Source organism: Dasypus novemcinctus, chromosome 13, assembly GCF_030445035.2.
Source record: "Dasypus novemcinctus isolate mDasNov1 chromosome 13, mDasNov1.1.hap2, whole genome shotgun sequence".
Lineage (NCBI taxonomy): Eukaryota > Metazoa > Chordata > Mammalia > Cingulata > Dasypodidae > Dasypus > Dasypus novemcinctus.
The window spans coordinates 108378413-108522591 of NC_080685.1; the positions used below are offsets into that span (position 1 = coordinate 108378413).

Below are 144179 nucleotides of genomic sequence, written 5' to 3' on the forward strand. Positions count from 1 at the left end.
CTCCTAAATCAATTTGAAGATTTGAAAGAAAATATGACTAAAGAGATAAAGGATATTAAGAAGGCAATGGGTGAGCATAAAGAACAATTAGAAAGCCTGCAAAGAAAAGTAACAGAACTTATGGGAATGAAGAACATGAGGGATGAGATTAAAATTACATTAGAGGCACATAAGAGCAGATTTGAACTGCTTGAAGATAGAATTAGTGATTTCAAAGACAGAATATCTGAACTGGAAAAGACAGGAGAACAGAAAGAGAAGAGAATGGAAAAAATAATTGAACAGCATCTCAGGGAATTGAATGACAATGTGAAACAAACAAACATACACATTATCTGGGAAGAGAAGAGAATGGAAAAAGGGCAGAAAGAATATTTGAGGAAATAATGACCAAAAACTTTGCAACACTATAAAAGACATAAATATCAATATCCAAGGGCAACACTCCCAAACAGAATAAATCCAAACAGAAGTACCCTGAAACACATACTATTCAGAGTGAAAAATATTAGAGATAAAGAGAGGATACTGAAAGCAACAGAGAAAAGCAAAGCATCACATACAATGTGGGAAAATCAATAAGATTAAGCACTGACTTCTCATCAGAAACAATGGAGGTGGGAAGAAAGTGATGTGATGTATTTAAGGTACTGAAAGAGAAAAATTGCCAGCGTAGAATTCTGTATCCTGCAAACTGTCCTTCGAAAATGAGGGTGACTTCAAAGTCTTCACAGACAAACAAAAAGTGATAGAACATGTTACCAAAAGACGAGAATTACAAGAGATCTATGGGGAGTGCTGCAACCTGAAAGGAAAAAATAAGTGTGGGACACTTGGAGAAGAATATCGAATTGATGATTATTATTAAAGGGTAAAAAGACAGACAATAGTATGATATGATAACAGAAAGCCAAAGGACAAAGTGGATGATGTAAGTAATGTCTTTATGGTAATAACATTGCATGTTAATGGCTCGAACTCCCTAATCAAGAGACATAAAAAATATGGATTAAAAATAAAAAAATGGATTAAATAAAAAAATGGAAAAATAAAAAAATGGATTAAAAAATATCTTTCTACATGAGACCCAACTTTGATATAAGGACACAACCAGGTTAAAAGTGAAAGACTGGAAAAAGATATTCCATGCAAATGGTAACCAAAAACAGAACTGGAGTAGTGATAATAATATTAGACAAATAGATTTTAAATGCAAAACTGTTGTAAGGGATGAAGAAGGTCATTAAATATTAAATAAAAGAGGCAATTCACTAATAAGAAATAACTATACTAAATATTTATGCCCCTAACCTGAATGTCCCAAGATACATAAGGCACACACTGGCAAAGCTGAGGGAAGAAAAGATATCTATACAATAATTATTGGAGACTTCAGTACACCATTCTAAGAATTAGAGAAAGTATCTGAATAGATGATAAATAAAGAAACAGAGAGCTTGAATAATATGATAAATAAACTGGACCTAGCAGACATTTATAGAGCATTGTACCCTAAAACAGCAGGATACACACTCTTTTAAAGTGCTCATGGATCCTTTACTAAGAGAGGCCATATGTTGCATTACACTAGCCTCAATAAATTAAAAAGATTGAAATTACATGTAACACTTTCTTTGATCATACTGGAATCAAGCTAGAAATCAATAATGGATGAAAAAAGATAAAATTCATAGATATATGGAGATTAAACAACACACTTCTAAATAATCTGTTGTTCAAAGAAGAAATTGCAAGAGAATTCAGCAAATATCTAGAGACAAATGAAAATGAGAACAAAACATATCAAAACCTAAGGGGAACTGCAAAGGCACTGCTGAAAGGGAAATTTACAGCTCCCTACCATATGGAGGGTCCAGGCTTTGATGCCCAGGCCTCCTGGTGAAGGCAAGCTGGCCCGTGTGGTGAGCTGGCCCACGCAGAGTGCTGCCCCGCTGTGGGAAAGCCGCCCAGATTGGGAGTGCTGCCCCACACAGGAATCCTGCCCCAGCAGGAGTGCTGGTGGATGCAGAGAGCTAATGCAGCAAGATGACAAAACAAGAGACACAGAGGAGTGACAATGAGAAGAAGTAGCAGAACAAGGAGCTGAGGTGGCATAAGAGAAAGATCACCTCTCTCCCACTCCAGAGGTTTCCAGGATCAGTTCCTGGAGCCACCTGATGAGAATACAAGCAGACACAGGAAGAACACACAGTGAATCGAGACAGAGAGCAGACAACAGGAGGGGGGGGGAGAGAAATAAATTTTTAAAAATCTTTTTTAAAAAAAGGAAGAAAGCAAAAACTGAAGCTCTAACTGCACACATGGAGAAACTAGAAAAAGAAAAACAAACTAATCTCCAAGCAAGCTGAAGGAAAGAAATAATAAAGATCAGAGCAGAAATAAATGAAATTGAGACCAAAAATCTATAGAGACAATCAATAAAACCAAAGGTTGGTTCTTTGAGAAGATCAATAAAATCGACAAACCCTTAGTTAGACTGACAAAGAAAAGAAGAGAGAAGAGATACAAATAAAGTCAGAAGTGAGAGGTGGGGGGCATTACCACTGACCCTGCAGAAATAAGAGATCATAAGAGGATACTATGAACAACTGTATGCCAAAAAACTAGACAATGTAGACGAGATGGACGAATTTCTGAAAACACACAAACCACCTACACTGACTTTAGAAGCAATAGAAGACCTCAATAAACCAATCACAAGTGAAGACATTGAAACAGTCACCAAAACCTCCCAAAGATGAAAAACCCAGGACCAAATGGCTTCACAGGTGAATTCTACCAATCATTCAAAGATGAACTAATACCAATCTTTATTTTTTAAAGACTTATTTATTTACTTATTTCTCTCCCCTCCACCCCACCCCCGCAGTTGTCTGTTCTCTGTGTCCATTCACTGCGCATTCTTTGTCCGCTTCTGTTGTTGCAGCGGCACTAGAATCTGTGTTTCTTTTTGTTGTATCATCCTGTTGTGTCAACTCTCTGTGTGGGCGGCATCACTCCTGGGCAGGCTACACTTTCTTTCACACTGGGCGGCTCTCCTTACAGGGTGCACTCCCTGCGTGTGGGGCTCCTCCACGCAGGGACACCCCCGAGTGGCAGGGCACTCCTTGCACACATCAGCACTGCATGTGGGCCAGCTGCACACGGGTCAAGGAGGCCCAGGGCTTGAACCGTGGGGTAGATGGACACCCTAACCACTAGGCCAAGTCTGCCTCCCACTAATACCAATCTTGCTCAAGATCTTCCAATAAATTGAACAGGAAAGAATGCTACAATCTCATTCTATGAGAAACCAGACAAAGAAACCATGAAAAAAGAAAATTACAGTCCAATATATCTAAGGAATATAGATGCAAAAATCCTCAACAAACTACTTGTAAACCAAATCCAAAAGCAGTTAAAACAATTATACACCACAATCAAGTGGGTTTTATCCTGGGCAAGGGTAGTTCAATGCAAGAAAATAAATTAGTGCAATAAGCCACATTGATAAATTTAAGAAGAAAAATTACATGATCCTTTTGATTGATGCAGAAATGCCTATTTGACAAAATACAGCACACTTTCTTGATTAAAAAAATACTCCAAAAGATAGAAATAGAAGGAAACCTTCTCAATATATTAAAGTGCATATATGAAAAACCTACAGTTAGCATTGTACTCAATAGTAAAAGACTGAAAGCTTTCCTGCTGTGATCAGGAACAAGACAAGGATGCCCACTGCCACCATTATTATTCAATATTGTGTTAGAGGTTCCAGCTAGAGCAATTAGGGTAGATAAAGAAATAAAAGGCACCCAAATAGGAAAGGAAGAAGTAAAACTTTCACTATTGGCTGACGATATGATCCTATATCTACAAAGTCCTGAAAAATTCACACAAAATTAGTAGAATTAATAGACAAATTCAGCAAAGTGGCAGGATACAAGGTCAACATACAAAAATTAATAGTGTTTCTATACATTACTGATGTGCAATCTGAGAAGGCTATCAGAAAAAAAATTCAATTTATAATGGCGACTAAATCAAATATTTAGGAATAAACTTAATCAAGAACATAAAGGACTTGTATTCAGAAAACTACAGATCATTGCTAAAAGAAACTGAAGAAGACTCAAATAAATGGAAGGACATTAGACATTCCATGTTCACAGATTGGAAAACTAAACATCGTTAAGAAGTCAATTCTACCCAAAATGATTTACAGATTCAGCACAATCCCAAGAAAAATAGCCAACAGTCTGTTTTGCAGAAATTGAAAAGCCAATAACCAAATTTATTTGGAAGGGTAAGGGCTCCCAAATGGTCCAAAATGTCTTAAAAAAGAATGAAGTTGGAAGACTCTCAGTTCTGGACTTTAAAGGATATTTCTTAGCTGCAGTGGTAAAAACTGCATGATACTGGCATACAGACAGACAGATTGGCCATTGGAACTGAATGAAGAACTCAAAAATAGACCCTCACATCTACAAGCAAGTGATTTTTAATGAGGCTATTAAGGACCACCCAGCTGGTCCAGAACATTCTATTCAACAAACTATGCTGGGAGAACTGGATAGCCATAGTCAAAAGAAAGAAAGTGGACCCTATCGTACACCTTATACAAAAATTAACTTAAAATGGATCAAGGACCTAATATAAAAACAACAGCCATAAAATTCCTGGAAGAAGATGTAGCAGATCATCCTCAAGGTCTTGTGGTAGGCAGCAGTTTCTTAAACCTATACAAAAGCATGAGCAATGAAAGACAAAATAGATAAATGGGACCTCCTGGAAATTAAGCACTTTTGCACCACAAAGGATTTTTTCAAAAGGGTGAATAGGCAGCCTACTCAATGGGAGAAAATATTTGGCAATCACCTATCTGATAAAGGTTTACTATCCGTGATATATAAAGAGATCATACAACTCAATAATAAAAAGACAAACTATCTGACTGAAAAATGGGCAAAAGACTTGAAAAGACAATTGTCCAACAAAGAAATAGAAATGGCAAAGAAACACATGAAAGAATGTTCAACATCATTAGCAATTGGGGAAATGCAAATCAAAAATACAATGAGATATAATTTCACACCTGTCAGACTGGCCATTATTAAAAAGTCTGAAAACTGTAAGTGTTGGAGAGGATGTAGGGAGAGAGGAACACATATTCACCGTTGGTGGGAATGTAGAAGGGTGCAGCTGCTGTGGAGGACTGTTTAGTAGTTCCTAAAGAAGTTGAATATAGACTTGATATGTGACCCAGCAATATCATTGCTGTATATATACCCAGAAGAACTGAGAGCAGTGACAGAGAGATATCTGCACACCGATGTTCATAGTGGCATGAGTCACAATAGTCAAAAGTTGGAAACAATCCATGTGTCCATCAACTGATGAATGGATAAACAAACTGGTGTATACACATGATTAAATACTATGCAGCAGTAAGAAGAAATGAAGTAGTGAAGCATATGACAACATGGATGAACTTAGAGGATATTATGTTGAGTGAAGCAAGCCAGACACAAAAGGACAAATACTGAATGATTGCACCATTATGAACTCAATATATTATGCAAACTCATGGAATTAATAATTAGAATATAGGTCACCAGAAAATAGAATGAGGGGAGAGAATGGTGGTACATCTGAACAGAATTGGTTATAAGGTTGTAATCTTTGGAAATGAGTGGAAATGGTGAGAGCACTCAAGCTGCTTGTGACTAGCAGAGGTAATGTACGGTATGACGATGTTTCAAAGGGAAAACCTAAGGACATTTATATTACTAGAAGGAAAACTAAAAACTATAACATGGGACAGTATAACATAGTGCAATCTCATGTAAAATATGAATATGGGTGATATTGCATATATTTGACTGCTTTTGCAAAATATAAATACAAATAAGCTAGACAGAAGGAAACAGAAAAGCAGCTACACACAACAAGGGAAGCATGGAGTGAATGAGAGATGATGAGTTTTGTTTGTTTGTTTGGTTTTTGTTTTTTTAGTGTTATTATTAGTATTACTGGAATAATGAAGATGCTCTAAAAATGACTGACATGATGAATGTACATACAACTATATGATTATACCCAGTACCATTGATTATATGCTTTGGATGGATTTATGCTTTATTAATATATATCAGTAAAGTTGATTTGTTTTAAAAAAAAAGTATAGTTTTTGTATATATGCCTCTCCTATCAGTGAATGAAATATAATTCTGAATGGTAGTGCAACACAGCGATGTCTGCTACAATATTGAAGATAAATTAGGATTAAAAAACCAAATGAGTGTTCTCTTTAGCATGTGCCAATCTCCCCTGGAGCATGGAGGAGTCGTAGAAGCAAGAGTTGACAAGAAGACTTGGAGAGTAAGGTTGGACTTGACTGGGTTCTGGAGTTAATACAGAGGGCAATTGACAGCACATTCTCTGGGGAAAGCATGAATAATCGCATGGAGGAAAGAATAGGTGAGAGAATAAGTAAATCAGCCTGGACTGCCTTGTAGGATGTGTGATAAATTTGACGAGTTTGGAAAAGTAGGTTTAGATACCACTAGAGGGTGATTAATTGGTTCTTGGAGTGAAGACATGTACTCATTCATTAAATCAACAAATATTTCCTGATCTCCTTCTACATTCCATCTGTTGTGCTAGGCCTTAAGTTTACAATAATAAAGAAGATCAGTCCTTGTAGCCAGGCAGGCAGACAGTTTAACTAACAATCAAACTAATGCAATAATTTCAGAGAATGAGTGCTGTGAAGAAAATAAAACAATCATAGCTTGAGAGAATGTCTTTCTGTAGAAGGGACTTTTTTGGGCTGAGATCTGATTTTGCATATAATCTAAATGTACCTTAATAAAGAGTATACAATACCCCATACAAACAAACAAAGCGACAAATAAGAGCCTGCAAGGATGTACATCCTGTTATGAGGACTTTGATTTGGTGAGGAGAGAAATGGGAACATGCAGAGAGGGCAGGTGAGTGAATGCAAGCACCGCCCTTCTCTAAGGGGCTGTGCCCAGCACCCTGGGGCGCTGAGGGCCTCCTGCGTCCCTGATGCTACTCGCACTGGGCCACCAGCTGCTGCTCAGATCCAAGGGGTCTTTCCAGAGGATGTTCTAGAGGATTGCCCCCTGGGTCCCAGCTCCTTTCTGGAAGATGAGGCCCCTTCCATCATTTCATTTGTCTCCCAGCCCTGAAAGCAACATTCTTTGTACGGCCAATAGTCAGTAAATGCTTACTGAGTAGCTCTTGCTTGAGTACTTTACTGAAGTAAAACTACTTCTAGGGAGCCAAGAATTATTGGTCGTTTTCGAGTGACAGAATTTCTTGAGTAATCTGCCTAGCACCACCGTGACCTTGGACTAATCCCTGAGCCTCTCAGGACCTCGGTTTTCTCCTCTGTGAAACGTGGATGGTAACGACTGCCTCCCTGCGCAGGCTTTGGGGCTAGGCGAGAGGAGGAGCTAGAAAACAGCTCAGCGGCCTCCAACCTGTTGCACTCTGGCTAGGGCTTCCACATTGCAGAGAGGGGTGGGGGTGCCGGAGAGACCTGGGTGGGAAGGACAGGCAGGGAGGGCTCCCTGGGCTGGTGTCACCACTTCCTCCTTTGCCTCAGTCAGGGTCCAGGGATGGAGGGTGGGCGAGGGATGGGAGAAAGAACCGAGCACATTAGCAAGGGGTGGCTGCTAATTGTTTTTACCATGTGGTTATAAGTCCATGAGAGATTTGTCATTTTCATTAGTCTTCCCTCAGTCAGGGAGTGACGGCTGTTAAGTGCCGAGAGGGGCTGAAAAATTACCTGGGAACAAGCGTTGAGGATGAGTTGTCACTTCAGAGCACAGGGGTTCGCTGGGGATGGGGGTGCATGAAGGCCACACTGCAGGAAGGGAGGATCAGAGGTCAGAGCAGCAGAGGCTGAATCAGTCTCCTTCCCTGCTCCCCGCGTGTCCCTCACCCAGCCCCGTGGGAGCCGGGAAAGCAAGTGGAGGGTAATTCTGCGTAGATTATTTTACCCACTCTGGTGTGAGGATGCAGAAATAAGATGTGCAAAAGTGTTGGGGAGCTATTGACTTCAATGGCAAGAGCATGGGAAAACGGAGGAGAGAACTTTAATGTTTCTCTGTTTTAAAATTTGACAGAGAACATTTTGCCAATTGGATTCTCTTGCCTTGAATCCTGCTGTAGCACAAGAAAGCTCATTTCTTGCAGATGTCTCAGGGAAGATATTAAGGAGAAATGATTTCAAGCCCTCCCTGCCTGAAGCCCTGGCTGACCTTTCTGAAATCAGCTCTTCTTTCCTCCAGCTATGCCTGGACTGGTCGTTGCTCATGTCCTGCTCATGATCAGATTAGGCAGCAAAAGGACAATTTGCAGCACCTCTGGGTTGCTCATCCTGATTTTTCCACTTACTGGCTGTCTGTGAGGAAATCACTTGCCTCTATGAGCCTTGATTCCATATATACAATAAAAGCAAAATACCTATTCTACCGGCTTCAACAAATTATTTTTAGGATAAGATGGCATGTTCCAAACTGCAAAGCACAATAAAAGAATTAGGGATTATTATTAATGTTGTTGTTATAGTTATTATATTTACAGTAAAAAACAAACACCTCTTTCTTTGAATTTCATGGAAACTTTAAATTTGGAAAGGATCTAAAAGTCGAAATTGTCCTCCAATCTCAATCTCTTTGATCACTTCTCTATGGAAGTGATTACCCTTTTCTTAGAACTTTAGTGAGATTTACTGCCTTCCAAAGAAATCCATGACAGCTCTAAAATTTCGTAATCTAATTATCAAGTTGAATGGAAATCTTTAACTTCTACACTTTAGTACTAGTTTTGCTTCTAAAACCTCAGTCTCTTTTACAACAAGGCTGCATGTTTTAATAGCACTCTTACCTAGATCTTAATTCTTTTCTTCCTCCAGCTATAGAGCCTGAGCATATCCAAACATCCCTCAAGTTTTTTAGTTTCTTCATCATTCTAATTGATCTGCTCTAAATATTTCTGTTTTCCTTAAAATGTGACACCCTGAGCTGAATATCCAGGTGTGACCAGTGTGCCTGAAATCAGTCTGATGTCATGTCCCACCCAGATTTCAGATTTGGTTCCCTTTTTCCCAAGTCTTCATTGTGAAATGAAACGCCTTCTTAATTTTTTTTTCTTTGCCACCCACCTTCATTCTAAAGCCTGCTTCTTTAATAAAGTCTTATCTTAATTTTTTGACCCAATTCTATTTATTCTTGTCCTTCTATAGTCCTCAGAGACTCAGGACAGCGAGTACTCTGGGGAAAATGGCATTGGGAAGATGCCTGGGAAAGCTAGATGCTTCATCTCAAGGAGAGAAGACAGGGGCGTGGTTTCCACATGCATGAAAGGCCAACCCCTAGAAAGGAGGCTAAATTGGTCTGTACCAGCCTAAAGGGAAAACTGGGCCAACCAGCGCCACTCTTGCAAGGAGGAGCGACCTGTCACACTGGCTTTTAGTCGCTGTGACGAAGGCCCTGGGGATGGGAGTAGGAAGGATCTGGAAGAAGGCCTGACCCTGGGACTTCCAGGTTCGGTGGCCTTCAGCAATTTTCTGCATCTCTTCCTGGCCTCAGCCTCTCTCTCCAAAATGAGTGACATTCCCAGCCTCATAGGTCTGTGTTCAGGACTAAGTGAGCTAAAGCCCTTAGTTCACTGGTCAACCCATTGCAAGCGTTCATTTGGCCTGGTCCAGCCTCCTTGTCCGGGGCTCTTCCATTATACGCCTGACTTGTCCTGCCTCCATTCAATTTAAAATTGGTCACCAGAAAGGTTCTCTGCTGCAGGCTCAGACATATTCACTCCCTGCCCATAACTCCTCTGGGAAGAATGTAACGTCCTCCTCCGTCAGTGGGAAGCTTGGCCATGTGACTTGTTTGGGTCGGTGGAATGTTAGCAGCCCTGATGCATCAGGGCCTTGAAAAGCGTCTTCGTGTTTAGGCTTGTGATCTGCAATCTCTGCCACTGCCAGGAGAGGACTATGCCCAGGATGGACAGCTCTTCCCAGAAGGAGCTTGAACGTCATGCGGAGCAGAGCAGAAGCCCCCCGAGCCATCGCCACCCTAGATCAGCGGTCCCCCAGCTGACCCCAGGCTGCTGCAGCAGAAGCGAGCTCCAGTGAGACGAACGAAGCCACACATCCAAAGGCAGGCCTGGGAGCAAAATAAATGCATTTTGTATGCTCCTGAGATTTTTATGTTTGTTTTATATGCAGCATTTTTGTGGCCGTAGTTATCTGAAATAGTCAATAAACGAAGATATAAATGGCCGACAAGGCTTAACATTTCCTCCTCTGAAAGACATGGGAAGGCAATACTTTTATTTGTTCAATAAACATTTACACGAGTATGTCTGCCAGCTCTACTACAGTAGAATTTTCCGTTGTGCAAGGGGCTCTGCCCTGCTGAAGGCTCCTAAAAGCTGTGTGGAATTATGCTAGAGTCCACGTCCCGTGCCTCACAGTGATTGCACAAAGTGCACCACGCGATCTGCACTCATTTGCAGGTCCTGAGCTGGGCTCCTTAGCTTTGATCTCCCTGTGTCTCTCTGCTGTGTCGGCAGCGGGCATCACTTTGTTCCCAGGGCACCTGAGCCCCCTGGAAATTCCCTGTCATGTCAGGTGATGCGGTGGAATGTGATTGGGTGGAAGGCTTTCACATTCCCGTGTCAGCAAAGTGCTCACATTCTGCTCCCTAGTCTTTCTCACCCCCTTAGGCAATTGTTGCTGAGGTATCCTGAATGATACAACACACTGGATGGTGGAGACAAGGAAAGAAGCTAGGAAAGACCTTTCCTACCAGTGACTCCCTCCCGACAGGGTTAGTGGCAGGTCTTTGTGAGACCATCTCTCTGTTCTGTGCAGGCTGGCCCTGCAACTGCACAGAAGAGGGTGCTCTTGTGCAAAGCTGCAGCTGGCTTCCTGGGAGGCGGTGAAGTCTCCTCGTTCCTCACCGAGAGGATGATTTATTGTTCACAATATTTGGTAAATGTAGTCCGCATTTGTGCATATGTATTCTGCAAGAACAGATAAAACCCCCAAACTTCCAAAACGCTGGGAAGCTCATTTGTGTTGAGGCTGCACATCCATCGTCCTCCGCTGCTCGGATTTGACATAGCCAACTTTTATCTGCACCCTTCCCTCTTTATCCCGTCTGCCAGGGCCTGCCAAATGAAAATGATCAAGGAGTAAGGACAGAAATAGTTTCACCCTTTTTGGAGTTTTCAAATTGCTTTCACCGTTTGGGAAATGGCAACTCATCCATTAATTCATTTATCCTACAAATATTTATTGAGAGCTAGTTATTTACCTTTGTAATGCTTTGTAAGGAAAAAATTCTAGCTACTTCCCTACCCTTCCGGCCCCAAGCAGCCTGCTCCCTGCGTCTCTCTCCTCTCTAATCTTATGCTGTCTTCCTTTTTTTTTTGCCCACAGGATTTGCTCTTGCATTCCTTTTTACTGAAATTATTTTTTTCAGGCACTTTCTATGCCCACCCCTCCCAACTCCCACACCCCCCCACTCTCCAACCCTCCACTGCCATATTCACAGAGAGGTTTGCTGTAAACCCTCCTTCCCTAATGACCATCACGTTATCCTATTGTTTTTCTCCCCAGTTTACATACAATTTGTCTCTGTCTCTCATACTAGAATGTGAAGCCAGGGGAAGTGCCTGCTGTTTATCTTATTATCCACTGAGCCTAGAAGGGAGACAGGTTCCCAGAGAACGTTCAGCATAGGTTTTTTGAATACATAATATAATTGCACAGTGGAATAAACAATATTGGAAAGGAGACAAAAACAGAATGTTGTGCGAATGTCGAAGAGCAAACTCCTAGTTCCTCCTGGGAGTGCCAGGAAAGGCTTTGAGACGAGGAGGCATTTGAGCTGGGTCCCGCCCCAGGCGTGATTAGCGAACGACTGGACAGGTGAAGGCGGCTCTGGGGAAGCAAGATTTGCAGACCTGCCAGTGTTCTAAGGCGTGGGGCCTCCAGGGACGCACACATTCCAGAAATGGTCAGGAAATCGGGGTGTCCGGCCTGGAGGTGTTGGAGGTGCGAAGAGAGAGAGGGTGAGCAGGGAAGCCTGAAGAGGCTCTGAACCAGGAAGCTCGTGTGCACATCGCTGCAGGAGCGGGGCAGTCAGAGGAGGTGGAGAGGTTGAAGTCAGAGCAAACATACACTGACCCAGCAGAGGAGCTGATGATTTGGAGCCGGCCGAGCTGTGCCCAAGGAACCAGTTGGGAAGCAGTGACGACAAATCGGGTGAGGGAAGATAGAGGAGTAAACTGCAGCCAAGGCAAGGGGCGGGTCTGACTCCCTCCCGGGCAGGTGGCGCCCACTAGGCAGCCCTGGCTGTGGGACCGGGTGAGGGAGGAAGGCTCCGGGGACAGGACCTAAAGGAGCCGAGTGTCCCCATCCAGTGCGATGCGGTCTCGGGAAGCTAGAGGTGGAGATTTCGAGGCCATGGGATGGGGAGGTGGGCACAGGCATGACCCAGATTGGGAGCAGAGTTTCTGCCATGGGGGCAAGATGAGACCAGTGTCTCCACAGTGCAGAGGGTGGAGGGGCCCCTTGGGAGGAGGGGGTGCTGGACAGGAGCTGTTAAAGGCATCAACCAGGTTCCAGCAAAATATATAAGGGGAAGAGAAATTTCAGGACACTGCCGAGGTAGAATTTATAAGACGTGGTGATGAATCCAGCATGGGATGCAGGAGGGAACGACAAAAAAAAAAAAAGAATGATTTCTTTGGAAATTGGAAGGAGAGGAAGAGCAGGTTTGGGGGAAGCATCTGAGAGGGATTGTTTCCTTCAAGTGGAAATGCGGGATAGGCTACTTCACCTGGAGGTCCTGCCGTCAGCCTCTCCATCTTAGGCAGCAGGACTTCTCTTGAGAACACTATTTAGAAACGGTCCACGGGGAGGAAATACACTGCTCAGTCCCAACCTTTCATCAAGTTCCAGAACAAATGTCTTCTTTGCAATCAGCATCTTCACCACCATCTTCTACTTCATTATCAGCAGTTCCTATTTATTGAGCACTTACAGTAGCAATGACCATTATTTATTGAGCACTTGCTATTATAATGTAGAAGGATTATTCTAAACGCTCTACACATGTTAACTAAATGAAACCCCAGCGACACTTCAGTGAAATAAGCACATTAATATCCACTGACTACAGATTAAAGAACTGAGGCACAGCAAGTAAGTGACTTGTACAATAGGTGGAAGAATCAGGCAATGTTTAGTACTTTGTATGTATTGGTGTCTTTAACACCTGCCCCTTTCCCCCCCAACAGATTTGGAGCATTTCCTTTCTACAGGACCAAGGAACACATCGTGGGAGGAGGGGTTTTACATCAATTTCCCTAAGTCTTTATACTTTTCTAAACCGGATTTCAGAAAAGGAAGTTTCTGAGTTCTTCTGTCTTGCTGTGTTTAAAAACAAAGATGCAGTGGAAGAGATAACATTTTTTAAAATGCAGATAATGGTAGTGAACATTTACCTCTTGCACATGCAATGTGAAGTGTTTTACATATGTTGTCTCCTGCAAAGGGCATTACTATCCCTGTCGTACAGGTAAGGGCTTGAGACAAAGCAGTTTGTTCCAGGTCACATGGGAGATGGTAGAACCAGGATTCCAACCCAGGCCTGACTCTCTGAGTTATTCAAATACAGCAAAGTGACTCATCCTCTCTCCATCCTCTCTCCCTCCATAGGCCCCCAGCTCCCACTTTGCTTAAACCCAGATCCTTTCTTCTAACATCGCTCTCTCTGTCAAGTCTACATATATTATCAGGCCCAAAGATACCAACCATCTGGGCAGTAAACAGTTGCCTCTATCTATCTATCTATCTATCTATCTATCTATCTATCTATCTATCTATCTATCTATCTATCTATCTATCTATCTATCTATCATCTATCTATAAATCATCTATCAATCACTCTACCATCTACCTATCTGTCTATCATCTATCAATTCATCTATCATCTATCTCCAACATCTAATCTGAAAATCCTCATACACAGTAAGGCCCAGGTTACCAGACTTTTATCCAGCACTATGCAGGGATCACTGTCTTTGTGCTTTTGCTTTTCTTGTCTAAGCATAGCTTGAGAGGAGACTAGCTTCTTAAGGAATTAATCCAGAATGCAACCTCTCTCTATGTTAACTGTATATTTAGTCTTCTCTGCACATTCACTTTTTCTATGTGTAAAAGTACTATGAGAATCATCAATAAACAGTAAACCATTTTGATTTCATAGGCATCATCTCTGGTTTTCCCCATGTCACCACTCTATTAGGGCTGTTTATCCAGTTGATCAGGATGGGGCGACAATTTGCAGGGAGTTACTTTTTCAGCTCAGGCACTAAGCCCTGATTTAAGAACAAAACTGCTGTTCCCTTATGCTCTTAACCTCAGTCCTTTCCTTTTTGTGAACTCAATACATTTGGATTGGAGGGACTGAAATATTGAGCTGATTGGAGCTTTATGAAATGGGATGTAGAAATTGCTAGCCTCCTAATGAATTTTGCTATAAGTATGTTCGTTTCTATTTGCTGGGAAAGGAGCAAAGGGGAGAACAGCTATAATTTTATTTTTTTCATTTGACACTAGCAAGTGAAGGAGCTACTGAAGAACACTGGAGAACATACTTCTTGCCTTCCTTTCCATCTCACTTAACTTTCCCCTCTCACCCCCACAGGCCAACATGATGAATGGATGAGAAACTCATTGAAGCTCTCACTGGCTTCCTCAAGCTGTGGTTTTATAAATCTAGGGCTTTTAATAGTTGTGTCTTTATATCCAATATAGGGCAAGAGACTGCTCTCCCAGTAGTCACCAGAAGATCAGTCATGCCATGAGAAATTGTTATCTAATGTAGAGAAGAAGTGATGGATAAGCAGATTTCAGCAAAAAAGTCTTCTTAACAATGCTATGTCCAGCAGCTGATTTGGAAAACAGAATGTGAGGGTGAATCCAGAATGAAGTACCAATCCCAGTTCTCTCATCAGTAGGTCCCCAAAGAGATTTACCATGATTATTTAAAAAAAAAAAAAAAAGTCAGAGCCAATCTGCTTAGGATGCAAAACTAGTAAATTTAAATATCTGCAGTAAAATACAATTCTATCAGAATGACTTTTGTGGTAAAATAAAATCTAAAAATGCAAAGAGTAAATAAAGGACTTATAGGAGGAAAAAGCATTCATTGAAGAATTTGTACATATTCTTTGGTCAGAAGAACATATTTGAAAATATGTTTGGAATAACTACATAAAAAGAGTGCACATACATTCTTTTTTTGTTTGCTTTTATTTTACAGTTTTCTACCACTTGAATAATAAAGGTGTCTTAAGAGTCCCTTTATCTATCTTTATGTTTAATATGATTGAATTGCATCATTTCTCAACTGTCCAGATTTGACACTGTAGAGAATATTCAAATTTTTATATAAAATATGCCCTTTAAGAGAAAATGTCAGTTATAGAGCCTAACATCGGTCAACAACAATAAGGTATAAACACATTAGCTAGTATTATGATGGAAGAAGATTTACTTAATATCGTACTTTAATATTGGATCTTAGCCTTGAGAATGTATTATTTTGTATTTGTAAGAGAGAGAAGAGAATGTGTATAGGGTTAACAACTGGACAGATAGTTGGAAATGGTAAAATAAGTCTACTGAATGGAATAAGGCATCAATGGCTGGATCCATTTTCCTAGGTATACAAATCTTAAGGCTGGTGTTTAACTTTCTGCACATATTTTGGCAACTTTAAAATGGGGCCATAAACACTGTGTCTTCATGCCATAGATTGTCTAAAGCTGCATTATGCTAAAGTAAGTTTGAAAGTGTCATCTATAACAATTACAGATAATAATTAATATGAAAATGTATAAAATAAATAACAATGTGAAATTTTTCATGACACGTTGTATTTTAACCTCTTATTTGTACGTCACTATAGTAAAACCTTCTATTTAAAATCTGGTAAAACTAAACAAAACTGCCATAGCCATTTCTGAAGCCAGATCTTTATAAGTCCATGATATTATTTATCTTTCAAATAGAGGACACAATTCCCAAAATTCATGAATTGTGTTAAGCAAACCACACTTTCCCCTCGGAGGTGGGTTAAAGAGTATTTCTCAGAGATTTGAGAAACACAGGAATTCTGATAAATTTTGGCGAGAAGATAGATTTCAAGAAACCCACAGTATCTGCATGGTCATCTAGCCCAACCAATCTCTAGCTGATCCCAAGGTTGAAAGGGGTATCTTCTGCCCTGTGAGAAATGAGTGACTATAGAGGGGTTTCTGAGGAACTTTCCCTATGAAATTCCTCTTCATCTGGAAACCCAAGGAGTGAGAGGAACTGAACCCCCACCTCCCAGATTCCTTCTACCCAAAGAATTTTTTTTAGCTTGCAGTTACTGTGCAGCTTGAGAAGCCAGGTAATGTATCCTTTCCTCTATTCTCATGCACTGCCATTGGGGAAATCCTGACAACTTATGTTGCTTCTTTTACTATCAACTAACTCCTTTCCACTTTTCTTGCTACTCAAGACTTCTTTCTACTCCTAGCTTGTCTGCCCCATGGCTTCTTCTGAATACCTTCTCTGTGTCTATTTCTTCACCCCTGCTACAGAAATCTGTTTCTTTGTATGACTTATCAGCTCTCCAGGAGAGAAGCTTCTCGATTCAATGTATCAATCTCCTCTATAGAATCTCCACATTGGGATAAGTTTTACTCTGGTGCCATCATGGGCATCTGGCTAGACCTTAGATGGCAACCAGTGGAAGTGAGTCATGGGCTTCCAGTAGAATAATGGAAACCTGGGTAGGAAAAGTTTCCCAGAGAGCACTGAGGCATGGCAGTCATCCTGAGGCTTCTGTGCAGGGAACGCTGCAACTGACAGTCACCCTGGGGAGGCTGGTATCTTTAAGACAACTTTCCTTATCACAATATAATAGCCAAGCTTGCTCTGGACACTCACCATGATGAAGAACCTACCCTCCCTTGAGGAAGCCTGCACCTCCATAGGAACCTTAGACTATCAGGGAATTCTATAAATTGAGACAATCTATCCTCTCTTCCTCTAGCTTCCACCTGTTGCTTACTACTTCAACTCCTTTGCTACATAGGAAAAGATCAATTCTGCTTCTATTTGGCAGTCATTCACATCATTGAATAAAGTCTTCACACAACTTACAAATTCAGAGACGTGCTAATTTTTGTTGTTGTTGTCTAAATAAGCATCTGAACTGCTGGCCCTCCAACCTTAAAACTACCTCCAAACAAATTAATGAAGCGAGGGATCAGGGTCAAGAAAAAGGCTTTGGGATCAGCATGAACTGGAGTTTCAATCTCTGACCTTCACTTGACGAATTGCATGACTTGGATAAGTTACCTATCTGCCCTAGCCTTCGGTTTCCTAACCTGTAAATTAACATAAAAATATCAACCTCCTAGGGTACCTAAAAGGATTAAATAAATGAAATTCTTTCCGCTGTGCCTACCAAATGGTAAGTGAGTAATAAGAGGTAGCTACTATTACTCAGGAGACACGCTGACCAGATTTCATCAACTCCTGCTGCTGACAGTCCCTTGTCTCTAGCAATCAGAGTAAAGTGGATTGGGTTTTTCTTGAGTGAGTGCAGGGAGGAGAAAGGGTAGTCCTCACTGCCGTCATCCTTACCACCTCTCCCACCTCTGGACCCCAGCCCCCAGCTCCTTGCCTGGCTAATTCTTGAAGCCTCCTGCTAGGTGATAGCTCCTATGGGATGCTCTTGGTGGTCACTCTCACGCTGGGCTGGTGCCTCTTCTTGATGATTCTATAATGCCCTGAGCATAACACCATCGATATTTTACTCAACTATTTATAATTAGAACATTGTGGGCAGGGATTGGGATTTATTCATTTTCATATTCCTGTTATTAGTGTGTCTGGAACATGCCAAGCATGCCAAAACTTTTAGTTTAATGAATGAACGAATGCCCCAGCCATTTCTTTTAGTTCAAGCTGCACGTCCTTTTCAACACATTCTCTTTCTAAAATGAAGCAGTTTTTACCTCTGGCTCCTATGCCCCAGCCTAGAACCTTTGAGTTGCTCTGATGTGTTAGTATACATGCCCTCGTTCTTTATTGTGAGAACTAATCTCTTGCGTTTAAAAAAATCCAGCTCCAGGGATCTCGTTCTGACTTTGGACATTTGCTACCCATCCCCTCTCCCTGCTCCTTCCACCCTAAGTGATTTTTAGCATCTCTATGCAATTTCTGGATGCAATGTTCCGGTAAGCCCATTTGTACACTTAACATAAAAAACGTTGTTTGTTTATACAACTGGCTCAGTGAACAAGAATGAGAAATTGACTTATTTATTTGGTGACTCAGGCCTTGATTACTAAATTGGAATTTGCCTCTGTACCTTGAGGGAGTGGAGGAAAGAAATCTAATAGATGAAATGTGACTGTTGTGTGTCTCTGTGCCTCTGCCGGGAGCACTGTGCATGGGATAATTAAGTCCTAGGGAAAAGGAAAACTGGCTATGGATAAAAAATACAGCAGTCAAGTGCTGGACTCACCTAAATGTTCCATGCTAAGAAATGAATTTTTCCAATGCAGCAATTTCTAGTTACAAATATTCTCTCTCCCTCACACCCACCCTGGAATTACACACCCCTGTGATTATTTTGTGGTGCACATCTATCATTAGATATCCTTGTAGTATATGAGATCAGTTCGTGGTAGAAGTTTCATGAAATGCTATAACATGTTGGAAGGCAAAAGTGTTTCCATATTTTGGGAGGATGTGGAGGATGTTGTCCGATACAAATGAATCTCTGTAAATCTGGTTGATGGACAACAAATATGCATGTTACCATTCCAAATCCTGTCACTTCTATCAGAAGTAGTAACTGAAGTATGTGGGAAAGAGACAATCAATTTTCCATCCTGTCAACCTGTTTTAAGTGTACCCCTGTCCCTCTGCTTCAGGCCATGCCCAGGGAATCTGAAGACATTAGCAAGTACACAATGATATTCGATAAGTATTTACTCTCAATATTTGGGTGGCTAAACCTCTGTGGTTACTTAGCAAGGAGGTTCTGGACAGTGAAAACACCAAAGCAATGTGGACCATATCCCAATACATCTCATACTCATGCCCTCAGAAAGTTCAGAGGTGATCATTGAAATCTGTGTGGCATCTTGTTTTGGCAAAGCATCTCTCATTACCAATCTTTTCCTACCTCCCTAGTATTTAAAAAAAAAAAAGAATTGGTTTAAAACACTGATTAAACACCAAAGAGGTGCATCATATATCATTGCTTTCTTGCATCACCCTGTTTTTCTGGATGGTCAGTAACTAGCCGCTGAACTATATGTATATACATACATTTTTTTGTTCCCTAAGGGAAGGGTGATATCAAGTAGATTATTTATTCACCATTTTTTCATTAAAAGCACAAATATTTTGGGATGCCTACATGAGTCAAACAAGTTACACAACCCTGATTTTCTACATTGTAACAAATATTCCAAGTCCTCTCTTTCCTCTAGAAAAATGCTACCTTCTCCTTTTTCTGATGCCTCCGCCCCACACTGCCTTAGATTATTCAGAGAAGGAAGTTGAGGTTCCAATCCCAGATGGAATCTTCCTAGTTCCAGGCCCACAGACACCCCAAAAGCAGGCACCAGAGGGAGGGAGACCCTGCGGGGCCACCCTCCGAGGCTGTGCAGCACAGGTCTGCTGTGTCACCCCCCAGCAAATGGCCCTGCGTGGTTCCATGTCCTGCCCACCAGCTCTGCCTCTCAGGCTCCAGTCTCAACCTCATCATGTTTACGCTTTGAGAGACAATGACATATTTCTCATTTGCTCTCAGGCAGGCTTGAAAATATCTAATTTTCTTCTCCTCTAAATTCTACCCTAAAGATAAAACAAACCAAAAATCTGTCCAATGGAAACAGCCCGTGACTACATCCTTCGCAGTCTTACCAAACAGAGCACAGTGCTTCCCTGTCCAAGGTCACGGATTTAAAATTGTTCTCATTTGAATTTTCTCTCTTGAATTTTTCTTTTTATTTTTTATTTTTTTATTTTTATTTTTTAAATTTTTTTATTTTTTATTGACTTTGTAATAATATTACATTAAAAATATATATGTGAAGTCCCATTCAACCCCATCCCCCCACCCCCCCTCTCCCCCCCCCAACAACACTCGTTCCCATCATCATGACACATCCATTTGATTTGGTAAGTACATCTTTGGGCACCTCTGCACCTCATAGACAATGGTCCACATCATGGGCCATACTCTCCTCCATTCCATCCAGTGGGCCCTGTGAGGATTTACAATGTCCGGTGATTCCCTCTGAAGTACCATCCAGGGCAGCTCCATGTCCCAAAGACGCCTCCACCTCTCATCTCTCCCTGCCTTTCCCCATACCCTTCGTCCACTATGTCCACTTTTCCCATTCCAATGCCACCTCTTCTATGTGGACATTGGATTGGTTGTGTCCATTGCACCTCTATGTCAAGAGGAGGGTCAGATTCCACCTGGATGCTGGATGCAATCCTCCCATTTTCAGTTGTAATCACTCTAGGCTCCATGGTGTGGTGGTTGTCCTTCTTCAACTCCATCTTAGCTGAGTGTGGTAAGTCCAATAAATCAGATTGTAGGTGCTGGAGTCTGTTGAGGCTCAGGATCTGGCTATCACATTGTCAGTCCAGAGATTCAAATCCCCTAAATATATCTTAAACCCCAACATTAACTGCACCTCCAGCACATTGGCATGAAAGTCTTATGAAGGGAGATCCCATCTGAGTCCAGATTCATCACACATAAACACCATTTCCAAAGAGGGGCCATCTGCCCTGGTAGTTAACCCCATCGGCCATGACCATAACTCCCATGGGTCTCTTTAGCCCTCAAAGGAACCAATATCTGGGGGTTGTATCTGCTTTATCTGTCTCTCTGACTCTGCTCAGTTGTGCATGAGGGCAAACCTTCTGCCAGCCTCCAGACTCTTTTTTAGAAACTCGTAGCCATATAAACTCATTTCTCCTTTCCATTTCCCCCTTACTTTAGGTCAAACAGCATTTTAAAGTCATGGTATTTTATGTAGACATGGATATTCTGCTGATCCGCATTGAACCTTCCGTATAAGGTCATTTTCCAGTTGCATCATCAGTTGGTAGTTGATAGTGGTCCCTCGTTGCCAGGGAGGCTCATCCCCGGGTGTCATGTCCCACGCTGGGGGGAAGGCATTGCATTTACATGCTGAGTTTGGCTTCTAGACTGGCCACATTTGAGTAACATGAAGGCTGACAGGAGGAAATTCCCAGGCACAAAGTTGTTCTAGGCCTTGTTCTTATTTTGGGTTTATCAGCTCACAAGCATAGTCATTAGCATCAGGGGCTCACTGTTGAACCCTCACTCCCTCCCAGTCCCCGCCACTGTACCTGGGAGACTGTCGCTGCTCCCCTAGGGACCACGACAGAGCACCACTGGCCAGGAACCCAGTACCCCCCCCTACTGTGGTTTTTAATTGTTGCCACTATGAGTATATCCAAACATTACCATGCACCCTGGACATATGTTCTGTACAGCTCCCTGTCAGCCATATATCACCTGTCATTGGTACCCCATACCAGTATCCCTCCATTGCCATTGTTGAAACACTCTGTGATCCAGAACTCCCCGAAATTTGAAGCCCAATATAATTTCATGGTCCCTTACTAGGGAATGGCATATAGCGATGAGCTTAAAGGATAGATAAAGAACTTGGATAAAGTTAGATAAAGAACTTAGATAAAGAATGTTGACTTGAAAAAATTCCACATCCTATCTTTTTCTTTTTCTTTCCCCCCCCCCCCCCTAATTATTCAGCTTTTCTTCACAGGAGTCCTAGACCACAGCAATGTATATATATAATATACAGCACTCCCACACATCCACCAGAAAACCTTTTCCCTTCCACAGTGATACTCTTACGCCCTATTCATATCATATTTACTTAAAGTGATGTACAGAGTCTGAGACATTAGCTTTCTAACAAGGTGACATCTGTGCTTACATTGTGGTGCATACTTTAGGATGCACAGTTCTTTACATTTTTAGTTATCCTATGTTTTACATTATGGTTTACATTATCAGTCTGTCATCTCCTATATGTTATAGTGTAATATTACATGTTTTATATCCATCCTTGTGTACTCTCAAGAAACTCCTCTCTTACCCCCCATTTACTTTGGTTCCACACATTTAACGTCCATTTTCCCTTCCACCTTGGTGTCCTCAGTGATAGCCAACCTCCGTTTCCTGAGGAGCCACTTCCAGAGATAGATGGAATAGTGTTCAGGTCCTAACTTACTCAACTGCCCCAATGCCCTGGGAGCCACCCTTTCTCTCGAGGGATACAGTTCCCTCTATTTGATGGCATTAGTCCTCCCCAGGATGTGGGTCCACCCCCACTCTCACTACTTGGGTTTCTACCCCATGGTGTCACCCACTCTGGCAGAATGAGCATTTAGACATTCCCCAGGAGCCCGTCCTGCATCAGACCCTCCCCTCCGAGCATTCTAAACAGGTAACCCTCTTTATTATATTTTGATATGATTTTCTCGGCATTTTACTCTCCACCAACACCTGACCCTCTCCTGGTTCGTATGCTACCCCTCCCTCCCCCCACTTTTGGGCAACGTTACCCATCCGTCCCTCCCCAGCCACCCTCAAACCCGCAAAGCCCCAAGCAAAGGCAACCCCTTGCCCCCCTTTTATCTCTTCTTTGTGTTCATACTTACCACCATCTCGTCTTAAATTCGACCCCTGCAGACATCGGCTCATATCCTTCCTCCACCCTCCGATTTCCTATAAGCCTATCGTTCAGTCTCTTGCTATCTAGGGCAGCTTGTTTATTTCATATCATTGAGGTCATGTAGTATTTGTCCTTCAATGTCTGGGTTGCTTCACTCAACATAAGGTTCTCAAGATTCATCCATGTTATCACATGTGTTTGTAGTGTGTTTGTTCTTACAGCCGAGTAGTATTCCATTGTGTGTATATACCACATTTTATTGATCCACTCATCTGTTGATGGGCATTTGGGTTGATTCCAACTTTTGGCAATAGTGAACAATGCTGCTATGAACATTGGTGTACATATATCGGTTTGTGTTCTTGTTTTCAGTTCTGCTGGGTATATACCCAGCAGTGGTATTGCTGGGTCATATGGCAAATCTATGGCTAGTTTTTTGAGAAACCGCCATACTGTCCTCCAGAATGGTTGGATCCTTCTGCATTCCCACCAGCAGTGGATGAGTGTTCCCCTTCCTTCACATCCTCTCCAGCACTTGTATTCTTCTGTTTTTTTCATAGCTGCCAATCTTATGGGTGTAAGATGGTATCTCATTGTAGTTTTGATTTGCATTTCCCTGATAGCTAGAGATTTGGAACATTTTTTCATGTGCTTTTTTGCCATTTGTATTTCTTCTTCGGAGAAGTGTCTGTTTAAGTCTTTTTCCCATTTTTTAAATGGGTTGTTTATCTTTTTATTTTCAAGATATAGAAGTTCTTTATATATGCAAGTTATAAGTTTCTTATCAGATATATGGTTGCCAAATATTTTCTCCCACTGTGTGGGCTCCCTTTTTACTTTCTTGACAAACTCCTTTGAGGTGCAGAAGGCTTTAATTTTGAGGAAGTCCCATTTATCTATTAGTTCTTTTGCTGCTCGTGCTTTTGGTGAGATATTCATAAATCCATTTCCTATTACAAGGTCCTGTGGATGTTTCCCTACACTGCTTTCTAAGGTTTTTATGGTCTTGGCTCTTATATTTAGGTCTTTGATCCATCTTGAGTTGATCTTTGTATAGGGTGTGAGATGGTAATCCTCTTTCATTCTTCTACATATGGCTATCCAGTTCTTCAGACACCATTTGTTGAATAGGCCATTCTCTCCCAGTTGAGAGGGTTTGGTGGCTTTATCGAATATTATGTGGTTGTATATGTGAGGTTCTATATCAGAGCTTTCGATTCGATTCCATTGGTCTATGTGTCTCTCCTTATGCCAATACCATGCTGTTTTCACCACCGTGGCTTTATAGTATGTTTTGAAGTCAGGTAGTGTGATTCCTCCAATTTCGTTTTCTTTTTCAGTATGTCTTTGGCTATTCGGGGTCTCTTTCCTTTCCAAATAAATTTCATAGTTAGTTTTTCTAGTTCCTTAAAGAAGGCTGCATTGATTTTTATTGGGATTGCATTGAATGTGTAGATCAGTTTTGGTAGGATAGACATCTTAATAAAGTTCAGTCTTCCTATCCATGAACAAGGAATAGTCTTCCATTTATTTAGGTCTTCTTTGATTTCCTTGAACAATCTTGTATAGTTCTTGGTGTATAAGTTCTTTACCTCTTTAGTTAAATTTATTCCTAAGTATTTGATTTTTTTATTTACTATTGTGAATGGTATTTGTTTCTTGATTTCCTCCTGATCTTGCTCATTATTGGTGTACAGAAATGCTACTGATTTTTGCGCATTGATCTTATAACCTGCGACTTTACTAAACTCATTTATGAGTTCTAGAATCTTCGTTGTAGATCTCTCAGGGTTTTCTATGTATAGGATCATGTCATCTGCAAATAATGAAATTTTGACTACTTCCTTTCCAATTTGAATGCCTTTTATTTCTGGTTCTTGCCTCAGTGCTCGAGCAAGTACTTCTAAGACAATGTTAAATAGGAGCGGAGACAGTGGGCATCCTTGTCTTGTTCCTGAGTTTAGAGGGAAGGAGTCTAGGATTTCTCCATTGTAAACAATATTGGCTTTAGGTTTTTCATATATACTCTTTATCATGTTCAAAAAATTCCCTTGTATTCCAACCTTTTGGAGTGTTTTTATCAAGAAAGGGTGCTGTATTTTGTCAAATGCTTTTTCTGCATCAATAGATATAATCATGTGATTTTTTTCCTTCAATCTGTTTATATGGTGTATTACGTTGATTGATTTTCTTATGTTGAACCATCCTTGCATACCTGGGATGAATCCCACTTGGTCGTGGTGTATAATACGTTTAATGTGTTGTTGAATACGATTAGCAAGTATTTTGTTAAGTATTTTTGCGTCTAGGTTCATTAGAGAAATTGGTCTGTAATTTTCCTTTCTTGTGATGTCTTTGTTTGGCTTTGGTACTAGGGTAATGTTGGCATCATAGAAGGAGTTGGGTAACGTTCTTTCTCTTTCGATGTTTTGGAATAGTTTCAGCAGGATTGGTGTCAGTTCTTTCCGGAATGTTTTGTAGAATTCACCTGTGAAGCCATCTGGCCCTGGGCTCTTCTTAGTTGGGAGATTTTTAATAACTGATTCTATCTCTCTGCTTGTGATTGGTTTGTTAAGATCATCAATTTCTTCTTTTGTCAATATGGGCTGTTTATGTGTTTCTAGGAATTTGTCCATTTCCTCTAGATTGTCATTTTTGTTGGAATATAGTTTTTCAAAATATCCTCTTATGATAGTCTTTATTTCTGTGGGGTCAGTGGTGATATCGCCTTTCTCATTTCTTATTTTGTGTATTTGCATCTTCTCTCTTTTTTTCTTTGTTAGTGTTGCTAAAGGTTTGTCAATTTTGTTAATCTTCTCAAAAAACCAGCTCTTGGTCTTGTTTATCTGTTCAAGTGCTTTCTTATTTTCTATTTCATTTAGTTCTGCTCTTATCTTTGTTATTTCCTTCCTTCTTCTTCCTGTTGGGTTGCTTTGTTGTTGTTTTTCTAATTCCTTCAAATGTGCAGTTAGTTCTTCAATTTTTGCTCTTTCTTCTTTTTTGATATATGAATTTATGGCTATAAACTTCCCTCTCAGTACTGCTTTTGCTGCATCCCATAAATTTTGGTATGTTGTGTTATCATTATCATTTGTTTCAAGGTAGTCATTGATTTCTTTTGAGATTTCCTCTTTGACCCACTGTTTTTCTAAGAGTGTGCTGTTTAATTTCCAAATCGTGGTGTGAAATCTGGGCTTCTGTCCCTTGCAAATCTCCAGCTTGACTCCACTGTGGTCAGAGATAATGTTTTGTATGATTTCAATCTTTCTGAATTCGTTCAGCCTTTCTTTGTGGCCTAGCATATGATCTATCTTGGAGAATGATCCATGTGCGCTTGAGAAAAATGTATATCCTGCTGTGTTTGGGTGTAGCGATCTATATATGTCTATTAGATCGAGCTCCTCTAATATACTATTCAGATGTTTTGTTTCTTTGGTGATTCTCTTTTGAGATGTTCTGTCCAGAGTTGATAGTGGTGTATTAAAACCCCCCACTATAATTGTAGATGTATCTATTCTTTCACTTAGTTTTTCCAGCGTTTGCCTGACGTATTTAGAGGCACCCTTGTTAGGGGCATAGATATTTATGATTGTTCGATCTTCTTGACAGATTTTCCCTTGGACTAAAATGTAGTATCCTTCTTTGTCTCTCACAATTGTTTCACATTTAAAGTCTATTTTGTCTGATATTAATATAGCTACTCCTGCCTTTTTTTGGTTATTGTTAGCTTGTATGATTGTTTTCCAGCCTTTCACTTTCAATCTCCATGCGTCTCTGGGTCTAAGATGTGTCTCTTGTAGACAGCATATGGATGGGTCATATTTCCTTATCCAATGTCCCAGTCTGAATCTTTTGATAGGTGAGTTTAATCCGTTGACATTCAGTGTTATTACTATCAAGGAATTATTTGTGTTAGCCATACTTTGATTGGATTTGTGTTTGTCATATTTTGTTTGTATATTTTTTTTTGTCTTTTTTGTTGTTGTTGTTGGTCTTATACTCTCCTCCAACTTTGCCTTTCCTGTTTTTTCCTTTCTTCCTGCAGCACTCCCTTTAGAATTTCTTGAAGGGGAGGTTTCTTGTTGGTATACTCTTTCAGTTTCTGTTTGTCTGCGAATATTTTGAACTCTCCATCATATTTGAATGCTAGTTTAGCTGGATAAAGTATTCTTGGTTGGAAATTTCTTTCCTTTAGTACCTTGACTATATCATACCACTGTCTTCTTGCCTCCATGGTTTCAGAAGAGAAATCAGCACTTAATCTAATTGAGCTTCCCTTGTATGTGATGGTTTTCTTTTCTCTTGCTGCTTTTAGGATTTTCTCTTTGTCTTGAGCATTGGATAATTTGACAAGTATATGTCTTGGGGTGGGCCTGTTGGGGTTTATGACTTGTGGAGTGCGCTGTGCTTCTTGGATATGTACATCTGTCTCTTTCAGTATATTTGGGAAGTTTTCAGCCATTATTTCCTGCAACACTCTTTCTGACCCCTTTCCCTTCTCTTCACCTTCTGGAATGCCTATAATACGTATGTTTGAGCGTTTTGCATTGTCATTCAGGTCCCTAAATCCTAATTGGATTTTTTCTATCTTCTTATTGACCCCTTCTACTATCTGTTTGATTTCTGATGTACTGTCTTCCACATCACTAATTCTCTGCTCTGTCTCTTCTAGTCTGCTGATATTTGCTGCAAGTGTATTTTTGATTTCTTGAACTGTGGTGTTCATTCCCATCATATCTGTTATGTTTTTGCGTATGTCTGCAATTTCCCCTCCAAGTGATGTCTTCATGTTGTTAACCTCTTTCATTACTGCATCAAATTTGTCGGTGATAAATGTTCTGAGATCTTTCATTGCTTGTGCCAAGTTTTGCTCCCCTTCGTGATTATTGGTTTGTTGATTGGATTCAGCCATGTTTTCCTGATTATTGGTTTGGTTTGTAGATTTTTGTTGCTTTCTGGTCATCTCTTTATTTTGACGAATTTAATCAGTTCCTTAGCTTCTTTGTCTGCTCTTGGAGGTTAATTAGTTGTTATTTTTGCATAGGTGTTATATCTTCTCTTTGTCAGATTTTTCTTCTTATTCTAGTTACTTGTTGTTGGTTAAGTTCACTTTAGAGGAAAGTATTAGTGTTGGGGAAAGGCAATTGTGTAAGCAAGGGAAAAGTGTAAAGTTGTATTGGTGATGTATGTTAACAAAGCAAGAATATGAGATCTGGAAGGATGGAGGTTAGATTCATGTAGATTGTATAGAGTTATAGCTGTAGGTAGAGTACCTTTTATGAAGTAGATGACTGAATTTGGGAGGAATACGGTATGAACTACAAAGCTATTGTTTTCATGAGAGAGGGAGAAAGAAAGGAGAGGTAATAGTTTCAAGAGTGGATAATAGACAGAAAACAGAACAAAGGTATTAGAAATTAAGAGTTAGACACTTTGTGGATCAAAGAACGGGAGGTTGGGGGTGGAATATAGGAGAGACAGTAGATAATAGTGGATATCAAGATGCAGGGGAAGGGGGATAGTGTAGGTAGCCTAAATCAGTTCACACAGAAATGAGGCAGTGGAGGATGGGAAAACCCAGCAAATGTGAGGTGTTCCCTGTAGCACCTATTGTATACTTGAATTAAAATAAAAATAAGTGGAAGATGAGGGACAAGAGGGAAAGAGAAAACCGAAAAAAAAAACTAATTATAATAAAGAAAAAAGAAAGACAAGAAGAAAGGAAGAAAGAAAAAGAGGATGGGCAAACGGTGGGGAACGGATAGGGAGAAGAGAGATACAGGTATACACGTGTCACAATTGCAACACTATCTAAAACAACAACTTCCCCCCGCTTTGCCCTAAAACCCCCTGTCTGTCTGCCCAAATGGGTCTGCAAGCACCTCCCTTCCCACAAACCCCCAATAGGCCGCCCAGGGCCCACGAACTCCCCAGTACTGCAGATGCTCCAAAAATAAAATAAAATAAAATAAAATAAAGTAAAATAAATTAAAAAAAAAAAAAAAAAAAAGAACAGAAACCCCTCCGCAGGCCCGGCTCCGCCCGCTGCGGAGGCTTGGACCGGCTCTACCTGGCTCCTTACGCCGCCTCGGCCTGGCCTGGCTCCGCCCGGCTCCGCTCGCTACAGCGGCCCAGCCGGCTCCCGCGTCCACCTCCCGCCACCACCACGGCCTGGACCGGCCCCGCCCGGCTCCGTACCCGCGGCGGCCTGACCCGGCTCCGCCTGGCTCCGCTCGCTACAGCGGCCCGGCCCAGCTCCGGCGTCCGCCTCTCGCCACCACGGCCTGCACCGGCCCCGCCCGGCTCCGTATGCCGCCGCGGCCCGGCCCGCACACCACCGCGGCCCAGCTCGGCCCTGCTCAGCCCCGCCCGGCCCCGCCCGGCCCCGCTCGCCGCCGGCGCAGCCTGGCCTGGCTCCGGCGTCCGCCGCTGCGGCCCGACCTGGCTCAGCCCCACCGAGCGGGGCTAGATGCCTCGTTTCCGCCTACCCAAGGAGGGAATCCTCTACAGGTAGCTGGGATCTCCGTGTATCTTTCACAGACGAATCCTCTCTGTTACCTTCCCTCCAAATCGATGTCCAGACACCTCCGGACCAGCAAAAATCCCGAAACAATCCGGTCCCAAAGAGTCTCCAACGCCGCCCAGCCGATTCCCTGCAGAAGACCCTAACAGGGATGTTCACTCAGCCGCCATCTTGCCCTTCTCCCGAATTTTTCTTTTTAAACTACAGAAGCCATTTATGCTTTGGTGACTTTTGCGGCAAATTAAATAATGTAACAAAAACAAAAAATTCATTTTAGATGTTTGGTTTAGTCTTCTATACTTTTAAAAAATCTCATATCCATATGTACATTTATAGAGTCACAACCGTATGCAAATATACTTTAAAACACTTTTGCATCACAGACTTTTTCCAAATAAAATCATGTAAAAAACTTTTCTGAATTTTTGTTTACCTTAAATAAAAGCAAAGGAGGGAGGGGCACTAAAATGTTTTGAGGACCTACTATGTGTCAGTTACTGGGCTTAAGACATTACATTGTTTATTTCATTTTTTTTTTTTTTACTTTTTTTACTTTTTTAAAATTTATTCATTTTTTAAAAAATATTACATTCAAAAAATATGAGGTCCCCATTCACCCCCACCGCCCCCACCCCACCACTCCCCCCACAGCAACACTCTCCCCCATCATCATGACACATCCATTGCATCTGGTGAGTACATCTCTGGGCATCGCTGCACCCCATGGCCTGTGGTCCTCACCATAGCCCACACTCTCCCACGTTCCATCCAGTGGGCCATGGGAGGACATACAGTGTCTGGCAATTGTCCCTGCAGCACCACTCAGGACATCTCCAAGTCCCGAAATTCTTAAAATCATTAAGTGAGGCTGATGATATTGACCTCGATTTATGGATAATGACACAGAAACTAAAGGAGACGTAACTGACTCATCCAAAATCACCTGCTAGGTATAACCAGTGGAAGAGGAAAAAGGAAGTGTGTTATGTACCAGAGGACTGGCTGAGCCACTGCTGGAAGTGGCACTGAGCACCACCGCTTGGCCAGAACTCCATCACAGAACCACACCTACTCATGAGGCAGGATGGGAAAGGTATTCTAGCTGTGGCCCTGAGGGCAAGGCTTGTTAAGATCTAGGCAGTTTCTCACAGAGGCGTCAAGGAGAGATTTAAAGAGAGGATGTGCAGAGATGATGGAAGAGGTTGTCGATGTGGGAGGGGTGGGGTGGGTGAGATGGGGGGTATATGGAGACCTCATGTTTTGTTTTGTTTTTTTAAATTTATTTATTTATTTATTTTATTTATTCTGTAAAAATATTACATTAAAAAATATATATGAGAACCCATTCAACCCCACCCCCCCCCCCACCACTCCCCCCCCCCCCCCCCCAGCAACACTCATTCCCATCATCATGACATATCCATTGCATTTGGTAAGTACATCTCTGGGCACCTCTGCACCTCATGGTCAGTGGCCCACATCATGGCCCATACTCTCCCCCATTCCATCCAGTGAGCCCTGTGAGGATTTACAATGTCCGGTGATTGCCCCTGAAGCACCATCCAGGGCAGCTCCATGTCCCAAAGACGCCTCCACCTCTCATCTCTTTCTGCCTTTCCCCATACCCATCGTCCACCATGTCCACTTTTCCCACTCCAATGCCACCTCTTCTCTGTGGACATTGGATTGGTTGTGTCCATTGCACCTCTATGTCAAGAGGAGGCTCAGATTCCACATGGGTACTGGATGCAATCCTCCCGCTTTCAGTTGTAGGCACTCTAGGCTCCATGGTGTGAGACCTCATGTTTTTTGAATGTAACATTTTAAAAAAGGTAAAGAAGAAGAAGAAGAAGAAAAAAGAATGCAAGAAGAAAGCTGGAAAAAAAAAAATAAAAAGAGGCAGTATTTATTCTCTTCTCTCCAAAGTCTTCTTCAAATCCTGATATTCAACAAGACCACCAAGCCCACTCAACTGGGAGAGAGGGGCCTCGTCAACAAATGGTGCTTGGAGAACCGGATATCCACATGCAAAAGAAAGAAAGAGGATTACCATCTCACACCTTATACAAAAATCAACTCAAGATGGATCAAATCCTATGCTCTCTTATTCTGTAAGTCGCATTAGATTCACCTAATGTTTCACTCCAGACACTCGGAATTCTGCTCCCCCGAATGCCACATCATCTCAGCCACCAAGTCCATGTGAGTCCTCATTCACGTTACAAACATTGGAGGACTATCCACCATTTTGCCGGGTGCTATGGTAGGACTGGAGACATGATGAGAAAGAATCTGCTTTTAAGAAGCTGTCCAGGGAGAAAATGAGATATCATTCAGTGACAAAACAACTGGTAAAATAGTAAGAGAAAATACAGCCAAGGTTATCTTTTCAAAATGGAAATCAAATCATGCCGTTGTCCTCCTGTAGGAGAGTCATAATTTGATCTTTTGAAAATTTTATACTGTAACAGTATTTAGAATGAAATTCAGGGTTGCCACACTTTTCTCACTTTCTATGAGTGTTAGTCCCTAAAAAATTTAGGGCTTGTCCATCTCCCAAGCTCATCTCTTACCACTCTATCCTAGTTCACTGGCCTCTGGTTTACTCTCCCTTACTCCTTTCACAGAGATCTTATGGCTAATGCCTTTTGCTATTTAGGTTTCATCTCAAATATTACTTCCTTGGAGAGATCTTTTCCATCAGGCTCTATTGCACCACCGTGTTTTAATTTCTTCACAGATTTTAGGATTATCGGAAATTATCTTGTCTCTTGGATTTACTTCTTTTCATGTCCTTGTCTATTTTATTTTCTGTTATATTTCCAGTGCCTGGAAGATTGCCTAATGATAAATATTTTAAGTAAACAGTTTTTGGATGAAAGAATGAACAAACAAAAAGTAGAATGAAGGAAAGAATATGACAGGACATTATGGAAGCCTGAAGAAGTTTTCTTGACCTGTCTTGGAGTATGGTTGGCAAGTTTCTGAATCTGACCTTTCTTTCCTTCTTCAAGGGCTTCATCAAATATCTCCATTCTTAACCTAATCATTTTCTAACACATTTTCCCTCTCTAAGCCATCCCCTATTCAGGGATTCCGAAACCAGCTGCCATGTCTTAGGAGGTCCTGATTCAGTAATTCTGGGCTCATTCCCATTACCCTATGGCTTTCTTCATCTATATATTTTTTTTAGTTTTTTTGTAAATACTGTTTTACTTGCATTTATGTATTTTATTAAATTTACCTGTTTCCTGATTTGTCTCTTCCAGTAGACTTGGATCCCTGAGGACAGGAATTGGGTCTTATTTATCACTGTCTCCCCAGCACTGGTCAAAACACTGGACAAGGTAAAGTGTTGGATAAACATTCTGATAAAAAAAAACAACAGGAGAGTTTTTTTTTTTTCTTGGAACTTTGGAAAACGATTCGAATGTAAACAAGTAGAAAACAGGGAAAATGACATTCCTCCAATAATGAGCAGAGAGCCAGGGAAGACCCCAGGTGTGCGGGGGTGCTCACAGAGATGGCCAGGCGGGGAGGGGCCTGGGCTACTGCGGTTTCAGTGTGGGGCAAAAAGTCCTGACAGGGACAGGGTGACGCGAGGTTGAGAAGGAAGGCACAGGCGCGCAGGCGCTGCTCTATAAGGAGCTGTAGCTGAAGGGTTTAGATCTTTCCATTTGAATATTAGTCCTGTACTTCCACTGAGGAATAAATAAAAGAATCACATTGTAATTTTGGCCTTGTCAGCAGTAAGTGTTCCACAGCACTGCAGGTTTGATAAGAGCACTTGAAAAGACTTTGACTGTAAATATTGGCAAGAATAGTAATTGTTAGGACTCCTGCGACTGCTCTTATCAAGCTTTCAAGGGGAACTGCCCGGCTGTGCAGATAGTAAATGTGGGCGGAGTTGGGGGAGCAGGGCTTAGAGGGATGGGATCTCCTCAGGAATGGTTTAAATCAGTTTATGCCTGCATTTTCTACTACGTGCACTCCCTTTTTCAGCTTCTCCCCACGTTAAGATGTTCTCTTCTCACTTCTTGACACTTGACGTCCCAGGGCATCGCTGTCCCAAGGCTCTCAGGTGCTCTTGGGGCGTCTGCCTGCTGGGCTCTGGTGCATGCGCACTGGCGCCCAGATAGACTCCTGAGTGATTTAGACACGTCCACTGTTCACCCCACAGCAACCCGGTAGAGCGAGCATGTGAGGCTCCCCTGGGCTAAGTGACTCGGCGCGATCCCAGATTAGCATAGGAGCCTGAAGGATGAGGGACGGAATCCTACATAGTGGAATTCCAGGGGTACGAAATACCATATATTTTATCTAAGTTCCACCATTATTTTATATATCACTGAAGAGATGGGGGGTTGCCAATTAAACTATAACTCACCACTGTCTAATAGACACATTCTAAGATGTCAAAACTTTACCACAGAATGTTTATTTTAAAGTTGTTTTGAGCAGGGGCACTCTCTCAGCCCCTTTGGCTGCCACGAATGTGGGACAACTCCACTACCATTAGCATGGAGTAGAACAATACCTATAAAAAATATTCCAAAAGATGAGCATTTTTTTTTTTTTAGCTTTTAAAGTAACTGGGGCTTAGTATGAAGCTTTATGATACTGACATTTCAATTTTCGTGGGTTGAAAATTTTTTTTTCTCCTTCAAAATTTAGAATATTTGGAATTTGCAATTAAAAATAAAGCTAGAGATTTAGATCTGATTTCCCAAAGGTAGCATGTCAGCAAAATGCAGTTTATGTAAAAATCTGCATGAGGCAGAGTGTGTCTCTGCATCTTAAACTGGTTTCAGCTTAAATAACGGATTCGTGTAAATTCAATAAACTCTCCAAAATTGGTACTATGTGTTCTTATTACTATGGAATTAAATAGACATAAATACTAAATAGAAATTGACACCTCCATTTTATAACATTAAAATAACTCATGGGATAAAGGGAAAAATCAAAATATAAATTAGAAAATATCTGTAAGTGAAAACTATAATTATAGCATATCAAATTGTATGTGATGTAGCTAAAATATTACTTAGAGAAAAATTTAGAGCCTTTCAACTAAATTTAAAAGTAAAAAATTGAAAATTAATGAAAAGCTTTCCAAGTTAAGAACTTAAAAATAAAATAACAGAAATACAAAAGTAGAATGAAAGATATAATAATGTTAAGATTAGACTACTAAAACATATAAAGAAAAAAATAAAGAAAATAAATAAAACTAAAATCTGTTATTTGCAAATAATAAAATAAGCTTTGACAGTACAAAACAAGGAAAAAGGACAGAAGGCATAAATAAGTAATACAAGGAAATTTTCTAAAGAGACTTAACCAAGGATACAAGAGTTTTTATTAAAAATGAACACTATAAACAACATTATAAGAAATCTGAAATATTAAAGGAAACATACTTTTCTGAGATTTCTCAAAACATACTCAACAAAACTAGAAAAATCCAAAAAATCTTATAACCTTTAGATAAAGTAAACATTACATAAAATCAATTATCTTAAAAAGCAAGCAAGCAAACAAAAGAGCAACAAAAAAAAAACCTTCTGACTTTATAAGCAAGTTTAGCAAAACTTCAGAGAAAAGTATCTGAATCATCAACAACTTTTCCAGAAAATAGAAAAATTAGGAAAGCTTTCTAATATAGTTTATGAAGCAGGTATATTGCTTTTTTATTTTTATTTTTTTTAAGATACTTATATTACATAAAATGTCACATTAAAAAAAAAATTAGAGATTCCCATATGCCCCACTCCCTACATCTCCCACTTTTCACCTCATTAACAAATTCTTTCATTAGTGTGGTACAGTCATTGTAATTTATGAACACATTTTGAAGCATTGCCACTAGGCATGGATTAGAGTTTACATTGTAGTTTACACTTTCTCCCCCTCAATTCTGTAAGTTATGGTAGGATGTATAACGGCCTATATCTGTCTTTGCAATGTCATTCAGGACAATTCCAAGTCCTGAAAATGCCCCCACATTACACTTGTTTTTCCCTCTTCCTGCCTTCAGCACCTCCAGTGATCACTGTTTCCACATCAATGATATAATTTCTTCCATTGCTAGAATCACGGTAAGTCTATAGTAGAATACCAGTAAGTTCACTCTAGTCCATATTTTATTCCCCAATCCTGAGGATTCTGGGATGGTGATGCCCACTCCACCTCTAATTGCGAGAGGACTTTGATCCCATGTGACTGATGGATGGGACTTTCTTGCTTGCAGCTATAGACTCTTTTGGTTCCTTGGTGTAGTGGTTGCCCATTCTCACCTCCTTGTTAGTTATCCTGGGTGAGTCCAATGAACTGGAGAGTAGGTGTGGTGACTCCACTGAGCTTTAGGGCCCATCTGGCATATGGACAGCTCGGAGTCTCAAGTCTCTTAGACATATACCTACCAACTCCACCACCAACTATAGGTTTGAATAAAAGGAACAGAAGAGACATGTGTAGAGATGTTACATCTGAGTCAAACTCTATCATACTCAAGAGCAAAACTCCAAAGCAGGACTCACTGGCAATGCACCAAACCCTGGAACTATCTGCCATGACTGTAAGACCTGTGTGTCTCCAGAGCCCTCAGGAGACCCACCATTTGGGGTAGTATCTACTTTGGCAGTCTATGAGATCCTGATGAGACGTGCATAAGTGTTGCCTCTCTGATGACCTCCTGACTCACTTTGAAGCCTCTTAGCTATATAAACTCATTTGTCTTTACTTTTCCCTCCTTTTATTTAAGGTCTTTTTCCAGTTGCATCACTAGCTGGTGCTTGATAGTAATCCCTCAGTGCCAAGGGAGATTCATCCCTGGGAGTCATGTCCCACACAGAGGGGACAGTAATGCATTTACATGCTGCATTTGGCTTAGAGGGGGGTCACATTTGAGCAATGTGGAGGCTCTGAGGTAACTCTTAAGGCACCCTCCAACACTAGGCTAAGTTGCAATTTCAAGCACAAAAGCTCATAAGCATGGTCATCAATATCAAAGGTCCCATCAATGGACCATCCTTCTTCACCAGTCATTGCCTCTGTACTTGGGAGATTGTTGCTGTTCCATTAGAGAATGTGGCAGTGCTCCCCAAAAGGGGGAATCAATATTCTTTCAGTTGTGTGAATCTCTACCCACTGTGGCAATGCCACATGAAAATTAGAACATATTTATATACCTTAAATGTATGCCCAGCTGAACTTCCTCTCATGTATCCTCCATCACTGACACCCCACACCAATGATTCTCCCCTGCCATAGTTGTAACCCTTCTGTGATCCAAAACTTCTTAAAAATAAACCAAGAATATCACCAAATACAATGAATGAGAAAATGAAACAATAATGATAGGTTTAAACATAGGAAATAAAATACATAATGATTTAGAAAAATTAAAACTAAAATAAAAATTAAAAAATAATGAAAAATAATTAAATTTTTTTTTTTTACATTTTGCCTTTCATCACTGTAATATCTGTTGTTCCGTATGTCCAGTAATGTCTTCTTCCAAGTCCTCCCCAGTGTTTCAACTTGTTTTATTTTGACTTCACAGAAGTTTTAGGTCACAGTAAATTCACACACAGAATATAGGGGACTCCCATATACCCAACAGTGTCCCCCTTTTCCACCTTTCCATATTAATAACCTTTTTACATGTGGATGGTACTTTTGTTACAACTGATGTGCAAATATTGAAACACAGCTACTAACCATGGTCAATGGTTTACCTTATGGGTTACATTTTAGACCATACGCTTTTATAAATTTTTGATGAAATTTAACATGGCCTGTATCCATCCTAGCAAGTTGATGCAGAACACTTCCATTGTCCCCTAAATATCCCCTCTTCCATTCTGTTCTATTCCTCCCACTCCCTTCCACTGGGGCCCATGGCGACCATCAGGCTTCACTCCTTGAATGAAGGACAAGATTCATAGATACTTGCAACAATGCTGAAGCCTTGACACACTAGTCTGTCCTCCCCTATTAGGAACTGCGCATGCTCTCAAGAGACACCCTTCCCTCTGTTTGAGAATGTATCTGACCTCCAAAGGGTGAAAGTCAACTCCTTCCTGCTTATTAGGTGGATCTCCACCCTCTAATACAACATATGACAAAATGATCACTCACACATTCTCTAGAAGACTGCCCCAGGTGTGCCCTGTTCCAAATGCCCCCCATCCAACACCATAAACCACTAACCCTTCCTTGTCATATTGCCAAAAAAAAAAGCTTTCTCAACATTGTCGTTTCAACCATGTACCCACCAATCTCCAGTGTTCATCTGCTCTCTTCCCCAACCCTCCCCCCAGTTTCATGGACCATCTAACCTACCCTCCCCACCTTAGCCCCTGTCAAGTTTGCACTGCTGTGGTCAGTAGTATCCCTACATCCCTGTCATATCCCTTCACTGCACAAATACTCACTTCCACCTTATCATAGATTTCGCCCACATGGGTGTTGACTTACAATCTTCTTCTCCCTTTCTATTCCTGTAAACTTATCTTCCAAACTCTAGCTCTCTGAGTCAGCTCAATTTGCTTAATTCATATCAGAGAGGTCATGCAATATTTGTCCTTAAATGCCTGGCTTGCTTCACTCAACATAAGGTCCTTAAAATCCCTCCATGTTATCCTGTGTGTTAGTGTTGTATTCCTTCTTTCAGCTGAGTAGTATTTATTGTGTGTATATACCATATTTTGTTTATCCATTCATCTGTTGTTGGGCGTTTGGGTTGATTCCAACTTTTGACAATAGTGAATAATGCTGCTATGAACACTGGTGTGCATGTATTGGTTCATGTCCTTGTTTTCAGTTCTTCTGGGTATAGACCCAGCAGTGGAATTGCTGGGTCATAAGGCAAATCTATAGCTAGTTTTTTGAGGGACTGTCAAGCTTTCCTCCACAATGGCTGGATCCTTCTACATTCCCACCAGCAGTGGATGAGGGTTCCCATTCCTCTACATCCTCTCTGACACTTGTATTCCTCTGTTTTTTTAATGACAACCAGTCTAATGGGTGTAAGATGGTATCTCATTGTAGTTGTGATCTGTGTTTCCCTCATAGCTAGTGATGCTGAGCATCTTTTCATGTGCTTTTTATCCATTTGTATTTCTTCTTTGGAGAAGTGTCTGTTCAACTCACTTGCCCATTTTTTAAATGCATTGTTTGTCTTTTTATTTTTGAGATATAGGATTTCTTTATATGTGTTGGATATTAGGCTCCTATCAAATATATGGTTACCAAATATTTTCTCCCCAGATACATTACTGATAATAAAATTGGTCAACATCATTTCAAGAATGAACAATTGAAAGTGATTGTCATTTATACAAATGGGGTAAATATAAATGCATAGTAAACAGAATGCAGCAATAAGAAAACAAGGAAAGATAATACATAATAACAGATTTAGTTCATCTAAGGAAAACATTTAATTTACATAGCTTACAACTTCAACACATTAAAGAATAAAAAGAATAATATCAACCTGTTTTTAAAAAGGAATTTATATATTGATTCAGCCATTTGTTCAAATTCCTTTTAACAACATAATTTGACTTAATAGCATCTAACTATATAATCTTATAATGTTTGTATGTTAGATATATTCTCCTTAAAGCCAGGGAACAATGAAAGGATGACCATTATTGATGCTTCTATTCAACAATGTATTTGAGATTCTAGCCAGTGCAATAACATAAGAAAAAGGAGTACATCTAAAAGAACTGGAAAATAAGGAACATAAATATTGCTTTTACATGCTATTATTTTAATGAACCATTCAATAACATCTATATACAAATTATTAGAATAATCAAAGTTGCTGAAACAAGATGTTTTAATAAAATCCATACACATTAGCAAAAAATTGTTTAATGTTAAGGCAAATAATATACTTAAAATATATCTTACAGTAGCAACAAAGCTACAAGGAACATAGGGATAAATCTAACAAAAGATGTTTTATTTTACAGAGTAAGCCTAGGTAATTTATTGAAGTACACAAAAGAAGACCTAGAGTAAATGGAAAAATAAGCTATAATAATGGATGAGAAGGCTCACTGTCATGAAGATGGAGATTATCTCCAAATTAACCAATAAATTCAGTATGAATATAACAAAAATCAAAACAAAATTATGGACACAACTTGACAAGATGATCCTAAAGTTCGTATGATAAAATAAAGAGTCAATAAAGAAAAAAGAAGTTTGAAGAAGAATGAAAGAATAATAAGGTGGAATTGACACTGTCCAATATCGGTATCATTTATAAAGCCATCAGATTTAACAAGAATATTAAAAGCACAGTCTCAGTTCAAAAGAAAAATAGACTCTAAAAGTAGACCGTGACTGAATGGGAACATGATACACAATAAAGGGGTATTAAAAATAGAGGGGAAAGACTGGACTGGTTTAAAAAATGACCCTGAAGTGGTTAGTTATCTAAGTGGAAATGAAGCACATTAATTCCCTGTATCACACACACACATATACACACAGGCACAATTTCAAATTATTAAACATCTATATGTAAATAATGAGAACTTTGAAAGCTTTAAAAGAAAATATAGAAAAATATTCTCATTTTGGCACTAAGGAAGAATTTGTTAAACAATACACAAAAAGCAGAAACTATAGAAGAATATTGATATATATGAATATTTTGAAATTTTAAACATTTATATAAACTGAGAAAAAAGACAAGTTATAGATAAGAGATATTTGCAATGTATATAACTAACTTTACATAACTCCTACAAATCAATAAGTATTCATTCACTGCAAGTGTGCAATGGACATGAACAGGCCATTTACAAATGAGAGTGCATAAATTATCAATAAATATATCAAAAATTTCTCAAATCTATTATAAACTATGAAATGAGTATTGACAATGTAAAGATAATATTTTATTCCCACAAAATTGGCAAAATATTTAAAGTCTGATAATTGTAAAAGTTAATAAAAACGTAGGAAAATGAGAACACCCATTCAATGCTGGAGGGAATATAAATTCCTACACCCACCTTAGAGAGCAATTTTATATATTTAGGAAAATTGAAGACATATACCTATGCTTTAGGCTATGGAAAACTATCATATAAATGTGAGGAGGCAGTGGGAAATGTTCAAAGCTGTAGAAAAAGAAATAAACTGTGGCATATTCAAAGCATGTATGTAACTGGAATTCAAATTCAAACTACAATATTGAATGGAAAAAGAAATTTGTCAAACTGAACTACAGTAATGAATGGAAAAAGAAATTTGTCAAAGGATACATGTGGTAATAGTACATTCATGTAAATGCTATATTTTATTTACAAAAATATATGTTATGTTGTAAGTTGTTTTTTAAAAAAATTCAAGGAAATGATGTTTATCAATCTTAGGATAATGGTTTCTTCCAGGTGTAAAGGACAGGAAAAAGATAGAGAACAAAGTTTTGAGTTGTATTTGATATTTTATTTCATTTACAAAGAGAGGATAAAAAGATGTAGGGGAATAAAAAGAAGTAGAAAATGAAATAAATATAGCAAAAATGTAAAATTTATTAAATCTTCATATCTTCATCATGGGTATATAAGTGCACATGATATTTTCTGCATGTTTGACATGTCATAAGTAAAATGAAGCAAGAGAACCATACTTATTATTTATAATCAAGCAAATACAGAAAGCAGGAAAAAGACTGGTTGGTGGTCCAGAGTTTATGACCTGTGAAGTTTAGTTAACTTGTCCATTATAAAACAGCCATTTAGTGGCAGATTTAAATTTATCCCTATCTGAATCCAGTCTAGAATTTTCACCACTAGTGGATCCAGCTGCAATTTGTAGGACATTCTCCCCAGACTTTGTCCAAAATACAGAATTTTTTAATTTTTTAAATTTTTAAAAATTTATTTCTCTCCCCTTCTCACCCCCCCCCCTCCCGCCACTTGTCTGCTCTCTGTGTCCATTCGCTGTGTGCTCTTCTGTGACCGCTTCTATCCTTATCAGCGGCACTGGGAATCTGTGTTTCTTTTTGTTGCGTCCTCTTGCTGTGTCAGCTCTCCGTGTATACGGCACCATTCTTGGGCAGGCTGCACTTCTTTCGCACTGGGTGGCTCTCCTTACAGGGCGCACTCCTTGCACATGGGGCTCCCCTACACAGGGGACACCCCTGCGTGGAAAAAGACAGAATTTTAATGACCCTTTTAGTTGAGACTTGTTTTTCTCTTTCTTTTTCTACTACTGAGTGCAAGGCTAGGAAGAAAGAACATTGTGCAGAGCCATCGTTTCCTACTCAGGCTGATAGAAATAAAGAACCCTCTCAGTCCTTCTCCCTGGCCCCTGCCCCCTGCTTCCTTGGCCATGGTCTGTGCTTCTGTCCATCACCTCTGCCACTGCCCAACATGCATTCAGCCAGCTGCTTGGTGTGCATGGAGAAATTTAGACAGGCAGCTAAACCAACCTTACTCTGTATATAGACTTTGCACTCCTTGAGCAGAGCAAAAGGATGGAGGGCTGCAGCAGAATGCTGCTACCCGTAAAATCTTGACTCTTAGATTATGCAACCAGAAACCTAGAGTCGCTGCAGAAACAGGTTTGCTCAGAGAGTCACTCAGGCCCAATGCAACATTTCAGTTCCTAGAAGCCAGATGACCTCAGCGCTGCAATATTTGAAATGTGAGAAAGCTCTGAGGGGTGTTGAGATCAAGTGGAGGAGAGCTCAGGTGGGGAGGGGTGCAGTGTGTGTGTGAGACTGATGGCAGGTGAGACTGGCTGTCGTGCAGCAGGGAGAAAAGGGAGGGACGGACATTTCCTCAGATGCTGAGGGACTAAAATCAGATCCTGGACTTCATACTAGTGAGAAAACCCAAAGAGAAGCATTGAACTGTGTGCCCTTGAGAGATGCCAGTGGTTAGTTGTTAGTGGAAGGAGGACTACGGGGAGTTCAGAGCCTCCACTGTGGCAACCTGGCTCCAGGGGGACTTCTGTCTTTGGGCTGTGCCATCCATGGGGATTTGCAGACTCCTCTCTTCCTAGAGGGCACAGTCTCTCCTGAAGCACACGACAGCCTCCACCCCTAACTCGTATTGCCCTTCTCCCCATCAGAAACAGGAGGCAGGGATCAGTCAACCCACAAATATTTACTACACCACTCTGCTGAAAACTCAGACAAGTTCTGTGGAGTAAAGCAGAATAGAGTGGGACCTCAATTTTTCCTTATCATCAGGGTGAACTATTTCAGATATCTGAAGCTCGACAACCCCAGAGACCTCGTGCTGGAAAAACACAATTTTTTCACGAAGACTTTTCTAAAAGGTACTGCACACTCTCCTGTCGAGTGAAGACAGCACACAAATTTTTCATGATGCTTTTGGCTCATCACAGTGGCCACTGGCAATTGAGCTATATCCAGTTACGAATGAGGTGGAAAATAATGTTGATTAGGCACTTGGGCCAGAAAAATACTCTGGAACTTGATTTCTCGAAGAAGAGGAGGAAAAATGTTTCCAGTTTCCGTCTGTCTTTAACCCTGAACTCTCTGCTGAGCTTTAGGGCAGTATTTTCAACTCTGGTAGGAATCTCAGTCTGAATGTCTTTTTGCTGAGCCCTCAAACTCTACGTGTTCAAAGTGAATGTTATCATCTTCCTTCCCAAACATCCATCCTTATTTCTGCCAAAGCCACTGTCTTGACAGGCTGAACCATCTCATATAGATTTTCATCCCTACCTCACCTTGTTTTCCACACCTGCTCAGTTAGGGATCTGACAAGACTTGGCACTAAAATACTTCTCGCTTTCATTTCCAACCTCCATTTCCAGGGTCCCCAGCCCAACTCAGTTCCTCATGATCTCTTATCTCGACCTTTGCAAAGTGCTGCCTGATTAATCTTCCTACAGCTAGTTTCTACTGCCTCCAGAGAATCTCATCCACTGTTGCCAGGTAAATCTTCCTAAAGCAGGGCTCTGGACATGTCGCTCCCTGATCAGTGCCCTCCCCCTCTGCCAATGCACAATAAAGAACAACTCTTTATGGATAGAGTGGACTTACTGGTGTTCTGCTGTGGAACTATTGTGGTTAGTAATGGAAGAAATTGTAGCATTGACGTGGAGAAAGTGGTCACAGTAGCTGCTGATTGTAGCGAGAGAGAAGAAGAGATATGATGTGGGGCATTTTCAGGATTTGGAGTTGTCCTGGGTGGTGCTGCAGGGACAGATGCTGCACATTGTGTGTCCTGCCATGGCCCACTGGGTGCACTGGGGAAGAGTGTAGACTACAATGTGGACCGCTGTCCCTGTGGTGCAGCAGTGCTCCAAAATGTATTCACCCAGGTGCAGTGGATGTGCCACAATGATGAAAGAGGTTGTTGATGTGGGAGGAGTGGGGTGAGGGGGTGGGGGGTATATGAAGACCTCATATTTTTTTAATGTAGCATTTAAAAGAAAATAAAGAAGAAAAAAAATCAATAGATTATGCAACTGGAAAAAAAAGAACATAAGAAAATTTCATATTGTTTTGAAAAATGTTTTTTAGGAATCTTAGAAATTCTTAATTGATATTTATTATACCACTAATAAAAACAGCATACTGTTAAAAAAAAATAACAACTCTTCAGCCTGCTCTATGAGGCTCTTCTGGTCTGGCCCCTTTTCTCCAACACTTCTCTTTAGGCGCCCTTCCCTCTTGCTGTGCTTCAGGGCTGTGGATCTTCCTCACTTACGCTTTCTTTAATGTAGAATGCTGTTCCCTTTACAGTGAATTTTCAGTCCTTGCTCATCTTTCAAATGCTATCCCCCTGCATGAATCCTTCCCTGAACTCTTCAAGCTGGAACTTCGCTCCTACTTTATCTTGTGGGATTTGTTGCTATTTTCCCCTGTTATATTCATTCCTTTGTCCAGGCAAATGCCTGGCTGATAAAGTTCTCAATGAATAGCTCTTGAATGAAAATAAGCCTGCTTGTTTCGGCCAACTTAACTCTTTCTCTTAAGGGTGGAGAAGATGCCATCAGTGACTTGACCTGTGTGGCTGTTTTCCTGCAAAATCAATTAGTGAATTAAAGCCTGAAGTCAATTCTTTCTTTTTTTTTTTTTTTCAACCTTCAAGAGAAATTTCTGTTTCATCATTGTCATTGTTCCTTGTGCTAATCATGGAGAAAAACAAGACAGATATTTGAATGTGATATCACCATACCATGACAACCTTCTCATCAGCTCGTACCCACTCTTTTGTCTTGCTATTTCTATCTGTTGATGGAGTGTGAAGAGAAGTAGTGCTGGTATAATTTGAACAGGCATTGCTTCAAAGCCTACACATGTTTCGTCATCACCAAACACTTCTGAAACCCTAACACCAGGTCACAGTTTTCCCTAAGCCTCCTTTGATCCTTCCGGCAGGCATCAGGTAACACTTCTAATCTTGTAACAGTAAAGATGCAATAATATTTGCAATTCTCTTCAAAGATGGGAAGTTGTGTTTGCTAATCATTAAAGATTTATTTCTTCACAATGTTCTATGATAGTTTCTACAAAGACCATTGACCTTTACTTAAATTGGAATGCAACTCTTAATTAACTGATGGCTGATAAGAAAGCATTTTACCAATGGTATCACAATTGACATCAGCTTTGTAAAAGTATTCAGTAAGTAGACTACACTTAGAAATCAGTTACATGAAAAAGCCACACAGTTTTCTTACATTGTTACCATTTTTAGCATCAGTTTTTTAATTGGCTTTTAAATTTTTCCTTTTACATCACTTAGAAATATTAAAACTTGTTTTCTGAATATCTGTACAATATATTCAGCTATAAATATCTACCTTTTTAGTTAGAAAAATTTAAACCCAAGCTTTTTACAGAGGACTAAGCATAAATAACTGTATGCAATATAAAACAATATGATTTTTACACATTTTTTTTTACTTCAAATTTGAGAAGCTGTCTTTGTAAACAGTGTATACAATACAAATGATCATGTATTATGTTTATTCTGTAACATTTTCCTATGCTTCCCATTTCCCAGCATGTACAAAGCTCTTTTATTCTATTTTATTTTTGGCACAAACTTCTTATATTTGATTTTTTCTTTTTGACTGAAAACAAAACAAAAAATAGACTATATAGGATAAAGTCTAAAAACCAGACTCAGTTTGCTGTATGCAAGCAACAACCACAATCTTTTTATTTCTTTCTAATGTTAATTTCAGTTAAGGAAAGCTTAGTATAAACCATATAGCCAATTCTCCTGTACTACTTGTATGCCTTTCATGAAGCACCATCCAAGCTCAATGGTGCCTGTCATTAGCAGGAATGAAACATGTAAAGCTTATATTGTCCTTCCACAAAAAGTTTCCAAACCACTCTGCTATTTAAATTTGAGCATTTCCAGCCTTCCAGGATAATTTCCCCTTCTCCTTTATTTCTTCTCTTTCTTCCCTGGAACTTCAACAATACTTAGCATTGTTAATAACAAGGTTTAGCCATTTAGTGAGGACAGAGCAATTAGTCTTTGGTTAAGGAATTCACCAATTGCATCATCCTTTCAAGAATTTTCTGATTATTTTCATCATTATTTCATATTAGAATATTTTTATTTTCTTGGATCCATCATCATTTCAAAGTTCTAAAATTACTAAACATTCATTAACAATTTTTGTTGTTATAAATGGAAAATGAATTTCATTATTTTCCTTAAATAATCAAGAAAATTTAATATTTCTCCAAATCCAAATAGTGCAGGTAGAAGGGGTGTGATTTATTTTTTACTTAAAATAAGTAACATAGCATGAGCTCAGTATCTATAACTGTGTTTTAAATCAACGCCATCCATTTCTACCAGTATACACAAAACTGTTATTGGGAGAAGAAGATGGGAAACAGACACAAGTTAGAAGCTATAGAAACCAATTTTTTATAAAAATAAATGTGTGTAAAAGGCATCTATGTCAGCTACATTTTCATTTGATTTTCATTAACTCATTCTTTCCTTTAATGAACAGATACATAATGAGTGCCTCCTATGTGCCAGGCAATGAGCAAGACTTTGAGCACATAGGAAAGTTCAAAACATAAATCCTTCCTCCCCTGAATCTTAAATCCTTATGAGGGCAGAGAGAAAGTAAGTAAACAAATGAAAGCACTGAGGGCTATTAATTTCCCTCTCAGCACTGCCTTTGCTGTATCCCATAAGTTTTGGTATGTTGTGTTCTCACTTTTATTTGTTTCAAGGTACTTACTGATTTTCCTTGTAATTTCCTCTTTGACACACTAATTATTTAAGAGAGTATTGTTTAATCTCCATATATTTGTGGATTTTCCCTTTTCTGCCTGTTATTCATTTTCTACTTAATTTGATTATGATCAGAGAAAGTGTTTTGTACAATTTCAATGTTTTTAAATTTATTAAGTTCTGACTTACATCACAACATGCAGTGTATCCTGGAAAAGGACTCATGGACATTTGAGAAGAATGTGCATCCTGCTGTATTGGGGTGTAATTGCTCTATAAATGCCTGTTACACCTAGTTCATTTATCATATTATTCAAAGTCTCAAAGACGAAAGAGCTAAAAACAAAACCCTAACTGCACACCTGGGGGAATTAGAAAAAGAACAGCAAACCAATTCCAAAGCAAGCAGAAAGACTGAAATAATAAATATTAGAGCAGAAATTTATGAAATGGAGAAAAAAAATCATTAGAGCAAATCAACAGAACTAAAAGGTTGTTTTTTGAGATCAACAAAATTAATAAACCTTTAGCTTGATTAAGAAAGAAACAAAAAGAGAAGACACAAATAAATAAAATCAGAAATGAGAAGGGTGACCTTCCCACTCGCCCAGCAGAAATAAAAGAGATCATAAGAGGATACTATGAACGCCTGTATGCTAACAAAATAGACAGCACTGATGTAATGGACAAATTTCTGGAAACACATGAACAAACCACAATGGCCTTTGAAGAAATAGAAGACCCAACAAATCATAGTAAAGAAATGGAAACAATCATCAAATACCTTCCCAAAATGAAAAGTCCATGACCCTATGGCTTCACAGGTGAATTTTACAAATCATTTAAAGAAGTTCTATACCAATCTTCTCAAACTCTTCCAAAATACTGAACAGGAAGGAATGCTTCCAAACTCATTCTATGAAGCTAACATCACCCAAATACTAAGTCAAATAAAGATATGAAAAAAGAAAATTATAGACCAATTTCTTTAATGAGTATGGATACAAAAATCCTCAACAAAATACTTGCTAACTGAATCAAAAAATATATTGAAAAAATTATACATCACAATCGAGTGGACTTTATACTAGATATGCAAGTGTGCTTCAACATAAGAAAATCAATCAGTGTAATACACCACTTCAATAAATTGGAGAAAAATCACATGATCATGTCAATTGATGCAGAAAAGGCATTTGACAAAATACAGTATCCTTTCTTGATAAAAACACTCTGAAAGATAGGAATAGTAGGAAACTTTCTCAATATGATTAGTACATATATGAAAAACCCACAGTTAACATTGTACTCAGGTGAAAGACTGAAAGCTTTCCCACTGAGATCAGGAACAAGACAAGGATACCCACTCTCCCCACTGTTATTAAATATTGTGCTAGAAGTTCTAGAGAGAGCAATTAGGCAAGAAAAAGAAATAAAATGCACCCAAATAGGAAAGGAAGAAGTAAAACTTCTTATTCACTGGTGATATGATTTTATACTTAGAAAATCCTGAAAAATCAACAAAACTATTAGAACGAATAGACAAATTCAGCAAAGTGGGAGCATACAAGTTTATAAGCAAAATCAATAGCATTTCTATATACTACTAATGAACAATATGAGGAGAAAGTCAGAAAAAAGTTTTATTTACAATAGTGACTAAAAGAATAAAATATATAGGAATAAATTTAATCAAGGACATAAAGTACATGTGTTCATAAACTGTAAAACATAAAAGAAAGAAACAAATGATGATCTAAATAAAAGGAAAGATATTCCGTGTTTGTGGGTTAGAAGACTAAATATCATTATGATGTCAATTCTATCCAAACTGATGTACAGATTTAATGCAATTCTGATAGACTTTCCAATATCCCTCTTTGTAGAATTAGAAAAGCCAATTATCACATTTATCTGGAAGGGTAAAGGCCTCCAAAAAGCCAAAAAAATCTTTAAAAAAAACAAAGTTGGAGTCCTTGCACGTCCATACTTTAAAGCATATTATCTAGCTACAGTGATAAAAGCAGCATGGCACTGGCATAAAGAAAGACAGATTGACCAATGGAATCAGATTGAGAGTTCAGAATAGAACTTCACATCTATGGTCAACTGATATTTGAAAAGGCTGTCAAACCCACTTCAAAAGACTTTGTCAAGAAAGTAAAAAAGCAGCCTACTCAATGGGAAAAAATCTTCAGAATCCATATATCTGATAAGGGATTGATCTCCATGTTACATAAAGAGATCACACAAATTAATGACAAAATGACAAGCAACCCCATTAAAAAATGGGCAAAAGAATTGAACAGACATTTTTCTGAAGTTGAAATTCATATAACCAAAAGACACATGAAAAGATGTTCAACGTCATTAGCTACTAAGGAAATGCAGATCAAAACTACAATGAACTATCATCTCACACCATACAGAATGACCATTACTAAAAGAACAGAAAACTTCAAGTGCTGGAGAGGATGTGGAGAAATAGGAACACTCCTCTACTGTTGGTGGGACTCTAAAATGGTACAGCCTCATGGAATAGAATCTGGCAGTTCCTCAGGAAGCTAAACATAGAACTGCCATATGATCCAGCAATCCTGCTACTAGGTATATATTCAGAAGAACTGAAAGCAAGGATGCAAACAAATATTAGCACATCGATGTTCATAGCAGCATTAATCACAACTGCCAAAAGGTGGAAACAAACTATGTGCCAGTCAACTGATGAATGGATAAACAAGAAGTGCTGTATTCATACAATGGAGTATTATTCAGTTGTCAAAAAAAATCAATTGGAGAAGCACACGGCAACATGTAGGAACCTTGAGGATATTTTATTGAGTGAAATAAACCATGCACAAAAGGACAAATATTGTATGATCTCACTGATATGAACCAAATACAATGAGTAGACTTACGGAGTTGGACTCTGAAGGGTAGCTTGGTGGGAGATGGAATGTGGGATGAGAAGTGGGAAAAGATGCTGAATGTATGTAGAATGTTTAATAAGATCAAATGTAAATATGTGATAATGGTTGGAACTGATGATAACAAATTATAATGAATGTAACAACCTGTTGATTTATGGATGTGATTGTGGCTTAAAAAGCAGTCTAGGAAGATTAATGTTAGTTGGAGGACAGCTGGAGTATAATATTGGGAATATGTAACAATGTTTTTGGCAGGAAAGGATTGTGGTTAATAATATAAATATAGGAATGCTCTTCTACTACAGGATCTTAAGAATGTGGTGATACATGAGAAAAACATAACTATTGTAATTTATGGACTATAGTTAACAACAACACTATAATGTTTTTGTAGCAAAAGCAAAGTTGATACTTTATTAATTCTAAAGGTAAAAAAAGAATATGGGGTTTGATTTTTGTGATGTGAATATGATTGAGCATCTTTTTTTTCTTCATTTTTTTCACTATTAAGGAGATCTTGATTATATCATTTAACTAATCTGTGTTCATCTGTGTATCTTTCTGAATCCTAGAGGAACAACTAAGTTAGCAGTTGGAATTAAAAGAGATAAAAGTGCCTGAAAAATAACTTTCAAGAATAATGTTACCATAACATGTTGAGCTGCTTTTTTCTGTTCTTTTGTTTTTGTGAATTTGTAATAAAGGTGTTAATTTTTTTTAAAAAGCCTAAAACAAACAAAAACAAATGAAAGTATAATCTAACAGGTGACAATGGACACTAAAAAGAAAAGTAAAGAAGGATAGAGTATAGAGAGTGCTGGGGCTCTCGTGCTATCTTCAGTAAGGTAGTCAAGAAAGGACACCCTGATATACTGGGTTTAAAATATAGATCTAAATAAGTAGGGAAGGGTGTCATGAGTTTCCCTGGGACATTGACTAAATGTTGGATTTACCGTAAATTCTTGATCATGTGAAGAATCATGACAATTTATATTTTGTACTGCTTTTATGGAAGGGCTTGTGTGGTATGAACCAAGAGAAAGCATTAAAAGGGTGGTGCTCAATGGTTCTGAACACATACCTCCATACAAACACCACCACTACAGCAACAATAGTTTTTCTTCTATGTGGATAGTTAAGGAGGCAAGAAAACATGACTGTTTAGTTCAGAACCACTGGAAAACTTAGGGTCATTCTTTTCTTGAGCTCACATAGCAGATACTGTGGGCCATGTAGGGTCTTTCCTTCTTGCCTCTCCTTACCACATGCCAGGAGATATCAGAGTTGATACCATATGATTTTATCAGTGATGTTGAAGCATTGCCTCTATCCTTGCTGCAATCACTCACTTCTACTTATCTAAGGAGCCAGGAGTTGGTCCTTCTTTGGCACTGTTCTGTTCAGCAGGACTACTATGCAATGAGTGCTGTTTATAAGAATGATTCATTTGGGACCTGGTCCTTCCACCAAATGGCCCAAACTAGCAGGAGTTAGCTCCACTTTATGCAAAAAAGGAAACAACATTTATACCCTAGAAACATCCAGATATTGTAAGACAACGGACAGGGAGGAGAGCCAATTGATGCTACCCAATGGAGATTCACAACAATTAGTTTCTCTATGCAAAATCCAATGCCCTAGGGAGTTCTTTTCTCTGGTAAATATGTATTTTTCCAAGGCACTGGATTTCATATGTTGATGTTGCAATCAGGCCATCATGCAATTCAAGTAAACACAATTACTCAGAGACTTTACTAATCCGGTATCTCTCACACCTTGAGTTAGGACAGGTCATCTCCATGAATGTTTGTGCCCTGTTTAGAGCAATGTAGTATTTGCACCCCTGCTTGATATCCATGCTGTTTACCATGTTTCCTAGTAGTTCTCCCCACTAGAACCAGAGAATGTTTTCTACTCACAGCTATTGCAATTGATCATTAGCCCTGTTTTTACTAGTAGAATGTAGACAGATATGACAATAACTATTCTGAACCTAAGCTTTAGGAGGCCTTACATATTTCAGTTCATCTCTTTTGTGCTTCTGCCATCATCATGAGAAAAATATACCACAGCTAATGATGATCCAAAGAGGGCGAAAGACATATTGTATTGGTCAGCCAAAAGGGTACTGATGCAAAATACCAGAAATTGGTTGGTTTTTATAGAGGATATTTATTTGGGTAGGAGCTCACAGATACCAGGCCATAAGGCATAAGTTACTGCCCTCACCAGTCTATTTTTACATGTTGGAGCAAGATGGCTGCCTATGCCTGTGAGGATTCAGGCTTCCTGGGTTCCTCTGGGCTCAGCTCCTGTTTTCTTGGAAGGACAGCTGTAGACTATGAGGCTCTCTAGGCTTTGCCTGTCTCCACAAGGTCAGCTGTAGACTATCAGGTGAATGGCTCTCTCTCTTTCCCTGGTGCTCCAGCTTAAGACTTCAGCATGAAACTCCAACATCAAAACTCCAGCATTAAGAATCCTCAAGTCTGTTCTTTGCCATGCCTTTTATCTGTGAGTCCCCACCCACAGATAACTCAATGCCCTAATCATAACTCAATCATGCCCAGGTACAGATCAGATTATAAACATAATCCAATATTTCTTTTTGGAATTCATCAATAATATCAAACTGCTATACATATGGAGAAGTTCTGAACCCAAACCGTAGATTGGAATTAAGCTAAATAGAGCCCATGCTAGAGTACTAAAAAATACATGAGTGAGAATAAAATGTAGTTTTAAACCACTGTGGTTTGGGATATTTGTTATGTAGACTTATTGTGTCAATATCTGACTATTACAGGTGGGTTCTGACAAGAAGAGATATTCTATAGAAAGTAAACAAATTCATATTAGCAGTACTCACAGGTGATTTGCTCATGGTTAACACTCTAGTATAGCGTTCTAAAAGGAAGTAATGACTAACATGCAGGGGAAAAGAAAAAGGAAAAGGGAAGAAAAGCTTCTTTTTCTTCATTCATTTGATACTTCCCTTTCATCCTAAGTTGACTTAGAGAATGACAGGCAAAGAAATTCTTGGAAAAGTCTTAAGGGTTATATAAATATATAGTAGTTAATCATTATCATTGTTATCTTATTTTATACATTATTATCACACTGATATTGTGAAGGGAAATAATATTGTGAAAATCAACTTTAAGGTGGGACAATGAGATTTGAATAACATGAACTTGTAGTAACATGATAAATTAGAAGTAATATTAGGGTTTATATTCTCCCCCTAAGTTTCTTATTTGTTTTCCCTGCATTTCAGCTCAATATTTTCCTTTCAAGTTTCTGGATAGTCCTACATCAAGGAAGATGTAGACAACCTGATAACAGGATGAGTTCAGTAAAAAGATAAGCATAGTTTAGTCCTTATCTGTAAAACACTATCATCATTTCTATACACAGAAGGTGATTATCATTCAAGAACCAATGTTTATTTCTGAAGTACATGTTTACATTTCAGGCAGTCTACTGGAAACCATTAGTATTGGCATGAGAATTTCTCTGCATTGTCCTTATGGCTTTGAAGCCTGTTGTTTTTATAAGTGATCTCCCAGGAGGCTCTTGGATTCTGGCTACAATGGAGAGCTATTAGATCTACTGTTTAGGTAGCTGGGTAGAACTTTCAGGGCCTGCCTGGCTCTGGTGAAGAATCTGCTAAGCTTATCCCATGGTATCATGGCTGATTTTTACTCACTTACTTGGTCCAACAAAATCTTTTAGAGCCCTGAATTTGTGAAGGTTTGTGTGGTAGACTCAGATAACACTTGCTCTGAATTACTTGTGATAGCTGTGTGTCTTGTGAGTACAAGATTCAAAGTCATCTGCCTCTGCAAAGAGGAGCACCCAGTTGGGAAGGTTCTGATTTGCAAATCTTCTATAGGATCCTGACCTTAGTGCTTTCTTGTCTTCCAGGGACATTAAAGAGTTAATGTATAGTTTTCAGTACCTGTTACAATACAGGAACAACTCAGGCAGTGAAAAGAGCAGACCTCACCTGATGTAGGCAAAGTGTATCAGTATTCGGAGCACTATTGTACAGCTCTTTATTTTCTCTTCCCTTCCCCCAGTTCTGGCCTGTGGACTTCAGCAGGAACTTAAATGAACCATAAACCATCCCTGGAAAATTCTGCAGCATTCTGAAGGAGGTAGCAAAGCATTCAGCTGAATGGATTTGGGAGCTTTCAGAGCTAGGGAGAGAGAGCACCTAATATTTATGGGACCATTAAATGCCCATGCTGTCTGGACCTATGAATCTGGAGCAGTGTCATCAAGTCATCAACACAGGTCTCTTCAGTGGCATTTATCAAAGTCATGGTCCCTTCTAAATGTGGATAATAGGATAGAGGCAAACAGTTCATCCTGAACTACACAAACATAACTCTTGTTGCTCCCTAAATGAAAGGATATATTTCTTCAGTGTGGAGGGACAGTTGCTTTGATTTTACTTTTTTTTTAAACATTGCAACTTATACAAGTCTTGAAATTTCACAAGCTGGAGGTTCCCAGTGTAGGCTTACTGGAAAACATCTGCAAAAGTGACTTTTACCTACCAGAGTATTGTTAAATTCAACAGGACCAACTACGTGAAATCAGAGCAAAGCTTGTTTTCAAAATGCCAGACTCTGAACCCAGGTGGCAACTTTTTGACCTTGAGCTAGTTGTTAATCTCATCCCACATAGTCTGGATTCTATGTGCCAAGCTCAGTGCTACACTGTAGGGATACAACAGTGGACAAAGCACTCTTTGATCCTGCTCTCACAGAGCTTATGTTAGTGGGGAAGAGAAAGAATGCACATGTATTATAAATGTGGTGAGATTGTGAATGAAAATTGCAGCACACAGCAGAAGCAGGAAACAGGAAGTTCTAAGTCCTAATTTGTTTGAAAAGTCCAAGAAGCCTCCCTTAGGAAATTCCATGTGAGCTGAGATACGAAGGATAAATAGGTGATGGCTTGATATTGGGATGTTGGGCAACGAGGGCTAAGGAAGAGCCTGTGTGGCAGTGCAAGGAGGAGATGAGAACAGTGTGCGTCATTTACAGCACGGGGAAGAAGGGAGAGAAAATGAAAAACCACCTTCAACAGAGCTTTGTCAACTGTCAGGGGACTTTGGCCAAGGACCATCAGGACTTCTCCAGAACCAGTGGAGAGATGCAGTGGGAGACCGCACGCACGTAAACGCACGTGTGCTTCACTCAGTTCACGCTGCTGAATGTTTGTGAGATTCATTTCTGGGGTGGAGGGACACTCGAAGCCTGGGTAGTGATCACAATGGAAAGAAAACTATGCCCTCGCCCATCTCTGGTATCTTGGCCCGAGGAGGGCACCATCGAGGGCATGAAGGAGAGCCGCATTTGCCTTACCTTTGTCTACAGGGTCTCTAGTTTCCTCTTTTCCTCCTCAACTTCCCACGTGGCTCACACCTTCTTCCACAGCTTCCAACGTGTCCCGGCTGCTGCCACTTTTGCTGCCACCGTTTCTTTCTCCATCTGCCTCTGTCGACAACTCCAGCTTCTGCCTGCTTCTCCCAAACCCCATCACTTTTCTGGTCCTTTCTCACCTGAGTACTCTAACTGTTCTGAGGTCGGGAAGGGCTTCTCTAACCAGTGTTTACAGCTTTTCATGAGCAACTGAAAGGGACCAAGCCTCTCCAGAATACCTGCTGTTATTGTTTTCTCTCCTGTTCTTTTCCACTCCTTCTCCCCACACCCCCAGCACTCTTTCTTGTGGAGATCTGGTGTCTATCAAATATATTAAGGATTCTTTCCCTTCTGCCATTAACTGACCAGCCCTCTAAGGCAGACACAACCTCCCAGCCTTCTGACTCAGGGTGCACAGGCACACTCCACAACGTCAGGGGGTCCTTGCCCATCTTGGGGAGTACTGGGTCCTGGGCCCAGGCTCACCATCCTCTGCTCTGCGACCCCCTAGGCCTTGTGGATTATTATACATGAACACCTGGCCACTGGCCTTCAAGGTGATGGAAAGGAGCTCACCTTTGCTCAGAGCCATGCTAGAATTGAAAGACACTTTTTGGAAATCATGTAAGAGATTGTTTTCTGGTATAGATAGGTAGGTAGGTAGGTAGGTAGATAGATAGATAGATAGATAGATAGATAGATAGATAGATAGATAGATATGTAGATATAGGTTTAAGTAGCACTAAGAGGTCAAATAATAAAAAATTTTTAGGCTTTGCAAGCCATATATGAACACTGTCACACATTCTTGAGTTATTTTAATTTCTTTTTTCAACCCTTTAAAAATGGGAAAACTATTTTTTGTGCAGCTGCACAAAAACTGGCCACAGGCTTGTTTTGGTCTATTGGCTATAGTTTGCCAAATACTAATCTAGAGTAAAGCTGTGTCAGAATGAGGCAGCCCAATCTGATGAGCTACGTTTTTCCTTACTCTCTTTAGTGGTAACAATAGTCAAATGGATGATGCATGCTTAATAGGGAATGTTTATTTTGCTGTTTACCCAGGATAACAGATGCTTTCAGATACTTTTGCCTGAGGACAATGTCAAGAACTGTGAAAGTTCTGAGATTTCAGCCTGCCACGGTTTCATAAATGTATTAGTCTCCTGAGTTAGAGGGAAGGACCGTTTATTACTCTTTGCCAACAGCCAGAGTCAGAGCATCAGCATTCACGTGCTGTTGCCCAAGCATGAATTGCTGTAGGGTGGTAAAAAGAGGGAGAGTTGAATTCTGCACAAGTAGAGGGATGCGTGTGGTTGAGGGAACTAATTATGGACAGTAAGCACACGTGCCCTCTGCTCTGCAGGAGCACCGTATTTACCTTCCCAGGCTGGAAGCAAACCTGTCCTTTGTCTACCCTAAAGTTGTGTATCAACTTGGACAAAGAAACCCAGACAGGGACATGGTTACCGTGGATTCTGTTCAGGCAGCACCGTCACTAGCGTGGAGCCTCTGCCAGATGACGCGCTGCATGTGGAGAGTTTGATGTGCGAGGAAACCACGCAAAGTTCACTGCGGCTGTCTTTGAACAGTTTATTGAATAAGGGATGTTTTTATAAAGGAAAAATCAAACAAAAAACCACTATCTCTACCTTTCAAGACTGTTCACTACACAAGCATCCTTGAAAAGATGTTCCAGGAAAGAGTCTAATCAGTGCCTCACTTGAAAGACAGGCAGAAGCACAAGAGACCCATGGAAAATTGCTTCCACAGACAGTGTTATCTATTTATGCTACAGTGAGGGTCTATCAATTTTGGAGAAATAAAATATCAAATTAAGCCATTTCTGATTGAAAGTGATCTTTTCCTAGCGTCCTGAGTTTGTGTCATTTAAAGACAGATTGAAGACCCAATTTTAAGAATATCTAGTTCTAAGGTAACCGCTTTGATACAGGGATTTTTTCACTCCAATGTCAAAGGAAGGGAATAAGAATAAGAAAAAGAATGGTTCATTTGGCTAATTTTCAGGATCGTTGGAATTTGAAGGGGAATCAGAGGTACTTTCTAAATAAGAAATGAAAACATCACTTCCTTTAATAGGCAGCCCATTTTTCTTTCCAGTGTGCCCCCAAATGACATGCAATTGGGCAAGATTCAAACCAGAAAGCAGTGGGCAAGGCCTGAACGTGGCCCTTGATTCAGGGAACAAGACGATAGAGCAGTCGGGCACGAGTCCAGGCAGGTGACCATCAGCCACCAGGAGGTAGTCAGCGGCCGTGTCAAGAATGGAAGTGAAACAGTCACAAAGGACAAAGCAAACGCAGACGGCGACTAAAGGTGGCCTGGAAGCGTCGCTAGGGATTGCCAGGTAGTGACTCTCTGGTCCGATGAGGTTGTTTTTTTAATTCCCTTAACTATGTTGCTGAGGCATTTTAACGGTGTTGCCTCATGTAAAAGAACTTATACATTTAGCCCTGAGAATTAATGTGTCAGTCGAGGCTTTGATTGTCAAATATGATTTTTCCATTGGTCTCATTTCTAGTGATGCTCTATCTTCATCTTAGAAGTCAACTTCTTCATTTTTGAGTCTCATCACATCAGAGGCCCTAAGCCTTAAAAGCCTGATTCACAGATAGAGTCTATAAACAAAAGGAAGGCAGGCCCCTGCTTAAACTTTGAGAGACAAAACCATACTTGTAATACAAAAATGACAATGAATTAAAGTAAAATGTATTTCTACAATATTAATATGATCTATAGTTTTAAAATTATAATAAATGGTATAAAAACAGTAAAAATAAATCTCTATATTAGAAATATGGCTTATCCCCTTCTCCCCTCACTTCACAAAGGAATTTGTGTGATTGGAACAATCTGAAGTAGACAGGCAGTACTATACAGGACTGTATGTGTTTAGAGTGCAGATTCCAGAACCAGATCTAGAATGCCTAACTTCACATTCTGGAACATAATAAGTTTGAGAGTAAATTTTTATCTGTACCTCATAAAGTTATAAGGATGTAGTAAGATCATGCTTGAAAGTATTTGGAATCATGCCTGAAGCATAGTAACTACTGAAAATTTTAGAGTATTTAATGACATAGGCCAATAATTACAAAATGATGTTAAATTAAAAAGCAGAAAGAGAATGGCTATAGATCAAATGCTTCCTAAAGTATAGACACTCCAGATGATGGTATCTTTTAGAGAGAAATCACACTACTTTCTGTAAGGCAGCTAGACTACAGCAGATTATTTTGTTCCAGTCAGATATTTGGGCTGATTTGGGTCTGGGTTATAGTCTTCATAAGGCTACTTCTACTGCTGGCTTGGCCGTGTACATAGGGTGTATCTCTCCCGGCCCCAAGTGAGAGCCTCGTGTGCTTACAAAGGCCAATCTCCCACCTCATATCTCAAACTGCAAATGCTTTTCTACTCTTCAGTGCTTTTCAATTAATTTTAGCCTTGCTTTTTAGCCTCTTGCCCTGAACAGCTTAAGAATTTGGCAAAAGCCTCGAGGGAGAAATGCTTGATGTTGGACTAACTTCTTTTCATCTTCCTTTTCTTAACCTCTCAACTCTTACCACCTTGGAAACCCCAAACTCCCAATTTTTGTTTCATCATCCCCATGAAATTACCAAAAGCTCTGATGCCTTTCTTGCCTCTCAGCTTCCCTCTGCCTTGTTTCTCAGACTCTCCCTTTTTGCTAAGAATTGACAAATGCTTATGCGGAAAAAATGCCATGCAGCATATTGGGTTGATATCAACAAGCTGTTCTTTTTAGCATCTTGGTCCTTTAAGACATGATTGTCATTATAGTTCTCTGAAGACTCCAAATATTTTTGGGGGAGAACATATTTTAATCAGTTTTTTAAGTTTTGTTTTTTTCCTTCCAGTGGTACCATCGTTCTACTGTAAGCCACTTCATCATAGCTGGAAGTAGAAGTAAAGACACTAGGTCGATATTGCTTTTGACCGTCGGTACCCATTTTCTCTTCTGATAAAAACACATTTTTCTTTGAGAAATATCCCTATCTAACTGGCTATAGTCTTGGTAGGAACGCAAAATAAAGTGTCCCATCATCACCTCACTAAACAATAAGCAATGAACCCAAATTAGATCCCAATCATATACTCTCTCCCTAGAACTTGAAGTTTGGGAGGGGTGATGCAAAGATTGATAGCTCCTGGAGCTAATTTGTCTAAGTCGTAGTGCTCTAAAGCAGTATCTATCATTTCTCACATATGTAGGTCTCCAGGGCAGCCTGGGTTCTACTTTAACAAAGCCAAATACTCAGTCTTTCCTTCAATTCATTGCTGGTGATCAAAAGTCTTGATGGTTCATTAAGTAGGGAGATAGATACAGATATAGACATAAATATAGATATATGAATGTATCGTAAGCACATTCACAATGAAGAGACAATAACTAATGAGCCATCGAGGATGGTCTGCTTATCTATCTCTCTACCTATCTATCTCTCATCTATCTATCTATCTATGATAAAGATCAAGACGTTGCTGGGATATCAGTAGGATATAAAATCTGGGAGGAAAGAAATAGTTCTTAACAAGGAAGATGGAACTTATATCAACAACTGCTACTTTCTGCTGAGAATTTAGTAGATATTAATAATTCTTGGTCTTTTTAGCTATACTTAATCGATTAACAAAGCACTTGTGGAGATTTTCACATTATATACTGAATTTCTTAAGAGAGAGATCCAGTTTTGTCTGGGAAGCATAATGGACTCAAGACTCTTCCAGAGGGCAACTGTGCCTATTTTTGTTGTTGTTGTTGTTTGTTTTATTTTGTATTTAAAAAAAAACTAGTTTTTTAAATATGAAATTTAAAAATTTCATATTGATTTCTAGTTCTAGTGCTGTCCAGTAAATTATCAGTGATGATAAAAATATTCTAGATCTGTTTTGTCCAATCAGGTAGCCACTAGCTACACGTGGCTCTTGAGCACCTAAAATGTGGCTATAGCAGCTAAGGAATGGAATTTCTGATTTTATTTAATTCTAATTAATTTAAATGTAAATAACATGTAGTTAGCGGCTACCCAACTGGACAATGCAGATTGAGACTAGTTTTAGGCACAGCATTTGGCAATTTCCATCCAACTAGATTGAATATGATATATCTTGCGTAGATCATGAAGGGTTGAATCCATCTTCTAAGGCCTCCTCTAGGATATAGCTCTCTTTGCCTTAGGAGGAGACTTAATGTAAAACAATGTCCTTATCAGGCATCAAGAGCTACCAAAGGCCTGTGACAATAAAAGAGATAAGAAGCAGAATGGTTGAGAAGATGCATTTTCTCCACCTTCAGAGCTCTCCCTTCTCTCACGTACCTTCAAATTGAAGTCTTGTAAATGGCCCATGGAAATCAACATGCACTGCTATTCCTTTTTGCTGTTAAAGCAGCATAGTTTTTGTTTAAAAAATGCTTTTTAGGGAAGCAGCTGTGGCTCAATCAATTGGGTTCCCATCTACCATATGGGAAACCCTGGGATCACATCCCAGGGCCTCCTTGTGAAGGGAGGCTGGATCACGCCCTGCGGTGAGCTGGCGCAGCAAGATGACACAACAAAGGGAGACAAGCAGACACAGAAGAACACACAGCAAATGGACACAGACAGCACACAGCAAAATAAGCTGCAAGGCGGGGAGGGGATAAATAATGAATAAATTAAAAATCTTTTTAAAAAAAATCTTTTTGACTTCCATGAAACTTTAATATATTAAACAGGGAAAATCAGGGATGCAAGATGTACAGTCTTACATACCTCTCCCTTTCTCCCCCTCAGTACTCTTCAGGAAAACCATGATTCTTACAGACCACTCTCACTTTGTAGGCATTAAACTGAGATCCAGAATGCTCCAGTCATTTGGCTGTACAAAAAAAATGGGACTAGTATTTAGGTTTCTTTTCTCCCAGCTCAATGCTCTCCATGATGTTGCTTCCGCATGAAGCTTTTCTAAATTCACTGGTCTTTTATTATTTTTATTTATTTATTTATTTATTTTTTATTTATTTATTTATTTATTTTATTGACTTTGTAATAATATTACATTAAAAAAATATATGTGAGGTCCCATTCAACCCCACCCCCCCACCCCCCCTCTCCCCCCCCCCAACAACACTCGTTCCCATCATCATGACACATCCATTGGATTTGGTAAGTACATCTTTGGGCACCTCTGCACCTCATAGACAATGGTTCACATCATGGCCCATACTCTCCTCCATTCCATCCAGTGGGCCCTGTGAGGATTTACAATGTCCGGTGATTACCTCTGAAGCACCATCCAGGGCAGCTCCATGTCCCAAAGACGCCTCCACCTCTCATCTCTTCCTGCCTTTCCCCATACCCATCGTCCACCATGTCCACTTTTCCCAATCCAATGCCACCTCTTCTATGTGGACATTGGATTGGTTGTGTCCATTGCACCTCTATGTCAAGAGGAGGCTCAGATTCCACCTGGATGCTGGATGCAATCCTCCCATTTTCAGTTGTAATCACTCTAGGCTCCATGGTGTGGTGGTTGTCCTTCTTCAACTCCATCTTAGCTGAGTGTGGTAAGTCCAATAGATCAGATTGTAGGTGCTGGAGTCTGTTGAGGCTCAGGACCTGGCTATCACATTGTCAGTCCAGAGATTCAAATCCCCTAAATATATCTTAAACCCCAACATTAACTGCACCTCCAGCACATTAGCATGAAAGTCTTATGAAGGGAGATCCCATCTGAGTCCAGATTCATCACACATAAACACCATTTCCAAAGAGGGGCCATCTGCCCTGGTAGTTAACCCCATCGGCCATGACCATAACTCCCATGGGTCTCTTTGGCCCTCACAGGAACCAATATCTGGGGGTTGTATCTGCTTTATCTGTCTCTCTGACTCTGCTCAGTTGTGCATGAGGGCAATCCTTCTGCCAGCCTCCAGACTCTTTTTTAGAAACTCGTAGCCATATAAACTCATTTCTCCTTTCCATTTCCCCCTTACTTTAGGTCAAACAGCATTTTAAAGTCATGGTATTTTATGTAGACATGGATATTCTGCTGATCCGCATTGAACCTTCCGTATAAGGTCATTTTCCAGTTGCATCATCAGTTGGTAGTTGATAGTGGTCCCTCGTTGCCAGGGAGGCTCATCCCCGTGTGTCATGTCCCACGCTGGGGGGAAGGCATTGCATTTACATGCTGAGTTTGGCTTCGAGACTGGCCACATTTGAGTAACATGAAGGCTGACAGGAGGGAATTCCCAGGCACAATGTTGCTCTAGGCCTTGTTCTTATTTGAATGTCCTTAAAAATAAGTGTAGACTGTGCCATATAACACAGCCAGTTACCTAAGTACTGTCTAGGTAATTCTCTATTGGTTGCTGTGCATTTCTCTTGCTTCCTTACCCAGGTTGAAAGTTCCTTAAAAGCAGGAACTGCACCTTTTTATTATAATTTTTTTCTTTATTTTTAAAAGAACTTTAGATTACATAAGTGTTACATTGAAAATATGGGGGATTCCCACACACATTTCCCCATTAACAACATCTTTCATTAGTGTGGTACATATGTTCCAATTGATGAACACATATTGAAGCATTGCTACTAATTGTGGTCAATAGTTCACAATATAATTTACACTTTGCACCACACGTTTTTATAGGTTTTGACAAATGCATTATGGCTGGTATCTGTCATTGCAATGTCAGGCAGAACAATTCCAACGTCTCGAAAATGCCCCACATTACACCTATTGTTGCTTCTTCCCCTCCTGACCACTGTCTTTATATCAATATTACAAATTCTCCCATCACTAGAATTATAATGTCTACTTTAGTACATAGTTGCATTCCCCTCTTATGTTTATCCATTCCTCTATTTTGAGGATTTTGCAATGGTGATGCCCAATCTGCTTCTGATTGACAGAAGGCTTAGATCTCATGGGGCAGAAGGTTGTAACAGTCCTGCTTGTAGTTGAAGATACTCTTTGCTTCTTGGGTTGGGTGTAATCCATCATCATCCTTTTGTTAGTTGTCCTGGGTGAGTCTGATTAACCAGAGAGGTGTTGGCTGCAACTCTGCTGAGATTCAGGGCTCACTTGGCATATGAACAGCCAGAAGATTTAAGTCTCTGGGACATACATTTAAATGGGTATAGTGCTAATTATAGGTTCAAAGAAATGGGACAGAGGAACTATATGTAGGAAAATTATAAATGAGTCTAACTGTGATTGATACATTGCAAGAGATGGACTATCATTTATCCCAAGGTAAGTCCCACTGATGGGATCATCAAATGAGAATGGATAAACTGTCCATTCTTATTTGGGCTGCAGCACACGTGGCAGAATGTTAATTAGCCTGCAGTCAATATCCATTTGAATGACAATATTTGCTGCAAGTTACTTTATTGAAAGCTCACTGAATGCTCCAAAATTTCCAGGTACCTTGGGCAAATTAAAAATATAGAGAACAGGTTGTTGTTTTAGGAAACTTAGGCTTATTTAGAGAAATAAGACAGCCCAAGGAGAGTAACTACAATGATGTCTCTCTAAATGAACTCCATAAATCACCTATGTGCACGAGACCTTCTTGAAGAACTTGTGAAAATTGAGATTCCTGAATCTCATACTCAGAGATTCAGATTATGAAGGACCAAGAGTCATCATTTATGAAAAATGCCTCCGTTGATTTTGTGCACTTAGAATTTTGAAAACCATTGGATGGAGAATGTAAATAAGTTAGTGATAATTTATAGTATTCATATATGTCTAGGTTAATGGTGATATTAGAAAACTTTGACAATCGAAGGGAGGTGACTATTATGCTGATAAGAGGGGCTGTAGCAGTTTAATATTGTTGATGAGTCCCAAAAAAAAATATTCGATTATGCTTGTAATCTGATCTGTACCTGGGAATAATTGAGTTATGATTAGGGCATTGAGTCCCCTCCCCCTGGTGGGTGGGGACACACAGATAAAAGGTATGGCAAAGAACAGTGTTGAGGGCTTCTGATGTTGGAGTTTTGATGTTGGGGTTTGATGCTGAAGACTTAAGCTGGAGCCCCAGGAAGTGAGTTCACAGAGGAGAGAGAAGCCAGCCCCAGGAAGAAAGGAACCTTGAACCCAGAGAAAAGCAAGCCCCAGGAACATAGGAAACCAGGAAGCGTGAACCCTCACAGATGTCGGCAGCCATCTTGCTCCAACATGCAGAAATAGACTTTGGCGAGGGCAGTAACTTATTCTTTATGTCCTGGTAACTGTAAGCTCCTACCCCAAATAAATACCCTGTATAATGTCCAGCAGATTTCTGGTATTTTGCATCAGCACCCCTTCAGCTGACTAATACAGGAGCTCAGAAGGTTCCCATCCTCCACTGAAGCTGCCACACTAAGTCCCCCAGCATTGGTGCCACTGACCCCCAAGATGGAGCACCCTCTGTCCCGAGGGGGGCAGTGAGAGGTCCTTTGGTTCTCCTCACCAGCTTGCACTCAAGATAAACTGGACATCATTTCAGGGAGGTGGAGTCATAAGATGAAGCTGCACTTTTGGACAGCTCATATAGAGGAAAGCAGAGGATATGTTTGGGGCAGGGGTGGATTTGTCAGTAGTTTTGCCTCAAAACTTAACACCCTGAAACAACAAACATTTGTTATCTCAAACAGCTTCTGAGGGCCAGGAATTTGGGTGTAGCTCAGATGGATTATTCTGATTTATGGTCTCTTATGAGGTTGTAGTCAAGATGTTGAACATGGCTACAGTAATTTGAATGCTTGACTGAGATTGGAGGATCTTCTTTCAAGCACATGCATGTGGCTGGAGGGCCCAGTTCCTCACTCCCTGTCTTTTCATAGGACTTCTCATGAATAGCAGCTGGCTGCCTCAGAACAACGGATCTTTGAGAGAGAGAGAGTAACCAAGATGGAAGCTACAGTCTAATCTAAGTCATGACATATCACCACTTCTACTGGTTAAACAAGTTTTGTTGTTGGTTGCGCACTGGAGGGTTGCATCATGAATTATATCTGAGGAGAATAACTTGAGAGTCCTACTTCACCCAGAAATATGGCCCTTTGCTAAGGTGTTATATTTAATGATCTCAAAGACATCTCAGAAGGCCAAGTTACTGCCAGAATGCTCAGACTAGAAAATACATATTCTTTCCCCCAAAATGGGTCCCATGAACCCTCCCCCTACTTCTTTGGAACCAGAATTTGAGGATTAAAGTAGACATCTGTAAAATTTCTTCTTCTGACTGGAATACCCAGACTCTGAGAACTTTGAGCCATCCAATGCAGATCTTAATTTATGTTACACTAACTATTCTTAATAGATGAGGTAAGACCACAGGATGCTACAGCCTTGGGGGTAATTAACTGTCACTCACATCCTCAGTAGATGACCTTATCTTCTACTTCATCATGATGGTTACTTTCCATTTGCCCTCTTCTCCTACCTATATATTCCCTGGACTTTTCTGGGTTGCAGGTTACCTTTGCCACCTGCCTTGTGTTTGGGTTTGGCCAATGGAATTCACTGGCAGGTGAACAAGATCAGAGATTATTTATTCCCTTCTGGTTTGATGCTAAAGTTTGGCAGTATCTACTTATCTTGATGATTTCAGCTCCTACTACATGGCCCTTATTCCAAGGATCCTGATCTCATTGGCTTTCAATTGCAGTCTCTTCTTCCCTGTCCCTTCAAGCCTAAAGGCATAACAGCTTCTAATGCTATTAGTCTCTGTTTGCTTCAATGTTCCTTGCTAGTTCCCTTATCCTTAACTTCCATTGAACACCCTGGAAACTTGTTTCCTGCCCGGACCCTGATTGATGTTATACCACTGTGTGACCCTGACATCAGCCAACCTAAATCAGTCCTATTCTATGCCTTCCCTCATATTAAGGTGAAAGAATACCCACCTTCCTACTTCTGCTTGGGTTCTGGAACCCAGACCCACTTTCCCTTTCAAGCATTTCACTCTAACAGTCATCCTCTGTGACCTCCTGAATCTTTATCCTTCTATTTTATAATTTTGGCTTATAAAATGCCCAAGACTCTCCCATGTTAAAAATAAAAACTAGACAAAATAAAAAATAAAAATCGTTCTTCAACTCCATGGCCCCTACTTCCTCTGTTTCCTCCACAAGATTTCTTCAATGATCTGTCTACTCTGCTGCCTCTAATCTTCATCTTCTATTTGCCATCCATGCAGTCTCATTTCTGCACCCATCACTCCCCACAACTGCTTTCAATGGATAATTTTTTTCATCATTATTTTGCTTGCAGCAAGAGGTGCTAGTGATCATTTCATTTTATTTTTTTCAGAAACCCTTCCCTTCCTTGGCTTCCAAAACATTACCGTTTTCTGGTTTTCCTCCTGCTCCTCTAGATATTCCTTTTTAGTTTTATTTTCTGGCCTTTTCAATCATCTCTTAAATGTTGGCATTTCTTTGAATTGGGGGGGGGCGGGGTGCTTTTTGCTTCTCCTTCCACACAGATGGCTAGGAGATCTCATCCTCTCCTTGGGTTTCAATTCATCTATATGCAGATGACTCCCAATTCTGGATGACTAGTCAGGACTCTTAAATCAGCAGGGCCAGAACGGAAATGATCATCTCTTCCACCCCTGCTGATCTTTATTTCAGTAAATAATAACCTTGGAGTCATTGTTTACTTACTCCCTCCAATTATTCATCAAGTCCCATAAACTCCAGCTCTTAATGTCTCTGAAACCCTCTATCTCCCCATCTCTATTACCCCTAAGTTCATCCAAGCCACCATTGATATGCCATCAGCTTTGGGTTCCTATTTTGAAACTGCACAGCATGGTTTGCAGGTGTGCTATCTGCTCCAGCCCTCTCCACTCCACCTTACACTCTGTGCTCTAGCTCAACTGGAGGACTTCAAGCTGCTCAAGCCATTGTCTTTCTCTCCCTTGTCTCCAGGCATATCCTCTTCCTTCTGCTAGGAACATTCTTCCCCTTGCTCATCCCCTTTACCTAAATAAGTTTTGTTTGCTTTTCAGCTCTTGATTTAAAAATCACTTAGTCCAGGAGTCTCTTCTAGACAGTTTAGACTTGCTCAGGCCTTCCTCCCCCTGCTGTATATTTCCATGTCACCTTATCCTTACCCTACTATAAGTTAACTTATTACGCTTCATTTAAAAGTACATAATAAACCATCTTTTCCATCTACATGATTAGCACCCAAATTCCCAGCACATGGTGATTACTCAAGTTGACTGCTGAAAGAAAATTAGGAGAAGTTTCCACATGTCCAGGCCAAGTTTTGGGGCATGCAATATGTTCCTGGTTTGATACGGGGCCTGAAAGACCCAACATTTGACGTTGAGACTGTCCTAATTGTTAAAGCAAACAAGAGCTGTTGTTTTTTAATCCAGAAGTTGTTAAGGGTATAGTTTGCATGTGGAGGGTTGGGAACCCAAAAACAGTGCCTGAGTCATTGTTGCTTTTGTCTCATCTCCTTTCACCTCCATCTAGAAATAGACAAGCTTATCTAACTCTTGTTTTCTGCCAAGTAAAACTCACCCCACGGCCAGAGATGATGAAGAGGAAATTAAATGCAAAGGACCCAAAGCAACTAGTGACCTGACAGCCCCTTGCACCAGCACACTTCCCTCATAGGCTCTGGCTTACTGTGGTTTAGCCGAGCATTTTAGATCTCCTTCACAAGCTCCTTGAACTCTGCCCACTTCTTTTTTTTCTCCTTATTTTTTTTAAATGTTACATTAAAAAGATATGAAGTCCCCATATACTCCCCACCTGCCTCACCCCACTCCTCCTACATCAACAACCTCTTTCATCTTCGTGGCACATTCATTGCATTTGGTGAATACATTTTGGAGCACTGCTGCACCACATGGATGATGGTTTACACTGTAGTTTACACTCTCCCCCAGTCCACCCAGTGGGCCATGGCAGGACACACAATGTCCAGCATCCATCCCTGCGGCACCACCCAGGACAACTCCAAATCCTGAAAATGCCCCCACATCATTTCTCTTCTTCCCTCTCTCTACCCTCTGCAGCTACTGTAGCCACTTTCTCCACATCAATGCTCCATTACTAGTCACAATAGTTCCATAGCAGAATATCAGTAAGTTCCCTCTAATCCATACTCTATTCCTCCATCCTGTGGGTCCTGGGATGGCTATGTCCACTCCACCTCTTGTCCCCAGGATATTGTCCTAAACCGCTTATCCTTTCACTCTCCATACTTTTCCTGGGCGGTCACATGAATGGGTTGAATCCCATGATTTCAACCTCCATTTACATGCTACTGAATCTCAACTATCTCCAGCTGACAGTACTCTCCAGAGTGCCAGATCTGCGTGACTCACTGCCTGTGAAGGATTTCCAGCATCCCCAAAGCACCTCAGTATGTCCAAAAACAAATTCATAAGTATCCCTTGCATATCTGCTTCCTCATCTTTTGTCTGTATTTTTCAAATAGAAAGTATAGAGCCATGATAGTAAAAAATGGCAAACATTTATGTATTCTTAACTATATGCCACTGTTCCAGGACCTTCTATATATATGAACACATTTAATTCTGAAACTAATAAGTATTATCACAATCCTGTTTTACACATGGGGTGAAAACATACAGATGTATAATTAAGTTTTTTTATTAGAGAAGTTGTGGGTTTATAGAACAATCATGCATAAAATACAAGAACCCCATATGCTACTCTATTTATTAAAACCTTGCATTGGTATAGTACATCTGTTACAAGTGATGAAAGCACAATTTTATAATTGTAGTATTAACTATAGACCATGGTTTACCTTAGGGTCTGCTGTGTAGCAGTTTCATGGATTTTCAGCCAAAAGAATTTGACCAAAGTCTAAATGGCAAAGCCAGAATTTTAACCAAGAGTTTGGCCTCAAAGTCTGAACACATAGCTGCTATGCTACATACCTCCATAGCCTTTATATATTTTAAAACGTTTCCTTTCACTAGTCAACAAGGTTCTTGAGGAGTGCGTTCCTTACTTAATGAACACTGGACTTTCAGCACCTAGCTCTATGCCTGGTATGCAGTAATATTTGCTGAATAAATAAAAGGAGTGATGCCAAGAGGATGCGCCTAAACACAGCAGAAAGTATTGGTAAAGTAACCACGATATTAACTAGAGGTCCAATAAAATTATTCTAGAAAGAAGCCTTGTGTGTCCTCCTACTTCCTCTGCATTGCCGCTTCTAGTCAGCTATTTGCAGGACCTTCACAAACAGAAGGCAGTCTATAAAATACTATAAAAAGTGTGTATGTGTGTCGGGGAGGGGAGAATAGAGGGAAGAAGAAACAGGAAAAACAAAAACAAAAAGAACCATCTTCCCTTTTCTTATAGCAGGCTCTAACACTTGCCTAGATTTTTATCGGTCAATTCAAAACAGTGTCTAGTACTTTCATTGTTTTAAAAGCATAGTTGTCCATTAATTTCAAGAAGAATAAAGTGTAAGCATGGGATTTGATTTTCCCAGTATAGAATTCGTAATAACTATTTTCGTTGAGTGATTATCAGGTACCAGATGCTATTCAGGGCAGTTCCCAAGCTTACGGGTATTAGTATCAGTTCTGACATATATAACTGGAGAAACCAAGGCAAAGATAATTGTTGAGTAGTTTGCCCAGGACAACAGAGCAAATATGCTGATGACAGGGATTTGAGCACAGCTTTGTGACTGTGGAGGCTCTGCCCTTAACCCGCAAATGATGTACAGCAGCTTCCCATGAAGATGGGTTTTTTAATCATCTAAACAATGATGAGCTGGGGGAGGAGTTAATCTAAAATTGACAATATTTGCCCATTTTATGAGGGGTTACACGAATAATTATTTCTTGATTCCATGGAAGCATTTTCCCATTCATTCTGCTCTTGACTGCATCCGCACATAACATGGGGAGGCAAAAGGAAGAAACTCAGTTATGAAAAAATAAAAGCAAAACCTAAAGAAAACCCTGTTCAATCAGCTGCAGCTGCCATTAATTTCAATAAATATCCAATTAAATTCCTTAACTGGCAGCTCATGAATCTTGGAGAGAAATGGATCACTTCAAAGAATCTGGAACCCTTTGGAGGCTTGCTGAGCAATATAGTCTTTCAATGTGCTCATGTTTATTATTAATTTTCATTTTCTGAACATACCCTGGATAATTTGGAAAATCTATGGGATTTGGTTTACAATTACCTTTTCTTTTAAGAGGTTGAAAACTGCAAAAGCAGAGTTGATTAAAATATACTTTCATTCTAAATATACTGGCAGAGAATTTCTTACTATGCATGACTACAAACACCTGAAAACTCACATAGATATGAATCTACTGATCAGGGGTTGCTTTTGTTTTAAACAGATGCTTTGTGATGGTTTGTATTAGTGAGGGAATAGTCAATCTGGGCAGAAGCTTAAAGGAAAGTCTACCCATTTCTCTCCAACTTTGATACTAAAAGCCATTGGTCAGCCTTTTAGCTATTTTACTAAACATTTACTTTTGTGCTTAGCTCATAGTGGCCAGAAAAACAACAACCCTTCATTATATATTTTAATATTCATTTCTATACATTTCTGTAGCCCTATGCCAGGCTGCTATGAAAAATAACTGACTTTAGCTTAACTGGAATTTATTGACTCATGGTTTAGAGGCTAGAAGGCTTGCTTTCTCCTAGGGTTGTAGCACTCCAGCTGGAGCTGGCAATCCTTGGATTCCTAGGCTTGCCAGTCACTTGGCGATGTTCTCGCCTTTCTCTTCTGGATTCCTGCTGACTTCTGGCTTCTGGTTCCTCCCTGTGGGATTTTCAGACTATGTCTGAATTTCTTCTGCTTTGAAAGGCCTTCATTAATCCAGACTAAGGTCCACCCTCATTCAGTAGTTGGACCACACCTTGACTAAAAATAACACCTTCAAGGGATCCTATTTACAGTGGGCTCATACCCACTGGAACGTGGGTCAAGACCAAGAATGTGTCAAAATTAGGGTGCAGAATTCCACTAACTACACTCTTTGAAAGCTGAGTGTTCCCAAAGCAACTGAGGAATATTTTCTTAATTATAATCTTTCACAGCACCAGCACCTGATCCAATTATTTTCCAGTTTTCTAAAACATCATTAGAGAGCTAAAAAGACTTCAGAGTGTGCATACATAATATAGTCACATTATTCTCAAAGCAGCCAAAAGCATGCACATGTAGAAATGATCATATAAATTCAGACTACTACTATTTAATACTTTGGGTTTGTACTCAAGCTTGCTATTCCCCCCTTTAAATCAGTTTCTAACTGGGACTTGCTTCACTTGAGCTCCACAAAGCCATTTACCTCATAGTAAGTTTTAGATCATTCAATTAGGTCTGCTGCCATGTGGTCACTTTGACTCTTTTAATTCACATAAAAAAACCAGCAGCACAAAACAAGATATACCATCCTCTATTAAGAAGATCATTTGTCATTTTTTCCCTCTTCCTGTGATTTATTTTCAGCAGATTTAGATAGGAATTAAGATGAAAATTTTGGGTAAAAATGTAACATATATGAGGAAAGTTTATTTTGCTGGATTATTTTTTAGTTGATACTCAGTATTATCCCTTTCATTTTCAGCCCTGCCTGGTAGTAGAGAGAATTAAAGGCTAGAAATTACATTTCCAAGACTCTTTTGCCAATAGGGGTTTTGGATAAATTCCACCAATGAGAGGTGCTTTCATAGGATATGGAAAGTGGAAGAAAAGAAGCTATGGGCAGATGCAGAGGGGATTTGCAAGTGATTTTCAAGAGTTATCTTGAGAATCACCAATTTTGGTGCAAAAGGTAGCTGTGAAAATCAGCGTTCAGTGTCTCTTGGTGCCCAGAATCCCCCACATTGGTAGTATAGAAAGCTGAGACATTGCTAGCAGCTCACCTGCTATTCTGGCACTTCACATGTATCAGGAGAGCTGCCCTTTTCTCCAGCATTTCAACAGGAGTGTACACCTCTAACATGCTGTGTTAAACTTCTTCCACCTCTAAACACCTAGCATTACTTCTGTGCTTTTTGACAAAATCTTAACTTACATCAGGTTGTTAGATTTCTTAATAGTTGAAGTAAAACTCATTATGACATGATACTTTAGAAAGAGAAAGAGCTATTCAGTCCTTACAAAAAGGGGCACCAAGATATTTTGTTGTGATCAAGTAAAATGATACGAAAATAACAGCTAATTGCTAACACAAAAAGTATTTCAGGCCATAAATTCAAAATAGACGGTGTGTCTTCATATACAGGGTAGATAAGTAACTAAATCTGAATTGAGCTCTGGCTCTGTGCCAAGGTCTTTTATCTATTTCTGCGTTGCCCTGTTCTCTCTACTTTTGGTTGTTATTATTGCTCAACTATTCCTTCTACCTAGCTTATTATATAGCACATAATTGCGGTCACCCCTCGGGCTGAAGTGTGGTTTGCTGGCCTGGCGGGGGAGCAGCCGCGGCAGGCCAAGCCGCTGCCCGCATAATAGGGTGGCTGGTCGGACTCACCGCCACCCCTGAAGGGAGCTCGGCATGGGCGCAGAGTGCCCTCGGGTCTCCCCTTCTCGGCAGCCATGCTTCCGCGGCCGCCCCTCCTCCCGGATGGCGCCACACGTTGCCTTGTGGGGCGGCACCCTTCTTCTTCTTTCTCCCTGCGCAAGGGCGGAAGATTCCAGTCTGCCCTTTTCCCCTCCCCCGACAGCAGCAACAGCCAGGCGTGGGCGGAAAAATCCAGTCTGCCCTTTTCCCTCCCCCTCCCCCGACAGCAGCAACAGCCAGGCGTGGGCAGAAAAATCCAGTCTGCCCTTTTCCCTCCCCCCCCCCCCACAGCAGCAACAGCCAGGCGTGGGCGGGAAACTCAAGTCTGCCCTCTACCCCAGCAACAGCAGCCACCAATCCCTAAATCCTGCCCCTTCCCCCAGCAACAGCGACAGCCAATCCCTAATCACCACCCCTCCCCCAACCAGTACCGTCCACTGACCTTTCTCTGGCAACCAATCAGAACAGGGCGTGGCTTCGACCAATCAGCCTTCCCCAGCCCCTATAAAACTGTTGCCTCTCCCTCAATAAAGTGGACTTGCGTGTTTACCTCGTCTCCGCGGTAGTTCTTCTGCCATGCGCCCTCCAGTCCTGAGAGCCCCTGACAAGGGCCTGGCCTCCCTTGTCCCTAGTTCGTTCCCTGCTTCTCCGGGTGACCCCTTCATCGCCGGCTTCTCCGGGCGACCCCGTCAGCCGAACTGTGCAACCCCTGTGAGACCGACCCCTCGTCTGCTGCCGGACCGACCCCTCGTCCCAAACGGGACCGACCCCTCGTCCTGAGCTGGACCGACCCCTCGTCCGCAGCCAGACCCCACCTCTACTGACCGAGCAAACCGCCGCACATAATAGTTCTTTAATAAATGTTTTTTGAATGGATAAGTAATTGAATAAATGCAGGGAAAAAAAGTTGAAATGTTTTGAGTGCCAAAAGCACTTTAAAATTTCTTCCTGTTTTTACAGTCTTCTTAGTTGACTTAAAATTCTCTGTCTTGGGAAGTCTAGGACACCTAACCAACATGGGGTTGTGACTTCTCACCCTTCAGCTAGAAAACCTCCATATTTTCTTTCATTCATCTATTCACTCATATTTATTCATTCACTTATTTATTAAGCACACTTTTATTATGCACTGATAATGTATATGCATTGCACAAGGTAAAGGAAATAAAATGACAAATGAACTACAGTTCCTGTCCTTGAGGAATTTAGAGTATGCTACACTCTAACACGGGCAATAGTAAAATTAAACACATACCTGCATGCAGTCAAGGCAGTACAGTACAGAGCTATAATACTTTATCTAACATTCTTAGAGACAGATAGGTTTCCGAATACAACATTTTTGAGGTTTAGAAGGATAATCTGGTGGTTATAATTTATATTTTGTAATACCCCCAAATGGAGTGTGAGGCAGCACTCCAAAGCCATGCATATCAATTTTTCTGCAGCAAAATATAGGATTATTGTCACCAAATGGAATAAGTAAAGATAATAAATAACTTGTGACAGTTTGAAGTTTTGTGAGTCCCAGAAAAAATTATGTTCTTAAACTAATCCATTCCTGTGGGTGTGAGACCTTTGTTTGCATTAAATTCAGTTAAGGGCCCTCTGATTAGATCACTTGATTAAACTGATTTATAGCTTTTGATAGGGCTATGTTAGTGAGGCATGACCTAGGTGGTGTCTACACCTCCTTGCTGGGTCTTATAGAAACTGAGCACACACACAGAGAAAAAGGAGATTCAGAGAAAGGGAACTCTGCCATTTTGACCCTTCCATGTGTGAGCAAGGACTTCAGGCTTGCCTACAGCTGCAGAAAGACAGAGACTCCTGAGAGGCTCAAGAAGATGAGGCCCAGGAAGAGATGCCTGATTGCCCACTGCTGAGCTTGAGGAGAAAGTAGAGAGACCCGCCATCTTACCTCACTACGTGGCAGGATTCCAGGATCTGCTGGCAGCTGACTGTGGGTGAGAAAGCATCTCTGATGATGCCTTGATTTGGACATTTTCACAGCCACAGAATTATAATATTTTACCCCTTTATATTACCAACCCATTGGTAATATATTTTGTATCAGCAGGCTTAGCAAACTAAGACATAATCTTATATCCACTTAGGTGAAGTTCTTCCTGACAAACTAATGTGCACTTAAATTGAACAACTACAGTGTATGGTTTCAGAGCTTTTTTGAATTTTACACTTATGAATAAAGAGTCAGGCAACTGTATCACTTACCATAATATAAAGCAAAGAACACAAAAGGGAACCAAGTTGCTTGGGGACAGAGATGGGGGATAATACAATCTTAGTGGTGGATAAAAGACTCCCCAGATCTCTAAAAGCTGAGTAGGAGTTCAGTCAGGTAAAGGGAAAAGGAGTGGTAATAGGGTGGAAAAAGATGTTCCAGCAGAAGCAGCATGATGTGTTAAGACATATAATAGTTAACAAGGTGCCATGGAAAGCAAAAGTACACATGGTGCATTCTCAGAATTTCTAAGTGGAATGGCAAATGAAAGATAGAAGTTGGAAGAGATGAACCTGTATCCTCCCCAGTTGGAGAAGTTCAGTGTAGAAAGTGCTAGGTCTCATTCCTGAGAAAACTCCCTCTGACCTGGCAAAGTACCATCTTCTCAGTATCTGATCATAGAAATATTTCCCTTATCTAAATTGCAAACATGATGCCTCCCAAAACCAGGCTGGCATTCCTATGAGCTAGAAACATAACCTTTCCTAACTAGAAACTTTTTTCAGGCACATTACTGCATTGCATACTCTCCCTTCTGCCTTTCTGGGAGCCTGGTTATGTGCTTCACAACCGGGCTCTGAGAGGGTCTTGTCACTTCAAGTTCTAACTGTTGAGTGTTCTAATTTACCCACTGCAATTTAGAACCATTGATATATATGATTCATCTCTTTAATCACCTTTGCTCTTTTAATCATTAGAGTTAGATTGTTCCATTTTTCCACCTACCCCATTCACTTTTAAATGTGCCAGGAAATGCCTATGTAAGCCCAAACCTTGTACCTGTCTGCAAATATAATTTTCACTGCAAACTCCATTTTTTTTTTCAACCTTTCTCTGCCACCTTTTGATTAATTACTGATAAGTGAAACTTATGCCACTTTTGATGTTTGAAACTGGGTCAATAACAGATTTTCCATTTATAGACTGTAACATTTGGCAAATTATTTACCTTCTTAGATTATTTCTTCTTTTGTACAATAGGGACATAGAAAGATAGGATGCAACTCATTTGGGATGTTGTTAAGATTATCTATGTGAAGTGCCTGACATATGCTGGTTCCATCAATAGCAGGGACCTTCTATAACATCCCTTCCCTCTTCCCATTTATTTGCACATATTCCATGGCTCTCATGCTTGTCTCACTGGGGTCATGGAATATTAAAGTTTCTTTTGAATAGAACATTCCTTATGTCAATCATTTTGGGACAAATTAATTCCTCAGATAGGAAAATAGAACTTGGAAGACAGTCCTTGTGCAAGTAGAAATAGAAGAGCTCACTTCCTTCAGGCCCTCATTCTATAGAATTTTAACCTGCTGAAGGACCAGTTTCTAGGTGTGAGCTGCAGGCAAATGGGTTATATGATGACACAGGAGGCAGGTCAGGTGGATGGTACAGGGCTGCTTAAAGAAAGCCATGTCTCTTAAACGAGGTGATCTAATTCTGAGTTATGGTTAGTCAGGGCTGCCTCACTGCACAACTTGGAGAAATGCCACTCTCATCTGTGCCTAATATGCACGGCACTCTCTGGAGCAGAACAGTGCACAGCCTGATTAGCCATAATGTGGCAGCCCTACCTCCATTTTTACTTTCCTATTATTCCTGAGCCTTTGGTGAAGTCTTGGTTCATTGTTCCAGCCTTGCTTTGACTGTGCTAGAGGGAAGGAAATGGAGAAGGCCAGGGTGTTAAATGAGAAATAGCCCTCCGTAAATCTCCTCTTGAAGGCAGATAGATGGGAGCAGACTTAATTCATGAAAGAACATGAAGACGAAGATGAATCTGAATCTTGGAGAGCAAGTCCAGACCATGAGATGAGGCTTCTTCCCATATAGAGACCCTCCCACCAGTTGCAGTTTTGATATTATTTGGAGCGATTGTGCTTTCCTCTTAAACAGCTTCTTCCCTACCTTTGCTCCTTTATTTTCCTGTGAGCACTCTCCCATCTGGAACCTCACCTACTTCTCACAGAAATCCTGCACAAATTCTTTGAGAGAGGCTGAAGTTTGCCTTTATGATGGAGATAATCTCTGTTTCAGGGTCTTGGAGCTTTTGAAGGGGGTAGGCTGACTCCGCCGTGATTTACATCATCTTTGTTCTCTTCCCAGCTCCAAATATGATTTATTATTTGAGTTTACTGTAACCTTGCTACAAGCACTGTTGCATGCTTTAGGGAATATAAAATCTTGAGATTTGGGGAGGGTTCACTGTACTAGACTATGGCTATTCAGTTTGCTGTACTTCTGAAGCATGCTCTTTTCTTTCAGTTTCTATTATGTGACAGCATTTTAAAGAGAAATTTGAGGAAGATTTCCTCTTCTTCAAGGACTTTATGAATACTGCACTTCCTTTTTTTTAGGTGTTTCTCCCAGTGACACAGAGTTTGAATAAATAAAGTCTTCTGCTGGGAAAATACCCTGCATTCCTCACGTTCCTTACTGTGCTTCCTACGGAAGTGATATGTATTTTACTGCCTCCACCCAATATAACTTCATTCTTACACAATCAACAGGAACTGGGAAGCCAGAGCATTTATTCAGAATGCTTATTATTTGTCAACGCCATGCTAAGTTTTGCATGCAACCACCATATGAAATATAAATGCTCACTATTTCAAATTCAGAGATGAGTGTTAAAGAAGTTAATTAACTAACATAAGGTTGGTAAGGGGTTGAAGAAGAGTTCAACTCCACATCTAACTGAAGCAAAGCCCATACTCTTTTTTTTTTGTCTTTATTTATTTTTTTAATCTTACATTCAAAAAAATATGAGGTCCCCATACACCCCTCACCCCCTTAACCCCACTCCTCCCCCCATAACAACAATCTCCTCCATTATCATGAGACATTCATTGCACTTGGTGCATACATCTCTGAGCACTGCTGCACCTCATGGTCAATGGTCCACACCATAGCCCACACTCTCCCACAGTCCACCCAGTGGGCCATGGGAGGACATACAATGTCTGGTAACTGTACCTGCAGCACAACCCAGGACAACTCCAACCCCCGAAAATGCCCCCGCATCACATCTCTTCCCCCCACTCCCTACCTGCAGCAGTCACCATGGCCACTTTTTCCACACCAATGCCACATTTTCTTCGATTACTAATCACAATAGTTCATGAATAGAATACCAGTAAGTCCACTCTAATCCATACTCTATTCCTCCATCCTGTGGACCTTAGAATGGTTGTGTCCACTCCACATCTATGTCAAGAGGGAGCTTAGATTCCACATGGATGCTGGATGTAATTCTCCTGCTTTCAGTTGTAGGCACTCTTGGCTCCCTGGTATAGTGGTTGACCTTCTTCACCTCCATGTTAGCTGAATGGGGTAAGTCCAATAAACTAGAGTATAGGAGTTGCAAGTCTGTTGAGGCTCAGGGCCTGGCTATCACATGGTCAGTCCAGAGATTCAGGTCCCCTGGGTATACACTAAACCTCAGCTCCAAATGCAGATCTGATCAAAGTAACCAGAGAGGCTTGTGGACAAAGATCACATCTGAGTCCAGCTCCATCACATAGAAACACAAACTCCAAAGTAGGGCCAACTGACATGGCACTGAACTCCATCTGCCATGACCATAGAACCTGTGGGTCTCTGTAGCCCTCAGAAAAACCAATACCCGGGTTTGTATCTACCTTATCTGTCTCTGGGACCCTGCTGAGTTGTGCATAAGGGCAACCCCTCTGATAATTTCCTGGCTCTTTTTGGAGACTCATAGCCATATAAACTCATTTGTCCTTTCCATTTCCCCCTTTGATTCAGGTCAAAAAGCATTTTTAACTCCTGGCATTATATGTAGACTGAGATATTCTGCTGGTACGAGTTGAACCCTTTTATTCAAGGTCATTTTCTAGTTACACCATCAGCTGGTACTTGGTAGTAATCCCTCAGTGCCAGGGAGGCTCATCCCCGGGAGTCATCTCCCACACTGGGGAGAAGGCAACACATTTACATGCTGAGTTTGGCTTCGAGACTGGCCACACTTGAGAAACATGGAGGCTTTCAGGAGGTTACTTTTAGGCACCCTGCAGCTCTAGGCCTTGTTCTTATTTCAGGTGCACAGGCTCACAAGCATAGTCATTAGTATCAAGGGCTCATTGTTGGACCTTCCTTCTTTTTTGGTCTTTGCTGTTGCACTTGGGGGATTGTTGCTCTTCCTTTAGGGACTGTAATAGAGCTCCCCTGGCTAGGAACTTAGCACTCCCTCAGTTGTTGTTTTTAATTGTAACCATTATGAAAATATCCAAACATTTTTATGTACCATGGATATATGCCCTGGAGAACTCCCTGCCAACCATGTGTCCCCTGTCAATAACATCCCACACCAGTATTCCTCCCCTGCCATTGTTGAACCTTTCTGTGATCCAAAACTTCTTCAAAAATGAAGCCCAATATATTGCCAGGTTCCATTAATAATAAAATGAAATATAGTGATGAGTTTAAAGGTTAGATATAGAACACAAATGGATTTAGAAAAATTAAGGTAAAAATAAATTGGGTATCAAAAAATTTAAAAATGTAAAAGCTTTGTTTTTGATGTTTTGCCTTCCATCACTGCAATAAGTGTTGCCCTGTATGCAAATTGGCAAGGCAACTTCTTCCATCTTTTCCTCAGTGTCTAAGTCCTTTCTTTTTCTTTTTTTTCCTAATTATTAAGCTTACCTTCACAAAAGTTTTAGATCATGGTAATTAATATATACAATATACAGTACTCCCACATATCCAACATAAAACCCTTTTCCCTTCCACAGCAATAATCTTTTTACATATTCATACTATATTTACTGAAACTGATGTACAGATTTTGAGACAATAGCTTTCAAACAAGGTAACATTTGGTTTTACATTGTGGTTTATATTTTAGACTATACAATTTTCTAAATTTTTAGTTATCTTATTTCTTACATTATGATTTACATTTTAGCCTATCAGTCCCTATATATTTTTGGTGTAATTTCACATGTCTTATACCCATCCTGATGTAATCTTGTGGAACACTTCTATTGCCCACACAGTTACATTGATTCCACCTATTCAATACATCTTTCCCTCTCTCCTTAGGGCCCACAGTGACAGTCAATCTTCATTCCTTGAAGGGCCACGTTCAGAGATACTTGCAACACTGTTGAGGGCTTGACATGCTCAACTGCCCTAATGCATTGGGAGCCACCATTTCTCTTGAGAGATACAATTTCCTCTATTTGAGATCATCAGTCCTCCCAGGATGTGGGTATGTCTTCATTCCCATTATATGGGTCTCTATTCAGTGATATAACCCACTATGGCAAAATGAGCACTCATACACTCCCTAGAGCCTGTCCTGCATTAGATTATCCCCTTTAAGCATCTTAAACAGGTAACCTTCCTTATTATATTTTTGAAAAAGTTTTCTCAGCATTATGCTCACAACCAAATACCTGACAATCTCCTATGTTCATATGTTCCCCCATCCTCCCCCCAATTTCTTTGAAAGCCCATACTCGTAACCTCTATATTATGCTGCCTCTGCATATAGTGACTCAAACAAAAGTGATCTGAATTTAAATTTCCCTCTTTATAACTGCACCAAATTGAATTTACTTGTATAAATGCTATGGCATTTAACAAAATTAAAACCTCCAAATGAAGTTCATCCATTCAGATTCCATTTCCCTACTGACTATAGAATGAGTCCTCCTTCTACCATCCAACATTTAGAAACCTGACCCTTTCCCTTTGGGGCAGGTAGACTGTGTCCTGTACTTCCTCCCTTTTCTACTTTGTCGAGGTGTGTCATTCTGCCCCTGATAGTCTGGCATATATGTCATAGGTTTTCTGGCTTGAGCCAATGCTGCATTGCACTCTGGGTTTCAGACATGTCTGATTCCTGCTTGTGAAAGGGTTTGGGGAGTCTTCCAGGATGCATTTGCATGAGGAACCAGGAACATCCTTGAGGAAAAACTCATCCTGAGAGAAGAGAGGGTATACTACAAACCTATCCCAATAACACTTCCCCAGTCATTGTAGCAAGAGGTGGGAGAGGGTGTGTGTGCAAATTCTGAGAACTGCATGGTGTACCTTCTTCATCTCATCCTCCAACTCAGTCTCTTGGGTTCTAGGCTGAGGGTGGGGAGGATGGAGCAGGTTCAGGCTCTGCAAGTCCCGAAGTCCAAAAGAACTGCTTTCTCTCATATTTGTGAGGCATGGGATCCAAAGCAATAGTTTATTGTACCCAGGGACAAAGTACAAGGAAGGAGATGTGTTCTCTCCACTGCTTGGCTTTCATGTGTGGAGGATTCCAGAGATCAGTGTGGCTTTGGACCATTAAAGCCTTGTCTCATTAACAGCATCAAGGGTCAAGAGTTGCAGGATCTGGATGAGGCAATTGTGCAACCAGATGCAATACCAGCAAACACTAGCGGTAGTGATAATTCTCGGCGCTGCACCAAGGCAGGATCCAGGGTGAATAAGTGTCACTGGAAGTGGGTTGTACTGTCTTATGCATTCTCACACAGCTTTGTTGGCAAGGAATATGAGGGATTTACATACATTTCTTAAACACAGGAATCGGTGGTGGATTCCGAAAAAGACTGAATGTTCTATGGTACCTGGGAGATGGGAAAGGAGGTAAGTGCTGGAGCAATATCTGATATGATCTATAATAATGACTTCGTGTAGTTATTTCTCTTTGATCTTCACAGGAACTCTCTGAAATTTGGGTTGTTATTCCTTTTTGTCTGTGAGGGGGCCCAAGCTAGGTAAATTGTCCACCATCAAATAGCTGTTACATAATGGAGATGGGATCGAAACTCAGATCCTCTGATTTCCTATACTTTTCTGGACCCTTCCTACTTTTTGAATCTCAGGAAAAGTCTGTTTTGAATATAAATGTCACCTTTTACCAGCTAATTGAGTCTCTTTGTATTGGCTGTTAGAAATCTGAGTCAAACATATTTTTTATTTTATTGACAATATATTTTTTATAAAAGGTTTTTAGATTATCTATTTCTTCTTATTACTGCTTTTTGTTACACTTCTCTTTAGTGGCAAGTCACTTAATTACTTCCTGGAAGTGAATGGAATATACTTTTTAAGTAAATAAATGAAGATCTAGAGACTAAAATTGCTACCTACAGAGTATGAATCAGGTTGGTTATGCCCAGGAAATAAATTAAGTAATTCCAGGTGGACTGGGAAATACCCCATAAACTTTGATTTTTTCCCACCAATAGCAGTCATAAATTTTTCTAAATTCCCCATATCCTTACACAATCTCCTCTTTTAATCAATGTTAACTGTTTGAGAGAATTTTGGCAGGGGGTTAGGACCAGACTTTGGCCAAGGAACAGAGAATAGAATGTCTAATAGTCTAATAAAGGCATAGAAATAAAATATATAATATGTAACCCAACCAAAATTTGAAGTATTAAAATATACTATAGAATTAGTTTTACTGGGTAGATTTTGTGCTTCTTTGACTTAACAAGAATTAGTCAGTTAGCATCTAGTACGTGAGTTTTTAAAGGCAATCCTTGTGGGTAAGGAAAATAACATTTGCCAAGCGAAAGAAAGAGGAATAAACAAGTTAGGCATGTGTGAAGACTGGGAGTTTTGCCCAACTAGAGTTGTAAATATATTCCAAGAAGGAATAAGATTTGAAGACAATTTGGTGGTTAGAAGTTTTTGGAGAAGAGAAGAAGAGGATTATGGCAGTTTGAAATTATTTTATGAATCTCAAAAAGTGAAAGATTATATTTATGAAATAACCCATTCCTGGAGGGTGTGGGACCCTTTCAATTCAACTTCATCATTAAGGCATGACTCAGGCTGAGTCTTCACCCTCTTGCTGGGTCATAAAAATGGAGACACAGAAAAAAGGTAGCTGCCATGTTTGATTGTGCCATGTGAGAGATAAAAGACTCCAATATTTTGCCCACAGCTGAGTTGCAAGGAGAGAAGCCCCCAAGAGGCTCAGAAAGCTGAGTTCCAGAAAGAAGGCACAGTAACAGACAAGCCCTTTGCCAGGTTGCCTACAGCTGCAGAAAGACGGAGACTATGGCAGAGCAGCGGCCAGCTTGCTTCACCACATGACAGCTACTCTCACGAGAAAGATCTCATGGTGCCTTATGTTGGACTTTTCACGGCCTTGGAACTGTAAACTTTTATGACAAATATATTGTATTTATGAAAACCAACCCATTTCTGGTACTTTGCATCAGCAGCCTTTTGGCAAACTAAAACAAGGGTGAAAAAATTAGAATTTTGAAGTGCTTGTGAGACAAGTGAACTCAAAATCAGAAACCTGAGAATGGGAATGCTTGCTAATAGGATGAAAAGAATATTATACTAACTCATACAGGACAGATGGATGGGAAGGGGAGAAACTACTGAACCAGGAGTATTGTCTACGGACAAATATATCACTTAAGCCTCAGAAGAAATCTTGGTGAAAATACATTTTGGTGTAGGTAATTAATTGCTTTGAAGTTGTTTTTGGTGAGGGAGAAAATTAATATATATTTTTTTAATGATAGATTCCATGCAGGTGATGAAGTGGTGGCGGCATAAATTTTGGAACTTCCTGAATCCCCACCGTAAAACAAAAAAAACAAAAAAGGTAACAAGAAAGCAAACAAACAAAACATGAAAAGCATCTGCAACATAACTAGATGACAAAGTTTCCCCATGAATCTCAAAATACAAGCAGCTGAGTACAAATAGCCAACAGCCAGAGTACTGGGTGATATCATCATTTATGCAGGAAAAGCAAAAAGAAACAGTGAATAGACCCAAAGGAGAGTGCAAAAATAGCCAAAGGTATTTATTACAAAGTGGAGTGAACAATCTGAGGCAAATACAAGGGGATCTCCATTAAGTTATTGAGGCATAGACATAACTTAGTTCCTATAAATTCTTGAAACTAGGCAGTAAGAGAGTTCTTCCATGACAGAGCACCAGATTTAGAATGAACTACTGGGTGTGGAATTAAAATTGACCAGCATAAGGATTAAAGGGACAAAGGAAAGAGAAGATGTAGATAAAAGTGGGGTAGGGAACAGAGCCACCCTGTTTTTAACATTTCACACAAACAACAGAAGAGGGAGCTCTGTAAAGTCATTTTTTCTAAGCTGTCAGAACAGAGACTCTGCGTAAAAATGCAAATAAATTAACTTCGTAAGAAAATAAACAGAAAAGTATCAAAGGCAAATACCACACAAAGCGTATATAGAGTAAGCCATAATAAGAAGCAGAATAATACCCCTATAAAAAATGAAAGTGTGTCAAGAAAGATACATTTCAAAATACAGATTAAACTGTTATCTACTATTTCAAAACAAGTAAGGGCAAAAATACAGAAATGGGAGTCTCTGAAGAATAAAATCAAAGCAAAATAACAGAATAATTACTAAACCCCATATAAGGGGACTTTTCTGTCACATGGCAATGCACATGGCGGCCTCTCCTGGCTCCTCCTTTTCTTCGGCATTCTGATGTCCAGCTCTGGCTACTCCCTTTGCTCCCTTTGGCTTTCTCTCTCTCTCTCTTTAACCTTCCCTAAAAGGTCTTCAGTAATAGGATTAAGACCCACCCTGATTCAGCGGACGTACCCTTGTAAAAAGTCCTATTTACAGGAGTTCATAAGCACAGGAATTAAGTTTAAGAACATGTTTTCCTGGAGTACATAGCTTTCAACTGCCACAGGCATCTAAGAATAAACATTTGGGTGACAAAGAAATGCAAGGAAAGGATTTGTATATAAAATGAAAGGATATTGGCTGTGTTTGGAGGGATGGAAGGGGCTATGATTGGCATGCAATGCATAGAAGAAGTTTTAGAGTGGCTGGCAGTGTTATACATATTGATCTGGGTATAGATGCAAGGGTCTTGGCCTTAAAATAACTTATTGTTCTTTGTTTTTTGTGTAGTTTTCTTTATCAATATTTTATTTAAAAATAAAAAGTTGAAAAGAATAGAAAATAAAGTGATATGAGTCTGAATGCCAGATGCCCACAATCCAATAAACAAAAGGATTCTGTTTTATTTGTTTGCATCTCAGTTATAGATTTTCACTGTCAAGAAAGTTTTCTTATTTACAGTCTCTCACTTAAGCTTCCTTTTATTTATTCATTCAATTTATGGGTCAGTGAGCTTATGTTCTAGGAATCTAGAATAAAGTGGTAAATAAAGTAGATGGGTCCTGAGCTAGTTATTCTCCATTCCTCTAATACTATCAGGATCCAGCTTCCCTGCCTTCTCTATTCTGCTATGTGCAGCTGGGGATGATCCCTCTGGAGTGAATCTCCTGGCTCCCCAGTCCCTGGTTTCCAGTTGGTTTGACCAGTGGAAGATGCCCCTGAGAGACTGGAAGGCAAGAAGAAAGAGAAGTCAAAGTATATCTTGCCCCACTCTTTCCCATGCTTCTCTACTATTACAATGCTGACAGTGGCTTTGTCACTCTGCGATTACTAGTGAGAATTACCTAGCTTTTGCTAGGTTACCTCTGCTCCATGGTACTGTCTTCCAATAGGTCCCCATAACACCATTTCCTCCCCTTGTCCTTTCAAGTCTAGAGTGGTAATGGCTCCATGCTCTTGCTAGTCCCTGAGTGCCTTAGTACCTGTGTTGGTTCCTTTAACCATGTTCCCCCTTTAAAAAGTGATTCTTCCATTAAATTCTTTTTAGAATCCCATTTAAATGTGCCTTTTCTTTACTTCCCAAATCCTGACTAAATCAGAGATTACAACTTATTAAGGGAAGAAAACCTTAAACAAAGCAGCCCATATTCACAACTCAATATTCTTCAAGCCATGCCTTTAAAGCCCAAATCATGAAGAAATGCAATGACTCCACAGATAACATCTCCAGATATTGACATTTGGGGGCTCTACAGTGAAAGAGCTGAGTCTTTTACCTGACCAACCCACAGTGAATCCATCCAAACTATAAGATCTTCTTCACCCCCTCTCAACACAGAAAATCAAATCAAAGGATTGTGGGAAAATGGCAGAGTAGGAAGCTCCAGGATTCAATCCTTTCATCAGAATAACTATCAAACAGGTAGGAACTACCTGAATCAACTATTTTGAAAGTCCAGAGTCTAGTAAAATACTGGCATCCAGGGAAGAACAGGATGAAGAGGCTGTTAATTTGTAGTAAATGTCAGTGAATTGCACTCTGTGTTCTCATCCCCAAACTTCACAATAGGCAGCAATAAGGTAGTACAGCTTGCTGGTGTCAGAGTGGTACATAAAGACTCAGTTCCCCAAGATCTGGGGGCATACAGTCCAAGCTCTGATCACTAGCTACTTCAGATCACTGGGGTCCCAGCTCTGAGGGCAGCCATTGTCTCAGCTGCTCCTGAAGAAAGCAGAAGAGGAGATGTAATACAGTATGTTTCCCCAAGACCACTGACAGACAGTGAAAGGGCTGAATTCAAGTGGCAGGTGCCAAGACAAGAAAACATAGCTTTGGGGAACCCTGGGGGAAGCTCCTGGCACCGTTCCTGGTCCATCTCTTGTTCACTCTCCAGGATAATTTGGAGTCTGTCCATGCTCCCTTGCTTTGGCTGGGAAAGACTGACTTGGGAAACTCACCCCCAGAGTGTATCTTCCCTGAATTTTCCCTCCAGACAAAAGCAGCTTGAGATAGTGAAAATAATGTCAGAAACAATTGAGTCAGGCAGTTTTGGACAAATGCTTACCTGATTTAAGATCCACAAAAGAAAACCAGGAGAGATGAAAGTCTGTCTCCTGAGGAGTAGAAGGAGTATTCACATTTCTGTAAACAGGGGAATGAACTTCTAAGGCCAAGAGCAAGCACAAGTTCATCTAGTACCCAGATCTTGATTTCTAATACCAGTTTCTAATGAAAGGTATCAGGGCTTCTTGATAAAATGGCTGAGTCTAGAACTGGAATAGAAAATATACAAAATGAACATGGTGCATCTTATGGTGCCAGAAAGTAAGGAAGTACTCAAAAATACAAAATGATGCGGATATCACAAATGATATAGAAGTGAGATGCAAGAGCTTCCAGTGGCCAAAGAAGAACAATTTGAGGAACAAAATAGATAACAAAGCATTGGATCATAACCTATAGTATATGATGAATATCCATGAGTCTATAAAGATATAAAGAAATTATTGAATTAGAAAATAAATGGAAGTGAAGAGGCAACTCTTCCACACAGAATTCTAAATAATTTACATAGAAACTCCACCTGCCAGGAAATGTAGCTTAACTCTTTAGCTATTGAGTGTGGGCTTTGCTTAGTGACTTGCTTCCAGAAAACACAGTATATAGAAAGGTGGAGAAAAAGTTACTTCATTGTGGAGAAACCTGGCAAACACTACCTTAATATGAAGTGATGAAATGGTACTTCATCTCTGTGGTCTAAAAACTCATAAATTCATTCTAACCATAAGAAAAAATTAGACAAACCAAAACTGAGGGACATGTTGCAAAATACCTGACCAGTACTCTTTAAAAGTGTTAGACCATTTAAAAATAATAATAAAAAACAATAAAAGATTGAGAAACTATCACAGATTAAAGAATACTAAGGAGACATGATGACTAAATGCAACCTGCTGTCTTGAAATGAACCCTGGAACAGAAAAAAGACATTATGGAAAAACCAGTGAAATCCTAAGAGTTGTACCTTATTTAATAGTACTGTTCCAATTGCAATTTTTTTTTTTTTTTTAGTTTTGATAAATCTACCATGATTATATAGATGTTAACTAGGTAAAGGGTATATGGACAGTCATGTACTACATTAGTATCTCTTTTGTAAATCTAAAATTATTTCAAAATAAAAAGGTTGGAAAACTATGGTTGTTAAAATAAGTATGAGTTGAAAGTTGAGGTGTTATGAGAGCTTCTCAATGGCTTGGAGGTGGTAGAGGAAGGTTTCTGAACAAGGGGATAGTGGTTGGATGAGATTAGAATCACATAATTTAAATGGTAGAATTAATCATGATAATAATAATCAATATTTTCATTGAATTCTTAATAAGAACCAAATACTAAGGTATTTTGTTCATAATAATCTTTACAAGAGCCCAAAAACACTGATCACTTTTTTTGTCTACATATTTATGGATGTAGAACTTGAGCTTGGGAGAAATTATGCAACTATATCTGCGTGGCATGGATCTGGGGTTTAAACCCAAGTCTGTCTGACTCCAAAACCTATACACTAAATACTACATTTATTTTCAGTGTCCAGTCCAATCAAAAATCAAAGGCCAAAAAAACAGAAAGAATTTTTTTTACTATATCAGTTAACTTTGCTGTGTAACAAACAATCCCCAAATTTACTTAGATCTAGAAAAACCATCCACCTCTTTAGTTCACAATTCTCTGGGTCTACTGGACAATTCTTCTGGTTTGGTCTGTCTTGGCAGGTCTCTACTATACTTTTGAGTGCATCTGTGGTCAGTTGGAAGGTCCAGTGGAAGCTGGATGATCTAGTATAGGCTCACCTACCTGTCCACTTCGCTCTCAGGGGCTGGCTGCATCAGGTTGGGCACCTTAGTTCTGTTCTTCTGCATTGTCAGCAGGTCAGCTCAGGCTCATTTGTATGATGCTCTCAGGGGTGCAAGAGAAGCAAGAGGGCAAACTCCACATTGCAAGTATTTTTCAAGGAATGTATAACATTTGCTAATAATCCAATTGCTAAAACAAGTGACATGGCCAATGGAAATGCAAGGAGTGGAGAAGTAGATTTCAGTTACTGATGGGAAGATCTGCATCACCACATTGCCAGGGTCTGAACAGTATAAAATATAATAGATGACTGTTTTTCTGATTTTCCCAACTCATGATCACTCAGGGGAAGGGAGGAGAGGCAGTGGCAGATCCGGGCTACCAGATTTCCAATTCAGGAGATCTCCAATTATCCTCAGACTTTTAGGCTGAATCTTTTTTCTTTTAATTTTCACTTGTGATTGTCTTTTAATAATAAAATAAAAAATAACATATAGGAAGTATATATACTCTCTATACATATATTTACTGAAAATACTTTAAATTCTTATGTAAAATGATTTCTCTATATTATTTGTGAAAAAGTATGACTTTTTAAATGGTGTTGACACCAATTTAAGGTGCAGGAATTAGGAGTGTGTGGACAGAGAAGGGTCAAGGCACATCTGGTGGAAAATGCTGAGTGACAAGGCTGGATTGTGAGTATAAAGGTTTGAGATTAAGACCTTGACTACCAGTGCTTGAGTCAATGCCCATGGATGAGTACTTTCACCCACACAATCTTCAGTTTTTCAAATAGCAATAATAGTGAAAAACATGCTTGTCCACAGTGTTCAATAAATAAAGGTGGTTATTAAAATAAATTAAAGTTCTCAGCACAGTGTCTACCTCTTTCTTTAAATTATAACTTCCCAATAGCCTCCTAGCTTCTCTTGGGCAATTCCCCCACAGCAATCAGAGTGATCCTTCGAAAACAGGCGTCTGATCCTGACACTTCCATCGCAAAGCACTCCCAGGGCTTCCAGTCACATTTTCCGACACTCTTTGTCCCTGGCTGCCTTATTTCCTCTTTGGGCTAATCCCACCCCCTTGGGCCCCTTGTGCCTTCTGAAATATGCCCAGCACCCACCAGACTACAGCTTTGTGCTTGTTGTTTGTCTGCCAGGAACTCTGTTTCCCTCGATTTGAACATAACTTATTCCTCCCCTCATTCATGACTCTGCTTAAGGGTCACCTCCAAAGAGAGGTCTTCCTGGAATGCTCTATTTAGACTAGAACACACTTCTTGGCCTATGGTCCCTTGCCCTTCTTTACAGCATTTCCTTCTATATTCTTCCATAGCTGGCTTCCTGCTCATCTTTCAGGCTTTTCCTGAAATCGCGTGTATTTATTTACTTATTCGTTGTGCTTCCTCCCAGTAAAATGTAAGCTGTAGATTTTTGATAATGTATCACCTCTTGCATCAATTCCTGACTGGGAAAATTATATTTTTATAACTGGATAGTGTTTTATTGGGCCTCTTCTCTACATACTTTACTTTCTATAAATGCTTGGGAAATTAAACTAAACAAACTAAAATAGAAATGCTAACTTTAAATTCTGACTTGAACACTTCGACCAAATTACTATATACATACATAATACATATATATCACATTGGGAAGTCATCTACTAGCAAGTAGAGGAGTCCTATGTGTCTGTCTTTAAAAGAGCATGAACATTAAAAAAGACACACCACAACAGGTTTGCAGTACAGTAATCCTAATTCCTTGGGCATTATTATAGAATTTAAATTTTCATGTACTTCTTATAACCAAAATACTCTGTATACTCCATACCATCATCTTTGAATAAAAGTATGAGACACTTTGTTTTAAAGAATTAGGTTTAAAAAAATACTCTAAAAAGGATGTCACTCTTATGAATAAATTTTTGTTCTACTTCTTGCGAACTATCATGCAAGGAATTTTGCTGTGTAATATATTTTGCTTCTTTAAAAGTAAAGGGCACACTTCACATTTTTTACTTTCTTGGGGTGACTTTTTTTCCTCCACACAAACCCAGTTAAGGACATCACACCAATTTACTCTTACTCCTTCTTGTTCATTGAGTTTAAATGGCTGTAGGCAAGGATACTAAACAATGGATGTAAGTTGCCAAGATGCTGATTAATTGACAGAAGGATCCTAACAGAGAACACGTCCTCCAAATAAAGTAAGGCAAAACTTGAAGTGCCCAAAGATGTTATAGGTGACTGCTAAAGGGTTCCCAGGGATTCAGTAAATTGATAAGCTCACCATGAAAGCTATTATTCCATATGGCAGCACCAGAGGCCAAACAGAAACTGACCAGGGACCAAAGATTCCTTTTTTTCTAAACACTGACTCAGGGAAGGAGGGCACAGCGACTCATAATAAGGCATAAAGTGTCATCTCTGGAAGTGCGGGTGTACTGGGTTCACGTGCAACATAATACTGTTTGGCTCTTACCCGCACACTTGATAAAGGGGTGTAACTAAAACATCCTGAGCAGCAAACAGCATCCAAAGGAAACTAAACCTCCCAGCATAATAAGAACACCTAAAGTTCACAGGAATGAGCGTGAGTCGTGCTCTGCTGTGGAAGGTCACCTTGTAGCAGAGGGTCTGGCGGGCTATGATCACCGTGTGGTCCTGGCCTCGGGCAACTGCCAGGCATGTATGGGGTTGTTCTGCAGAGAGAGGTTGGAGAGACCTCAGCCGCAGAAGCTAGGGCCAGCGGGAAGAGCTTGGAGCGTGGCAGACTTTTAGCAGTAAAGACGTGCAGCTTCGGACAGGTGCACTGTCCCAGCCATGGGGCAGCCATGGTGCTCGTGGATCTTTTTGTTAAGGCTCTTGGTGCACGTGGACACCGGCAGGCACTGTGATGAGCCCATGTGTCGTACAGGAGTGGCATGCACCTGTCTGGCTGCTCACTGCCTAAGCAATGCACACAAGCTCCATCCCTGCCACCCACTCTAGTGAGAGCTCCAGGAGACACAAAATCCTAAGAAGCTCAGGCCTTATGGCAGGGCAGGGGCAGATCGTTTTGCTCAGGAAGGGTTTGGAATTCCTCAGATCATTTAAACGAACATCTCTTTGCTTGCCTGTGGAAAGACTCTTTGGGAAGCATCACAGGTGTCCCCAGCGAGTGCTTATAAGTGGGCATAATAGGGCAGAATGTGGCAGCTTCCAGCTCGTAGAGCATCGCAAGAGGGGGGGAGCTGTGTTCATCCTCTTCCTTTGAAGAGTCCTGGGGAGGACCCTGAATTCCGAAACCACACACCATCTAAGGGAATGCCAAGGGGAGGGCCTCCTTTCTAGGAGGTGCAAACCGAGGCAGTGCCGGTCCTAGCTGGAATCTTACCAGCTGTGGGGCCTCAGCTCCTTCGTGCAGGCTCTCCATGCCTCTGGTTCCTCACATGTAAGATCGGAATATTGACAACAGCTCCTCCTGGGAGGACTGTGAGGACAGGTGAACAGGCAAAGCAGGAGGGCACGTCGGGCACAAGGAAGCAAGGTCAGTGTTGGGGTTGGTGAGTTGTCACCACTCGCCTGGAAGGTGTCTTGGGGGAGGATGATCCTTTCATGGATTTTCTAAAACTGTTCAATGAATACTGTAGCAGTTTGATATTATTGATGAATTCCAAAAATAGATATTGGATTATGTTTATAAATTGGTCTGTTCCTCTGGGTATATGAGATCATTTTGGATTCAGACGTTTCCCTGTTACTTGATTAAATAATGATGAAGGTTTTGATTGGGTCACGTCAGTAGGGTGCTGAGAACCTGCCCCCATGGTGGGCTGGGGACTCAGAGAAAAATGACATGGCAGAGCAGAAAGTTAGAGTTTTGATCCAGGAGCCCAGGGAAGTAGGCACACAGAGAAGCAGATACGTGAGGCTCCACTAGACACCACAGAGGTCCCGGGAAGAGCCGTTCATCTGACAGTCTACAAGTGGCCAGAGCAGAGCAGCTGTGTCTGGAGAGAAATGAGCCCCAGGAGATAGACGAGACTTATCCCCGCCTACGGCTGATACTGGAAGAAGCTGGGACCACACACCCTTGGAAGGAGGAGGCAGGCTGAACCCTCGCAGACATGGCCCACCATCTTGAGTCAACACATGGCAGCAGACTCTGGGTGAAAAAGTACCTTTCACAGTGCCTTGACTTGGACTTTTTAGGATCTTGTGACTGTAAGCTTCGACCACAAATAAATACATTTTATAAAAGCCAGCTAATTTCTGTTATTTGCACCAGGACCCCTTTGGCTAACTAATACAAATAAATATACATGTCAGATTTTTTTTTTATCATAGTATACTTTAGTTAGGTTTCCTTTATAAGGTTAGTTCAAATTGCTCTTCTAGAAAAGTTTCTGGTCTAAGTTCAGAAACTTCCCTGCTTTGTATCTGAATTGAATGTTGGCTATCATAAAACAGTGATTCTCAGCTGGGGACGATTTTGCCCCCCAGGGGTCATTTGTCTGTGCAGTTTTGGTTGTCACCACTGAGGAGTACAATGGGCTCTCCTGGGCAGAGCCCGGGGATGCTCTCAACGATCTGCAGTGAACAGCCCACTGTGACCAAGAATCGCCAGCCCAAAACGTCACCAGTGCTGAGGCTGGGAACTGGCCCTAAGAGGCGCCAGTAAATAGAAGTCATTAGTAAACAGCTAAATTCCCACTAGGCAAGAAAACATTTTCACTTCACAAGGAAGTGAGATGAAGAAGACAAGCAGAGCTCCCAGAGAAGACAGCAATCAAGCTCATTGTGCTGATAGACGACCACTGCTGATGTGTAATTCTGTACTTTCTTTTTATGCAGAATATTTGTGGGGAGATTGTCAGAGGAACCAAGGGAAAGAGATCAGAAGAACTGGATGAAAAGATAAGTCTAACCATTTATTTATTCCTCCAACCTTAAAAGAGTAAGATGCTTACTTCTGAGATGAAAGAAACAGCCACTGACTGAAAAAAATGTCATTTGCCGGGGTTTTGACACCAAATTGATTAGCAGTTTCAAAGCCATCTTAGGATAGCTCTAATTCTATGCCAAAGAGTGAGTTGAAATAAACATTGCACCTACCTCTTCTTTGTTAAAATGTTAAACACACACACTACAAAATGAAGCAGACAGCTTTAAGAAGACAATTTTAAATGTAAACCAATTATGGAAAAGTAGCTACTTCGTTTATGTGCCTTTATATACAGTATATAGAGTTGTAATAGAACACAAGTAAAACGTTTAGAGCGACTATAGTTCAGAGATTGCCAGGATGTCCCATTTGGGCTTCTGAATGCCTGTACTCCAGATGTTTGAGATAGTTTGGGTTATTGTTTAGTAAAGATTGTCTCCCCTTCCCCGCTCACTGAGGATGCAGGTTCCTACCCTGCCCTACTGATGCTGGATTTGTCCACGGGATTTGCTTTTGCCAATGGAATGTTAATAGGCAGCACCCAAGCAGAGGCCTTAAATGTGCTTGTCCTCTAGTGAGTCACAATGAGAAGAACATGACTGGGTGACTGCTGACCCTTCAGGTTGGACTCCCACGAAAGTACATGAGGAGCCGACCTGAACCCAGACCCAAGGCTGGACCATGCCCAGCCCACCTGCAGCCTGAGGCAGGGCTGCCTGCCAAGTCCAGCCGAGATCACCCGTGCACGATGCACCTGCGCACGTAGGTGCTTAAGAACAAGTGCCCGTTATTGAAAGCCACTAGGCTTTGGAGTGGTTTGTGACATAGCATTACGGTAACAGCAGTAATGTATAACCAGATCACTGTGTTTATGCTTTTAAATGAATTCACCACAACCGAAATTCTAAGATTTTTCAAATTCATCTCCTTTATTTTGTTCCACAAGGATAATGACTTTTACTTCTTTTTCTTGAGTTGCTAATCAAAATAGATATTTGATAGAGCGTGGAACTGGCAACATGAGTGCAGACTTCTACAAGGATTATTTTCTGTAAGATATAAAAATGTCTCTCAGATCAGTTTAGATTCCTTTCAGGCATTTAAATAAGAGTGGTTTTTACTAGGAACATTAAGTTAGTTGGTTGCATGTGGGGCTTTGAAATAAAATAAACTCACAGTTAAAAACCAATCAGTGCCCTAGTACTGTCTATTGAATTCTGGGGAAAAGTTGAGTGGCTTCATTATTTCAGTCTTTGAATTTCTGGGGACATTTCCTCCATTTGGTTCTTGACATTAGGGAGTTAGCAAAAAATGGGCAAAATAGCATTTAGATAGGCAACTGATGAGCTGTTTAAACAGTGATTATTGATTCACTGTGATTGGAAATCTCATTAATATAAAATGAGTAATAATTAAGTTACATCTTAATTGTGATCTATGCTAATTTATTTGAATTTTCACACTGAGGTCAATGCTATAGTGCGAAGGCAATTGCATCTGGAAAGGTTTTATTATTATTTTAATGTAATTTTCTTCACTTTATTCACAGGAGGGAGTTGACAAAGCCCAATGTGAATGAACTTGCTAAATGAACTTGTAGACAGCGTCTGCACATTGACGGGGTCCTACCAGCTCAGGAAGGTTGCTAAGTATATTCATTGGCACCGGTGAACTTACAAGTATAGGGAAATAGAAGGGAAAAAAATGTATTGTAAGTTCCAGACATTCACCTTTAGCCCGATCTTTATCTTCTGAGGAGACACAACGAGCTTGAGAAGCAGTAGCCTACAGTCGGATTCACTGAAATAAGAGACTGCTCGAGTTTGAAACAAACTGAGATGCCAGCTAAGCCAGTCTAACCCACCGCATAAGGAAATGCAAGCCAGTCGTCCACCCAGCATGTACGAGAGCAAATTCCAGAGCCGGGGATTCCATCTGCATTTCCTGGTTCTTAATTCTTGGGACTTCCCAATGCCCCAAACAGATTTAAGCATTACCTGACTGAGGGCTGTCAAACACAGAAATTGTTTGCTCTGGCCGTGGGCGCACAGGTTGTGATTTACAGAGGCGGAAGGAGTTGCTGCTTTTGCTTTGTTGTCACAAGGGTCAGCCCGTCCTTGTCCTTGGAGGGCCTGTGTGTGGGAGCGCTCACCTGAGCACTGTCACCCTAACTGTGGGCACCAGTCTCGCCTGGCCCTGGTCGGTTCTGGAGTGCATGCTTCTTGCAGGATCCATTCGGACGAAGCTGCCCAGTGTACCGGGCCCTTACGCTCATGTTTGTCCAGGCAGCTTTGACCATGCAGGACAAGCGCATACACGAATGGCTCTTGGCAGGTGAGGGTTACGTAAGTATCCTCCCAGCCATCCAGTGGAAACGATGTTCCCAGCGCATCAGAGAGAAGAGACCGCACTGGGGGCCGGCGCTGGCCTGGGGTGAAATGTACACATGCTCTCTGGCCTGGAGGAAATCTTTTCCAGTGAAGTGATTTTTCTCATTCTCCAAGGAAACTGGAGAAAAGAAAGCTTCCTTTATTTGCCGGACTCGAGGTGCCCTAACACACAAACTAAATGCTTCAGTTTTGTTTGGGTCTCCAGGGGGGCTGGGGCTGGTTTATTTTCGTAGAGTTATTTGTTCTTTACTCTCACTTCAAGTGGCAAGCACTTTATTCTGTTTTCTCAGTGGAGCAGGAACAGACTGATTGGCCCTCTGGGTGTCCGGGAATGAAAGGTCATCCATCTACTCTGCAAACACATCCACTCGGGCAGAGAAAGCCAGACAGCCTGTGACCTGAAAAAGCTCCCCGTGCTGTGCCCTGAGCCAGGCCAGAGCTAAGCTTTCTCCTCGGAGGGCTGGGAAGCCAGGAAGTCATGCTCATGGCCATCTCGGGAGGCTGGGGCATGGGTTGGGGTCTAAAACCCAAAACTAGGACAAGGTGGGAGAGGGGCGTCAATAAATAAAACTGGACACAGGGGCATGGAGAAGGTAGGGCTGGTGGCAGAGGGGAAGCATTGCTTCTTTCTTTGAGAAATATGTCCATCGGGGCAGCATACAGAGCAGAAGAAAGCAGGCCTTAGTTCTATAATAATGGAGCAGGTTAACACCAAAGAAGGTGTTTACCTCCAGAAGCCCAGTTTAGTTTCAACATCAGTCCTTCAGTGACCCGTTTCACATAGTAGCTAAAAGCTCAGACTCCTGAGTCAGATAGACATTGGTTCAGGTCCCAGCTCAACGCTTGCTCTTTTTCTAAACCCTTAGTTTTCTCATTATAAAATGGAAAAGTCATAGCAGCTACTTCATAGAGTTATTGTGAGTAGTCAATGAAACAATACATGAGGGAAACGGACTTGGCCCAGTGGTTAGGGCGTCCACCTACCACATGGGAGGTCCGTGGTTCAAACCCCAGGCCTCCTTGACCCGTGTGGAGCTGGCCCATGCACAGTGCTGATGCACACAAGGAGTGCCCTGCCATGCAGGGGTGTCCCCCGCGTAGGGGAGCCCCACGAGCAAGGAGTGCGCTCCGTAAGGAGAGCCGCCCAGCGCGAAAGAAAGTGCAGCCTGCCCAGGAATGGCGCTGCCCACACGGAGAGCTGACACAGCAAGATGACGCAACCAAAAGAAACACAGATTCCCAGTGCCACTGATAAGGATAGAAACAATCACAGAAGAACACACAGAGAATGGACACAGAGAGCAGACAACTGGCAACTGGGGAGGGCAGGGGGAAGGGGAGAGAAATAAATCTTTAAAAAAAAGAAAAAATAATACATGAAAGTGCTTAACAAAATGCCTAACACATAGTTCTCAAATATTAGGTGCTCTTATTTAGTGAGTACCACCATGGGTATAGCAGCTGCAAGGATTTAAAGAGATGTGATGGGTGGAAGTTGCCCTCAAGGTGCTTACACTCTGCATGAAGATGTAAGGTTCACATACATGCAGCAATATGGAACAATATCAGGCAGGATATAATGCATGGAACAGACTAAATTCTACATGAGTTTACAAAACCCACTGTTATAAAAAGTTCACGTAGCAATTTAAGGTGGTATGGTTAATCATCAACTAAATGATATATATATAACTTGGGGCTAGAAATGGAGAAGGAAGATGAGTGTCTCCTAAACCATGCTTCTCAAACTAATGTGCATATGAATCACCCTGGGATCTCCTAAAAAAGGCAGATTCTAACTCAGCCCTGGGGTGGGCTTCAGATGCTGCATTTCTAACCAGTTCCCTGGTGATGGTGGTGCTTCTGGCCCTTAGACCTCTCACCGAGGAGCAAGGATGCAGAGAGGTGCTGGAGCACGATGCAGGCAGCTAAGGTGAGCAGGTGGATATTTCATATCAACTGAGTACGAAACACAGAGGAGAATAAAAAGGAGGAGAAAAGAGAGCCGAGAGAAATAACCCGAAAAACCACAAAGCCCCTCCTCACTAGGAGGTTTTTTTGTCCCCACTCAACAACCACCACATTACATGCCTGAAACAACTAAGGGAAAAAAGACCCTTTAAGCAAGGATGTGATAATCTAGTATTACATCTTGAAAAAGCAGGAAACAGAAGTAGATAAGGGAGCAATGGCCATGGAGTAGGATTAGTCAGGGAAGGTTTCCTAGATAAGTGGCATTCCAGCCAAAACTCAGGGAGAGGGTCACCCAAGCCTGCATGGTTTCCCTGCTTCCTCCGTACTGTGACATCATTACTCCTGCTCGCCTCCTCCAGCGCTTTCTGGTTAAGTCATTCAAACATTATTTTGTGGTGGCCACATCCCTCCATCCTCACTTTCCCCAAATAAATTCGATTATTTTCTCCTTATATTCAGGGACTAAGATTCGAGTTCTCTTGAACTTTCAGTTTATTATTAGACTAACAGTAAACTAGGTTTGCTTTTCCCACAATAGGGGAAAACAAATGTCTAGAGAAGTCAATTTCCGAGATCATAGCCTATGAAAATGCTTTTGATGTTATACGCATTTCAGAGAAACAGACATGACTGATATTTTGTCCACATGGGTTGTATAGTTCTAGGTAATGATGTATTCATTCGGATTTATAATAATACCAGGTATTTAGGATGAGTGTTGATGAGAAAATGAAACCTCCTTGGTACTTTATTCAGCTGGACAGGCCTTAAAGTCTAAGCTTTCAATTTTGCCCCTCCCTAAGTTCCGCAAGATGAGTTATACTCACTTATCTCCAGGAAGCAAGTTGGGGGAGAAATTCAGATGACTCATTGCTTCTGTGGATCTATCCCGTAAGCCCATGTATAGGGAGGGAAAGGGTGCTTTGCCCCTGGGACCAGGACAAGGAGAGGATTTGGAGAGGAAAGCCTGATTAATCCACAGACCTTGGCCACTGGCAAATAGAGGGCTGATCAAATGGGATGATTTCAGAAGCACTGAGATGAATTCTTAGACTACAAAACTCCCATCATGCTCACTTATTACAGAAATTTATATAATGTGGAACAAAGATACTGGTTTCATAATTAGATGTATAACTAATCCCCTGGTTTGGGAGCCTTTTCACCTTTGATGCCCTCACAGCTGCTTAGAAACAGCAACAACTACTAGTTCGTCCTTTTTAAAATTACATTTACCCCAATATCGGCCTTTACATTTTATAATGGCCTTTATATTTTATCACAATGCTACATCTTGTACTCTGATTATTTCCACTTTAATAATCAGTTCTTCAAAGGTCATATAGAGAAAACCTTCAAACGCGAGTGGTTTGGGTTTTGTTCTGCTGGTCTTCGCTTACTAATTTTTCTATTTTGTGTTTTTTATCCCATGGGCCACATCAGCTCCCAAAGCCACGGATCCTGTGTTCACTGGCCTTCTCTGGCATTTGCCATTCTGCTGATTGGTCCTGTCTTAGGCCATGCCAGAAACTGGCTTTTCATCTAAGGAAAGTTTAAAACAGCTATTTATTTTCAAACACAAGAATTCTAAATTGCTAGTTCCTTTCAAATCACCTATTTTGACTATTTTTCCCCTACCAGACATGGGGTGGGGATAGAAACAGAGTTCCTGATGTGGGCAAGTGGGAGATAAAATCTACCTACTGAAGTCCCACTGAGAAGGAGGGTAACATTCTAGGGAGAAAGAGAAGACAGCCATCCCCTGGCTTCCCGAAAGACACGATGGCTCGGATAGCAGAAATGGCACTTGGTTCAGGTCTCCCTGTCCTCCCAGTTAGAACTTGGAAAGCCAGAACCCGCAGAGCAAAGAATCAATAAGCAGACCAGGCCTGGGCCTCTGTCCTCCTCTCTCCCATCCCATCACAGCTTCTTACAGCTGAGAAACAAACCGGGGGCAAATTCACCCTACGGAGTGGAGTTACACTAGACCAAGATAGCTGGCAGGGTGGCTCTGACACAAACTCAGCCAAGCTGGTGGGGAGTCCTTGAGCCAAGGTCGCCTGTTGGAGTCCAGCGCTCGGTGGGAAGAGCCTGGTGTTTATAGCCTTGACCTGCTCGGCCGTCGGCAGCCAGAAGGAAGCGTAGCCTGGAATGAGTGCTGGAGTGGATCTGAAGATGGGACCACGGGAGACTGTCAGCTGACTGTGCTCTTTGCAGCAGGTTCTCTGAAAGGGAAATCTGAGTAGGAAACAGCATGGACCACGAATGCACATGTAACTATGCGTAAAGTGCATCCCGCAAGGTCAGGGAAGACTCGCACTAGAGAAATCAGTGTGAACTCAACGTGAACAGATATGAGCAGGTCGTAAAAGCAGTGGAATTTATAAAACAGAGTACAACGTGCATGGAGGCATCGGGTCAGAAAAACCGAAGCTTGAAGTGAACTCAGCGGGGTAAAGACTATTATTTGCAGCCTGCATAAGAATGAGAAAACTGTAGCTCCTTTTCTTGGGAGACATGGAAGAAAAGTAAAGTATCCATTTATTTATTCCACCAAAATTGATTGAGCACTCTGGTAAATACCGAGTTTGCTGAACGCTATGGATAAAGATATGAGACATTTTCTCCCTTCAACTGAACTTTGGAGGGTCACAGACCCCTTTGAGATTCTGATCCAGTTACAGATGAAAGATAGAGAAGGGTTTAGGACAGAGCAAGAGGAGATGCTGAGTGGTGAAGGGATAGAGGAAAAGGGGAGAAGCAGCATATGGTAAATATTCACAACATTTTGAATATGATTTCAGAGAGTTCGCGGGGGTCCATGAGTCCTTGAATTTTTTAGAATATGAGAGACTAATCTTAAACCTCTAACTCATACCTGTCTTCTTAGATAGGAGAATGGTTTTTCAGGAAGGAAAGGATAGAAGTATGTAACAGAATAAGTTTTTTAAAAATGTAGTAGAATACAAGTTGCTCTCAGTATTTGAGTATTGGTTCTGGCAAATCTTATCTCAGGAAACTCAAGTGGTATATATAAATATCACTGCTAAGTCACAGTTTGTTTTCTTCACGAAAACACAGAGAACTGAGTCCACGTTGGATAATTTCAAATGATAAAGTATAGGTAAATCGACAAGCATATTAGTAATCCTAAATAGAATTCTAGAATGGGTTATGTGGAGTTAGAGATAGAAAACTGACCACTAGTAGCCAGTATGGGTTTCAGAGAAGCAGAGCTTGACAAACTGACTTTATTTCCTTTTATCACAGGTTTTCACTAGACTGGTAGTTTAAGGGATTAAGTAAACATCATGTGCCTATAATCTGACGAAGAATTCCTATGGCCGTCTGTTTGGATAGGGTAGTACAAACTTCGTAATAAAGTTGGAAGAACAGGCAAATGTTTGGGTGACTGAACCTAAAGGATCTCTTCTACAAGATTGATGTCCTTTTTTTTTTTTTAGTGTAAATTAGGGCTTCATCTGGGCAGTATCATATGACTGGGATGAGTTCTTCAATACAACGTTGTTACAGCTGGTGAATGCACCAAGTCAAAGGTTTAGCTAATATTTTTGGTATTTATTTATTTACTTACTTACTTACTTTAAAGAAACTTTAGATACATAAATGTTACATAAAAAATGTAGGGGATCCCACTCCTTACTCCTCGCACACTTTCCCCCATTAACAACATCCTTCATTAGTGTGGTACATTTGTTACAATTGATGAACACATATTGGAGCATTGCCACAAGTGTAGATTATAGTTTACATTATAGTTTAAGCTCTCTTCTGTAAAATTTTTAAGTTATGACAAGATATATAATGCTCCGTATCTGTCATTGTAACATCATTCAGGACAACTTCAATGTCCCAGAAATGACCCAATATTACACCTATTTTTCATATAGCTAATATTTTATTGACAGAATCAGAATCTAAACTTGATGGATTGATGCTGAGCCCTCCTGTTTTTGTTAATTTTAGGACTACTGTAACTAGAATACTCAGAATATAGGAGATAAATATGCCTTTTGGTGCCACAAAAGTTAAGTCACACTTTGAATAGGGCTATGTGGGCTTCTCCTGCCATACTTTAAAAAGCATGTTCACAGCCTGAACCTGCCCTGATGAGAAAGAGAGAATAATAAAGTGGCTCAAAACAATTCAATATAAGGCACGATTGATGGAACTGGGAGCATTCAACATAGGGAAGAGGTAATTTAGGAAGTTCATGTTGTTTAAATTATTCAAAATCACATAAACGGAAAATGACACATGATCTCTGAGGCTCTGAAGGAAAGAGCAGGAACAAATAGAGATATGTTAAGGAAAATGTTGACTTAGTTTAAAGAAGAACTTTTTAAACACTGACTGCAGATAAAAAATGAAAGGAAATGTTTTGGGATTATGACAAGTTCTCCATTACTGGAGGTATCCAAGTAGAAGTTCAAGTAGATATATCGTAGACTGCCTGATCAAGTCTTGCGGTAAGAGCCATGCCTCAGAACTTAGTTGGACTAAAAGCACTCTAAAGTATGCTAGGAGAGAAACAACTCTGAGCAGAGGCCCTCAGGTTCTTTCCAGAAGAACCCCTTAGGAGTTTTCCAATTCAAGAATTCTGAAGTCATCATGCTCTGGCATTTTTAAGCCCTTTACTACCATCCTATACGAGTCAGGATAAATTAAGTTATGGCACAGTAACGGACAAGTCTAAAATCTCATGTCTTGAAACAAGGACTTATTTCTTATACACATCATGCGCCCATTTTAGATCGACAGGGAAAGTTCAGAATCCACAGCATTTCTGCTTGTACAGAAGGCAGAGGGTGAATTACGTAAATTGTGCACCTGCTCTTGAAGGATTCTAGCCTGGCCAGAAGTATTAGCAAGGCTCATTCAACCACCAGGAAGCCAGGCAGTTTAGTTCTGCACGTGCTCAGAGGAAAGGAAAACTACTTATTCGTGCGCAGTAATGACTATCTCAAACCTAACTGAATGCATGTCCTCAAAAACAAAAGAACCTAAAGAAACAGTACTGATTTATGTTCTGGGATTGGGTTCCTGTCATTAGCTTTCTCTGAACCCTGGGTAGGTTGAATCATCTTTCTATGTCACAGTTTCTATAGTACAGGGTGAGGATTATCTGTTTTGCTATTTCTCAGGATTGCTGTTTCAAGGCAGTGAGGGAATAAATAAAATGAACCATATGGATGACCATACAAATGGAAGGGTTAATTAATAAATGCTTCTTGCCCAAAATCTCATAGAAACAAACATACAGTTGTGAACCCTGTATATTGCATGAGTTTAAAAACTCCTAATTTTTAAATTTGGAAGCACTTTTAATGGTGTAGCTTAATATTCTTTTCTTTTTAGCAAATCAAGTTTATTGGTACATACGCATAAAGCATAAATCCATCCAAAGTGTACAATCAGTGGCATTTGGTGGCAGCTTAGTATTCTTTTACCTGTCATTCCACTTACTAATGAAGTAGGTAAAAGTGGTTGTACCACTCCATGTCACAGATGGAGACAGGGACCTGGGACCCGGCCAAGGCTCCTCTGAAGCCATCCACAGAGTTGGTGTCAGGATAAGGAATAGATACTCTAACCCTTAACCTAAAAAGTCCAGTGCCAGTTTGCATGCTATCCCTCCTCTGGCCTAACTCCCTCCCTCATTCCTATTTCAATCACTCCACAAAATCTTGGCATGGAGAACGGAGAATGAGGGGTACTTGCACGAGGATGAGAAGATCTTCTGCCAGCAGCCTTCTCAGACATTGTTCCAGCTCACCAGTGCCCTGGCCTGCCCCCACAGGGAGGAAACATGCCTGGGCACATGACAGAGACACTGTGGTCTAAAGGCAGCCCAGATGTGCCAGGCACCACAATTCTCCTTATAGATGGTCCAGTAATGACTGTGGCCTCCAGGAATGTGAATTCAGGCTACATCCTTGCAACTGAGGAAATGCCCCGCTCAAGGAACTAATTGTGACTTGGATGGTGTATTGGAAAGAAAGTTTGGAGGCAAGGGACATGGACTGGTAGATCTGTAAGCAGATCCTGAGGCTTACTCTTCCATCAAGGATCTGCCCTACTGCAGGTAACAGAGCAGCCACAGGAGGGCTGAGTAAGAGCCCTGGTGACTTCGGGGATCCCTGCACGCAGACAAGTTTCAGCAGTCACTTGCCAAGCCAAACTAGAGGAATTTTACCAAAGACCCAATAGGAGACCACCCAAATGCAGACAGTAAAGAACTTACAAGTTCATTGAAGAGATAAGGTCTAAATACATGTGACAACTAGAAATAAATGCAGGGCAGGAGAGAGTACAACTAAAACAGTGCAGTTACATTGAAGTCGAGCACAAAAGTGGACTTGGATTAGTGAAGTTTTCATCGTTTATGTTTATTGTGGCCACCGCCTAATCTCTTTCTTCCACGCTATTCCAGCTTCTTCCAATCTAATATGGACAGTTTGCTCTCATCTAGCTAGATAGCTTTCTCTTCCAATCAAACATGTATAAAGAAGCACCCTTTCATTGGGAAGCAACTAACTACTCAGCTATAAGATTACTTTGGGGCGCATTTACACACCCAAAACGTTTGAGATTACTATACTGAAAATTTCCTTTAAATTTTAAATTTTTCCTTTGCAATTTTCAACTAATAACCACATATCAAACTGCTGTTCCATCCAACCACTTCTCTTTGTGTGCTTTCATGTAACAGTGAAAATAATGCTGCTAGTTTTAATGTCGGTTCTGAATTGGATTATCAAAGCAGGGAAATTTGGGGTGTGACCCATGGAAGATATCACCCATATAATCCTATTATCGGTGACTCTAAATTAACTCTAAATTAAGGACTGTGGTGTGCCTGACACAGCAGGTGCTCAGCTAGATCCCTACGAAGTGAACAACCTTCGCATATGAAATACTCCCCATTCACATTTTCTAGAACACACCAAAGCCAGGTACTTTCCCCACCCTAGATGGAAACTAGGACTTCTCCATGTTCAGTTATTCTAGTTTTAGAACTCATCCCCCCAAGTTAACTCCTATAGAAACATTCTTTACTCTGTTTTCATTGTGAAAATGGGATGCAGAAAGTCTAGTGTTCTCTTTCATCAGAACTATTAAAATGATAGGCAGAATCCCTTGTATCTGGAGAAAGTTGGCAAAATGATAGAAAAGTCACAACCACCAAATGCTGGTAGGAGAGGCGAGACTCTCAGGTAAAGTTTACCTAGGGAAAATTGACTGCACCATGTCTCATCCTGCAAAACACATTCATCCTTCTCACCTTTTTACTTTTGGAGATCGGTTATGATTAAGGCTGTTTGTTTCAAAGATCCTCATTTCACCATATTGATCAAATTGACTAGCCACTTTTTCAAGGAGCTCAGCACAGCTGTCAGGATGGGCACAGGAGATACTATGTCGAGAGAATGTGTTGTTTCCACTTAGTATTAAGGAGGTGAAAATTTTAATCTAGGCCACCCAGAGACCCTTTCTTTCTCAATTCTATTTTTAGAGAGCATATATTAGACTTGGCACTTGCACCTGTCATCAGTAGACTCGACAGCCAACGGCTGCTTGTGCTGCTACTGTACGTGCAGCCACATGGCGAGGCCTGGCTGCGGCCAAGCTTTGAGGCTGGGCTGAAGGTCACCATCGCCCAGAGACCTCAGACAAAGTCACTGTTGGAAATGGCAGCTCACACTGGTCCCTCTGACCTGCAGGCCCTCAGCTCAGAATCAAACACTAACATCCCATGGCAGGAATCACAGTTGCTTTGGAGCTAGGAAAATGGTTTTCAGGTTCAATTTATTTTTTAAAAAACACACAAATCTCTCTCTCTATACAAACACATAGTCATATGTATGTACAATATGTACTTACACATAGAAGAATTAAAATCATATCCCAAACTAGGTAAAGAAGAATGGCATTTAGGAGAAAAGGGAGATATTTTGAAAGAATATCTTTGGTTTTACATTGTAAACCTCTGTATTATTTGAATTTTTAACAATTAGAATGTTCTCATTACCACTTGTGTGCTTTTTAAGTCTCTTGGCACAGTGGCTATTATAAAATAGCAACTAACAAAAGGAAGAGAAAGAGGAGAAAAAGAGGGAGATGGTAGGGTGAAAGAGAGGGAAAATGGAAAAGGGAGAGGGAAAAGAGCTGTGCCAATGGTCAGAAACCAAATCCATAAGCTCTGAATGAAGGGTTAATTAAGATAATCTTTATGAAATGGTTGGATTTTGAGCAGAATTTTTTTTTACTTTTTTTTTTCAATTTTATTGATACATAGTAATAAAGAATAAATCTATCCAATGAGTACAGTCAATGGTATTTGGTGTAATCACATGTTTATGCATTTACCACCCACCACCTCAATCACTCCTGAGCACTTTCATTATTACAGTAATAAAAATAAACAAAACCAAACAAGCAAAACTCATCACCTCTCAGTCTCTCTATGCCTTGCCTGCTGTGCATAGCTTTTATTCTTCTTCCTTCTCTCTAATCTATTTGTATTTATATTTTGTAAAAACTGTCTTATATATGCAACATCACTTCTTCGTGTTTTACATGAGGTTTTGCTATCTTATCCAGTCCCATTTAAAGTTTTTAGCTTTCTTTCTAGTAATATACATGACCTTAGACTTTCCTTTTCAACCACTGTCATATCCATACAATAGCACTGCTAGTTACAAACGCCGTGATATGCTTTAACCATTGCTACTCATTTCCAAAGCTTTATAAACAACCTTTTTAACAAATCTGCTCTGTACAGATTAATCCTCAGTTTTCCATTCTCTACCCTCCTTGGTGACCTATATTCTAATTTTTAATTCCATGAGTTTACACAGTATATTTAGTTCATAATAGCACAATCATATAGTATTTGTCCTTTTGTGTCTGGCTTGCTTCACTCAACCTAATGTTCTCCAGGTTCATCCATGTTGTCATGTTTTCACAACTTCACTTCTCCCTACAGCTGCATAATAGTCCATTGTGTGTACACAGCACAATTTCTTTATCCATTCCTCAGCTGATGGACTGGGTTGTTTCCAAATTTTGGCAATTATGAATAATGCCGCTATGTACATTGGTATGCAGATGTCTATTCTTGTATCTGATGAGCAGAAATTAAACAAAATAAAACAAATAGTTTGGTGACCCTATCTTACATTCATTGCAGAAAATTTGGAAAATGTACCTATAAGCCCAATCTCCCAAAGAAAGCTATTGTTCCCATTCTTGTCTCTCTTATTTATTTGTCTGTTTGTTTATTTCTTTACTTATTTACTTATTTATTATTTTAAACTATATTTTGGAGGGCAAAAGAGCAGAAATAGGAGGTAGGAATGGGGAGGCCATTTTAGAAGAGAAATGGAGCAGTGTTTATCTGCAACCATGGACTGTTCCTTTGTTCTCTGCCTGAGATCCCAGGGAGCCTGTTTGGGCCAAAGAACTAAGCCAGCTGCCTTGAATACTGGGACTGAGTTTATCTCCAGTGTCCTTGCCAGAGTAACAGCCCTTCTGGGCCTCAGATAACTGCTCTGTAAAATGGAGATATTCTCTTTATCCTAACTACCTTGCCACATTGTTGAATGACTAAAAAAATAAGTTAAGTGAAAGGGTTTTTGTTTGTTTGTTTTTGTTTTTGCTTTGAGTTTTATCTGTCATATTTTATTTTCACCACTCTTTTGATACTTTTAGTTACTTTTATTGATATAATCTTCATTTTTAAACTCTCTTCCAGGCCACTCTTTCCTGTCTTTTCTTTTCAGGCTCTAGCACATCCTTTAGGATTTCCTGAAAATCTGGTCTCTTGATTAGAAATTCTCTCAGTTTCTGTTTATCTGTGAATATTCCAATCTCACGCTCATTTTTGAAAGACAGTCTTGCTGGATATTAGATTCTTGACTGGAAGTTTTTCTCTTGTAGTATCTTAAAATACATCAGCCCACTGTCTTCTTGTCTTAAAGGTCTCTGGTGAGAAATCAGCACTTAATCATTTGGGTATCCCTTATATGTTATGCATTGCTTTTCTCTTGCTGTTCTCAGAATTCTCTTTGTCTTTGGCATTTGACATTCTGATTATTATATGTCTTGGAGTTGGTCTACTTGGATTTTTTCAGATGGGAATCCATTGTGCATCTTGCACATGGATATCTACATCTTTCAATAGGGTTGGGAAATTTTCTACCATTATTTCTTTAAATATTCCTTCTGCCACTTTTCCCTTCTCTTCTCCTTCTGGGACACCCATGACATGTATGTTTGCACACCTTTTGCTGTCATTTAGTTCCCTGAGATCTTGTTCAATTTTTTCCATTCTTTTCTTCATTTGTTCTTTCATATGTTATCTTTCAGAGGCCATTTCTTTAAGCTTACCAACCCTTTCTTCTGCCTCCTCAAATCTGCTATTATAAGATTCCAATGCTTTTAAATTTTCATTTATTGCACCTTTCATTTCCATAAGATCTACTATTTTTCTATGTATGCTTTCAAATTCTTCTTTGTGCTCATCTAGTGTCTTCATAATATCCTTAATCTCTTTAGCCATCTCATTGAATTTATTAGGGAGATTCATTTAAACATCTGTGATTGGTTGTCTCAACTCCTTTATATCATCTGGAGGCTTATCTTATTCTTTTAACTGGGCCATATCTTCCTGTTTTTTGGTGTGGGTTGTAATTTTTTGTTGTTGTCTTGGCATCTGGCTTCCTAGAGTATTTATTCTGGTACAGGTTTTCTCTTTAGTTTAGGACTTCCTGCCCTTTCTCTCTTGGTGGTTGTGCAGTAGGAGTCTAGGATGTAATTGGTGCTATAAGTTGTGGAGGCTTAAGCCACCCTCATTGCCCCAGGGACTGATGAGGTTTCTTTCAACTTTCTCCTTTGCCAGGGGTAGGGACAGAGTCACAGCTGTGTGGAATAATCCAAGTCATGCAGGCCTTGACTGTAGTTGCCCAGAGAGACTAACGAAGCTTCATGCCCCTTTCTCCCCTGCCTGGGGCAGGGACAGAGCTGTAGGTGTGGGCAGCAATGTAAGCAGCATGGGCCCAAGATGACCACAGTTGTCCTGGTAGACTTCTGCTTATTCAGTCTGTGCCAGCCAAAGGTACCTGCAGTAACCTGGATAGGCTGGTGCAGGGCCTGCCAGCCTCCTCCCTGCCAGAGGTGGGGCTGAAATCTAGGCTAGAGTTGCAGGCTGATCTGGGTGAAAGAAACAAGTCCCTACCATCACTGTGATTTTTGGTCAGCCTGGCTTCCCCTCATGCTGTGGTGAAGTCAGAATGGTGACCACTGCCCTTTCTGACTTGGACAGATGCATACCCCAGTTGTTCCCAGAGTTATACCTTAGCTAGCCAAGTCTACTAATCAGTAGCCAAAATCGGTAGCCAACTATCTCCTCTTCCCCTGTTTTTGGGAAATGGAACTTCCAATTCCAGCCACAGAAGAGCTCCTGGGGCAGCTTGCACCACCAGAGTAGGATAATCACTGGCCTCTGCGGCTTGGCCCATAATTTCCTGGAAAGCCTGGTGCAGGTTCCCACAGCTTCCTCTGTACTGGAGATGGTGCTGGGACCCAGGCTAGAGTTGCAATCTGATCTGGATAGAAAGAAGCTGGTCCCCACCAGTACTGTGATTCTCAGTCTGCCTCCCCCCGCTTCCCCTCATGCCAGGCATGGAGTTAAAATTGTGGCTCTCAGCCTCTTCCTGACTTGGACAGGCTCAAACTTTAGCTGTTCTTAGGATTGTACTTTAGCCCACTAAATTTACACATCAGTAGCTGAAGTTGGTGCCCCACTGTCTCTTCCTCCCTTTTTTTGGGAAGTGGAGCTTTCAATTCCAGCTGTGGAATGGTTTCCAAGGTGGCTTGTGTCTCCAGTGGAGGAAGGGCACCAGCCTCCATGGAGTGGAGTGCTCTACTCATGAATCTTCTCTGCAGATGGGCAGTCTCCTTCCATTCCTTCAAGGATGTTGCAGGATGCTCTTCTGATCTCCTGGAGTCCCCAAACAGGTGCTTCAGCTAGCGCCAGATAGCTCTGGGTATTTACCAACTGCCCTGTAGCAGGAGCTGACTCTAGGATTTCCTTACTCTGCCACCATCTTGCTGGTTGTTCAAGTGAAAGGGTTTTGAAATAAAAAGAGTACCAATAATAACTGTTATTAAAGTCCCCCAAGAGTAAACAAAACACATGTTAAAATTTCCTTTACAAATCAGTTGTCATACAGAATATTTCAGAATAGTATGCAAATTTTTGGACAGGCTCACAAAAGTCTATCTAAACCAAAAGGTAGTTGAAATGCATACTGTGTATTTATAGCAGTATGATTTTCTAATATTCCTATACTGAAAGTGTATTATTTACAGCCATAATATGTGCATGTTGAGTCAGATTTTGTGTATTTTTTTCTGGGGACCCAACCACTCTTCACTTCTTTGAGAAAATGCCTTTTATCCACTTGGAAAAGATATTGTTGGTAGCCCTGCCCATAATTCTGGGGCATCATCTGGCAGCATCATCAAAAAGAAGGGAAGATAGAAGTTCTGGGATAGGTTTCCTAGCTGCACCAGGTATTGCACAAATCAATTTGATATGACAAAAGCAACACAGCATGCAAAGGCAGTAATGGTAGCAGCTATCAATTATTGAGTGATAACTAGGTTCTTAATGTACTTTGTATGCATTATTGTGCTTAATTTTCAAATTAATCCTATCATATAGTTACAATTACTTTTCCTGTAGATGAGGAAATAAGATACAGAAGGGGTAGCTTATACAAGTCATACAACTAATCTAAGGCCAAACAGGAATTTAACACTGAGAGTCTGACTCCATAGCCCAAGCTCTTGTCACCTGCTAAGACATATGCAGAAGTCCAGTGGGCTAAACCTAGTTACCATTTGTGATCTGCCATCACTGGGAAGATGTGTTGGACTATTTTGAAGGTCGTCCTGTGGGGCTGAGGTTTTCTAAAGGTTAGAAAAATGATAACAGCAGAATCTTATCTCTCCCCCAGGAATATTTAATAGGCATTTGCCCATGCTTTTCCCAAACCCCTGTGCTTCATGATCTGTCCTGGGAAGCATGGCATTGGTGGAATTTGCCCATCCTGTTGTCAGTAATAGCTCTATCACTAGGAAAGTTCATTTAAGGTTCTATGAACAAAGATTCTGATTTCAGGATTGGGGTGGGGGGATGTGGAATTTATGATCATCACTCTCCTGCAGTGCCCATACCCCTGCTGGACTCATATTTCTGAATCATCTCTCAATTAGAATCAATCATCCATAGCATGCTCTGCTTAAAAATGTTTCCTTTGATTTTAGCCTCTACACAATTTTTCCCATTTTGCTATATTGCTTATAATGTTTGTACAGCTGCTTTGAGAACTAAATATGCAATCAGTGTGATGCAATCATGTTCCTTCATTATCAGGGAAGGGAGAAAAATGCCTACTTGAATTTTATGCCATTTTCAAGAGCTTCATGATGCAAAATGATAAGTTCACTTAATTGATGTGACCTTAATTGGAATCAAAAGGGAAACTGGAATGCATGTACAGTTCAGTTTGTGTTTTTAATAGTACTGTTTGGCAGAGATTGGAACATTATCTCTCTCTTCTTCCCCAAATGCTGAAAAGTTTGTATTTCTGAAGTTTGTTGAACATGGAATGCTATATTACAGTGCTTTTTCTAGCAATTTCTGTTATACTGTTTCATATAAGGTTTGGATTTCATGTGTTATATTTTAAGAATGAGCTACTGTAAGTAGCTATATATACTTATTTCTGTTCCTGCTCCTGCAATTGGAAGGAAAGTGATAGTCATTTGTGTTCATTACTATCACCTGGCATGATTTATTCATTCACTTGTTTATTCAAACTTGTATTCATCCAACAAATACTTATTGACCCCCAGCCATTTCCTTGGCTTTGAGATAAGCACAGGAGATGGAGAAATGAATAAGACAAAATCACAGCTCTCAAGAGCTCACTATTGGCAGGGTGCCTAAGAGTTACCACCTGAGAGCCTCCATGATGCTCAAATGTGTCCACTCTCTAAGCCAAATTCAGCATGTAAATGCATTACCTTCCCCCCAGCATGGGATAAGACTCCTGGGAATGAGTCTCCCTGGCACTGAAGGATTACGACCAATCACTAACTGGTGATGCAACTAGAAAGAGACCTTGAATAACAGGGTCAATTCTGACCAGCAGAATATCTCAGCCTACATGTTGGATCAAGTGTTAAAAACTGCTTTTTGACCTAGAATAAAAGGGGGAAATGGCAAAGACAAATGAGTTTATATAGCTAAGAATCTTCCAAAAAGAATCAGGAGGACATCAGAGGGGTCATGCTTATGCACACTTCAACAGGACCCCAGAGAGAACCAAAGTAGATACAACCCTAGGTGCTGGTTCTCCTGAAAGCTATGGAGATTCACAGGGTATATGGTCATGGCAGATGGTTTTGGAGTTCTGTGCCATGTCAGAGGGTCCTACTTTGGAATTTGTGCTTCTGAGTGGGATGGAGCTAGACTCGGATGTGGTCTTCCTGCACATACCTCTTCTGTTGCTTCTGTTGAACCTGTGATTGGTGCTAGGGATGGTGCATACTCAGGGGACTGGAATCTCTGGACTACCCATGTGCCAGCCGGGCCCTGAACCTCAGCGGAGTTGCGACTCCTACTCTCTGGTTCATTGGACTTGCCTAGGTCAGCTGACAGGGAGGTGAGGATGGTCGGCCACCACACCAGGGAAGCAAGAGTGCCAACAACTGCAAGCAGAGGAATTGCATCCATCATCTGTATGGAATCTAGGCCCGCTCTTGATCTGGAGGTGGAATGGACATCACCATCCCAGGATCCACAGGATGGAGGAATAAAATATGGATTAGAATGAACTTACTGATATTCTACTATAAAACTATTGTAACTAGTAACAAAAGAAATTGTAGCATTGAGGTGGAGAAAGCGGCCACAGTAGCTGCTGAGGACAGGCAGAGGGAAGAAAAGATGTGATGTGGGGGCATTTTGGGGACTTTGAGTTGTCCTAAATGATATTGCAGGGTCAGATGCTGGACTTTATATATCCTGCCATAGCCCACTAAATGTACTGGGGAAGAGTGTGAACTACAGGGTAAACTATTACCTATGTGGTACAGCAGTGCTCCAAAATGTGTTCACCGAGTGCAATGAGTGTGCAATAATGGTGGAGGAGGTTGTTGGTGTGGGAGGAGTGGAATGGGAGGGTATGCGGGAACCTCTTGTATTTTTTAGTGTAACTTTTTTGTGTGATGTATATATCTTTAAAAAAATACAATTTACAAAAATGATGGGGTGGGGGTGGGGAGTGGGGTATATGGGAACTTCTTGTGTCTTTTATTTTTTTTATGTTTTTTAATGTAACGTTCTTTGTGATCTATTTCACTTTAATTATAAAAGTGTAAAAAAAAAAGAAAATTTCAGGTTTCTCATGTTTCTGTAAATAAACAAAATATTTGCTTTTTTATAAGAAAAGTTGAAGTTTTATAGAAAAAAAACATGCTGAAAGTGCTATTAGTCAACATATCTGCCCTTGTGCCAGTGTCATGAAGTATTTATAACTGTGCCCTTACAATAAATTTTAAAATTGGAGGAAAAAAAAAAGAGCTCACTATAGTCAGAGAGATCAACAAACAAACTCTTTGGGAGGTATGTACAGGGATGTAGGAGCAGACAGGAAGATATAGCTGACCTGGGCATGGTCAAACATTTAAGATGTAAGGCTGAACTCTACCAGATCATAAGGAAATAATGACTCCAGGAGTCAAAGAGATTTGAAAGATTTTAAAAAATATCTCTAGTCTATGCTAATCAAACTTCAAGTATGTCATTGTGTTTTTTCACCACTGATGTTCTGCCTTCAATTTTATACTGGAAGTACACTTTTATTTTATTTTTTTACTATTTTTTTCTTTATTGATTTTTTAAAATATTATATTCAAAAAATATGAGGTCCCCATATATCCCCCACCCTGCTAACCCCACTCCTCCCCCCATAACAACAATCTCCTCCATCATCATGAGACATTCACTACATTTGGTGAATACAGCTCTGAGCACTGCTGCACCTCATGGTCAATGGTCCACATCATAGCCCTCATTCTCCCACATTCCACCCAGTGGGCCATGGGAGGACATACAATGTCCAGTAACTGTCCCTGCAGCACCACCCAGAACAACTCCAAGTGCTGAAAATGCCCCCACATCTCATCTCTTCCTCCCATTCCCTACCCCCAGCAGCCACCATGGCCACTTTCTCCACACCAATGCCACATTTTTTTTTGATTACTAATCACAATAGTTCATGAATAGAATATCAGTAAGTCCACTCTAATCCAAACCCTATTCCTCCATCCAGTGGACCTTGGAATGGTTGTGTCCACTCCACATCTATATCAAGAGGGGGCTTAGATTACACAAGGATGTTGGATGCAATCCACCTGCTTTCAGTTGTAGGCACTTTTGGCTCCCTGGTGTGGTGGTTGACCTTCTTCAACTCCATGTTAGCTGAATGGCATAGGTCCAATAAACCAAAGTGTAGGAGCTGAAGTCTGTTGAGGCTCAGGGCCTGGCTATCACATGGTCAGTCCAGAGATTCAGGTCCCCTGGGTAAATATTAAACCCCAGCACCAACTACAGTTCTGGTAAAAGTAACAGGAGAGGCTTGTGAACAAAGATCACATCTAAGTCCAGCTCCATCACACAGAAACACAAACTCCAAAGTAGGGCCAACCGACATAGCACTGAACTCCATCTGCTATGACCATAGAACCTGTGAGTCTCTGTAGCCCTCAGAAGAACCAACACCTGGGTTTGTATCTACTTTATCTGTCTCTGGGACTCTGCTGAGGTGTGCATAAAGGCAACCCCTCTGATAACCTCCTGGCTCTTTTTGGAGACTCATAGCCATATCAACTCATTTGTCCTTTCCATTTCCCCCTTTGATTCAGGTCAAAAAGCATTTTTAACTCCTGGTATTATAGGTAGATTGAGATATTCTGCTGGTCCAAGTTGACCCTTTTATTCAAGGTCATTTTCTAGTTACATCATCAGCTGGTACTTGGTAGTAATACCTCAGCACCAGGGAGGCTCATCCCCGGGAGTCATGTCCCGCACTGGGGGGAAGGCAATACACATTTACATGCTGAGTTTGGCTTCGAGACTGGTCACATTTGAGCAACATGGAGGCTCTCAGGAGGTAACTCTTAGGCACCTGCAGCTCTGGGCCTTGTTCTTATTTCAGGTGCACAGGCTCACAAGCACAGTCATTAGTATCAAGGGCTCATTGTTGGACCTTCCTTCTTTTTTGGTCTTTGCCTTTGCACTTGGGGGATTGTTGCTATTCCTTTAAGGACTGTGATAGAGCTCCCTTGGCTAGGAACTCAGCATTCCCTCAGTTGTTGTTTTTAATTGTATCTGCTATGAAAATATCCAAACATTTTTATGTACCCTGGATATATGCCCTGCCGAACTCTCTGCCAACCATGTGTCCCCTGTCAATAACATCCCACACCAGTATTCCTCACCTGCCATTTTTGAACCTCTCTGTGATCCAAAACTCCTTGAAAAGTGAAGCCCAGTGTTCCATTAATAGTAAAATGGAATATAGTGATGAGTTTAAAGGTTAGATATAGAATACATATTAATTTAGAAAAATTAAGGTAAAAATAAAATGGGATATCAAAAATTTTTTAAATGCAAAAGCTTTGTTTTTGATGTTTTGCCTTCCATCACTGCAATAAGTGTTGCACTGTATGTAAATTGGCAAGGCAACTACTTCCATCTTTTCCTCAGTGTCTACGTGTCTACATTCTATCTTTTTCTTTTCTTTTTTCTAATTATTAAGCTTATCTTCACAAGAGTTTTAGATCACAGTAATTCATATATACAATATACAGTACTCCCGTGTATCGAACATAAAACCTTTTCCCTTCAACAGCAACAATCTTTTTACATATTCATACTATTTTTACTGAAACTGATGTACAGATATTGAGACAATAGCTTTCAAACAAGGTAAAATTTGTGTTTACATTGTAGTTTATATTTTAGACTATACGATTTTCTAAATTTTTAGTTATCTCATGTTTTACATTATGATTTACATTTTAGCCTATCAGCCCCTATATATTTTTGGTGTAATTTTACATGTCTTATATCCATCCTTGTGTACTCTAGTGGAACACTTCTATTGCCCACACAGTTACATTGGTTCCATCTATTCAATACCTCTTTCCCCCTCCCCTTAGGGCCCACAATCTTCATTGCTTGAAGGGCCATGTTCAGAGATACTTGCAACAGTGTTGGGTGCTTGACATGCTCAACTGCCCTAATGCACTGGGAGCCACCATTTCTCTTGAGAGATACAATTCCCTCTATTTGAGGGCATCAGTCCTCCCCAGGATGTGGGTATACCTTCACTCTCATTATATGGGTCTCTATCCAATGGTATAACCCACTATGACAAAATGAGCATTCATATATTCCCTAGGAGCCTGTCCTGTGTCAGAGTATCCCCTTTAAGCATCTTAAACAGGTAACTTTCCTTGTTATATTTTTGAAAAAGTTTTCTCAGCATTATATTCTCAACCAAATACCTGACTATCTCCTATGTTCGTATGTTGTCCCACCCTTCCCCCAATTTCTTGAGCAATATTACCCATCCTCCCATCCCTAGCCCCTTCAAGCCTGCAAATCCCCACCCAAAGGTAACCCTATGCCCCTATTTTATCCCTTCTTTGTACAAATACTTACCTCCTGCTTATCATAGATTTCACCCATGTAGGCATCATCTTACATCCTTCCTCTACCCCCCAATTTCCTTTAAGCCTATCATCCAGTCTCTAGCTCTCTGAGGCAGCTTGGTTTACTTATTTCATATCATTGAGGTCATGTAGTATTTGTCCTTCAATGCCTGGGTTGCTTCACTCAACATAAGGTTCTCAAGATTCCTCCATGTTATCATGTGTGTTTGTAGTATATTCATTCTTAAAGCTGAGTAGTATTCCAATGTATGTATATACCACATTTTATTTATCCATTCATCTGTTGATGGGCATTTGGGTTGATTCCAACTTTTGGCAATAGTGAACAATGCTGCTATGAACATTGGTGTGCATATATCAGTTTGTGTCCTTGTTTTCAGTTCTATGGGGTATATACCCAGCAGCAGAATTGCTAGGTCATATGGCAAATCTATGGCTAGTTTTTTGAGAAACCACCAAACTGTCCTCCAGAATGGCTGGATCCTTCTGCATTCCCACCAGCAGTGGATGAGTCTTCCCATTCCTCCACATCCTCTCCAACGTTTGTATTCTTCTGTTTTTTCATAGCTGCCAATCTTATGGGAGTAAGATGGTATCTCATTGTAGTTTTGATTTGCATTTCCCTGATAGCTAGAGATTTGGAGCATTTTTTCATGTGCTTTTTAGCCATTTTTATTTCTTCTTTGGAGAAGTGTCTTTTTAAATGTTTTTCCCATTTTTTAAATGGGTTGTTTATCTTTTTATTTTCAAGATATAGGAGTTCTTTATATATGCAAGTTATAAGTCTCCTATCAGATATATAGTTACCAAATATTTTCTCCCATTATGTAGGCTCTCTTTTCACTTCCTTGACAAACTCCTTGGAGGTGCAGAAGGCTTTAATTTTGAGGAAGTCCCATTTATCTATTTGTTCTCTTGCTGCTCGTGCTTTTGGTGTGAAGTTCATGAAGCCATTTCCTATTACAAGATCTTGTATATGCTTCCCTACGCTGCTTTCCAAAGTCTTTATGGTCTTGGCTCTTATATTTAGGTCTTTGATCCATCTTGAATGGATCTTTGTATAAGGTGTGAGATGGTAATCCTCTTTCATTCTTTTACATATGGATATCCAGTTCTCCAGGCACCATTTGTTGAATAGGCCATTCTCTCCCAGTTGAGAGGGTTTGATGGTTTTATCAAATATTATATGACTATATATCTGAGGATCTATATCAGAACTCTCAATTCATTTCCATTGGTCTGTGTGTCTCTCCTTGTGCCAATACCATGCTGTTTTCACTACTGTAGCTTTGCAGTATGTTTTGAAGTCCGGTAGTGTGATTCCTCCAATTTCGTTTTTCTTTTTCAATATGTCTTTGGCTACTCGGGGCCTCTTTCCTTTCCAAAAAAATTTCATAGCTCGTTTTTCTAGTTCCTTAAAGAATGCTGTGTTGATTTTTATTGGGATTGCATTGGATGTGTAAATCACTTTTGGTAGGATAGACATCTTAATAATATTTAGTCTTCCTGTCCATGAACAGTAAGAAAAGAAAATGTGTAAAGTAGTATTGGTAATAAATGTTAACAGAGCAACAATGTGAGATCTGGGAGAATGGATATTAGACTCGTGTAAGTTGTGTAGAGTTATAGCAGTAAGTAGAGTACCTATAATGAGACAGTCAACCGAATATGGGGAGGAATATAGTATGAATTAAAAAGCCAGTGTTTTCATGAGAGAGGGAAAGAGAAAAGAAAGGCAATAATATCAAGAGTGGATAAAAGACAGAAAGCAGAACAAAGGTATGAGAAATAAAAAGTCAGACAATTTGGGGCTCAAAGAAAGGGAGGTGGAATGTAAAAGAAACAGTAGAAGATGGAGGAAGGAAAGATGTGGGGGAAAGGGAATAGTGTAGGTGACCAAAATCAATACACACAGAAAAGAGGAAATGGAGGATGAGGAAACACAGTGAGTATGACGTGCTCCCTGCAGCACCTATTATATAAAGAAAAGAAAAGAAGAAGAAAAAAAAAAGAGAAGAGAAAAAGGGGGTGGCAAAGAAAAGGGGGGAAACAAGCAAGAAAAAGAGAAAAAAAACGAAATAAATGAAAAAGAACCTTGGGGGATAAAATGGGAGAAAAGACCAGGAGACAATGCAATATTAGCAACCAAGACAAAAAAAAAAAAAAAAAAGAACCAACGTTTTAAACTAGGAATCCTCTTTGCAGTTAAATAATACACTTAGGGATCTGACCTTCCCCCTTTCTCCTTTCCTCACTTCTCTCTCCCAGAGCAGCAGGAAAGCTGCCTGAGAGGTCCAGTAGGAGATTCAAGTAGGTCCTTGTTGAACCAACTCAACACAGAAGACTATGGCTCTTTATTTCCAGTGTGAGATCACCTCACCAGAAACCCCAAATATGCTACCGGAAGCTTGGATAGCACCTCCTACAGTCCCTCCCCCTTAGGTGTGCTAGGAGAGGTCTAATTGATTTTCTGACTCTACCTTCTCCCAGACCAAGTTTCTTATCCCAGGACATTTAGGTAAATTGGGCTTCCTCAGCAGATTCACCTCTCCTTTCTTCCTAGACTCTCCCCAAGACAGCTGGTATACTCCTCCAAGTTCAAGGAGAGAGAGAAAGAAAAGGAAGAAAAAGAAAACACAAATGCCAAGGGCTAGGGTGATCAAGGACCTCAGATGGACCTCAGGGTGTGGTGGATTCAGGAATGGGAAGTCTGTGATTTTGTAGACTCAAGGTGTGTGAGTCTCTGGAGCTTGGGCCACCAGGGTTTAGAGGACTCAGACCTAGGAACCACGCATCCGGTTAACAGGGGTCCTGGGAGCACTACAGCACAACACAGCCTGCAGGGATCCCCGCAGCTGGGTGCCAGCCCTAGGGGGAGGGGTCCCACCTGCAACCTCCGACCTCCATGTCAGAAACCCAGAATTCTACCTCTCACAAGAATCTCTTCTGTCACTGTCTCACCAAATCGACATCCAGACACCTCCTTCCCTGCAAGCCCCTAAAACAGCCTGCTCAGGGTTTGGGAGCGCCACTACACAATGAATTTTCAGGGACCGCTGCGGATGGGCCACCTGCCCAAGGGGGTTGTTCCACCTACAACTTCTGACCTCCGTGTCAGAAACCAAAAGTTCCACCTCTTGCAAGAATCACTTCTGTCACTGTCTCACCAAATTGACATCCAGACACTTCCTGCCCTGCAAGCCCCCAAAACAGCCCACTCAGGGCTTGGGAACTCCCCAGCACAGCAAAGCCTTCAGGAATCCCCACCGCCAGGCCAGCGGCCCCAGGGGGAAGGGTCCCGCCCACAACCCAGACCTCCCTGAAAGAGACCCAAAATTCTACCTCTTGCAAGAATCTCCCCTTCACCATCCCACTAAATCAATATCCAGACACCTCCTGCCCTGTAAGCTACCAAAACAGCCTGGTCCAGCAGGACTCCAACCCTACTCAGCCACTTCTTTGCAGGAGAGATTATGAGGTGCACTCACTCAGACGCCATCTTGCCCCGCCTCCTCTGGAAGAACTCTTTTAGCAAGAGAAAGCTATTAGTATTTGACAAGTATGTATTATCCTAGATTGTCAGGTACCAACAGTGCATATTTCAAAAATAAATAAATAAAAAGTAAGTAAACACAAAAAATTTAAAAATTCCATATTTCTATTGGAAACACAATTTATAAAACCTCATATCGTATATACTAGAACCAGGATGTGGCTTTATTCATAGTAATGCGTTCATTCACACTAATAGCAATGTGTTAAATATGAATTACACCTCATTTCTGCCCTCCAATTAAAATCTAGAAGGGGTGATATAATCAGTTACCCAAATTGATTTGCTTCACATTCAAGGAGACCCTTTTCCTGCCTTTTCAGGGCTATTCATCCACATATAAGTTAATGGAAGAGTTTGAATATGTCTAATGGCAAGGCCCATACTGAATTTTTCTAAGTGGGAATAAGGAAGCAACAGTGAACCCTGGGTTTTTCCTACCCTCCTTTGGGATGACCATAGATCCTAGCCATACCCTAAAAGAAGGAAAATTTCAAACACTTACATGAATGGAACATTCTGGAGAAGAAACAATACCACTCTGATGGAAGAAAAGGGGACAAAAAAGTTAGAGATACTAGGTTCTGTTCTTGGCTCATCACTATCCACATGACTATGAAAAATTCTAAATATTTCTAATCCTCAAATTCCTCATCTAAGATATGGCAGAGTGGAATGCATAATGTCAACTCTAAGATGACTCTTTTTCACTTAGTCAGGATAGAGGTTAGGAAAAGGGAATTTGAATTTAAGATCACTTGACATAAAATCAGATTTCTAGTTCCATGTCTCCTTTCCTTTGACCAGTCACTTCCTTTGTCCATAGTTGCCTCATCTATGAAATTATGTGAGTTGTGTAGCAGGTAGAGGGTTGTTTGGCAGGTAGAGGATTGTGATGTCTATGTTGTCTTTTAGTTCTAGCCCTCAATGACGCAAAAACTTTTGCTGTGTCAAGAGCCCTAGAAGATTTTCCCTTTTTTTTTCCACTTTCCCTAAAATATCAGGTACTAACCTTCTCCAAGAGGGTGACACAAGATGACCATTTCCATTTTATAATGCTGAGTGAACTTTTCCAAGACAACTTAGATTATGAAATGCTAATGCTATTGAAATTCACCAGGACTGTTTGATTTTCTCATTTTAGACCTCACAGTAAACCCCTTTATTAATGGGATCAGGCTGGGGGATATTTCTTCCATGGTCTTTGATTATGTCCTGAACTATAGGGTTTTCCATCCTTTGAGGACTAGTCACCTATAGAAAGTGAGCCAGCACATCCACATATTGCTCTTCTCTTGGGGATCAGAGTTGCAATTTAATGTTTAGAGACAGAAGATGGACCCAATGTCCTTGCAATCTGACTTCACATTTCACAAGTCTTTGGTACAACTTTTAAACCAGTCTGGTTTCCTTTATCCACTTAAAAATAATGTGGGAAATACATTGTAAATAGCTATTAGAAACATTTTGAACTTTCATCTTTACCCTTACTAAACATGTCTTTCTTGCATTGCTGGGCCCAATAAGGAAATGAAATAATTAACCAAAATTTGAAACTAATAACAATTGCTAGTATTTTTACAGTTTGTAACGTATTTGTTAATATTTTTACAGAGAACTTTTCTAGATATTAACCTTTCAAAACATGCAGATTGGGTAACAGTAGTCCATCTAACACATGAGAAACCCAAGGCTGAGAGCAGTAAGTGACATGTCCAAGGATACAGGGCTAAAAGAGACAGAATCAGGAGTTTTCTGTTGCCCAGTTCTGTGAGCTTTCCACCAAATACCCTACCTATTTAGTGAGGTTAGTTCAGTCTCTACATTTTAGTGGTGAATCCTAAGTGGGGGATGCATCCACGGGTTGTGGTAATAACAGTAGCTTTTACATCTTGAATAGGGGGATTAATAAAAGAAACTCTTCTAGCTAATAATGCCTCAAATTCCCTCTTTCCTCATCTTTAGCAGACATATCTTTAACATGAACATTTTAAATAGAGACTGAAACTGAAGCTCTTCAAGCAACTTTTTTTATTACTGCATTGCTTTATAGTACTTCTTGGGAATCACTGGGCAGAAATAATTCCTTTGTGTTTTAGAATGTGATGAAATAAGTTATGTGTTTCTTTTTCCTGTGTTGGAGTCTTTGCAGCTCCATAGGCAGTGACAGGGTTTCTACAAATACAGAGGTGTGGCTTGGCTGGTTTGATTTCTTGGCAGATTCTCCTACCCATGAGTCATGGTCAGAAGTATATTTATTTGAAAACAACCCAAGTGTGCCTTAACTGATTAAAGGACAAATAAAATGTGGTATATCTATACAATGGAATATTATTTGGTCTTAGAAAGGAAAGAAACACTGATGCATGATACAACATGGGTGCTAAGAGAAAGAAGGCAATCATAAAAGACCACATATATTATTCCATTCATATGGAATGAACAACAGGGAAATCTTTAGAGACAGAAAGTATAATAGATTAATGTTCACTTAAGACAGGGTTGGGAGTGGGGCCGAGAGGCTGGAACCTGCAGTAGCCAAAGGGTATGTTTCTTTTAGAGGTAATGAAAATGATCTAATGATGACCATGTGATGGTTGTCCATATCTGTGAATGTACTGAAAACCACTGAATGCTATACTTTAAATGGATAAATTTTCTGATATGTGAGATCATTAAAAGGCTGTTGTTGTTGTTGTTTTTAAATAAAACAGATTTATAATAAACTAGCATTCTTTTGTGCCCATCACAACATGAGTTGATCTGACACTCTGGTCATTATGAACAGGTTGTTTTTTGTTTTTTTTTCACTCGCCATCCCCTTAGCCAAAGACTGACCAATGATTATGCTATCTGTAGAACACTTTCCCAGAAAAATCGTAAAAACCCCACTGTCTTTTCCTAAAGTAAATAGTTTTCCCTTAAACTCTTGGAACATTCATTTAATACCTTAGCTCTACTCTTTTTTTATTAGTTATCTCTTTATTTCACAGTCTTCTGTAGTCAGTCATGGGCTCCTCAAGGGCAAAAAATGCTTCTCATTTGTCTTTGAATCTCTAGAACTTAGCATTGTGTCTTATAGTAAGCAGGAACTCCAGGAAGGAAGGAAGGGAGAGAAGGAAGGAGGGAGGAAAGAAGGAGAGATGGAGCGAGGGAGGGAGAGAGGGAGCGAGGAAGGGAGGGAGGGAAGGAAGGAAGGAAGGAAGGAAGGAAGGAAGGAAGGAAGGAAGGAAGGAAGGAAGGAAGGAAGGAAGGAAGGAAGGAAGGAAGGAGGGAGGGAGGGAGGGAAGGAAGGAAGGAAGGAAGGAAGGAAGGAAGGAGGGAGGGAGGAAGGAAGGAAGGAAGGAAGGAATGCGGGCTAACGGTGGTTCACAATTTCATTTCATTAGAAGTCACTGAACTCCTAAAAACCTGGGGTGTAGTTGCTGCTTTGGACAAGAGGACCCGTGTCAGTCCATTATGGGGATGCCCTCAAACAGCACACAATCACGTAATGGGTTAGATATGGGTTATATACCAATGGAAACACAACTGTGCATGTCATTGGAATATCTGAATTTAAGCTAAATTAAACTATTTAGCCTTGGTTAGTAATGAATGTAATATTGCTTTTTAGTTGTTGTCTATTTGTGGCTTACATATATGATTCCTAGCATGTGTATTTCTTTTGGTCTGTTTTGGTTATAAACTCAAGTCCTGAGACCATAATTTACATATCCTGTATTTTTCCCAAAGCATAGACTACAGAGCATATCTTTAATAAATGCTTCTTTGAAGACGTGACTGTATGACATCATTAGATGAGTTTTCTAGGAAGTTTGGTGCTGCATGGCAAGTTTTAATAGTGAGGTTAGTTTCACATTTTTTTCATCCACCGTGAAGTGAACAGCCTGAGTCTTCATACACCAGTTGCTTCATGTATAAGTCTGATTACAGGCTGTTTGTGGTACTGATGTAAAGGAAACTATTTATCTAAAAGGACTTTTGTGTCTTCAATACAAGGAAATCAAGCAGTAGCACTGGTTATGCTTGCCAGCAGTGGCCAGGTGCAAAGAGGAACCTTTCTGTGCCTGACCATGTGACTCCCAGTCCCAGGCACAGGATCCCTTTCTGTCCTGGCTACCAAAAAGTTGTCTGTGTGAAGGGTCCAGCACTGCTCAGCTCTTTCTACAGTAACATTATGTTTGGTCCATGCCAAAAAGTAAACCATTATCACCATTAAGTTCTCATTAAATGCCTCTTATGTTTGATGCTGGAAAGAGGGCTTTACAGCTAGCATCTCAGCCTTTGACGAGTTTATATAGCCTCTTGGGCAGAGAAGCTGAAAATTGTTCTTGCTTCATGTTACAGAATTGGAAATTTGGTTGATACCTACACAGGGACTTTTTAGTAAGGACAAAAAGAGCAAAATCTGTCACACTGTCTACAGGGAATTGTTTTAGGAAACATGAAGCAAATTATTCAGTGAAGTGTGTGGATTTGGAGATAGGTCTTGGAAGTACTGGAGCTGTCCTATTAGTTGTCTACTAGGAAACTTGATCCAATGGAGAGAGACTGTGATGGGCTCAGGTCCAAGTATCGTGGATGCTATTTTCAGTGCTTCCAACAACTCAGCAAGGCTGGCTTCACTGTGCCTGGGACAGGGCCAACTTCGGGGCAATGTTAGGCCATGCTGGGTGTCCTTAGGTGGCCTTACCTGTGAGGAATATCATCTCTCCTCTAAGCCCATGATTTCTATATTGTACAACTCTTCAACAGAATGGAGTCCAAGATCTGTGGCATACGAATGGAGGCATTGGGAGAAAAGAAAAGTCAGCACATGCAGGGGGATGCGAGGGGGCGGAGCAGGTAGAAGAATAGGGTATGTGCTTGCTACTGAATTTACATTGGTATCAAATCAAAAGTGATTGTTATAGACTTAGGATATTAAACTTAAGCCCCATGGTAACCACAAAATAAATATATGAAAAACATATAGAAAGGCATGATAAGGAATTCAAAATGGCAGACTACCAAAAAATCAAATATATATTAAAGTAGATGTGTGGAAGAGTTGAGGACAAAAATGGTATAAGACTTATAAAGATCAAACAGCAAAATAGTAGAAGAAATTCATGCAATATCAGTAGTTGCTTTATGTATAAATGAATTAAATTCTCCAGTCAAAAGACGGAGATTAGCAGAATAGATTTTTAAAAGCAAGGTAAGACTATATGCGGTTTACAAGAGACTCACCTTAATTTCAAAGACATAAGTAGGTTGAAAGTGAAAGGATGGAGAAAAATGTACCAGGCAAATAGTAACCAATGGAGAGCTGAGGTAGTTGTACTAATAGCAAATAAAATGATCTTTAAGTAAAAAACTATTTCCAAGAACCAAAAAGCCACTAAGTACTAAAAAAAGAGTCAATTAAGTACTCTAGGCTGTCCATGTGCCAGCTGGGCCCTGAACCTCAGAAGAGTTGCAGCACCTACTATCCAATTCGTTGGACTTACCCAGGTCAGCTAACAAGGAGGTGAGGATGGTCAACCACCACACCAAGGAACTGAGAGAAACTACATCTATGGGCAGGAGATTCCCATCCATCAACCATGTGGGATTAAAGCCCCCTCTCAATTGAAAGGTAGAGTTAGCATCACCATCCCAGGATTCTCAGGACTGGGGAATAAAATATGGACTAGAGTGGACTTACTGGTATTCTACTACAGAATTACTGTGATTCTAGCAATGGAAGAAATTATATCATTGATGTGGAGACAGTGGCCCCTGCAGCTGCTGAAGGTAGGGAGAAAGAAAAGGAGGTGGGATGTGGAGACTTGGAGTTGTCCTGAATGATATTGCAGGGACAGATGCAGGACCTTATATATCCTGCCATAACCCACTGATTGGACTGGGAGAGAGTGTAAACTGCAATGTAAACTATAACCTATGCTGTGCAGCAGTGCTCCAAAATGTATTCATCAAATGCAATGACTGTACCACACTAATGAAAGAAGTTGTTGATGTGGGAAAAATGGGTGGTGTGGGGAGTGAGGCATATGAAAATCTCCTATATTTTTTTTTTTTAAAGATTTATTTATTTTTATTTATTTAATTCCCCTCCCCTCCCCCGGTTGTCTGTTTTCTGTGTCTTTTTGCTGCGTCTTGTTTCTTGTTTCTTTGTCCGCTTCTGTTGTCGTCAGCGGCACTGGAAGTGTGGGCGGCACCATTCCTCGGCAGGCTGCTCCCTCCTTCGCGCTGGGTGGCTCTCCTTATGGGTGCACTCCTTGCGCGTGGGGCTCCCCTACGCGGGGGACACCCTGCATGGCGCGGCACTCCTTGCGCGCATCAGCACTGCGCATGGGCCAGCTCCACACGGGTCAAGGAGGCCCGGGGCTTGAACCGCGGGCCTCCCATGTGGTAGACGGACGCCCTAACCACTGGGCCAAAGTCCGTTTCCCCTATATTTTTTAATGTAACATTTTGTGTGATTTATGTATCTTTTAAAAATAAATAAAAAATAGATATATTTTTTAAAAAAAGAATAGCCAGAAATAACAGCTATCTACAGCAGGGGAAACAGAGAGATTGAGAGGGGGAAAATTGTCTTTTTTGTTTCTTTGTCTGGTTTTTGTTTGTTCTTATTATTATTGAAATAATGAAAATGCTTTAATAATGATTGAAGTGATGAATGCAAAACAATGTGATTATACTAAATCCCACTGATTGTACACTTTGGATAAACTGTATGCTTTACTAAAATGTATCAATAAAATTGATTTGTTGGATGATTTAAAAAAGAGTCAATTAAGTAAGAAAACATAACAGTTGTAAGCACATATACACCTAATGGAAGAGACCAAAAATTATATGATGCAAATATTGACAGATGGAAGGGAGAAACAGACAGTTCTATATTAATAGTAGGAGACACAATGCATCAATTTCAATGAGTAGAGCATCTAGACAGAAGATAAATAAGGAAATAGAAGGCTTGTATTATCATAAAAACCAAGTAGATCTAACAAGCATATATAGAACACTTCATCCAACAGTAGCAAAGACACATTCTTCTCTAGTGCACATGGATCATTCTCCAGGATGGACCATATCTTAGGTCATGAAACAATTCTCCATATATTAACAAATATTGAAATTATACAATGTATCTTCTCCAAACAAATGGAATGTACCAAAAAATCAACAGAGGAAGACCTAGAAAATTCACAAAAACGTAGAAATTGACTAATGCCCTGTTAAACAACCAATGGGTCAAAGAATAAATCACAAGAATTTCCTTGCAGCTTCCTTACACAGTTAGTTTAGACTTTGAGAGATCTTCTGGAATGGGCAGGGCCACTTCAGGCCCTCAACACCCAACTCCCAATGCCTTTTTCTCTTCTCAGTAAACTCCAAGAGGGAAACTGTGGAAAGGAAAACAAATGATAAGATCTAACCTGGGTGCTGTTCACACACACTTTTTTTCATAATTTGGAAAACTTAATATTTTACAAAATTTAAAAACATATTTACAATGATATTTACTATTCAAAGAATAGTCTTCATAATAATTGCCTTTAATGGCTTCTGGGGAGGAAAATATCTTTTCTCAAGATAGGAATGCTTAAAAAAGATGTAGATCCCATGGGTGGTCCTTTAAGCAAAGTCGTGCAAAGTTCAATCAACTGTTAACCAAATGCAGATGAATTCCTTATCTTCTGATTCACATTATAGTTTTCTTTTTTTAATATAATTGTTTTTATTTTAAAAAATATATTAAATTACATAAGTGTTACATAAAAAATATAGGGGTTTGCCAAATGCCCCACTCCCCACACCGTCCACATTTACCTACATTAGCAACACCTTTCATTAGTGTGGTATATTCATTGCAATTGATGAACATATTTTGGAGCATTGCCACTAAGCATGGATTATATTAATAGTTTACATTGTAGTTTTCACTCTTTCACACACAATTCTGTAGGTTATGGCAAGATATAAAATGGCCTGTATCTGTCATTGCAATGTCATTCAGGACAATTCCATGCCCCACAAATACCCCTGTATTACACCTGTTTTCCTTCTCCCTGACCTCAGTACTTCCAATGACCACTGCCTCCACATCAATTATATAATTTCTTCCATTGCTAGAATCACAGTAAGTCTATAGTAGAATACCAGTAAGTCCACTCTAGTCCATATTTTATTCTCCAATCCTAAGGATTCTGGAAAGGTGATGCACATTTCCCCTCTAATTGAGAGGGTGCTTCAGTCCCATCTAGCTGATGGATGAAACTCTCTTGCCTGCAGGTATAGACTCTTTCAGTTCCTTGTTATGGTGGTTGTCCATCATCACCTCCTCCTTAGTTGTCCTGGGTGAGTCCAATGAACTGGAGAGTAGGTGTTGCAACTGTGTTGAGGATCAGGACCCAGGTGGCACATGGGTAGCCCAGAGATTCGAGTCTCTTGGACATATACCTACCAACTCCAGTACTAGCTATAGGTTCAGATAGAAGGGACAGAAGAGTCATGAGTAGGGAAAACACAACTGAGTCCAACTCTGTCACACTGGGAGGACAAACTCCAAAGTCGGGCCCCCTGGCAAGGCACCAAACTCCTGAGCTATGTATCCTGACCATAGTGCTTGGGTGTCTCCAGAGCCCTCAGGAGCCCCACCATTTGGCGTAGTGTCTTAATTTGACAGTCAATGACATTCTGTTGAAATGTGCAGAAACATAATCTCTGGAATGACCTCCCGACTCACTTTGAAGTCTCTTAGCTATATAAACTCATTTGTCTTTACCTTTTCCCCTTTCGTTCAAGGTCTGTTTCCAGTTATATTGTTAGTTGGTGCTTAAGAGTAATTCCTTGGTGTTAAGGAGGCTCATCCCTGGGAGAAATGTCCCACACTGGGGGGATGTTATTGCATTTATATGCTGAGTTTGGCTTAGAGAGAGGCCAAGTTTGAGCAACAAAGAGGCTCTCAGAAGGTATACACACACAATTTAGATATCCTCTACATGGCCCACTGGTCCCTTACTTTCAAAAACATGAAGACCCTTCCTTGCTGCATTGATCAGGTTTTGGAGCCTGTCTATGGGTTTTTACCTGGCTCTACTACTTACTAGCTATAGGACAATTACTTAACCCTCTGTACCTTAGTTTCCTCGTCTGTAAAAGAGTATACTATTAATACATTGTGAGGATCGACTGAGTTAATACTATAAAGCACTTTTTCCAAGAAAATGTTGTGTTATTCATTTAGTTATTATTTTATGTCTCCTTAATAAAGTTCTTATATTAGTCTCCTGGCTGCTAAAACCAATACCATACAATGGGATGATTAACTCCCCAAATTTATTGTCTCATGGTTTCAAGTGCTTCCTCCTGGGATTAGTATCTTCTGGCTGGCCAGTACTTTCTGGGGTTCATTGACTTTCCTGCCACATGTTAATGCACATGGTGGTATCTTTTTCTTTCTCTTCCTGTTTCGGTTGACTTCCAGTTTCTGGCTACTTCCAAGGCTTCCATTACCAAGTCCAATTTCCTTTGATTATGAGGACTTCATCCATATTGGAATTAGGCCCACCCTCATTCAGTCAGGCACACCGTAATGAATAACATCTTCAAAGCTCCTGTTTATGAATGGGTTCTCACCCACAGGACTAGGGATTGGGAGATGATTCAATCTCCAACAGTCTTTAAAGTGGTGATATTTTAGGCTCCTCTCCCAGTGAACCTGTTTACTATTCTGTTTTACTAACCATTTTTGTTTTTCTCATAAGCCCTTAAGCTGACTAGGGCATATTCTTGGTAAACAGTCACTAACTCTTCTGCAGATATCCATACATGCACCCAAATTGAACCCTGCAAAAATAAAAATAAAAATAAAACTCCTGATACATTATCTTAGTGGGCACTTTCCCACCTGAATCATGTGTGTGTTTTCTAGCCAGCAGAGATCTAGGCAGAGCGAGCAATGAATTTTGGAGACCCCAAAGACCCTTCTCACCCCAAACATGCATCTAGCACTCAGAAACCCTGCTGTGTTAAATGCTTCTCTGAGGAGAATGCAATTTAATTAAGGTAAGGCAGGAGTACATTAGGAGAGATTGTGGTCTCTGCAACCAGATTGCTCAAGCTCCAATTCTAGCTCTGCCCTACCTGGCTCAGGTTCCTTAAAATCGCTACCTTATTTTCATTAACAGGAAAGATAGGACCTAGATCATTGACTTAATATAGTTAATGTAAGCAAGTTACTTAGAAAAAGCATGTAACCAGTGTTGTGTGTCATCAATTATTATGTTTTATTTTATTTCTATAGGTAAAACAAATATTGATTAAGCAACTACATTATGCCAAGCACTATGCTAGGCACTGGAAATATTGTGATGAACAAATAATTTATAGTCTTGTGGGGGAGAGCAACAATAAAAAAGCTGGTGAAGTAATACACTGACATGTATACTATGAAGGGAAAAGATGAAGTAAGAGAGAGTACAAGGAAAGTAGTAAGTGGGTCTTTCAGGGTCCAAGGCAATTGGTCTTGGCCTTCAAAAAAGATTTCCCTGAGGAAGAGGCACTTGACTGAGACATGAATGAAAGAAGCCAATTATTGAAGAGTAAGAGAAAGAGCCCTTCAGACATGAACAGCCTGTGCAAAGGCCCCGGGGTAAACAATGTCTGGCCAGCAGAGCCTAGACTTAGTGGGTGTACATCTCAGTGATCTGCATCGAAGGCTGGGGTCAGATCATTCAATCTAATAGGAATTGGTAAAGGTTCAAGTTGATTTAATGAAATCTGAAAGTCATGGAAAGTTTTTAAGCAAGACAGTGACAAGGTCCAATTTACCTTTTTGGATGCTCTGGCTGGCTTCCATATGAAAATAGATTGGTACAAAGGCAAGACAGATTATGAGAACACTAAACCTGTCACAGGGGACCTGCTTTCTGCATTCTATGAACTTCACAGACCACCCAGGCAGTGGTCTGCTTGGGTCACACATGCAAAATGCATACCTCTGTATTTCAGGGAACCAGTCCAAAGTCTCATGTATTTTTTGGGCTAGGATCATTGAGGTTCCACTGGGAATGGGAGGGAGAGTGGGTTTTGGCCTTTGGGTAATATCTTGCAGCTTGTAACATGTGGCTTTGATCTATTTGAATGAGAACCTTGGTCTATTTAGCTGACATCATTTATGCAATCTCTTTGGCACTCAAGAGTAAATTGTCTCACTTCAAATTTCTAAAATTCTATGTTTCTGTAATTGGTCTGTCTTGTTTTACTATTAGTGAGATGATTTCCTCTCCTCCAAAAATGAATATTGTAGGAACTAACACCAAGATTCCAAGTGCTTCTCATATTGAGATTATCTATATGATCAATTCATTTGCTTTGTTTTGAACAAATATGCTTGGATGTTTGGATTTACATGGTACCATTACCTAGTTTGACTGTTTTTCCTAGTTTTAGTCAGGGCTGCCAAGTGTTACATCGACAGCTTTGATGCATGTGAATAGCTATTGATCTCTGTTCCATCCTTACTGGCTGTATGACTATGGACACATCATATACCTCCGAGACTGTCAGCCATTCCAGCTGTGACTATTTTAGTCCTTACAGTTATGACTTTGGATGGTATCTGAGAAAACTGGGGGATATGGTCTTGTTTCCTTTTAGTTACGATTTTATAAAATTGTGTTGGCTGGGTTCTTTGAGAAGCCTATGTGGAGACAGAGTTAGGAGTACAAAAGGTTTATTGGGGAATGAAACCTGTGAAAAGAAATAGGAGGATGCAGGAACGGGAAGGTGGCCATTAAACAATGATGCGGTCCTGACAATGACTCTGCCAGCCGGCTACTGGCCTCTAGAACAAAGACTGTCCATTGAAACACTCCTGTGTCGGGGTCATACCACCATCTTAGTCATTGGCTGAAAGCCTCCTCAAGAAGAGTGAGATCTCAGCTAAAAAGCTGAAATGAACCCTGAAAGAGCTAACAACTGGAGAATGACACTTAACCCCACTTCTTGAGGCTGGGCAACAAGTTCTTCCATGAAGGAAAAGCTGATTAGCACATCTCTGTTTTTCACATGCAAAATGCAGCTCTCTGTATTTCAAGAAAACTGTGCTATGCAATCTATTGCCTTTACCCATGACAGAGCAACTCCTCCCTTTTCCTAAAGGTAAATTTAGGTGAGGGTGGCTAGTGAACCTAGCCAGTCTCCATGGCTGCAGTTGGTCTAGGGGCCACAATGAGTGCTCATAGTTTTCTTCTCCCACTATCCATTCTAAATTACCTTCATCTTCAACAACGATCACTGCTGGTCTCAGGGGCTTACATCATGGCATCACCCATTGAAATTCTGCCTACTGAGAGAATATCCCCCACTGCTGTTTTTCAAGGTCTCTTCTGAGTAAGGCTGTAATAACATATTAAGTTCACCTATTAAAAAATCAAGCTTGGGCTTTTTCCCCTTTCTTCAGCTGGCTTTACAAAACTCCTACACAAAATAGCCATGGGATGAGAGGAAGGAAGAGCACTGATGGAATCATGGTGGGCAACATGGGAATTGGGGACACTGCTTATGCAGCTGGGTGGTGCCCTCTCATGCTGTTCATGTTTGGTCCTTGATATTTCAATTTCATCTTATGATGCCTTGCTTCAGTCTTCCCCCCAACTTTTTTACTTGGTCAGTCCAATGGAACCCAGCTGTTTCAGACTTAGGGTCACTTGTTGTCCTGTGGTCAAGTGTTTTATCTCTACCTTGGCCCAACAGCACAAAAAGAACAGTTTTTCCATAAGTACGTAATTTCCCACTGGAGATGGCATAAACTAGCTCCAAACTCTCAGAGTCCTGCACTGTTCTTCTCACATTAGGGCTTTTCAGAAGTTCCACACTGCATCCTTTTCAAGCACTATAAGACCTGCTAGATTGTTTGGACCAAGTGGCTGGGTTCCTTGAACCATAATCTGAGCCCTCTGCAAAGTCTTTTCCTGCATGGAACTCACACAGTTCACAGCCTTCTGTGTTACACAATCTTTGGGCCATAGCAATAGTCCTAGGTATACAATGTGTTGCCACCCAAAGCTAAAAAGCACAAGGCATTGTGCTTCTTTCTTTGTAAATGATGATGTGAGATGCAGCAACTTCTGTTTTATTTTGGACTGGATAAACCACCAGTGCCCTGATCACTAAACCACAAATACTTCACTGAATGGCAGGTCCATTAATTATTATAGTATTTATCTCCCTCCTTCTGCAGTGCAAGTAACTTATCAAGTACTATTCATCTTTTTCTCAACTCCAATGCGATCTCCTGCAGGATGTTCAGAAAGGTTCAGAGTTCTTTAGATGATTTTATAACAAAGGGTGGAGTTAGCAAAAATATTATCAGAAGAATAAAACGATAGTATATTGTCTGTCCCACTTGAATGCAAACTGTTTCTGAAAGAAATAACACATTTGCCAGATCACTGGCTGCAGATCATGTACTTGTGACTTTATTAATTTGTTCTAGCAAAAGTACTACATCTGGCACAGTAGCTGTTATTGGGGCTTCCACAGATAAGAATTCTCTAGGATCCATTCAATTTATGCAAGAGCCTGACTACCAAGTTAAAAGCATTCTTACTATAGTTATTAATATTCAGTCTCTGATAACCCCTCTCCCCACCCCCTGTGCAGCATGTGATTCTGTTTGTTTCTTACCATCTTGTCCAGGAATGAGATGGGGCAGTTTTTAAGGTTCCCACTCAGTCATCCCCACTATGATGGCTCTTACCAGCCCAAGAACCCAATGTAGCAGTTACTCTAATTGCCAAGCATGCTAATCCTAATTACACATTGATAGACTCCAGAAATGACCCCTGGATGCATCTGTAGGTCCAGTGTAGCCACCATAAGTGCGTTTGGCCAGGATTCCATGATGACATTCAAAACCTCAGGGTTTCAATGCCAACTCAGATCCTGTGCCCAGCATTCCTCAAAATATCAGATGTTACCCTATCCTCAGTGTGCAATCACTCAAGTAAATGGCCAAAGGTCCAGTTGGGAAAGAACTGGAAAAAATCATTACAATGTACACTTGCTGGGTCCTTCCAACCTGTCCACTTCTTTCATAAGCAGGTTCTGGGACTGAAAAATGGCTCAGGTCTGGAAACTAGGCAAGTAGTTATACTTTATTGGGGGGAAGTGTGACTGCTTTTACCTTCATGTTCTCTTACTTTTGCACTTTATTAAATATGTATGTGTGTTCTTATTTGAATATATATCAGTACTGTTTCTGGCAGGCCATCCCTTTTCCTCACCCAACAGTGTACCCCTGATAGTATTAGTGAATGATGAGTCCTTTGAACCTTCCCATGTAATATAACCCACTGGAAGGTTTTACTCTTTCCCATAACATATCTATTCTAGAATGCCTATTTCCCAGAGCCTTCTAATTCCTCCCTCTGTCACCTGCCATGGAAAATCTGGCATTGCAACCTCCCTCAGGATGAGCTATCACTTTTTCCAGGCAACATTGCACCATTCCCAGGGGTCTGGATAAAGCCTGTATCCAGAAAGATTGCATCCAAGTCAATAAACTCTCATTCAATCTCGATTTCTGGCTCCTTCAATTAAGCATCCTCAGAATCCAGTCCCATGTGTACTGACCTGGCCCCTGTGAATGATAACTGTACTGCTTTTCCCAAGATTGTCCCAATTTTAGCAGTGTAAGTCCCACATCCCAGGAAATCCCTCTATCCTGGTTTTAGCCAGAAAGTCCTACATTCTGGAAATCTTTGAACCCTGGATAAACTGGGACAGTTGGACACCATGCAACACTCAATAATTTTTGCAGTGATTCTCATGCTTCTCTTACCAGGACTAGCATGTTCCTAGCTTGGTTATGCTGTGACTTAACCTTGTTTATAGACCTGGAGGCCAGGAGAAGGGCACTGGTAGCTGTATTGTGATGGACATTATTTTTTGCCTAGCTCCTCTAGGAGAGGAGCTGCCCATTTGTAGAGGCTCAAATTGTTCAGCAAAATCTGTAGAGTCAAACTCTTCAGGGGCATGCCCTTTATGTCCCTATACTATGTGTCAGGACTCATGGTTTCTCAACCAGTTCCCAGACTTTGGCATGAAAGCCTTGCCTTCATTGAACATTCAACTGGCTTGAAGTTCAGCTACTTGGATTATTAAATTCTGGATTTGAGCTTTACTTTTTCTGCTCACCACCACGTGGGAGGAGGGCTTTGTATAAACTGCCAGGTTCTGTGGTTCTCATGCTTAGTTTTCAATTGTTTCCATCAGTAATCGCCCTCAGCATTTCATTATCTACTTGCTGGTCATCAATGCATCTTATTTATACCCATCCAATTTCATTATCCTTATATTTATCATCACCATCTCCACCCATGTATTTTATTTTATTTTTTAAAAGATTTTTTAAAGGACACATAGATCGTACAAAATGTTACATTAAAAATATAAGAGGATCCCATATACCCCTACTCCCTACCCCACCTCCACTCCTCCAACATCACCAAATTCTTTCATCAGTGTGGCAGATTCGTTGCATTTCATGAATACATTTGGAGCACTGCTTCACAGCATGGATTATAGTTTACATTGCAGTTTACACTCTCTTCTAGTCCATTCAGTGGGTTATGGCAGGATATATGATGTTCTGCATCTGTCACTGCAATATCATTCAGGACAATTCCAAGTCCCAAAAATACCCTCATATCACATCTCTTTTTCCACCTCCCTGCCTTCAGCAACTCCCATGGCCACTGTCTCCACATCAGTGACACAGTTTCTTCCATTGGTAGAGTTGCAGTAATTCTATAGTAGAATACCAGTAAATCCACTCTAACCCATATTTTATCCTCCATCTTGAGGACCCTGGGATGGTGATGCCCACTCTGCCTTTAAGTTGGGAGGGGGCTTAGATCCCACATGGCAGATGGATAGAATTCTGCTTGCAGTTATAGACTCTCTTGGTCTCCTGGTGTGGGAGTTGACCATTCCCACCTCCCTGTTAGCTGACATGGGCAAGTCCAATGAACCAGAGACTAGGTGTTGCAACTCTGCTGAGGCTCAGGGGCCTAGCTGGCACACAGTCAGTCCAGAGGTTCAAGTCTCCCAAAAATATACCAACCCCAGCACCAACCACAGGGTCAGTAAAAGTAACAGAAGAGGCATGTGTAGAGAGGTCACATCTGAATCCAACTCCATCACACTCAGGAGGACAAATTCCAAAGTAGGGCCCACTGGCAAGGCACTGAACTCCAGAGCCATCTGTCATGACTGTAGCACCTGGGTGTTTCTGTAGCCCTCTACTTTGGTTTTTCCTGAGATCCTGCTGAGATCCTGCATAAGTGCAACCCCTCGGATGACCTCCTGACTCACTCTGAAGTCTCTTAGCCATATAAACTCATTTGTCTTTACCATTTTCCCCTTTTATTCAGTGCCTTTTTGTAGTTGCATCACCAGCAGGTGCTTGGTAGAAATCCCTCAGCACCAGGGAGGCTCATCCCAGGAGTCATGTCCCATGTGGGGAGAAACATAATGCATTTATATACTGTTTGGCCTAGAGAGTGGCCACATTTGAGCAACATTGAGGTTCTCAGGAGGTAACTCTAAGGCACCCTAGTTGAAATTTCAAGCACACAGGCTCCTAAGTATAGTCATCAGTATCAAGGGCCCATCATTGGACCATTCTTCTTCACTGGTCTTTGCCATTGCACTTGGGGAATTGTTGCTTCTCCATTGGGTAGTGCAGCAGAGTTCCCTGGGATGGGAACTCAGCAGTCCCACAGTTGTTGTGTGAAACTCTACCCACTATGTCAATATGTCAATACCCAATGAACATCCAAACATATCTATATACCCTATATGCATGCCCTGAAGAATTCCCATGCATCCCCCCATCAATAACAACCCTCCCAACAGTACTCCTCCCTGCCATAGTTGAACCCCTCTGTGATCCAAAACCTAAAAAATGAAGTCTAATATATTGTCAAATTCAATTAATAGGAAAATGAAATAGTAATTATAGGTTTAAAGATTAGACATAGAATCCATAATAATTTAGAAAAACTAAAATAAAGTAAAAAATAAATTGGAGTATTAAAAAAATGAAATATATCATAAAAATTTTTATTTGATGTTTTGCCTTTCATCACTGTAATAGGTGTTCCCTGTATGTACAGTGGCAAGGCAATCTCTTCCATTTCTTCCTCAGTGTCTACATTCTCTTTTTTTTACTATGTCTTCAAAAAAGTTTTAGGTCACAGTAAAGTCACATATAGAATATAGGGGACTCCCATATACCCAACATCAAACACTTTCCCACCTTCCCAAGCAATGATCTTTTATATTTGCTGCAACTGATGTACAGATATTGAAACATAGATGCCAACAATGGTTCCATTATGGTTTACATTATGGTTCACAGTTTATACTGTACACTTTTATAAATTTTTGGTTACATTATAGTTTACATTTTAGACTATACACTTTTATAAGTTTTTGGTGAAATTTAAAATGGCCTGTATCCATCATTGCAAGGTCATGTAGAATATCTCTTTTGCTTCCCAGTTACCCCCTCTTCCAACCAATCAATTCCTCTCACCCCTCCCCACAGGGCCCACAGTAATGATCATCCTTCACTGCTTGAAGGACAAAATTGCAAGATAATTACAACAATGCTGAGAGCTTAAAAGAGTAGTCTGTCCTCCCTAATTGGGAGCCACCCATACTCTCAAGAGACACCTTCCTCTCTGTTTGAGAATATCAGGCCTCCCCAGGATGGGGATATAACACCTTCCCACTCATTGTATGGGTTTCCACCCACTGATATAATACACTATGACATGATGAGCACACACATTCACACACTCCCTAGAAACCTGCCCCCAGTGGACCCTGTGCCCCCCATCAAACACCTAAAACCAGCATCCCTCCTTATTATATTTTCTAAAGAGTTTTCTCAACATTATGGTTTCTACCTCATACCCAACTATCTTCAGTATTCACCTGCTCTCCCCAATCCTCCCCCTAATTCTTTGGGCCATCTGACCCATCCTCCCAACCCAGGCATGCCTCAAACCTGCAGATCCGAACCCAATTGTATCCTTATGCCCCTGTCTTCTCCATTCACTGCACAACTACTTACCTCCACTTTATCATAGATTTCTCTGGTGTAGACGTTGGTTCACTTCCTTCATCCCCCTCATCCCCCATTTCCTATAAGGCTATCTTCCAGTCTCTGGCTCTAAGAGACAGCTTGATTTGCTTAATTTATATCAGAGAGGTCATGTAGCATTTGTTCTTCAATGCCTAGCTTGCTTCACTGACAAAAGGTCCTCAAGATTCATCCATCTTATCCCAAGTGTTAGTAATGTATTCCTTCTTACAGCTGAGTAGTATTCCATTGTATGTATATACCATATTTTCTTTATCCATTCATCTGTTGATGGCCATTTAGGCTGATTCCAACTTTTGGCCATCTGTATTTCTTCTTTGGAGAAGTGTCTCTTCAAATCTTTTGCCCATTTTTAAAATGGGTGTTTTGTTTGTCTTTTTATTTTCAAGATACAGGATTTCTTTATATATTCTAGATATTAGGCTCCTATTAGATATATGGTTACCAAATATTTTCTCCCATTGGGTAGCCTGTCATTTCACTTTCTTGATAAACTCCTTTGAGGTTCAAAAGACTTTAATTTTGAGGAAGTCCCATTTACCTATTTTTTCTTTCACCATTCATGCTTTGGGTGTGAAGTTCATGAAGCCAGTTCCTATTACAAGATCCAGTAGATACTTTCCTATATTGTCTTCTGAGGTCTTTATTGTCATGGCTCTTATATTTAGATCTTTGATCCATCTTGAGTTGATTTTTGTATAAGGTGTGAGATGGCAATCCTCTCTCATCCTTTTGCATATGGATAGCCAGTCCATTTGTTGAAGATCTCTCCCAATTGAGTGGGCCTTGTCAAATATCATATGAGTGTATATGCAAGGATATCTGAACTCTCAGTTTGGTTCCATTGATCAGTATGTTTAATCTTGTGCCAGTACCATGCTGTTTTGACCACTATAGCTTTGTAGTATGTTTTAAAGTCAAGTAATGTGATTCCTCCAATTTCATTCTCCTTTTTCAATATGTCTTTGGCTATTTGGGGCCTCTTTCCCTTCCAAATAAATTTCATAGTTAGTTTTTCCAGTTCAGTAAAAAATACTGTCTTGATTTTTATTGGGATTGCATTAAATCTGTATCAGTTTCAATAGCATAGACATCTTCATATTTAGTCTTCCTATCCATGAACAGGGAACATTCTTCCATTTATTTAAGCCTTCTTTGACTTCCTTTAACAGTTTTGCATAGTTTTCTGTGTATAAGTCTATTACATCTTTAGTTAAATTTATTCCTAGGTATTTGATTTTTTTTATTTACTATTTTGAATGATATTTTTTTCTTGATTTCCTCCTTGGATATCTTATTATTGGTGTACAGAAATGCTACTGATTTTTTGCACATTGATGTTATAACCTGTGACTTTACTGAACTCATTTATAAGTTCTAGAAGTTTGTTATAGATTTCTCAGGGTTTTCTATGTATAGGATCATGTCATCTAAAAATAGTGGAATTTTTACTTCTTATTTTCCAGTTTTGATGCCTTTTATATCTGGTTCTTGCCTCAGTGCTTGAGCAAGCACTTCTAATACAATGTTAAATAGGAGGGGTGATAGTGGGCATCCTTGTCTTGATCCTGATGTTAGAGAGAAAGATTTTAGGATTTCCCCATTATAAATTATGTTAGCTGTGGGTTTTTCATAAATACCCTTGATCATGTTCAGAAAATTTCCTTTTATTCCTATCTTTTGCAGTGTTTTTATCAAGTAAGTGTGCTATATTTTGTCAAATGCTTTTTCTGCATCTATAGATACCCACTTGGTCATGGTGTATAATTCATTTGATGTGTTGTTGAGTATGATTAGCAAGTATTTTGTTGAGTATTTTACACCTCATTTCATTAGAGAGATTGGTCTGTAATTTTCCTTTCTTGTGTTGTCTCTGTTGCCTTTGGTAGTAGGGTAACGTTCGCATCATAGAATGAGCTAAGCAATGTTCCTTTTATTTTGATTTTTTTGGCAGAGTTTAAACAAGATTGGTGTTAGTAGTTTCTGGAATGTTTTGTATAATTCACCAGTGAATCTGCCTGACATTTGGCTCTTCTTATTTGGGAGACTTTTAATGACTGATTCTATCTCTTTACTTGTGATTGGTTTGTTGAGATCATTGAGTTCTTTCATCAATGTAGGCTGCTTATGTGTTTCTAGGAATTTGTCCATTTCCTATAAATTGTCCTTGTTGGCATATAGTTTTTCAAAATATTCTCTTATGATAGTCTTTATTTCTCTGGGGTCAGTGGTGATATCCTCCTTCTCATTTCTTATTTTTTGTATTTGCATCTTCTCTCTTCTTTCTTTGTTAGTTTAGCTAAGGATTTGTCCATTTTATTGATCTTCTCAAAGAACCAGATCTTTGTTTATTTTTTCTAGTGCTTTCTTATTTTCTATTTCATTTAGTTCAGCTCTGATCTTTGTTGTTTCTCTCTTTCTTCTTCCTTTGGGTTAGTTTGTTGTTTTTTAGTATTTCCTTCAGGTGTGCAGCTAGGTCTTCAATTTTATCTCTTTCTTCTTTTTTGATATATAAATTTATGGCTATGAATTTCCCACTCAGTACAGCTTTTGCTGCATCCCATAAATTTTGATATGCTGTGTTGTCATTTTCATTAGTTTCAAGGTAGTTACTGATTTCTTTTGAGATTTCTGCCTTGACCCACTGTTTGCCTAAGAGTGTGTTGCTTAACTTCCATATCTTGGTGCTAATCTTGTTCTCTGGCCCTTGCAGATTTCCAGCTTCATTCTACTGTGGTCAGAGAAACTATTTTGTATGATTTCAATCTTTCTGAATTAATTGAAACTTTCTCTGTGGCTTGGCATATGGTTTATCTTGGAGAATGAGCCATGTGTGCTTGAGAAGAATATATATCCTGCTGTATTTGGGTGTAGTGTTCTGTATAGGTCTATTAGGTCCAGATCCTCTAATACATTATTTCAAGACTTTATTTCTTTATTGATTCTCTTTTGAGATGTTCTGTCTAATGGTGATAATGGTGTATTAAAGTCTCCCACTATAACTGTAGAGGCGTCTATTCCTTCAATTAATTTTTCCAGTGTTTGTTTCACATATTTTGAGGAGTCCTGATTAAGGTGCATAAATGTTTATGATAGCTTTTTCTTCTTGAAGGATTACCCCTTTTACTAATATGTAGTGTCCATCTTTGTCCCTCAAAATAATTCTGCATTTAAAGTCTCTTTTGTCCAATATTAGTAAAGCTACTGCTGCCCTTTTTTGGTTATTGTTGGTGTGTAAGATTGTTTTCCAACCATTCATTTTCAGCCTCCTTGAATCCCTTTGTCTAAGGTGGGTTTCTTGTAGACAGAATATAGATGGGTTATATTTCCTTATCCATTCTGCCAATCTGTGTCTCTTGACAGGTGAGTTTAATCCATTAACATTCAGTGTTATTACTCTCAAGGAATTACTTACATTAGCCATATTTTCTTTGGATTTCTATACATCATATGTTTTTTTTTATTTCTCTTTTTGTCTTTTTTGTTGTTCTCATACTCTCCTCCAATTCTGTCTCTCCTGCTTTTTTCTTTCCTCCTGCAGAACTCCCTTTAATATTTCTTGAAGGGCATGTTTCTTATTGGCATACTTTCTTAATTTCTGTTTATGAATATTTTGAAATCTCCGTCATTTTTTGAATGCCAGCTTTGCTAGATAGAGTATTTTTGGCTGGAAATTTTTTCTTTTAGTACCTTGGCTATGTCATACAACTGCCTTCTTGCCTCCAGGGTTTCAGATGGGAAATCAGCACTTAATCTTATTGAGTTTCCTTTGTATGTGAAGGTTCTCTTTTCTCTTGATGCCATCAGTATTTTCTCTTTGTCTTGAGAATTGGATAATTTGACAAGTACATGACTTGTGATAGGCCTGTTGGGATTTATACTGTTTGGGGTGCACTGTGCTTTCTGGACATGTACATCCATCTTCTTTAATAGGTTTGGGAAGTTTTCAGCCATTATTTCCTCCAACACCCTTTCTGTCGCCTTTCCCTTCTCTTCTTTTTGGGTTGCCTATAATGTGTAAGTTTGTGTGTATTGTATTGTCATTCAAATCTCTAAGTCCTTGCTGAGTGTATTTTTGATTTCTTGAATTGTGCCCTTCATACTGTCATATCTGTTATCCTTTTGTATATGTTACAATTTCTTCAGTATGCTCTCCAAGTGTTTTCTTAATATCCTTAATCTCTTCCTTCACTTCAATAAGTTGGTCCATGATATTTGTTTGGAGAGCTTTGATTAGTTGTTTGGTGTTCTACTCCTCTTCCTGCTTTTTAATTTATTCTTTGGACTGGACCATATCTTCCTGATTATTGGTATGGTTTGTAATTTTTTGTTGCTGTCTGGTCATCATTTTATCTCAGTGAGTTTGTTCAGTTGATTAGCTTCTCCCTCTAGTCATGTTTTTTTTTAGGTACTGTTTTTATGTGTGTGTTAAGTTTTCTCTTTGACACTTCATTTTTCTCATTCTATTTCCTTGTTGTCTTAAGGAAAAAATTAGGTCCAAGGAAAGCAAAAGAGGTTAAGAAAAGAAAAATTGTAATAGTAGTAATGGTAGTAAATGTTAGCTGAAGAGTCATGTAAGACCTAGGGGAATTAATATTAAACTCATGTAAGCAGTGTAGAGTTACGGGAATAAAATAGTGGAGTACCTAAAAAGAAATGGGAAACTGAATATGGACAAGAATATAGCATGAATTAAAAGACTAGCATAATCAGGAGAGAGGGAAAGAGAAAAGAAAGGACAATAACATAAAGAGTTAATAAAAGATAGAAAATAGAAAAGAAGTGTTAGGGGGGAAAAGCCAGAAAAATTGGGGGTTAAACAAAGAAAGGTGGAATGTAAGAACAACAACAGAAGGTGGGAGGTAGAAAGATGTAGGAAGTAAAAGATATAGCATTGGTAGCCAAAATCAGTACACACAGAAAAGAGGAAATTGAGGACGAGGAAGCACAGTAAGCAATAAATAAGCAGCAGCAGCACCTAATTGAATAAAGGAAGAAGAAAAGAAAAAAAGAAAAAGAAAGGGTGGGGGGATAAAGATGAAGGAAAGACAAGATAATGAGAAAAAAACAACAACAATGACACAAACCCTCAAGCAAGGAGTTAACCAAACAATAAAAAAATCAGACTTCCCTCTTAAGCTCTTATTTAGGGAAAATAAGAGACCCAAGGGAAGCTAATTCAAGGATATTGTCTATGTTTTCCCTGTCTCAAAATATCAGCTAATATCTCAGTGGGTCACTACGCTAAGAGGAGCTGGAAACTGAACCAGAGACCTTGCACATTCAAGGCTGAAACTCCTCCACTGAGCCAAACCCTCCTTCTGGGTCAACCTGCTCTTCAAAAAAAGTCCTCTTCCAGGGGCAGGATAGACTCTTTGCAATTGAACATACTGATTAGGAATCTGTCCTTCTCCCTTTCTCCCTTTCTCACTACTCTCCATGTTAGGGTACAGAAGATAGTGAGAGCTCCCCTCCAAAATTCAAATGGGACCCTGGTGAGCCAAATCACCATGGAAAATAATGACTCTCAGTCTCTTTGAGAGAAAGCACCCACACCTTGCTGGGAACCCTAAATATGCTCTTGGAAGCCTACCAAGCACTTCCTACTGTCCCCCTCCCTTAAGTGTGCTGTACAGGACTCATTAATTGCCTGGCTTCACCTTCTCCAAGATGTAACTCACAGAGGTTAGGTAAATCTGGCTGCCTCAACAGATTCTCCTTTCCCCTCTTCTTGGTTTTGCTTCAAGCGGGCTGGTATGCTCCTCAAAGCTCAAAAAGAGAGGTCCAGACAATTGAACCCACACTCATAGGACCCCTCTCCACCCTTTATCAGAACCCTCCCACTCTTGGAGTTTTTCTCTTCTGGCCCTGTGACCAGCGAGGTTTGAGGAAAGCCATAGCTTTTTGCCCTGAGTGAGGGGCAGGCACCCGTGGTTTTACCTTGAGCTATCACTTTTCTTGTTGCACTCTCTCAGGACTGATGTCCAGCAGCCTCCTGCCTTGTTGGTTCCCAAAACAGTTCACTC

The 144179-nt window shown here is 40.3% G+C and overlaps 1 pseudogene; it reads right to left on the bottom strand.

The window, feature by feature from the left end:
- Positions 1–90221: 90221 nt before the first annotated feature.
- On the bottom strand, positions 90222–91127 carry LOC101446899 (solute carrier family 35 member E3-like; annotated as a pseudogene).
- Between the last annotated feature and the right edge of the window lie 53052 nt (positions 91128–144179).